The 144,179-nt window shown below is 36.2% G+C and overlaps 1 long non-coding RNA gene across 1 annotated transcript; it reads right to left on the reverse strand.

Annotated features, from left to right (window-relative positions):
- Positions 1-84,384: 84,384 nt before the first annotated feature.
- Positions 84,385-87,302, reverse strand: LOC111560394. The gene is made up of 2 exons (XR_002742128.1): positions 87,151-87,302; positions 84,385-84,575 (listed from the first exon to the last, which is right to left on the reverse strand). It is a non-coding gene; the product is annotated as an uncharacterized LOC111560394 (long non-coding RNA).
- Between the last annotated feature and the right edge of the window lie 56,877 nt (positions 87,303-144,179).

The raw sequence follows: 144,179 nt of genomic DNA on the forward strand, positions 1-144,179 counted from the left end.
TATCACTCAGTCATAAAAAAGAATGAAATCTTGCCATTTGCTACAACATGGATGGATCTAGAAAATATAATGCTAAGTGAAAAAAAAAACAGAAAGAGACAAACCAAAAAGTGACTCTCAACTGCAGAGAACAAACAGATGGTCACCAGAGGGGAGGTGGGTGGGAGGGTGAAGGAAATAGATGAGAGGGATTAGGAGCGTACTTATCTTAATGAGCACTGAGTAACGTATGGAATTGTTGAATCACTATACTGCACATCAAAAATTAATATAACACTGTATGTTAACTACACTGGAATTAAAATAAAATAATAATAAAATGAAATGAAAATTAAAGGGAAAATAATTAGTAAAGTAGCCAGCAAGGGCTGCAATCATCTTGAGACCTGACTGCGGCTGTAGATACGGCTTCTAATTTCACTCAGATGGAGGCTGGCATGATGCTTTCATGCCTCCTTCCCATAGATTGTTTCCCGAGTATCTGGGATTTTCCCAGAGCAAGTGATCCAAGACAAACCGATGCAAAAGAAAGTACAAGAACTCAAGATCGAAACCACAGTGTTTTTATTACCTAATCTCAGAAGTGCCATGTGCTTGCTTTTTTTCCATATACACTTGGTCACACAGATCAGCCTTTGTGTGATGTGGGAGGAGGCTCTAGAGGGCATGAATACCAGGGGCATAAATCTTTGCAATATTGGATGCAAGCTGCCACATTGTCCTAGTGTGTTACTTTGTGGCCATACAGTAATCACCATAGCACCTACTTATCTCATCCTTCTAGACACAAACACTCTTGCTCATTGAACGCATAACATCTGGAAAAACTATTTGTGCAGAATAGTTGCTCATTAAATGTCATTTTACGAATTATGTTACGTGAGTTCATGTGTATCTCATTCAAGGAATTATTTATACCCTTGGTTAAGACAGCTGAGGTCCTAACTTTGACTTTCTTGGAAGGCTAATGAGTCATAGGCTGAAACTGTATGTGTTAATTTGTACCCTAAACTTGAAAACCCACATATCAAACATATGTCGATGTTAACAAGTTGAGTTGTGAACGATAATGGGGTGGCATTAATGTCATTCTGTCACCATTACTAACATGTGGTAGGAATATATGCTCTGTCAACCTACAAATAGGGGTTGAATATGCATACCTGTTTTAACAGGGAGAATGTGGTATGTATTATATTCCAAGGACTTACCTTCCAAGATGAACTTTTTTTTTACTTTAAGCAGTTTGTATGTTGCCTTCTACCCTCATCACCATGAGACAATAGAGATAAAAGTCTAAAATAGAGATAAAGTGTCTCTTGAATAACTGAAATTTCTAATGAAGATCAGAATAGAAAATGTGTAAGTGCAATGAAAATGCTAAACATTTATTCAAAATGATACTAAGCAAAATTCAGTAATTATTATATATTCACCACTAAAACTTTTAAAAATAAGTTTAAGAAGATTTCTTCCCTACATTTCTTCTCTATTCTTCCATCTTTCACCAAAAGCCCCTTCGAAAGGATTCTGTGACACCCTGTTTAAAAGGTATCAGCTCTTTCATCAAGGACAGACGTCTCATTGATGAGGACAGGTGAAGGCAGGCTACTTTCATGGGGGCTAATAGCTGTTTCTTCCTCATCTAAGGAAACTCTTCTACACATTAGGTTAATCCAGGATAATTTTTTAAATACCATATCAAGTCCCCCAAAGACCAATTAAACAGAAGCCTTAGAAACAGGATCCTAGTATCATCATTTTTAAAAGAGCCACAGTAAATTCTGATATGCATCATTATTGAGAATTACCGGGGGATGAAATATGAAATGTCAAAGAAGGACATCCAGAAAGCAAACAAACAAAAAAAGGAGACCATGATTTCATTTTATACTCAGCAAGTCACAGAATTAGTTTTTTTTTTTTTAACTCAAAGAGAACAATTAGATTGACTGTGAATCATTGAGTTGTTAATATGCAAATGAAATGTTCTCTTCTAGAATAGTAAACCCAGAGCTGTAATATGCTTTGGTCATGCTTTTAAGTCAATGTTTTTCATATTTAAAATATAATTAATTATAAATACTAGACTCATTTTCTAGTTTGATTCTCTTACTCTTTTACTGTATATTTTTCAATAAGAGAAGACCCAATCAATTTCTCTGGAACTAATCAGCAAAATAAACAGAGGACCTTAGACTCGAACTCATGTATCCGGAATTCATGTATCTGTTCTTTTCCCACTACATTGCGGTAGAGTCAGTATACAACTTGTAATATAATGTTTATAATCTAATGATCTCGCTGCACGAGTGTGAGCACATAAGAATGTGGTTAGTAGGCAGGGAGCGGAATCATGTCTTCCTAGAGATACCTATACTATCAATAGGAAAATGCCCAGGAAAATGCCCCTTATAATTAACCATGTCTAGGAATTGCCTTCAGACTAAGATAACTCCTCATTGGACTCTCTCAGCTTCTTAGCAACCAACTTTGAAATGATGTCTCTGAGAAATCAAGTTTACTTTGTATCTGTTAAAGAATGCAAAGGAAAGATTACCTTTCATTTTCTTTCAAGGGGACTGCATTTTTAGTACCAGTGAACAGATGCTTCTAATTATTAAAAGTAATTATTTAAAAAAATAGGCTAGAGGAAACCTGATTTTGGTGGGTGGGGGGAATTCTCATCTGTTATCAATTATAGTACCATATAATTGATAGTAAACTAGAAATGTAAAAAGCACAAAAAGATACTTCAAAGTTTAACATAGTTTGAGAAAACATAACCTTCTAGAAAGGATGACCTTAATATCAAATGCCAAGTCTTTGACTCTGCCGTATAAATTGCTCTATTCATTAAAATGTTAAAGTGTGGTACATCATAAAGATGAAAGCCAATTTTCTTTTCATTACCAATACCCTCCTGTTGAGAATTTGGAAGCTTATATTTTAATCAATTCATCTGATCTTTTCAAATTAAATTATTCCCTAAGTGAACTAGATGAAAAATAAATTATATTAAAATTAATGTTCTTCCTCATTTGTCAAATATGGACTACAATAATTTCTTCTATTTTTAAATAATATTGGATAATAAACTTCTATTTTAAGCTATCTCTCTATATAGAACCCGACTTTATTAATACTGGGACAAGGTTTGAAATGAACCCAACTTGGTCTTATAACTTGGGAGAAATAGCTAGGATATACTGCATACCTTTTAGCAAGTTTCATGGACAAGTACGCACAGTGATTATTATGCTTTGTTAGAATGTATTTTGTAAAGTGAATGTATGACTTTACTGAACATGTGCTTGTGTACAGCATAACCATGGGAACTCTGCACTGAGAGTCTAGGATTCGGACAACCTCTTCTATCTTCTGGCAACAGGGAGCTCCTCAGCCTAGGGCTCCATACCTACCCCAATAGATGGTGGTCAGAAAATGTCTATTATATTAAAATTTGAGGTGTAAGAAGTGGATGGTGAGGCTTTTCATTCCCTTCCGCCTATAAAATTACATGGAAATGGTTGCACAATGCTATATACTACATCCATCCCCTTTAGAGTCAGGGTTCATTTTCTGAGACTTTGTTGGCAGGTCAACAACGTACAACATTATTGAGGAAAATTCTGACCACAAGTTTGGTTAAGTTACTTGCATTAGACTTGCCTTAAAATTTTCTTCAGAGACAAAGAAGTTATAGTTGTTTTGATTATGCCACTGCTGACCTAGTGACAACTGGTCCAAATTAATATAATGTTTAGAAATATTTTCATATCACTTGGGTGATAAAACCTACAAGATAGACGAAGGTTGTGTGTCTATAACAAAAACAGTTTGATCTTATGGCTTTCAAACTGATACTATCACCTGATGGCTGAGGAAAACTGATACGCTAAAACATCTAAAGTGATTCTGTCAGAGAGAGCTATTGGCTCCGTTCAATTGACTCAGAAAGGAAGAATGGGATGGCGAAAAAAATTCTAGTTTCTCCCTTATTTGATTCAATTTGCAACAGTACATTTCAAAGAGAAGCATGTTTATAACATTTATTACTTACATAAAATCAGCAGAAATTAATATGCTTGCATAAATGGCAGAAAATCCAGTTTAACTGTTATTGCCATCTTTTATGTGGAGGAGGGTTCATTTAGGTAGAAGTTTGAATTTGCGTAACACCCAAAGTAGTGTTGTAAATACAATAATGAAACATAAGTTTTCAAATTCCACTCAAACCTTGTTAATCTGTTAGGAAGTGCTCACTGGAAGATGATAGAAAACATTGTAGCTGTTTGAAACAAAAGCAATGTTCATAAAATTATTGAAAGAATCATAGGAGATTCAATTTCCAGAAAGAATTCCCAGAACAAACCTGGGAATTGGGCTAGCCAAAGAATGACATAGTCATAATGCTGGGCCATGAAGAAGCTCCTCTCATGTTGATTAGCTCCAGACTACAACAGCTGAGCTGAACTTCCAGAATAAACGTGTGGCTACCAGACTACTGACATCTACTAGACGAAGAAAACTTCTGTCTTACACACTAGGGTATCACTTCTACTTCAAGGACCATGCAAGGGCATTGGATCAACAGAATGCAAAAACAACTATAGGTGTCTTTTGCAAGTTTTATGAGGGAATGTAGTTTTTAGTTTCACAACCTCTGATCTACAGGAATATCCTACAAAGATGTTGGAATACATGTCTAGTCTACCACATGCGCAACACTGAAATTGAAATCCATGTTCTTAATAATGTGCATATAAAAGTATACAAGGTGATCATGAAACATTCAGTTTTAATTAAGGAAAAAAACATGGTTTCATTTTTAATCTGGTAGATTTTTGTATTATAATTGAATTGTATCATCAGAATAAATAATTCTAATACTTTAAAAACATTTTTTTAATGTTTATTTATTTTTGAGAGCAGTGTGTGTGTGTGTGTGTGTATGAGCAGGGGAGGGGCAGAGAGAGGGAAGACACAGAATCATAAGTGGACTCCAGGTTCTGAGCTGTCAGCAAAGAGCCCAACGAGGGGCTCGAACTCATAAACCGCAAGATCATGACCTGAGCCAAAGTCGGACACTCAACTGACTGAGCCACCCAGGCACCCCAATAATTCTAATGCTTTTAAAACAAATGATCATCAATGTTTAATGTACAAATTGTAGCATTACTAATTGCATATTGTCACTAATGTGATATCATACAGGTCCTGGCAAGTTGGTGGCAAATTTTCTTACAAAAATGAGATTTTTTTTCAGGTAGACAAGTGTTGTTTTTTTTTTTTTCAAAAGTGACAGTTAGCTAAAATATATGATTCTCTGGACACGGTAATCACTATTGTTGTGACTAAACTTTGTTAAGATTGGGCAATAAGTTTAAGATGATATGTCTTGTCAGGAGTGCAAATTATAATTATAGCATGACTACTCCTAATGAGTTTGCATTTTTGAAACACAGTTTAGTGCTCCATCAGGATGTAAATCTAAGATTATGGAAACTTTCTCAAGGTAGAATATCACTTTAGAATGCAAACATCCATTTGGATAGTCACTGAGAAAAATTGAATGATCAGACGACATAGATTGCTGGATCTGAATGCAAAATCATCTATTGTTAGAGTTTTGTGATAAAAATAAAAAAGCAAACATGTCTATAATTTTGAATAGTTCTTGGTAGATTGGGAGAATATATTGTTTAGCCCAATATTTTCTATCTCACATGTTTCTACATGTCTAGGTAACATAAAAAAGATCTTGCATAGCTGATTACCAAAATTAAGGCTCAGAGGAATGTTTGTAACTTACTGAATAAGCAGACTTTGAGGATTTTCAATATTTGCATGGCTACATGCAGCTAGCTTAACAGCACAATGTGCAGGAGGGCCTTAGCAATTTTGTATGACATCGAGTAAAATTTAAGTCAACAGTATGATGAGGGTGGTGTAGTGTAAATGCCAAAGCAGCCATTAACCAAATCTATGCAAGTACAGTCTACAAAATAAAAGCTGCAGTGCCTCCTTATATTGTGTTGTCCAGTCACCAGTTGGAGAAAGGATAGGGTTGTAAGTTCTGAGCACTATGCTTTAAAAATGTTATTGATAAACTGCAACCTAGACCAAGAAATTTAAACAAGTGGTAAATGACCCCCAAACCATATCGTATGCATACTAGTTAAACAAAAAGAATAGACAAAATTCTGAGTATAATAGTTCAGAATGAGAAAAGTTTAAACATTCAACCAATACTTCTCAAAATGAGAGCGCCCTTAAAAATTGAAACTTTTAAGGTAATTAAATGTTAATTGTAAGATGATTGTACTAATACACAAATACCTTTAAAGTTATTACATAAAGGACAGATCGGGTTAGATATTCTTTTTTCTTAATTTGTTTATTTGGATAGAGAGATGTTATTGTGCAGATCATCCAATTTTGGGGTACTTGGATGGTTCACTCAGTTAAACCTCTGATTCTCGATCTCGGCTCAGGTCATGATCTCATGGTTCAGGAGACGGAGCCCTGCGTTGGGCTCTGTGCTGACAGCGTGGAGCCTGCTTGGGATTCTCTCTCTCTCTCTCTCTCTCTCTCTCTCTCTACTACTCCTCCACTGACACACACATGCTCTCTCTCTCTCTAAATGAATGAATGAATGAATGAATAAATAAATAAACACTTTAAAAAAGAACATCCAGTTTCTTTTGTCTCATGCTCTCTTTATTAAAACATCTCTAAAAGTCCTGAAATGTGTATCAACTATTGTCTGAATTTTGGATCTTTATTCTACATTGCCAGAGGTTATTAACAATGATATAGATCTTCTTGCCTTACTGTTTTGATAAACTCTTCATAAGTTGAAAGCATCATAAGTTGAAAATGCATTTAATACATCTAACCTACCAAACATCACAGCTTAGCCTGGCCTCCATTAAACATGCTCAGAACACTTACATTAGCTTATCATTGGTCAAAATCATCTAACATAAAAGGCTATTTTGTAGTAAAGTGTTTAATATCTCATGTAATTTATTGAATATATCACTGAAAGCAAAAAAAAAAAAAAATAGAATAGCTGTATGGGTGTAGAGTGGCTAGAAGTGGATCAGTTGTTAATCCTCATGATCGCATGGCTGACTGAGAGCTAGCCCTGACCAGCAGAGCTGTTGCTGACCAGCATCACGAGAGAGGATCACAGCACATTTCACCAGCCTGGGGAAAAGACACAAATTCAAAATGCAAAGTACTGTTTCTTCTAAATGCGTGTTGCTTTTGCACCATCGTGAAGTCAAAAAATCGTAAGTTGAACCACTGTTACGGAGGGATTGTATGTATTATACCAGCCCAGAAATTACCTCCTGTCTTCCCAGAACACTTTAAGATTGTGTTCCCTTATGTTATTTCCATGTGCATGTTAAAGTATATATCTGATTTTAATTATTCTCCAACTTCCAGCCATTCAGAACACCACAGAATTTTCTGTAGGTGATTATAGAGTTAGGGCCTGCACCATTGTTACCTGAAAGCTCTAAATCGTGTCCCAGAGGAATTGGCGAGTGAAATGACTGCACGCAAGTAATTATTTTTTAAATTTAGACACTAAGCCAGAAAATGTTCTTCATGCCAAAAGGGCTTTAAAAAAATCGACCCTGCTAGCAGCCCAGTGTGAAGAATAATTGCTGATTGTTACAGATCAATAACATCCAATTTAGAAAGACTGGAGAATTCCACAACTGTAATTTTGTAAAGCATTTTTGAGGAAAGCAAAATATTTGTAGCAATTAATGAATTAAAACCCAAAATACCAGAAAAGCAGAAATTAGTAAGGAACAAGTCATACGGGTCAGAAACTAGAAACAAATATATCTGGCTTAGATATACGCCCCAGAAAAGATCCAACCTAAGACAGAACGAGGGAACCCTGAAGACTTATTCATGAGTCCACTCTTTTGAATAGCTTGTTATATCTAAGTAAAAGCTCAGGAACTATTTAAAGCTTAGAAATAGCAGAGCAGGTATTTTGCATGTTTTGATGCAAATAATTTTCTTGGAAACACGTCTCATTTTTCTGTCTCCTCCTTTGGTACATTATGCATTCTATACTTCAGTGCTTCTGCTGATAACATATTCTAGGCTTAAGCGTTTGTACTAGTTCATGGGTCTTCTCTAAAGATAAACATTCTTGGGTGTTCATACTTCCTTCTCCTGCGATGTCATAAAATCTCTCTTCACATCTATAAATTCTCAATTGTTATCTTTACTCTGTGAAACCTATGATGGTCCCAATTAACCTAGAAAGTAAGTAGATATGGAGGAAGAATAAGATTATTTGAGAGATTTGTATTCTGTATAACAATGAAGTAGTAAAGTTTGTAGGAATGTGCCCAACGTGTGGAGTGCTTATTATTAATTCAAACATGGGCTCAGGCTTAGGAAGACATTTAGTGGTGGAGAGAGGGAAATTCTTGAAGCTTGCTAAGATTTTAAATTATATGTTATTTTGCTTACTTTTCCTTTGTGGATACAAATAAGTTGAGACTTAATATTCAGTAATGATACAAAAGAAAGCATCAAAAATATTTTAATTTTTAAAAGCACAGGACATCTTAAATATAGTTTGAAAGCACTTAACATTACTATCATATTAGAGAAAGTTCCAGAAGTCATCATTACAATATCAAATGACAGGTAGAAAGGGTATAATCAAGATTTTAATATCTATTTATATAACTGAAGCCAAGAGATCAAATTTTCTTATGCTCTGTAATCATTTCAATTTGTACCATAAAATTTGAGCTGGAAAGATAATGCTGTTTTCCATTAGAAGTCACACATCTCAGAGATGTGATTAATCAATGCTAAAATTTTTAAAAAAAAGAATAAAGCCTTTCTTATTTAGATAAATGTATTTTGATCAAGAAAGGTTTTCATCAAAAAAGGTTCTAGGCAGAGTACAAAAAATCTTTTGGTTCTTGTCTTTGTTTCCTGCCAGACACAAAGAATTTCTGGGTACACAGCGAAACACTGATTGTTTATCTGATAACTACAATCGAATATAGTGGCCTTTACAAAAATATGTACATGTAGAGGCAGCCAGCAAAGATCCAGGCAAATCATGTGGTAGATTGATAACCTGAAGTTAAACTATATAATTGTCAAAGACCATGCTAATAAAGGCAGGCACTGTGAGACTAAGAGATTCAATTCTAAGAGGTTCAATTCTAAGCCTGCTGTATTTTGAGTGTATGTAAGATCCACACTTTAGTCTATCTCTGTAGATACATACTCATCATCCAATATTTAATACTTGTCATTTACTCAGCAATCTGCTTCTCACCACTGTCCCAGATAATCTTTTATCAATGAATTATGCAAATTTATATAATTTATCTTTCTTTCAAAATTTTTCATTAATAATTTCTGATACTGAGTTGAAGGGAAATCTTCTCAAACTGAAATTAGGTAACAAAAGCTGATGAATGCAATGTGTCAAGTTGGAGATAACAATAATAATGCTAGAGACGTAGGAATAATCCCACATGCCAGCGACCATATTTTTGCAACATCATTTTTTCAAGATTTCAACAATATATGAAAAAACATACTGAATCATTTCAACTTACCTTTGGGTAGAGCACATAGAATTAAGAGTATTCACAAGAATTCACAAGAATTAAGAATCCACAAGTTCTCTATTCATGTTTTTAATTTAAAAATGGTAAGTATTGGGGCACCTCCATGGCTCAGATGGTTGAGCGTCCGATTTCAGTTCAGGTTATGGTCTCATGGTTCATGGGTTTGAGCCTCTGGTCAGGTTGTGTGCTGACAGCTTGGAGCCTGGAGCCTGCTTTAGATTCTGTCTCCCTCTCTCTCTGCCCCTCCTCCACTCGCGCTCTCTCTCTCTCTGCCCCCAAAATAAATAAACATTATGTAAATAAATAAATACAAATGATGATTATTAAATGTAATCTCTCTGCCCCTACCCCACTTGCGCTCTGTCTCTCTCTCTCTCCCCCCAAAATAAATGAACATTAAATAAATAAATACATAAATAAATACAAATTATTATTAAATGTAAGTTACCTTAGGATAAAATTTAAAGTCCCCCATTTTAATTCTGATGTTTAATAAATATCCATGGCAACTGAAGTATTGTATTAAAAGCATCCTTTTAAAAAGTTTTCTCTACAAAAACAAAGAAACTTCAGCCATAGAAAACTTAAAGTCAGGGTAAGATCTTATATTCCATTTGGTCCCAAATGCTGATCCATGGAAGCTGTCTAAATACATCTCACAAGGGCACCTTACTAAAGTTATAAAGTGCCTTGTGTCTCACCATGAGGTGTCATTTTTTTCATAAGTCTTAAGACTTGTAAGAAATCAGAACCTTGTAAGAAATCAGAAACTTAGCCCCATCCCACCCCGTTTTAAAGGATCCTCAGGAAATTCATACATACGTGAAAGTTTGAGAAATGGTCTTAAGATGCTGGTGGGTTTTTCTGTTTGTGTGGTTTTTTTTTTCTTTTTGTATTGCCTTTTGTTTGTTTTATTTTGTTTTCAAAACACACAGGTAAAGGTCATTCAGAATTGCCAAAACTTGGACACAACCAAGACATCTTTAGTAGGTAAATGAATAGGTAAATTGTGATACCTCCAGACAATGGAATATTATTCAGTGGTAAAAAAAAAAAAAAAAAAAAAAAAAAAACTATCATGCCATGGAAAGACATAGAAAAATCTTAAATGCATGTCGCTAAATAAAAGAAGCCAATCTGAAAAAGCTATATGCACTATGATTCCATCTATATGACATTTTGGAAAAGACAACACTATGGAGCCAATAAAAAGATCAGTGGTTGTCAGGGGTGAGGGTGAAAGGGGAGAGAATAGGCGAAGCACAGAGGATTTTTAAGAGAGTGATGGATAATGATGGATACATGTCACTATGCATTTGCCCAATCCCATAGAATGTATAACACCAAGAATGGGCCCTAGTGTAGTCTGTGGACTTTGGATGATGATGATATATCAGAAGAGATTCATCCTTGGTAAAAAAAAAAAATGCCATTCTTATGAGTGATGTTGAGGATGAGGGAATGGGGTACATGGGAAATCTATGTACCCGGGCTAATCCAATTTCTCATAAGTGGTTTCTGATCTTCAGAGAGGAGAATACCAGGTGGCATCATTTTTCATAGACCAGTTGAAATCAGGGTAGCAAAAGATTCACAGAATTATAACAGGAAGATGTTTTTGTGCTTGCTCACTTTCTTTTTCAAAGTCTTTTTCTTTAAGCCTCTTCTGAAATGTGAAGTAGAACCCGGCCAGCTGGGAGCACAGACATTCCTGGGTGAATGGACAGAGTGTCAGGCAATTTTTGCAAAGGGACATGCTGCAGAAATCAATTGCTATAGACTGTACCTACAGCTAATTTTGAGGAAATCATACATACGGATGGAATTTAAGATTTCTGAGAGGGAAAACAAATGCTCTCCCTGAGTCACCAGACTTAGGAAAATATAGATCATGCCCTCAATGTGTTGAGAGTTATTTTGGACAAATAAAACTAATTCAAATGTCTTGAGGTCTGGGGCAGGAGAGTACCTTTATATAGAAAGTGCAAAGCTTGCATATGGAGAATAGCTATTGTGATGGAAAAATACCAAGTCACCTTTCATTTTCCTAGTACTATTTGGGTATTAAATCACTCAATCATCATTATGTCTACTGAATATTTACCTATGGAATTAAAGATTTCATTTGAACTTGACAAGCTTTTTATTTTTTCCTGCTTTACTAGCAGGAAAAAACTAGTTATTTGCCTTCGTTGAAAAAATAGTAAAAGGCCATTGGAATTTCCTAAAGCATATTCTACACATGTGGGCAAACAATTTTTAACTGTTCTCTTCACACCAAAATCTGCCTGCTTAAACGGATTGAAATCATTTTGGGGTGCCTGGGTGGTTCATTCAGTTAATGCCTGACTCTTGATTTCAGCTCAGGTCATGACCTCACAGCTCATGAGTTCAAGCCACACGTCAGGCTCCCTGCTGACGGTTCAGAGCCTGCCTGGGATTCTCTCTCTCTCCCTCTCTCTCTGTCCCTCCCCTGCTTACTCTGTCTCTTTTTTGCAAAATAAATAAATAAAAACTTGAATTTTTTTTAAAAAAAGAATTGAAGGCATTTTTCCTGAAATTTTTTGGAAGTCGAGTTGTTATAGCATATAAAGGAAAACAGAACTTGTAGTTCCTTCTGGGATAAGAAGGAAAGCAGGCAGGTTTGGCAGAGAACTCCACAGCATTGGTGGATGTGAATTTGTGTGAGCTCACTGGAGAAGACAGAACATGAGGTCTGTATGTCAGGAAAATTATATAATTGGTGAGGGGCAGGACCATTGCAAGAGGTACCAAGTAGGGCCAGCAAAATTTGGGCAAAGCTAGAACAGAAATTTAGAACAGAGTAACAACCTAGCCAAATGGTTTTATTTTTTTTTATCAGATCTTGCTAAGCGATTATGACAATGTGGAGGATACGGACATGTGTGTATATGTGTGTGCATGTATGTTGGTGTGTGTGTATATAAAACAAATATACAGGGAAAAATCGTAAATGTGTTTGTCACCTATGTATTCTGGCAACAAATGTGGGTTTATTATCAATAATGTACCAGACAGTACATGCTGGAATGGGAATCAAATACAAATAATGGAGGCTCCTGCCATTAAATACTTCATGTTCTCAGAGGGAGATTGGAGTGTGTGTAGATCGAAGGAACAGTAGGGTATGGTTGGGGTTGCAGGAGGGGACTAGAGCAGCATGTAATACTTGACAAAGGAAATGCATCTTGATGTGAATCTTCACAGAGGAGAAGGCATTAGCCAGCACCAGAGAGACAAGGGTGAGCAGGGTCACGACAGGCGAGAAAATTCCAGAGGGCCAGAGACTTGGAAAAGTTCATGCCTCTCTGTAAAATAAGCAAAAGACTTGCTTTTTATTTTCAGGATAAAGTGTGTAATCAGCAAAGAGAAAGCATTTCTGGAACTTTAATCTTTTTTGGATCATAAGTAAATAAATAAGAAGCCTTTCACAGTTGACTTCCCTCTCTTCAAAGTTAAGGAGAGGGGAAAGGTCATCCGGCTAATAAACAGAAAAATTAGACCGGCCTTTTCTGTAGTGGCCCATTTGGGACACTTTCATTTAGTCTACTTAAAATTTTAGAGTTAACCAGCTCTAATTGGTATCTCTACAAGATGCTTGCCTGTCATTCATGTGTGGTTAATGTCAGTGCCATTAACAGACAAGTAACTAAAATACAGAAAAACATGATTAAATGGAAGTCTTTTCAAACGTGCAGACTCTTTAAAAAGCCATTTAAAGAAATGGTTCACTTTTTTTCCCCCAAGATGTGAGTTGGAATTGAAGCAAGGCTACTGTTTTTCCCTGGAGATCGATTTTTCTAAGCTTGTAGTTCAGATCAATGTGATTATCCCCCCTGCCAAACAAAGTGCCCACCTGTTCAAAGTCACACTGAGTAAGAAAGATGTTCTTTGTGCTGTCACAGGACTCCACGTAAATAAGGAGAATAATTATGTTCTCACCATTTGTGAAATGTTTCTGTCATTCTAAAGGAAAAAATTTGGATCAGAGCCTCAAGTACAACTGCACTAAAGACTTCTTAGAGTTAGCTAGATCACCCTTTCTAAGGGGCAGAAAAGTCTAAAAGAGAAATACTGCTTTTTCTAATGAAATCCTGAAGACCACTCAACTTCAAATCACAGAAAAACAATATAAATTGAAGAGAGCTAAATATAAAATCTTCCTGGAGCCTCTGAGGGGCTTAGTCAGCTGAACATCTGACTCTTGATTTTGGCTCAGGTCATGATCTCACAGTTCATGGGATCCAGCCCCACGCTGGGTTCCATACTAACAGTGCAGAGACTGCTTGGGATTCTCTCTCTCTCTCTCTCTCTCTCTCTCTCCACTCTCTGCCCAAGCTCACTCTCTAAAAATAAATAAATAAACTTAAATTAAAAAAATATATATATAATCTTCCTGTCTGGAAAAAAAATGTACCCTCTTTCCCAGCTGAACTACTGTAAATCTGTAGAAACGGGACAATTGAGAAATGAGAAATGAAAGAATGTTATTCTCTATTTGTTCTGAATACTCCACAGCCTGCCACTGCCTGGGAGGAAAGGAAAACTAAATAATCTTGAAATTTCCCCAATCATGGGGATATTACCAATAGAATAAAGGAGGCTTGAAATATCAGAATGGCAAACATATCTTTTTCAAAGTTTCTTTTTCTCTTGACACCAGAAAAGTCTGGATTTTTTTCTTTTTCTGAGAAACTACCAGAAATAAGAAACACTTCTCCAAATGCAGAGGATCCTTGGGTAGAATTCACCACTTGCCTTGAGAAACACTTTTACCTAGTGTGTTTTTGTTAGGCTGAATAATTTCCTGGTAAGAGATTAATGCAATATGGACTTTTTATTCAAAACATATATGTGATTCACACCCTGTTTCTTATTAAAAATAGCATAATATTTTGAATAGTTCTCTTAAGTTTTAATTGAGTTATTATAAGAGATTTATTAAAAGAGACAAAATTTGATATATTTATAACAGGAGTGAGTCTATTTGTGAGTCTATTAATTAGCTTAAGTGATTAGAGCAATGTAGGGAAATGGGAACCCACTGTTTAGGCCAGATTATTAGAGTCTTAAGTTGACATCACTCTAAAAGTAGGAGTATTTAAGGCCACTTTACAAAGTAAGTGTAAAGGACGAGTCCGTAATAAGACAATAATTTATTTTTCTGTCACTGCCATCACCTTGGGGTTGGTTAGCTGTTTCATCATTGCAACAGATAGATCAGAAAGTTTCAAAAACAGCCACAACGTTTCCCTGCTAAGCCATTTCCATCTCTCAGTGTTCAGAAGGAGATCATTTGCAGTCATGGGAGAATTACGTTTAGTCATACACAAGACAGAGCAAAACTAAATCTGATTTCTTGTGACTGGGAAAAAGGTCACAATTTCAATGTTTCATGGCAGTAGATTCTCATTCTCATATGACTGTACATTTCATTTTCATTACTGATGTTGTGCTTGAGTGGAAAGAACAAAAGCCTAGCGTCAGGGGCCCTGAACTAAGTCCTCTGCTCATCTGTGACAACCGGTGGCAGGGCACTTAGTTTCCATTCCTGTGGCGTGGTTACTACATCAATCAAAATGCAAGAATGGACTAGATGATTTCCAAGATTGCTTTAAACTCTAGAAATCTATGATGTTATGATCATTAACGTTGCTATTGTTATCATTTAGGAGCCCCATATTGTCTTCTATTGGACATTTCAGAAAGCAAGCCATATAGAATACTTTCAACTTAGATATAAATTTATAACTATGATACAAAACGTATGATATTTCTAAGGATTCAGGGAAAAGAGATGATTACTTAACTGAAACTGTAGCCTCAGCTATAGTTACAAAATGATGCTCGAACCTCCCAGAGATTGAAGTCTTTTTTGGCTTGGAACACATAATGATTGATTCAGCACATAGCTCAAGATAGAGAATAAAATGTGGGTGTCTCAGTAATTGTAGCAGCAGGAGGGAGGGAATTATGGACTGTGTCCCCAATATGAAGTATGTTGTATTACCTTCTTGAGATATTTGGGAGCTTGCTAACAGAGAAAAAGACTTCAGCTCATGAAAGTGTAGTATGAGATCTATTCCCTAGGAAAGAGCAGTCTTTCCCAATTACCTTATACATAAAGGTTAAATTTACATCAAGAGATTAAATGGTTTGTTTTCCAAAAGAAAGTGCTACTTATAGCTAATACATAATAGTGCCCGTATTTGTTTGCTAGGGCTACCATAACAAAGTATTCCAGACTGAGTGGTTTAAGCAAAGAAATTTATTCTTTCAGTCCCTGGAGGTTGGAAGTCCAAGACGATGGCATCAGCAAGGTTGGTTACTTCTGAGGGTCAAGAGAAAGACCTCTTCCAGACCTCTGTCCTTAACTTGTCCTTCTATACCCTATGCCTTCACACAGTCTCCTCCACGTGTATCTATGCTCAAACTTCTTCTTCATACAATGACAGCAGTCAAATTGGATTAAAATCTACCCTAATGCTCTTGCTTTAATGTAATGACCTCTAAAGACCTATCTCTAAATACAGTTGCATTCTGAGGTACTGGGGTTAAAACTTCACCGTATGAACATTTGGTGCACATTCAGCCATTACAGTGTCAAACCAGCGCAAAGCCCTTTTCAAAGAACTTCACATATACTAACTCATTTGCTTTTCACAAGAACGCTGTAAGTTCTACTCTTACACAAAGAGGTTATATGTTTTGCTCAGCAAGGATGTGGCAAAACAAGGATTCTAACTCAGGCCATCTGGCTTCCACATATATGTTTTGAACCAGTTTGGCAAATACTAGCTAAAAGTTCCCTAAATTCCCTAAAGGTTGCCTAATCCCATTTTCTCTTCCTAGGTGTAAAAGAAGCCTACTTCCCCCATATTCTCCTGTAGTTAGTTTGGAGCTATATGATAGAGGATTGGCCAGTAGAGTGTGAGCTCAAATGACAAATGCCACCTCTCAACCTGGCATCTAATGTACCCCAATATTTCTTGCTCTCTCTACTCTTTAGCCTACTGAACAGAACTATTGTTCTGTGGAACGATAAGGAACCAGAAGAGGCCTGGGATATGGTGGCCCCCAATGATGGAAAGACCTGGGACTGCTGAATCAGTCCATGAAGAGGTTATTAAACAGTCAAATGGAGCACAAAATTAATGAGAAATAAAATTGTATTGTATTAAGCTACTGAAATGCTGGGATTTAATATGATATCAGCTAAATCACTTACCCCTGACCAATAAACATGCCAGCATAGACATCTTTTACTCAGAAGAAACCTAAAATGACATAGACTTCTCCTTTTGTAGAAGAAAAAAAGCTAACATTTAGAGAAGTTAAGTCACTTCTTCAAGTTAGACTATGTAGGTTACATAATGATAGATGAAAAACATTAGAATAAGAAAATACACTGTCATCATGAGGCTTTCTGTCTATGGGAAACTACTATTACAATAATATGCCCTAGTTTTGCCACTTCAAAATTATTCCTCAAGAAAAGTCTTCATTTTTATGGTACATAAAGAGTTGAATACATGGTTGTGAAAGATGGACACTTTGGCTGCTTTGGTTGCATAAAGTGCATCTTTCTAGGACCAAGAGAGGGTGGGGAGCTGTCATATGAAAGTACTTGCTGAATATCCTTTCTATGACATTTATGAACAGCTTCGTGACTCTGACATGTGAATGAAATGAGCTGTTGGTTGATAATGCACTAAATTGGATAAACCATCATGAGCAATTTTCCTTTTTCTCCTCCATTTTAGGTGCTTTCAAATTTTCGCTATTAAAATTATACTGAGATGATTGAAACCTTTTCTCTTCAGATATATTATTGTCATTTAATATATTCCAAAAGGTGAAGATTCACTCAATACTCCAGAGAATTACCAGAAATGTAGCATTCTGCTTCACCTTTCTGTTTATGTTCCATGATGTTACCTGTTAGTGTTGCATGCATTTCCTTTATTAGGTCAAGGAGACATGCTTCTATCCCTAGTTTTTACACACTGGCACTGAATTTTGTCAAACAACTTTACTCCATCTATGGTATGATAATATGCTCTTCTTCATATTCATTCTATTAATATGATGAAGTCCATTGATTATTTCATCAGTGTTGAATGAACATGGCATTTCTGAAGTGAACATAACTGGTGGTGATGAGTTATCCTTTACATATACTGATGGATTCAGCTTGTTAATATTGTGTTAAGGAATTAACAAAAATCTTTCATCTGTTGAGGAAAGATATTGGTGTGTAGTTTTCCTCTCTTGTAATACCTTGTGATTTTCGAAAGCCAGACTTATTGTTTAGATAAAAGAGACTGAGGAAAATAGTCCTCTAACAGAAACATTTATGCCAATTTTGTTAAGAGTTGTACTGCGTTTACTGATTGTTGTAGCTATAGGTACCAGAGATTCCAGTTTTGTCTAGTGTTTTTGTTTTAATCTTTTCTCTTGGCCTTGCTGGGGTCTTCCTTAAGAACTTCTCAGAGAGTCTATGTCTATAGTTCTTATAGCTGTCATCCACTCTTTGTTTTGTTTGTTTATCTATCTATCTATTAATATTTATTTTAAAATATTTTTAATGTGTATATATTTTTGAGAGAGAGAAAGAGAGAGAGAGAGAGAGCACAAGCAGGAGAGGGGCAGAGAGAGAAGGAGACATAGAATCAAAGCAGGCTCCAGGCTCCACACTAACAGCGCAGAGCCTGACACGGGCTTGAACCCATGAACCAGGAGATCATGACCTGAGCTGAAGTCAGACACTCAACCGACTGAGCCACACAGGCTCTCCTATTTATTTATTTTAAACTGTTTATTTATTTGTTTGAGAGAGATAGAGCAGAGGGAGGAGCAGAGAGAGAGAGAGAGAGAGAGAGAGAGAGAGCAAGAGAGAATCCTAAGCACACTCTATGCTGTCAGCACAGAGCCCAATGTGAGGCTTGAACTCAGGAACTGTGAGATCATGATCTGAGCTGAGATCAAGAGTCAGATGCTTGACCGACTGAGCCACCTAGGTACCCCAATCCACCGTCTATTATTCTAGAGTCCTGTTGGTGGCATCCTAAGGAGTAGGAGATGGGGAGTTCTCTAATCTTCCAATTAAATCTTAGTCATTTATTGGGCCATAGTCAAGATGTAGCCTTTGCAAGTATTTTAATGTCTTCCAGCACTATAGCTCTTTTGGCCCTGTCCCATACTCTCTTCCCTGGCTGTAGCTTTCCCACACTATTTCCTTGAATGCCTGCCCTCATTGACCATGTCTCTCTCACTCCTTTAGGTAAGAAAGGAAGACTAGAAGAGGCAAGAGAGGAAGGATTCGCCTTCCTCCACTAAGATAAGATTTCAGAATTGCACTCTGGCAAATATTTCCCCTGGGGAGTAGATCTTTGTGAGAAGACTCTGAACATGTTTCTTTCCTTCCCTCTGTCAGAGCCACCAGAGGACCATTGTGGGATCTCCCCATGAAAGCCTAATAAAGTCCTGGAGATAAAACCAATGCAAGTGTGAAAGCCCCCTAACACTATAGTCCCAGGAATTGTCCCGCTTTCCAGCTGCCCTCAGCCATCCTAAGCTATTCACACATTTAAGTTCTGCTACAAGTTTATAGTTCCATTGGCTTCCGCTTCTGGTAACTGGATCTTGGTTGCTGTATGTCTTCCGATGCACCTTTCTAGACTTGAAGACTTACTGTTGTGACCTCGGTTCTCTCACAGGTTTAATAAAAGTCACTGATTTTCAGGGTTTTTTTGGGGGGGTTATATTTGTTGTAGGAATAAGAGTGATGAGTCCTAAGTTCTTTACATGTCAGAGATGATACTGGACAATAACTGTCTTTTTAAGTTTAGTAAATGTTTAAAACTTTCACATTCATCTCTACAGAAGGGTCAACTATTCAATAGCAAACTCACAGAGTTGAGCTTAACTGGACCTTAAATAAAAAAGTTCAAACTCTCAATTATATTTCTTGTATTGGAAGGTATTTTAATCTTAGAATGGTATTATTCAAAATGCATAGGCTGGCATTGTTTTATTTTTTTCAATTTTGTGAAATACAGCACGATATGGTGACATTTCCTATTGCAGCCTCACATTAAAAAAAAAAGAAAAAATATTGCCAGGAGGTTGATATATGTGTGCCTCAAAAAACACAATATTTTATGCTTTCTGCTGGAAGTTCCATATTAACCTGTGCATTCATGTGATTGAGATTACATATGGGAAACAGATTTGGTTACTGCAGAGTCAGATGAATTATCTTTTAAAAAATTTATTATGATTATAAAATTAATACAGAAAAAGAAAACTCTAAAAAAGCATATTTTGAATTCCTTACAAATCTATAACAGAAAAACAATTGCTCACATTTTGCTATTTTTTATAATATTTTTTGTTCACTCCTCACATATTTTAGGGAATAGCACTCTAAAATATGTCCTACTGGCTTCAGATATTATCAAAACAGGAGCTTATCCAGACATTATTATGTCTGTTTAGATATAATTTAATGTCTAAAATTATTTTTTCATTTATATAGCTACTCTGTATTATTAAATATCTAGATTATAATCATTTCACTATGTTATGTCCACATTTATTAACATATTTTTAAAATTCGTCTCCCAGATTTACTGAGGCAAGTAGCTTTATTGGTTTTTCAGAAATAAACTTAATAATTTTTCATTTGCATGAGCTATATTCTACTGAAGCTACCATTAATTGTTTCCTATGTGTTGGGTAGTAGTTTGGAGTGCTTTACCTGTGATCAACTGAGGAACCGTATAATGTTGATTTTGTTGTCTTTTCCATTTTAAAGAGGAACAAACTGTGGTACAGAAACATTAAATAAATTGTTTAAGGTTAGCCAGAAGGCAGGCAGTGGAACTAAGATTTGAAGCAAGAAAGTTTGGTTCTGATTTCTGGAAGCCTCTCCACAATGTTTCATTCCTTTTTCCATTTTACCACATCTTCATCATGTAACAATTTTCTAACTGAAAAAGTTAAAGTAGCGTACACTTTATTCAATAAGTATTCACTAACCAATTACTATGTCTTAGACACTGTTCTAATTGCCTGTGATACATCCATGTACAAATCAGACGTAGATCTCTGCTCCCATGAAGCTTACATTATAGGAAAGGTAGAGAAAATACAAGTTATGTAATTAATGAGTACATTATATATTATGTTAACACTCAATAAGTACTGTCTATAAAATCAACATTAAACTAGGTTTGGGGAATAAGAACTTAAAGGGATGGCAGGTGGTAGTACTAAGAGAATAGGAGAACTTTAAGCAAAGAGAGTCATGAGCAAGCTGACCAAGGAGGTAGGGAGAGACAGAGGAATAGTGCAAGGTAAAGATCTAAAACTGGAGGATGCCTGGTGTATCTGAGAAATAGCAAAGAGGTCAGTGTGAGACACGTAGAAGAAAGTAGATGTCAGGATATTAATGAAGGCACATTTTGAACTGTTAAAATTTGACTTTTACTTTGCATGAAGTAGGTTGGGAATGATTGTAGAGTTCTTTTTTTATATAAAAATTTTAATGATTATTTTTGAGAGAAAGTGAGAGACACAGAGAGAGAGCAAGCAGGGGGTGGGGGGGAATGGAGGGACAGAGGATCCAAAGCGGGCTGTGTGCTGACAGCAGAGAGCCCGATGCACGGATTGAACTCAGGAACTGTGAGATCGTGACCTGAGCCGAAGTTGGCCACTTAACCGACTGAGCCACACAGGCATCCCAAGAATGATCCAACTTACTGAATTTATGGCATATCTTTGATTGCTAAGGAGGTTAGCTATTTTGTTCTTTAATATCATTTATTTTCCTGCTTTATAAATTACATATGGAAATCTTTTCTTTATTTTGGTCACTTGGAGTAAAGTTTCCTCTTTGCCCACAATGTAAAGAAAGCAGTACCTGGTAACTAATGCCGAAAATCTCAAAGCAACTTCATGATGTAATATGGGATAATTTATAGATTCAGAGAGAGCTGAAAAACCAAGGTTCTTGGTGGATGGAAACCAAGATAGCTCTTAGACTCAAAACTGGAGACCAGAAACACCACGCAACACAGCTCCAAGTGCCTTCGAAGTACCTTCAACTATCAGGAGAGAATTTGGTTTATTTGCGTAGGTCATATGCCTACTCTTTTGATTGGGGGTTGGGCTACTGACACTGGTAATTTACCAGAATCATGGAAATAGAAATAAGGTCGCTTTGCCAAAAGAAGATATATCAGATAGACAAAGAAGAATATCAAACCTAGTGTTCAAAACATTAATTTGTAAGAAATACTTACATATAAATGGTATGAATCATTCACTTGGCGTATTTGTTGTAGCCTGCCAATTATTTTCTAGTTTACATTAATGTTCCTCTTTATTGGATGGGTATACAAATGTGTTCGCTGTATCATCTCCTAACTAACTTGGATGGTTTTGGAAAATACTGTTTTATCAAAAGCTCTGATTAAAGGTGAGAGGTTTTCTTTTATGGGTCTTTGAAAATGACATAGAAAGATGGACTCGCATTTGTATTATCATGAGGATAGTTGGATGGCTAATAAGACGCCACGCTTTCTCGGTAGCTAATAGCTTTTCTGGGCTAGTTGTTGAATTGTTTTCAACACACACATTTCTGTATTATTATGAAGCCTATTTTTTTTCCATATGCTTTATATTTTATAAAGCACTTCAACTCATTTCATCTCTTATGAACGAGAGCCACTTGATGTAGGGGGGCAGTTGTTTCCATTTCTATTCAATAGATAAAGCGAAGCACGGAGAAGACAAGGTAAGGCTTATCCATTCTCCTGTGAGACCCTAGCCTAGATCCAAAGACTCCACATTTGATTATCTCAAAGACCTATCCATTAAGGGAGTTTTTGCCCTTAAAAGTAAACAGTACATTACTTGAAGTATAAATTTTAATTGAAGTATAATTTTACTTGGATTATAAATAAGAATACTGTTTATTAACGTATTACATTAATACCAACATAGTGATGTATTCAAATAAAATTGTACACAATTTATGGAATAGGGAGAGCCACGTATCATCTTTACCTTCTTCAGAATGTGAATTAAACAACCACTGTTTTTATAATACTCCTTTTCTGTGACTCACCTCTTCCTTTCAGGGTGCATCTGTGAGAAACCCTGAAATTCGTAAATCAGCTCCAACCTTCAGTTCTGTAGGATAGTCATTAATTTCACAAGAAGACAGGAAGTTAATTGTCTTATAGTAGACTGCGCAAGCATAAGCCCAGTAGTCTTGCTGAGTGTTATATGCCTGACCACAATCATATCTGATGGCAAACAGCAAGTATGTACAACTGGGTAGAGAGTCTAGTCAGAATTCCAAGATTCATCAACAATTAAAGCTCTGCAACTTGGGTGTATAACTGGGGAACATAACTTTGCAAAACCATTTTATATTAATTAATCTGGTTTCTTCAGTTCTTACACCTGAGATGCTGTTTGATTATACAGAATTTTAGCTTTATACTTAGACAATACATGAAAATGATTAAATTTAGGATGACAAAAACTTACATTTATTAAATGCTTACGAGCCAGGCATTTCTTCTAGGTGTTTTACATGTATTAATGCATGTAATATTTACCGCGTTACTGTGAAGAAAGGTCTGTTGCTGTTCCATGTGTTCCAGGTGAGAAATTGAGGCCAAGTGTTCTGTTAGCTTGCCTGTGTTCACACAGCCAGTTGTAGAACTGAGGAGTAGTTCTCAGGCTATTCCTAAAGGCTAAGCAGCCTTTAGACCAGAGCATTTGCACTAAAAATTACACTGTTGCCTTTCAATAAAGAAACATATCAAATAACTTGGATTTTATTGGTCAGAATTGTTCTCATTTTGCTAAATATGAGAAAAAAAAATGTGTGGGTCCCAGCTCAGGTTTTGGCATTATCTGTATTCAAACTCCAGCTTCATTTTTTATTGAGTCAGTGTCTTATTACCCTTAAGCCCAAGTTCTCAACTATAAGACGAAGGCAAGAATATCTGTTTTGTGGTTATAAGAAGTAAAGAATTAATAATATAGTATTATTTATATTATTTATTTTTATCTAATTTTTTTAATGTTTACTTATTTTGGAGAGAGAAAGAGAGAGAGAGAGGGAGAGAGACAGAGCATGAGTGGGGGAGGGGCAGAGACAAAGACACACACACAGAATCCAAAGCAGGCTCCAGGCTCCAGGATCTGTCAGCACAGAGCCTGATGGGGGGCTTGAACCCACGAGCCCAGAGATCCTATTCAGAGCCAAAGTCAGACGCTGAACTGACTCTGCCACCCAGGCGTCCCTTTGTATTATTTATTTATATATTTTTTTTCTAATATGCTTTTCCCTCATAAAGACTATATGGCAATTACACTTAAACTCCAAAAAACAGGTCAATAAAAGAAAATTCATTTTGATGTGAACAAGGAAGAGAAAACACAGTAATTATTTTTACCTTTAGTAAATAGATAGGAGTCTCAGAAAAATTGCATGAGGTCAAGTGAACCTTGTCTTATTCAAAGCTGGTGCATTTTGAAAACAAATGTATACAATGATTATTATCATTAAATAAGCAAATAACGGGCTTCCCTGGCATACTTAAGTTTTGGCTTTATTTTGTTTGATTAAAGTATAATTAACATATAACATGATTTTAGTTTCAGGTGTACAAAATAATGATTTGATATTTGTATACATTGTGAAATAATCGCCACAATAAGTTTAGTTAACATCCATCACCACACGTAGTTACACAATTTATCTTCTTGTGATAAGGCCTTTTAGCAACTTTCAAATATGCAATATAGTGTTATTGGCTACAGTCACCATGCTGTACATTACATCCCTATGAAGTGTTTCTTTTACACTGGAAGCTTGTACCTCTTTAACTCTCTTCACACATTTTGCCCACAACCCAACCAACAATCTGTTCATTGTATGAGCCTCTTTCTTTTTGCTTGCTTCTTTTTAGTTTTTTTAGATTGCACATATAAGTGAGATCATATGGCATTTTTTTCCCTGCCTGATTTATTTCACATAGCATAATGCCCTCAAGGTCCATCCAAGTTGTCACAAATGGCAAGAATTCATTCTTTTTTGTGGCTGAATAATATCCCCCCAATTTATATATATCACATTTTCTTTATCTATTCACTCATCATTGGATATTTAGGTTGTTTCCATGTTTTGGCTATTATAAATAACGCTGCAAGGAGCATGGAGGTGCATCTATCTTTTCAAATTAATGTTTTTGTTTTATACCCAGAGGTGGAATTTCTGGATCATATGGTAATTCTATTTTTAATATTTTGAGGAATGCTCAAACTATTTTCCTAGTCTTTGGACTAGAACCTTCTCACCAATAGTGCACAATGGTTCTCCTTTCTCTACATCGTTACCAATACTTGTTATTTCTTATCTTTTTAATAATAGTCATTCTAACAGGTATGAAGTGATAATCATTGTGGTTTTGATTTGCATTTTCCTGATGATTAGTGATTTTTTCATGTACTTGTTCATCTACCTGTCTTCTTTGGAAAAATGTCTATTCAGATCTTTTGTTCATTTTTTAAATCAGATTGCTTTTTTTTTCCTTTTTTTGCTATTGAGTTTTATGAGTTCTTTATATTTTTTTTTTAATTTTTTTTCAACGTTGATTTATTTTTGGGACAGAGAGAGACAGAGCATGAACGGGGGAGGGGCAGAGAGAGAGGGAGACACAGAATCGGAAACAGGCTCCAGGCTCTGAGCCATCAGCCCAGAGCCCGACGCCGGGCTCGAACTCACGGACCGTGAGATCGTGACCTGGCTGAAGTCGATGCCTAACCGACTGCGCCACCCAGGCGCCCCTATGAGTTCTTTATATAGCTTGATTTTAAATTATCATCATTAAAATACTTTGTCAAAATAAGTCCCGATGTTGCCCAGGTATTGAATTATTGCCTGATTTATTCATTTAGGCTTATATATCTACATAGGTTACTCAGATTTTGATTAGATCAATTTTCTGACATATAATCTGAAAACAGAAGTAGGTCACTGAAAAGAAAGAAGGTACCACTATCTGGAGGAAAACCCAATCTTGTAATGGCATTTATTATTTTTCTAACATTAAACACTACTTTTAAAAATACAAAGTCTGGATAATTATTAGGAGGTCTGCTTTTTTTTGTCCATTTCCTAGTGGCTTCACTTCATACATGAAAACTCAAAATTCTGGCATATCCTTTCATATCTTTATTTATCTCTTTCATCTTTCCAACTGCACATTCCCATTTGTCTCACTCCACACCATCTCTAACATATAATATACATCCTGTTTTCCATTATTATCTTGGGTTAATCAAATCACAAAAGTTGGGAAATACTGTTATCCAAAATGCACAAAGAACTCTTAAAACTCAACAACAAGAAAATAAACAACTTGATTTAAAATTTTGCCAAAGACCTTAACAGATACTTGACCAAAAAAGATATGCGGATGGCAGATAAGCATATGAAAAAATACCCCAGATCATATGGCATCAGGAAAATGCAAATTAAAAGAACAATGTGGGGGCACTTGGGTGGGTCAGTCAGTAAAGCGTCCAACTCTTGGTTGTGGTTCAGGTCATGATTTCACAGTTTTGTGAGTTTGAGCCCTGCATTGGGCTCCGTGCTGGCAGTGTGGAACCTGCTTGGGATTATCTGTCTCCCTTTCTGTCCCTCCCCTCACACTGTCTTTGTCTCTTTCAAAATAAATACACTTTTTAAAAAAAAGAACAATGCATTACCACTGCACACCTATTAGAATGTCCAAAATATGGAACACTGTCAACACTAAATATCAGTGAGAATATGGAGCAACAGGAACTCTTGTTCATTATGTGTGGGAATACAAAATTATACAGTTACTTTGGAAGGCAGTGTGGTGGTTTCTCACAACACTAAACATTCTTATCATATGATCCAGCAATGGGTGAATGGGTAAATAAACTGTGATACATTCATACAATGGAATATCATCCATTGCTAAAAAGTTATGAAACATTAAGTCATGGAAAGACATGGAGGAAACTTGAATGCGTATTGCATTACATTCTGTGTTACATTCTGGAAGCAGCAAAGCTATAGAGACAGTAAAAGGATTAGCGGTTGATAAGGGTAACAGCAGGGTGGGGGTGATGATGAGGCAGAGCACAGACGATTTTTAGGGCAGTGAAAATACTCTGTATGATACCATAATGATCAATACATGTCATTATACAATTGTCCAAATATAATGGCAGTTGTTGACAGTAGAGGAGGCTGTGTATATGTGGGGACAGGGATATGTGGGAAATTGCCATACCTTTACACAATTTTGTTGTGAAACTAAAACCATTCAAAAAATGTAAAGCCTCAATTAAAAAAAAAGAGTAAAGGATAAAAAACTATACTTCATGCAAATACTAACCATAAGCAGAATTTGAGGCAAGGACTATTATTAGTAAAGTGAAACAGAGCATAATTATAAACGGATCAATTCCTCATCTTCATTTTCCTCTTCATCTTCTTGAATGTCTATAACAGAAGCAAAAATTGACAGAATAAAGAAAAGTTTAGTAAGTCACAAATATATTTGTATATTTTTACCCTCATCTTTCATTAATTGATAGATTAAGTAGACAAAAGACAACAGTAAAAAAGAGAATGCTATCGCCAAACTTGACTAAATAATATCCACTTCACTCCACACTTACAAATGCAAAATACATATTATTTTTCAAGTTCTAATTATTCACCAAGAAAGACCATATGCTGTGTGTCAGAAAGAATTAATGATTTCAAAATATTGAAATGATACAAAATACATTGTTCAGACCACAATGGAATTAAATTACAAAGCAATAAAATAAGGTATAAATAAAATACCCAGATTTCAGAAACAAAATCACATTTCAAATAAAATCCATGAGTCAAGGAAGAGACTGAAAGAAAGCATTTCAAACTCAAAGGTAATGGAATCACAATTTATATGATGCCACCAAAGGCCATGCCTGGAAGGGAATTTCAAACTTTTAATGTTTGTTTTGGAGAAGAAAAATTTTAAACCAACAACTTAAACTCACAGTTGTAAAAGTGAGAGAAAGAAGAGAAAATTTAGCATGAAATAACACGAAATATAAAAATGATGCAGCTTACAAAACATACCCCAAAACAGAGGTAAATAATGAAGCCAAATTACTTCTTTGAAGTCTGTAATAAAATTGAAAATCATCCATCAAGACTGGCAACAACATAGGAGAGAAAAAGAAGCATATAAAACAGAAATGAGGACATCACTATAGACAGTAAAAGGATAATAAAGGTTCTACTCTTAGGAAATGAAGAAGTAAATGAGAAACAATGAGAAAAAGCCAATGATCTACAAAATAACTTTTTTGAATTCATCGGAAAGCTGAGGTCATAAGACAACAGGTGAACTGAATACCAAGGAGGACAAATCTGATCTAAGGAGACATGAGGAACTATCACTGGCCGAGCATAAGAAAAAAGAGGTGGCCTCCATAAAAGTGTGTAAGAGGAAATCAGCTACAATTTGCTGAATTCTTAGACCAAGAGTAGGTTGGCATGTCAACTTCAAATAACTCCCCAGACACAAGGGACTTAACATTCAATCCCAAGCTCATTCACACAGGGCGCAATGAGAAAGTTTGAGGGCAGGACAGAAGAGTGAGCACAGGTCTCATGGACGGTGAGGAATGCAGGAAGTGATTGGCAGCAACTGAGGGAGACACAAAGTTTTGTTGACTTCTCTGAAGCCCTCTCTCTTCTTTCTGATGAATCAACAGCTTCTTGTTCCCACAAAGTCTGAAGAAGGAGAAGTGCGATCTGTCTGCCTCTAGGCAAAGATCTGTCAACATAGGCAAAAATATACTGTTTGAGAGAAGCAAAAGCAAAACTATCTACCACTGAGTGGGGAGAGAAGGAAACCTCTGAGGCCCAGGATTCCGCATTAACACCAAACAAACGTCTACTGTAGCTTTTGAGGGATGAACAAGAAAACGCCGCCTAAGGTCATTGGTAGGTAAAAGTCAGAGTTTGTTTGCCAAAGCAAATAGGGGCAGGGATGCTGAGAAGGGAAGCATAGGGCCTGCCTAGAAGACACTGGGCCAGTGATTGCAGTGAGGATGAGGTGTCAGGAGAAGGTCAGGACCACTGAGAAATACTCTCTCTGAGACACAGGCATATAGGGACCATCAAAATTGAAGAGAAGAGCTGGAACACTGAGAAAATCTTTCTGGAAACCCCAGAGCTCGCTCTAAACACCAGGTAACAAGCTACCACCAAACTTATAACGCACTGAAGGTAAAAATATCAACAGTGAAACTGAAGCCAAGCTTAACTCCTACTTGGATTGATTCAATCTTCCACCTACCTTCACACTACTGCCATGACAAAAGCAGGGGAAACCTCATATGCGGAAATATATAATATTTATTACAAATATGAGTGACTTTTGATACAAAATTATAAGACAAATAAACACAAAAAAGAAAAAAACACATAATTTTGGTTATTATTTTGCAATATATATATATATGCATCAAATCATCATATGTGCACCTTAAACTTACATTTGTAACATGTCTATAATATATCAGTAAATCTTGGGGGAAAAGAAAAATAAAGCCCATATTAAGCAATAAAACAACAGAAGCAGATGAGACTATTTTAGATGTTAGAAAGATCACATAGGAATAACAAGGAAACATTAATGTTATAAATCATCTAATTGAATAGTTGGGCAATGATTGGGGAATTTCAGCAGAGAGCAGAAATGTTAAGAGTCAAATGGAAATGCTACCAAAAAAAGGAGAAAAGATATGAAAGCTGAATAATTCCTTTAATATGTTAGCTTAACAATAAAGGGGGTAGAGCTGAGAAAGACCAGTGATCTTGAAGCTAGGTTATTAGAAGCTATCCAAACTCAAAGACAAAGAGAAAAAAAGATGTTTGATATTCTTCAAACATCATCTGAAGAATAAAGTAAAACTTCAGTTTATTGATCTTAAGTTCAGGAATAATAAAGTAGACGCACCTGGGTGGCTCAGTTGGTCGAGCGTCTGACTCTTGATTTTGGCTCAGGTCATGATTTCTGCTCCGGTCATGATCTCACAGTTTATAAATTTGAGCCCCACATTGGGCTTCCCATTGACTGTGAGGAGCCTGTTTGGGATTCTCTCTCTCTCCCCCTCTCTCTCTGGCCTTCCTGTGTGCACACTATCTCTAATAAATAAATAAACTAAAAAAAAGGAATAATACAGTAAACTAAACCCGTCGTGTTATCATTTTTGCTGTAAGTAGCTATGGGTTGAATTATGCAACTCCAAATTCATAGATTAAAGTTCAAATCTCCAGCACCTCAGAATGTGACCTTGCTTGTAAATAGCAGATATACTTAAGATGAGCTCATTTTCTCAGCTTTGCTTTTTATTTACAGTTCTGTCTGGAAAAAGCTAAGAAGATCTAGGGACGCCTGGGTGGCTCAGTCCGTTAAGGGTTCAACTTTGGCTCAGGTCATGATCTCAAGGCTTGTGAGTTCCAGCCCCAATGGCTTGTGAATTCGAGCCCCACATCAGGCTCTGTGCTGACAGCTCACAGCCTGGAGTCTCTTCAGATTCTGTGTCTTTCTCTCTCTCTCTCTTCCCCTCCCCCACTCACACTCTGTCTTTCTCTGTCTCTCAAAAATAAATAAACATTAAAAAAATTTTTTTAAAAAAGAAGATCTATTATGGGCTCTTTTCTGGGGGTGGGGGGAATATTACATGAAGAACCCGTATATTCCAGTAATAAGTCTTTCTGCATATCATTTAGAATTGCAGCTCCAGATATTAACTGAAGTAATAGTTCTGTAATTTTGTGTTTTTTTTTTATTTCTTGGAAAGATTTAAAACTCCAGGGAAGCTTTTGACTATTAAGTGTGTTTCTAATGGAAAGAAAACTAGAGAATACTTTGTGAACTGTCAAGTGTGAACAAACGCCGTAGTTATAAGGTTAATGTGTCATTTTATAAGGTGAACTTTCTCCAGAATCCTGGCAGTGGAGTGACAAAAAGAGAGGGGAGCTGTCATAAAAGAGCAGTGAACAAGTACAAAAGCCGAACAAATAAGAAAGCACACCCCCATCTTTCCCTCTGAGCAGCCGACATAGTTAGATGAACATCATCAGAAACACTTAAAAGACGTGAGAGGAGGGAGCATTGACCATTTTCCAGAAATTACAAGAGGAGAAATGCTCATCGTTATTCATTAAATTCTCTTCTGTTTTGCATTTTGTTTTGTCTTTGCTCTGAATCAATAAGGGCCACTTCAGTTCAACAAAGCAAACGACAGGGTGAAAAATATGAAATCATTGTGAACACAGCACAGAATAATCTTTGCTCTTCATTATATGTTCCTTAAATAGACATAATGAATTGATGCAGATTAAGTACATGACAGAGAAAAAATAGTGCAAATCACTGCAAACAGAACACTGATATGAAGAGAGTAGAAATGTGGTATTTTGATATTGAGAAACATAAATGCATTAATAAAAAAGACAAAGTAAATGAGATTAGAAGATTAGTACCCAACTTAAGTAGGTAAAACACATCCAAAAAAGTTGAAGGAATGACGTGACATAGAAAAGAAATGGCAATAATGAAGGAGAAAATAAATATATCATATAAAGGTTCACAAAAGTCAGAATTTGCTTCTTTGAATAGATCAATTAATCAGGTAAGTTTCTGGCAATGTTGGTTAAGAAAAAAGGGGAAGTCTCAAGTAAACTATACAAGTAATTAAAAAAGAAACATATTGGGGCGCCTGGGTGGCTCCGTCGGTTAAGCGTCCAACTCTTAGTTTTGGCTCAGGTCATGATCTCACAGGTTGTGGGACTGAGCCCTGCATTGGGCTCTGCACTGTCACTACAAAGCCTGCTTGTGATTCTCTGTCCCTCTCTCTTTCTGCCCCTCCTTGCTCACTTTCTCTCTCTCAAAATAAATAAATAAGCATTTAAAAAAACAGGGAAACATGTTATGGATAAGATAGAGATGAAAAGAAATTATGGTACAATACAATAAATGCTTTATCCAAATATAATTGCACCGTAGACTAAATAAACAAGTTTTTCTAAAACTTTAATTTGTTAAAATGAATTCGAGAAGATACAGGATATAAAAATAGAAAATATCCAAAAAAATGAGTAGTGTAAAAACATATGAAAATCTGAATATAAAAAAAAATAAAAGCACTAGAGCAAGATGAATTTAATAAGTAAGTTTCACTAAACATTTAGGTAATACAAATAGCCTCTTACAACATCTTCCAGCTAACTGAAAAGGAAAAAATCCTAAAGCATGGAAACATAGTTTATGAAAGTAAAATTGCTCGTATTCACATACATACAAAAATTAAAACAAAAATTCCCACACCAAATCCAGCAATCCTCAGAACTGACATCATGAACAAACGTCATTATATTTGGGAATAAAGGATAATTTTCCTCTAGGAAATTTACTGTGACAAATCATTATATTGGAACATGTGAATGGATATCCACAGATGTAGTTAGAGTGAGGGGCTCCTCAGCAATCACAATGATGCAGCAAATTACATCATGGATAAATTTCATAAATACTATGCAGAGTGAAAGAAGCCAGCTATGACAGATAAAGTACGCACTCATATAGCTCACTTTATAGGAAGTTCATGAACAGGCGGTATTTAATCAGGTCAGCCTGAACCAGTGTGAGGGGGTGATTTTTCCCATAAGCACAGTCAACGTATTGAATTTTTTTCATCTCCTCTGAGCTTTTATATGAACTCTGCTTCCATTTTCATTTCATTTTACCTGCATGCTTGTTCTCATTGGCACCTCTGACTCTTTCATGGCTTTTTGTACTTATCAAACGTGATGCGCTTAAATTATTCATAAAATACTTCAACACTTAAGGACACAATGAGCATGATTAGATTAGAAACAATGTGACAAAGGACACTATAATGACAGTGTACAAATTATAAGGCCCTCTGTGGCAGACAGGGGTGACATTTTCTCCTCAGGAGATAATCTTTGTTCATAACTATCAAAATTTGTAATTTGAGATGTCACAACTGAGGGGTTTATGTGGCCAATTACATAAAATGATAACTAAGTTTTCTGATCGCATTAAAATTAACATTGTGTTTGTAATTAACAATGCTGTATTGTACAATCAAAAATGTGTTAAGAGGGTAGAGCTCAATGTAAGTACTCTTACCACAATAAAAAAAATAACAATTTCTTGAATGTAGCTATTTCTATTTCATTTCCAAATGCTGCTTTTTTAAAAAATTTATATCCGTTATTTTATAATAATAGTGTCTTGGTCTGTCTGAGTTGTCATAACAAAATACCATAAACTGGGTGACTTGTGAACAATACAAACATTTCTCACAGCTTTGGAAGCTGGGAAGTCCAAGATTAAGGCACAGGTAGACTTGGTGCCTGGTGAGAGCCAGCTTCGTGATTCATAGACACATGACTCTGTGAGCTATAACCTCCGAAGATGGAAGGAGCTAGGCATTGCTTTGGGCCCTCTCTGGGAAGATTAGGGCTCTTCCCTGATAACCTAATCACCTCCCAGAGGCCCCATCTCGTAATATCATCACATAGAGGGTTAGGGTTCAACATATGAATTCAGGGGGCAAGTGAACACAAGCATTCAGTCCGTAGCAGATAGCCAATTAATATTATGGACTTGATTACTGTTAATTTGGTGTCAGAGAGTAGTTTGTAAAGGATTAGTCTGCACCTGCCACTTAGCGATATCATGGGACTCATTCTACAACTCTCTTGATTCAAATTTACTTACCTATAAGGATAAGATAATAAAGCTACACAGCAAGGTCATGAATAGGACTGAACGTACATAAGACACTTGATATCACACCTGAAACAAAAGAGACTCATTAAGTGAAGGTAATATTTTTAACAATCGCAAAAATAGTAATCATAAACTATTTTTTCAACCCAACCTATGTCTTCATCCTCTGAATCAGTTTTAGAAAATGACAGTCAGTGATTCTGTTCAAAAATATGTGCTTTTCTCCCAAAGTTTTCAGAAACTGATGAATGTGTTCCAGATGAGAATAACTTTGAATATAGAAACATCAAATAAACGTAATGCAATAAATTGTGGATGTAGTCACCCTTCCCTCAGTCATAACATGAGTCTCTGTAGAGGTTGGGGGTTTGAAGCCAGGAAACTAGAATCTTGAAGACATAGCGAGAGGACAGTTGTTTATCTTTTTGCTATTCCGAATTTTCATCATGTGAATGCAACACATATTTCAAATACCAACAATAAGCCAACAATGATGACAAGAGCAACAATAATCATTTGAAAACACAATAATGCAAGTTGGCTGAGCCGTCTTCCCAAGATGCTTGCATTTCTTTATTCTTCAAAATAAGAGGTTTTGGTAATATTATAAAAGCTGCTTTGTGGATTGTGTTTCCACCCTCCCACAACTCTTTACTTTCCAGACTTTACCCGTGAAAGCAAATACAGCTTTGTTTGGCGTTAATATCTAGACCCTGGATGCCACTATGCCTGTTCACTTGGGGTATGAAGATATGTTGTTCACATGTCCATGTTACCATGCCTTTTCTTTTCAAATATGTCCTGCTTGTATTTACCCTCAGTATATAAACTGACACAACTTCTTCTTGACGGTATATTACTTTGTAAATTCAGCCTACCCCATTCGATGGAGGGCTTCCCACTCCAGGGAAGAAATGCGCCAGGCAAATGAATTCAGGCAAGATCATCCCAGTTCAAGCTGAGCGAATATTCTTCTATACAAATTCTTCGTATCCTTCTCTTTTCATATTGCTTATAAGATCAGTCTTGTAACTGAATAAATTAAGTAAACCAATTAAGATGTAATTTAAGATTATAAGAAGGACACTGTGATTAAAATACTTTTTAAAAGTAAAGTTGTCCATGGAAGGTAATCAATCGGACCAAAGTTTAGTGACACTTTATATGCACTTCAAGTGGTAACTTTCTATTTTTTGTTACACAGGACACAGAGAATGTTCCTGTCCATCCCACTCGTACCATCATCCTCTGCCCATCCACTTGCTTACAGTGAAATCAAAATGTTAACTTTCAGCTCAACAAAGTAAGGAGCAGAAGAGAAAGACAGAATGAAGAGCCCTGGATTGGAGATTTGGAGGTCTGGGGTCTCTTCCGCGTGTGCCAGGACTTAACTTTTGTCATTTTGACAATTAAGCTTGCTAAGTTTCCTCGTTTGCAAAACCGGAGTATGCTAAAAGAACTCAGGGATTGTTTTCAGAGCTAAATTTGAAGTCCTAGGGAAAACTAGAGTCAATAAGCAAAATTGTGTTCTGCTGGTCTTAATCTCATTTGGTCAGCTCTCAAGACCTCCGTGCTTTTACACTGGCACAGTTGAAAAATAGACATCAAATCTGATTATACTCAAGCATTCTCTGCAGTTTGAAATTAAGAGACATTTGATGCACTGCGACATTTCATATTGATATTGATTTTTTTCTTTTTTTAAATTTTTTTTAATGTTTATTTATTTTTGAGACAGAGAGAGACAGAGCATGAACAGGGGAGGATCAGAGAGAGAGGGAGACACAGAATCTGAAACAGGCTCCGGGCTCCGAGCTGTCAGCACAGAGCCCGATGCAGGGCTCGAACCCACAGACCGCGAGATCATGACCTGAGCTGAAGTCGGACGCTCAACCGACTGAGCCACCCAGGCTCCCTGATTTTTTTCTTTTTAATAAACTGGAGACCTCTCTTAAGTTTGCAAAAGTCAATAATTTGATAATTCGCTATAATACTCCTTAAACTGATTTCTTAGAAAGTTGTGTTCTAGTTGGTTGGAAGTGTTATTTGAGGCCACAAAAGATTCATTGAAGCCTGTGAGACCGACTAACCATTGCTAAATATTTTTCAGGGTAGAACAACAACAACAAAAAAAGGAATTTGGGACACATTTTGTTTTAACAATACTCACGAACAAGTGTCACGCAAAGATGCACACATACACATTTTATCACTTTACCTTAAACATCTCAAATCAGACTAAGAAATACAATTTTATTCTGAACAAATCAAATGTGTAGAAGTCTACTAAAATTATATCATATGAATAGATTCAATTCCACATATATCCCAGAGATATCCTTGATAGAAGAATCCATGCCCCCTCTTCCCTAGAATATGTGTAAACCCCAATTTTTCCATTAATGGTATTTATGTGGTAATGGTTCCAAACGATGTGTCATAGTTTGGTAATTACAGAATACCCATTTCTTCAGAGATTTTTTTGACCAAACTGAAGCAAAATTGTGAACAGTTTTTTGACAAAAGACTTATACACAAGCATTTACAGGAGTTATTACAATTTTTTTAATGTTTATTTATTTCTGAGAGAGAGACAGAGTGCAAGCGGGAGAGGGGCAGAGAGAGAGAGTGAGGGAGACACAGAATCCGAAGCAGGGTCCAGGCTCTGAGCCATCAGCACAGAGCCTGATGCGGGGCCTGAACTCACAAACCATGAGATCATGACCTGAGCTGAAGTCAGCCACCCAACCAACTGATCCACCCAGGCACCCTTATAGGAGTCATTTTTATTTAAAATTAAAAAGAACAATTTACATGATTATCATAAGTGTGTAAATATTATATATGCATATACACACATATGCATACACAAATATTTGCACGTATGTATGTATGTGCATATTTTTACGCAATCATTTTTATATATCCACTCCATAATCATCCTGGGTTATTCATTCTTATAAATTACAATTCACCCTGTGCAGTTCATCAAATGTATTTTTGCTCAGAGAAAAAGCTCTACTGCAGATTGAGTTTGCCTGACTTTCAACTGGCAATTATCTACTAACCTTGCCGTAAAGACAATGGCTGAGAAATTGGCACCATACTGTGGCTTTAATAAAGGAGAGAAAAGTGTCACAGAAAAGCAAGATAATAGGGCATCTTCAAAAGTGTTTTTCTCTTTAATGGGGAAATATTTAAAAGGTGTAGGAAGTAAAATCTTACTGTTTCTCTCCATCCCAATCCCTGAGTTCATCCATTGTTAACAGATTGACCTATGTCATTCCACATCCTTACCTTTGCTCATATAAACCTATACCGGCACACACACACACACACACACACACACCACTTCTTTATTGTTTGGCTGTTGCTCGCTGAACTATTACTGTGTTAGTGCTAGAAGCAGAAAGTATTCCAACAGAGTTCATGAAAATTCACTGGCAAGAGAATTCAGTACTTCGGGAAAGATTAGAGAAGCCTGTAGGAGGTAGAATTGAAAGGAATAATGAGCAAATGAGTGTGGGAGGTAGAGAGGGTAGAAAACGTTGGTGACTGGGTCAATGCTATTTACATTTTGAACAGAAGTATAAAAGATGAGCAGAGCTGATAAGCAAATATGACTGTTCTGTTTTGGGTGTGTTTATAGGAATGATCAGGAAAATAAGTCAAAGAGGTATTTAAATGGTTTAGGGAAACATTTAAGTCCTAAAATTCACAAACAAGGAGTTTATGTTTAACTGATCATGCACTTGGCTTGACATAATTTGACAAATTATTAAATCTCCATTTCATTTGCCAACATAAGATCCATATGCTGTAACCAGATCATTAAAAGGTTAGGACTGCTTAAACTAAATAAAAACGTAAAGCTTAGAACACAATACACTTAATTTTCTTCAACTTTGAGTTAAAAATATCAATATTAATCAATGGAAGCTAGGTAATGATCTTTTTAACAACTATATAATTTTGTTGTATTGAAACAAACCACCTTCTACTAACTCTACAGAAAATTTCATTAAAAAACAAGTGTTTTAATCCCATACTGGTTGTATCCTATATGTCTCCTTGTAAATATGCAAGCCAATGTTTTAATTAAAAGAAGTTGTATATTTGGGTCCATATATTTTCATTTGGAGAAACATAAATACAGGGCTAGCATTTGAGTTTAGTGTGAAACACATCTATTGTCTTTGCTCTGAGCCATTTTTTTTTAACTTGACAGAGAGAGAGAGAGAGAGAGACAGCATGAGCATGGAGCTTAATCTCACAACCATGAAATCATGACCTGAGCCGAAATCAAGAGCCAGATGTTTAACCAACTGAGCCACCCAGGCATCCCTCTCTGAGCCCTTTTAGGTAGCTTTATCACCACAGAATGTAAGTAATACCAATGGAGTCCAATTCTTGAAAATTTTAGATATGTCTGTTCCTCTTGCATATAGCATTCCTGTGCAAATTCAGAAAAGGCTCTTTTCCTTTTCTCTAGGAAGACAAAATGCTATAAAATAACAGCTTAGCAACTGAAAATTATCTTGTACAAATTATTTTATTTACTTGTTTATTTTCTTGAGGTAAAATTGACATATATATAGCATTATATTAGTTTCAGGTGCACAACATGTTTCAATATATGTATACACTGAATGATCACCACAATAAGTCACACAATTTTTGGGAAGAGTTTGAGGACAAGTATTAAATATTCTTTGAATATTTGGTAGAATTCACCAGTGAAACTGGTCCTGGACTTTTGTTTGTTGGGAATCTTTTGATTACTGAATTAATCTCTACTAGTAATCAGTTGATTCATATTTTCTATTTCTTCATGAGTCAGTCTTGGAAGATTGTTTCTAGAAATTTATCCATTTCTTCTAGGTTGTTCAATCTGTTGGCATATAATTATTCATAGTAGTTTACTATGATCATTTGTATTTCTTTGGTATCAGTAGTAACTTCTTTTTCATTTCTGATTTTATTTGAGCTCTCTCTCTCTTCTCTTTGTGAATGTAGCTAAAATTTTGTCAATTATGTTTATTTTTTCGGAGAACTGGCTCTTAGTTTCATTGATCTTTTCTATAGTCGTTTCCATCTCTATTTCATTTATTTCCACTCTGATCCTTATTTTCTTTCTTTCTACTAAGTTTGAGGATGATTGACCAATAAATGTTACTAATTTAAAATGAATTTCCTCAAATTAAAGAAATAAAACTTGCACTGTGGCATTTGAACTATTTTCTTCAAAAAGTATGTATCTATTTTAACTCAATTTCACAGAAAGACCTGGGGCTTAAATATAATAGTTACCTCATCTACTTCAAAAGACTATTGAAAGAATCAATTAACACCAAACTATGTTTTTGAAAAGTAAAAAAGGCTTTATAAACCAAAAGTACCATACAAAGTAAGATTATTTTTCATAATGATATGAACAATTCTTTGTTTCATTCACTTTAAAGGCACTCAATTAAAAGAAGTCCAGATAAAATGAAAATGAGCTCATTTTATATTGCTCATCAGCTAAAAATAGTGTACATACATCTAGCAATAATTTGATTTTTTAAGAAATGGGAAGAGTTTCAGCAAATAAATATGAACAGGGAATAGCTCTTTATCCAGGAGAAATGAAAAAGATGATCACTCTTGCCACTGGCATTTTGCTATGATATTTCTAGCAATAAAAGAAATCATTCAGCAGTGCCCACTCTTTGAGACATACCTTCTTAGTGAACTATGAGTCAGACAGAGTTAACTTATTCTTTACAGGCACCTTTGAGTTTGTTCTGCTTATTTTAATTCAACTTTTTTCTAAGTTGTAGTAAATGGTCTAAATGATCTAAAACATAGAGCATTTTTAAATGCTCTATATCACATGGTATCAATGTCAACTGCTATGATTAGGAAAGTTTGAGTTGCCAAGGTCAACATGAAGAATAAACCTGATACTTTAAAATAATCTCCAGGGAGACCTGGGTGACTCGGTTAAGCACCCAACTTCGGCTCAGGTCATGATCTCTCAGTTCATGGGTTCAAGCCCCACGTTGGGCTCTGAGATGACAGCTCAGAGCCTGGAGCCTGCTTCAGATTCTGTCTCCTTCTCTCTCTGTCCCTCCCCTGCTTGTTCTCTCTCTCTCTGTCTCTCTCTCTGTCTCTCTCTCTCTTTCAAAAATAAATAAATAAACATTAAAAAATAAAATAACCTCCAGGAATAGCAAGCTTATTTTAAGTAAAATGAAATCTTCACATATGAATCAGTAATCAATATTTAAGTTTCTTTTTTATTCTAAATAGATATTTAAGTTGCAATACAAAAGCAAAAATTTTAAAAGAATGTCTTCAATGATAGTTGTTCACAAGTCTCTCATTTACATTCAGTTATAAAATTTTAAATGCTATCAAGCATATTCAACTCAGTTAAAGATATTGTTATTTATTTGACAATTGTCTGACACTTTGTAGTTTGCTTCTAACAGCAACAGTGCTGAGATGTTACATTCAAGATTAAGTAATAAACGATAACGACATCCATCGTGTTTTCACATTTGCATTCTCTCACTCTCTCTCTTTCTGGCTCTTTCATACTAACTCCAATGACACAAGCTGTCATGTTATGCACTGCTCTATTGGGAGACCCACATGGCAAAGAACTGGGGAGGGAAGGCTCTAACAGCCAGCGAGGTACTGAGGTCTCCAGTCCAAGAGTGATTGGCGAACTTAACCCTACCAAAACCAGGTGAGTGCATGTGCAAGTGAATCCTTCCCCAGTCAGTTCTTCAGATGATACCACAGCTCCAGTCACCATCCTGAGTCAGTCTTTTGAGGAATACCGAAGCAAAGGACTTAACTAAGCTGTGTCTGGATTTATGACCCACAGACAAGAAAATAATAAATATATGTTGTTTCAAGCTGTTACATTTTGAAATAATTTGTTACACAGCAATAGACAACTAATATTAGCATGGTAGTTAAAAATAAATAAGGTGGCAGAAAGAAATCCAAACACACCCTTGACAGAGAAAGATACATGTGTATGTGTCTATGTATCATTCTACATATGTAAATTACATATAAAAATAAATTGCATGTAAATATTTAACCTATATTTTAAATCTATATCTATATTATCCATATCTATATCTATATATGAGAGACTGAGAGAGGCAGAATGACACCGTATATGTAAAAATCCGGTTATTCAGGTTCACAGAAGACACACTGAAAAAAACAGAATTGTTGAAAATAAAGGAAGAACTCACATCCAGACTTATATCCAGAGGATACTAAACAAAACTATGTACAATATTCATATGAGATATTATATTAGCAAAATATAGCTCAGATCCATAACAAGCTCCTCCTAAAACCTTTAATACTACATATGCTATAAAATGCCACTTTGCTGTTTTCTCCCTCCTTGGAATGAAACATTAAATCTAGCTTTATTTGACTATCAGTGTTTTCCTGCTGGATTTAGATGAAGAGTACCAACACATCTTACAAAATCTAATAGCTAAGGCTGCCAATATTATCAGTAACATATTTTTAAGCACTTTGACATCAGCAAGGTAGGTGGAGAGAAGTATATGTTTTAAAGTAGGAAAGTCACAAATTAAAACAATAGGAATCAAGACACCTGAGCTTTCTAAAAAAATGTATCTCTCCAGTCCAAAGTCTTCGCATAAAGAAAATGTTGATACGTTGCTAAAATACACGTTAGAACTTAGTCCATTTTAACTTGATCAACGTTAACTGACTTCCTGGCTTAAAATGAAGACACTGCCATTTTAAAAAAAACTTTGTCAAAGATATTTTAGAGAGAACAATGATAACTAACTTCAAGTCAACTAATCTGAGGAGGTGTTGGAAGCTTTCAGGTGCAATTTACTCTCTTTTCTGTTTTCTTCAATATTTTTGTGACTCAACAAGTGTTTTCCCAGCAGAATAAAATGGCCTGGCATTTGTCCCCATTTAAATCGACTAAGTTATTTTTTTCTTCTTAAATGTGTAGTAAAAATCTGTATTAAATAAATTCTACAGGCCTTGGGTTTTATGGTAAATGTTCATGCTAGTAAATAGATATGATTATTCTAGATATTGGTGTGTTTTTCTAATAACTGACTTTAAATGCAGTCATTTTTTCACATTTTTTTCCTAAGCACTCCAAAAATAAAATTGGGATAAGTTATCTAGTGGTATTTTTTCCTAATGTTTTAATCTAAATTTAATCTTCCTAAATGTAACAAATAGGCAACGTTTGCACATAGTAATCTATATCTTCAATTTTTATTTTATTGAAAATTTATTTTTAATACCTGTTAAAATTTAACTTTTCGTACATTATTCAATATCCTCAGGATCAAATACACAGTCAGTTCTGCAATAACATGACATGTATTCCTAAAGATTTCTGACCTATCTGAAATCAATAATAAAACTTTGGGAAGTATGAGAAAAAATGAGGTTAGGAGCACAACGTTCAAAATCCTTGTGATACATATTAAACAATAGAGAACTAATAAAAACAGCAAAGTTTTACATATTAAATTGTTTAAAAATATATAAATACTACAATAAATTTGGTACTTTACCTGGAAAAAGACTAGAAGTGGTTATCAGAAGGGTTAAGACTTGTGAATTTTTGTGAAGGGATGACAGAAGGTTATCTGGAAGAAGATAGAAATTTCTAACACTCGATGTGAATGGGTGTGGTTTGTAATATGCACTATAGGCTGAGGTAGCAAATGGATGTTTGAGGCGCGTGCCTGTACGTGTGTTACGGGTTTCAGTGCTATTCGGTTCAGCTACATATAGTGCTCCAGGTATCTAGCGTTTCCTACAGAAATCATGCATTAAAAACATCAAAATCATATTATATTAAAATTGTTCCTTAATATGAGTCACGTTTGAACAGATTTGTGTTTTCCAAAACAGGAGTTAAGGCAAAACTGACTGTAATACCTTTCCATTTGGATTTCAGAATCATAAAGTTTGAAAGCTAATGAAAACCTTCATCTTTTATATCGTTTTCTCACTTTGCTTTCTTGTATGACTCATTCTGTAACAGAAGAGTAATTCTGATCTTTCCAAATTTTATTAAAGCTCTGGTAATATAACAGATCCGGGCTCAGTAATAAACCACTTTAGCACTTTTGTTACCAGCATTTCTCTGGCCTTGAACCTCCTGTCTTGTTCCTGAATACATGATTTCACGTCATACACAGTTCTGGTAACTGGTTTCTTTCCCCATATTTTGAACCACATACACATAATGGTGCTAATGATCAGGGTAGGCAAGAAACGTCTGCAGGCGGATGATACAAAATTGCCTATTGGAGGCAAAAAGGAAATCCTACTGTTGAATGAGACAGATGTTCATCTTCATCAACATCGGAAACAGAAAGCTAATTGTAAGATGATTTCATTCACTTTATCGTACATAAAAGATTTATCTAAAAATGGGCCAGTTATCTAATTATTGCAGAAATGAAGTGTTGTAGATTAAATGCAGTAAAACTATGTCTTCATGATCATTGCAATAAACAATAATAAGTAATAAATAACCCATGTATATTTTACGGGACTAAGATTTATTTTAAAAGAAGCAGAACACTAAAGACTAGAAGGAAGTATTTCAAAATGTTACCGGTGATGACTTTGAGTTGGCTTACCTAAGTTTAATTTTTTTAATTTTTCTAACTTCTTAATTTTGGCTTTGTAATTTATTTATCTCTACCTTTTAATCTATCTTGATTAAAAGTTAAAGCAATTAAAATTCTTACAATATGTGAGGCTCAGAATCATCCGCTAAGTACAGTGTTGCCTAATCACTGTCTTGATTCCATGACTCTCCATCAGGGTCCCAGGATCAGAGTGTGGCCATTGGACTCTATCTCCATTTGCTATGGGATCAAAAGGCAAAGTGAGAAGATCAGAACTCACAGCCACTTGGATAAGAATCAAGAAATGCCACTAGAACATCACATCAGGTGGTTCTTTCGGAAGGCCACTGAGGAAAACATCATAATTAGGCAGTGTTACATTCAGTTGCATAAATTGCTATTACAATGCCTATAATGATTGATGCCACCACATTAAGTTTAATTTTAAAATTTAGTTTCAATTTCATAAGTCTTTGCTACCTTGCATAACCCCTTTGATCATTTCCTCTTTACCAGCAACAATTTCCTCATAATTTATATTGTGTATGCTCATACTGGATTTATTTTAATTCTCTTTAAAGTTCACTCTCAAAGTCTGAGCTCTGATTCTTGGGACATGCATGCCAGCTGAATTGTATAAAAACATGATACTCTAATCAAATTTTATGCATTTTAAACTTAATTTAGCCTCTGATCATAGCTTCTCTCTTGAAACTAATATAACAATTGTAAAAGAAAAATTTTATTGCATTATGCTGAAAATCACTCTCAGGGACCTTCGGAGAGCCTTAAGAAGTTATGTGGCAAAACTCTCATTAGAAACACTACCAAATGATTCAAGAGAACGTCTTCAGTTCTACAATAAGGATCAAATCAGTACCTTCCTTTAGAAAAGTGCTATTGATTTCTACTCTGCCTCTCAGAAATTGCTTTTTTTTATTTCTTCATCCGGTATCTGATGTCTAAAAAATGTCACCTCTTGCTTTGAGATCATTCAGATGATCTATAAAGGCTATACCATGAGGCAGCCAAGAATAAGAAACATGAGTAAAATGCATTTCTCATGTACTTTGAAACCACAAAACTCTCGAGAAAATTTTAGGTTCATAGTACTTCAGATATAATAAGATTTCATAAAAGAAAACCATCTTTTTACAAACTTTATATCTTGACAAATACTAGGAGGGGAAGCAGGATTTTTATGAAATGAACCTAGAAATGAAGGATGATTTATCTTCATGATTTCACCGGGTGATTATGATGAATGCTAATAACCTGAAGACTGAAAATAATATAATACAAGTAGGGTTTTGTAAAAGTGAAGAATAAAGGAGACATTCAAGGAACTCATAATGTATATGGAGTATCATCTTTTTTTCCCTTCAGTGTCCATTTCAGTTAAGAATTAGAGCTATAAGGGAATTCTAAACAATTATGCCCAGCAAATTTAAAGAAAAAATAAGGAGGTCTCAAATTTTTTTTTCCATTGAGGAAAGAAAAAAAAAACCTTGATAAATAGAAAAGGAAGAAAAAACTACTTGACAAAAATCATTACAATGGAATAAATTAAGTCAGTCCATATTAACTTGCTTAAATTCCTAGTTACTTTGCCCATTTTGCCTGCCTTTGTCTGAAAAAGCCATCCACGGTAATTATTTCTACATCACGTTTACAACAGAATTGGTTAATAAACTAAGAGTTTGAAGCCAGTTTTGGAAGGCTCACTGCCTGCCATTTTCAAAAGTCTGAATACTTCAGCTTTAACCCTTTTCCCTGATAACATGAGTGTTTCATAAACAATTTTCCCTTCCAGCAAAATTTATCCCCCCACAACAAAAGGGGAAAATGTCTTGCAATGCAGTGATCACTATATTGCAAAAGGTGTCACATTTAAATCAGTGCTGGCCTGTTCTTCACTGGGTTTGCCGGAATGAGTTTTAACAGCACCTCTTACATAGAAGTCCTAGGATTTAGGACTCAACCTGCAGGTAAATTGGCACACGTTATGGCAGTCATTAAACGGACAGCATAAAAGGTCTCTGTTATTAATGCAGTTTATTAGAAGATACAATCACAGCCCTGGTCAAACTGCATACCACTCACTCTCTCCTTTAGACCTTGCCAACAACGATGATAAATACGAAAAGAAAAATTGCATTCGTAGCCAGCATTAGGAACATTAAGAATACAGTCTTGAATTTCCCTATTATAAAAAATGTGTTTCTGGACTAGGTAATAAGACTTAGGCTTTCTTTGCGAGCAAATCATGTAACCTCTGAGCCTCAGTTTCCATGTCAGCAATTGGGGCTGATGTGAGGATTAACTAGTTTGATTCCTAAAAAGTGCTTAGAACAAGGTTTGACACTAAGTCAGCACCCCCTCGAATGTTAGCGATCATAAAATAGACTTAACAAGATAGTATAAAAAAGCATTACTTTGAATGGGAAAGATGTACCCTATATTAATAACTTGTGACTCACTCAATAAAGGTGGATTTTTTTCAGATGATCGACATCTCAAGTACAAAAAAGATGCACTGCCTAGAGTAAAAGAATTTTTAATATAGTTTGTCTTTGTTAAAATAAAATATAATTGGCATATAACATAAGGGCTATTATTCTGGAGACCAGTATCACTAAGCATCAGGAAGACATAATACATTAATTAAAAAAAATACTAGATTGTATTCTGAAGGATGAATTTGAAATCTTTACAGTGGATGATTTCAGCACTATTTCTATAAAGAAATATGGCTACATCTTTACCGTGGGAAGAAATAGCTATTTCAGAGCTTATATGCACTATTCCAAGGTACTAGGAATTGAATCTGAAAGGGATTAAAAAAAAAAAAAAAACCTTTCCTCTAATTGCTTCCATAAAGGTGCTCTCCATTGCTGTTTTTGGTCTAAGGCATCAGGGTTGGGAGAATTTAGCCCCATCTCGAGTTGCAGCAGGGGCTAAATACTGGGATGTCCACTCACACACTGCCATCACTCAGAGCAACCTCTCTACCCTAGGTCAGCATATTGTATGGGCAGGAGGTAGTCCGTATGCAATACCAACCGAAGAATGATTGAAACTTGGAATCAAGATGAACGAGCTCTTGTTGGATTTTTATAACAAAAATACATTGGAACATTGAAAAGTCCTTCCATTTTATTTGTATTAGCAAGCCTGGTGAGCTAGGAACACAATTTTCAAATCTTATGTAGGCAATAGCCTCTTTGAGCAAACAAATTCTCATTTTGATTTAACATTTCTTATCATAATGCTAGCGAGGCCATAGACTCCGTCTTTCACTCCTTGGCATCTGTGGTCCAGAATGGCTTCCAGGCAGGCAGTTGGGACACACAGAGCCCATCTCATTTGCTTCACTTCCCTCCAGGATCACAGTCATGTTGTCCCTTGTCCCAGTGTCTGACGATAGGTATTTTATGTTTCTCAGTTTTCTCTTTATATCGAGAGGCTAAGCCGCGTGACTATAGCTCCCTCATGACCAGAATTAGAAATCTGAATAAACAAAATGCAAACGTGGAACGATTGAAACAGAGCAAACAAAACTCACTCAAGTTAAAAACAAAAGGTATACCAAATGTAAAAATGTTAGAAATACACCAAAATGGTATATAGACATATTTGGCCATCTCTCCACTCATCCTGTATCTTTTTTTTATATGTTTTATTTATTTTCAGGAGAGAGTGCACAAGCGGGGGAGGGGCAGAGAGAGAGAGGGGAACAGAGTCCTAAAAGGGGTCAACCCTGACAACAGAACCCTAGGCGGGTCTCAAACTATGTAGCATGAGATCATGACCGGCGCGGGAGCCCCAAGCTCAACCAACTGAAGCACCCAGGTGTCTCTACTCAACGTTGTATCCTAGGCAGCACCTATAATCAAAAGAAATTCATAGAAGAGATGTTCAGGTCCAGAACATTTGAAGGTGAAGGATGTCACAAGTACACAAGTCAAAGAACATTAAAATGGTGTTATTTTTGGAGCTAAAACCCCAAATAAATCATGTTTTATTCTTATAGTTTTATACAATTATAACATAAAAAGTTAAGATTTAACATGGATTATACTCTATATATTTCTTTCACCAAATATGCAAATGTTTGAGTCCCAAATGGATTTAAATATTTTTACCTGATTTAGTAATCTACTAAGATCAAATTAACTGTTAAAAATGTGTCTGTCATATTTTTAGCATTGGTATGATAATGGCAAATAATGATTGAGTCCATATCCCGTTTTGGATACATTGCATTGTCACTCCTTATTTCCCCTAATATAGTCAGCCACATACATCACATGTATATAATAAAACTGAAAGGAGAGACAGAACGTGAGCAGGGGAGGGGCAGAGAGAGAGAGGGAGACACAGAATCCCAAGTAGACTCCAGGCTCTGATCTGTCAGCACAGAGCCTGACACGGGGCTCCAACCCACGAACCGCTAGATCATGACCTGAGCGGAAGTCCGACTCCTAACTGACTGAGCCACCCAGGTGCCCCAAAAGAATTTTATTTCTTTATTTAAATTTGATTTTAAGTAAAATTAGTTCCAAGTTGACTTGTCTAGAAGTGATAATAAATAAAAGTAAAAAGTCTGAAGAACAACAGCCATAGGATGAGACAAGTTTGAGGCACATATAAGACACAAAGTAGGTGCCCTCAGGAAGTGATTGGCAATAGTGAAGTCCAGTGAGAAAGGCAGTAGACGACGGTGGTTAAAATAATAAGTTTGGGTATCAAATAAATTTAGACTATAGTTTCAGCTTTGCCATTTAATAACTATGACAGAGGCAGTCAGTATCACTCCATTTATCCTTTTCTTCTTATTTTGGGAACTAGAGTAGATGGGATTATTACATGAGATAATATAATCCTTGGATTTTACTGGATGCTAAATAACGGATACAGATTACATTTTGACAGTGATGATGATGATAACGATGTTGTTGTTCATGTTGGTGGTATTTAGAAAATAACCGAAGGCTTGCAGCTTAGAATATTTTGTGACATAGGGGGATGAAAATAGCCAGGAGTTTTGGAGGAATAGTTTCTTCAATGTCTATCGGACATCTGGATTAATTCAGGGGGAGATTGAGGCTGGAGGTAAAAATGTAAGATCACCATTAAATAGGTAATATCTGGAGTCTTTGCTCCAGTGAGTGTGTTAAAATCAATTTAAAACATGATCAAGAATGAAATCTTGAGAATAATGGTATTTAAAGAGAGGAAAGAGTTCTCATAGAAAAATGCTAAAAGATAATATTATCCAAAGGCCAAGGAAAAATAATTTCTTGATTGAAAGAAGATGGTAATGCCAAGTGGGGAGGATATCTCAAAAGAGTGAAGACTGGGAGGAAATATTTGAATTTGGCAATTAAGAGATCCAATTAATTATCATGGAAATTAATTTGGTTGAGTGGGGATGAAGGATAATAAGGTAATTTGGTTGAGAACTTAATAAAGGGCATAAAAAAAGAAGACAGCGAACATTGGTTAATCTTCAAAACACCCTTCTTAGCCCTATTTTATATATGAGAAAAATAGAAGCTCAGAGAGATTAATTACCCAAGATCAAAGTTCATACGTGGTGGAACCAGCATTAAAATATAGTTATTATCAGAGTAATTGAAATCACAGTCCTTATTAATATATTTATCTCAAGTTAAATTTAACAAAATTAATTTATCTGCATATAATGAAACCCAAATTAATTTCTTCTGGCTTCTAGACAAAATTGGGATATATTGTGCTAGACATGAACTCTAGTAGAAAGTAAACGATTTTCAAAGGGAGAAATTGTTCTAAGAGCCTGTCAAAATCTCACTTAGACACAGTAAATAATTAGGTCAGAAGATTGTTACATTGCTGGAGCTGCTTCAAAGAAAAAAAACTTTATTAAACATGGAACGTGGCATCATTGGCCAAAGAGAATTCTTTCTTTAATTCTTAATATTGTGACGTGTCAGTTTTGAACGTACCTCGTGACATGCTTAGAACAATTAAATTGCACCTGCTGTTCTGGGAGATCATAAAAGAATTTACTCCCAGCTTCTCTTTCTCTTTACCCTTCCTCTAGACCCCAAAGTAGTGATGTATCCACTGTAGTAATTATAACGGTAAGATAATTTCCTCAGAATTGATCCCAGGGATTATATGATTAAATCTCACAGATGGTTTGGAAGGGTCATTCATTGGCTAAACTGTTTTAGGATTAATCACATGTGTCAGGGGTGTGCCAGACCAAATAGTGACAACTCTCCCAAACACAAACATGCCAGAACCTGACTCACCTGTAAGATTCTTTCATTCCCTAGGACAGGAACTAAACATGTGAGTACACTATATTATTAGAAATGAGAAATGAAGGAAGATGATGAGATGGAGGTCGAAAACTTCTATTTTCTCAAAAAGTTTTATAGGAAACAATTTAGAAATGGATATGTATTATTGCATTTGAGATATTCAGGACTTTTGCATCCTTAAAGGGACAAGCAGAGTCCAGGATTAAAACTTCAGTGTCTAAGAGAGTGTGTTCTTCGTCAATTAATAATTTGTACCTAAAATTAAGAAATAACATTAGCATTAACTTACACATACGTAGAATGGTATGACATATAAACCGTTTTCATGTACATCGGATCTTATTAGATCTTGTCAGTTGCAATAAAAAATCTATCCCTCCCAAAGATACCGCTCCCAAATAAACTCTCGCACTTTCCTAAGTCATTAAAGGAAAAATTCAATCTCTAAATTCATCCAACAAATATAGTTGAGCACCTGGGCTGGCTCAGTTGGAGGAACATGCTGCTCTTTTTTTTTTTTTTAACGATTATTTATTTTTGAGACAGAGAGAGACAGAGCATGAACGGAAGGGTCAGAGAGAGAGGGAGACACGGAATCTGAAACAGGCTTCAGGCTCTGAGCTGTCAGCACAGAGCCCAACATGGGACTCGAACTCTCGGACCGCGAGATCACGACCTGAGCTGAAGTCAGATACTTAACCGACTGAGCCACCCAGGTGCCCCCAGGAGCATGCTGCTCTTGATCTCGGGGTCATGAGTTTGAATCCCACATTGGGTGTAGAGATTACTTAAATAAGTAAGTAAATAAAAATTCAACAACATAGTTGAGTGCCAATACTTTGTGTAAGACACTCTCTTATGCAGTGAGGATTCAATGGCAAGCAAAATACATAAGTTGCCTGCTATCATGGTTTTATTGTATGCAGATGGGAAAGATAAAAAATATATACGTACTGGCACATCAAATGGACATAAGTACTTTTGGGGAAAAATAAAGAAGGGTAATGGGGATAAGAAGTAATGGCAGTAAAATGGTCAAGGTATGTAAATGTTTTCAATATGCATGTAAATTAGTCATCTAGATGAGAGGGGGAGTGAATGGAGAGGAGAAAATGGGTTTGGTTTTGGAAAACCCTTAGCTCAGTTGAAGTTGAACACTTAGCTCATAAATTAAAAGTGAAACCAGCCATCATAGCTGTTTTTCCTTTTTTCAACTATGTTCCTTCTGCAATAGACAGAAAGTTGTAATTCAACCAGGATAGTAGTAGCTTAGGTGTGTTCAACCACGAGAGGCAGGGCCAAAGGATTTAAAAATACATGTAAAGGAATGATTACAACTATGGACTATGGAATCTAAGCAGAAGGGTGGAAAGTGAAGACATAAAAAGGGTTGAAGATCAGTAAGAATCAGTCAATGAAATATAGATCTCAACCAAATTTATGAATTATTGGAGTTATAATCCTAGAAGGAGTAAAGAGCAAACAGAGAAGATTTGGGTGCTTAATATTTCATACATGCAGTGAGTTGAATTATTAGTTGTAACGGTTTTCAATATGAACTTGGGAGTGGGAAGCTTACATTGGATAGAGGATTATTACAGTAGAAATTATCAAGGAGTGGGGAGGTATTGTGGGGAGGGGGATTATCTAAATGAGTATTTACATCACCAAAGTTATGAGCCAATATTGGATAAAGTTGGATACAGAAAGTAAAATCTTCACAAAATTAAGGGGACTAATACTGAGGTCTGTAGATTCACTAAAATGTGAATAGAGGGGTGCCTGGGTGGCTCAGTCGGTTAAGCATCTGACTTCAGCTCAGGTCATGATCTCACAGTTCTTGAGTTGAAACCCCACGTCGGGCTCTGTGCTGTCAGCTCAGAGCCTGGAACCTGCTTTGGATTCTGTGTCTCCCTCTCTCTCTGCCCCTCCCCTGCTCATGTTCTCTCTCTCTCTCAAAACTAAATAAACATTAAAAAATTTTAAAAAGCACGAATTGAGAGTGTCTTATATACACTGATGTATACACTGTGGAAATCGGCTTCAGAACAATAGGCTTTCAGATAATATTTCAGACTAATAATAGTTCAGGCTTTCAGGTCTCGTAGTGACAATAAGGAGTGAGGAAGACAATTCTCTACTCAAGGCCCAGTGACATGACCATTGTAAGAGATGAATCAGCCACCATTTGAAAGAGCTAGAGAGGAATCAGTGTTATTAGAAAGAATAGAGTAGGTTTTATTTAGGGTTGTAAGTAAAAAAAAAATTTCAGACAAGGCCAGGGCACAGGGAATTCTATTATTGACTGATTGTGAGTCTCAGAAAGCAAAGTGCATGGTTTTGTGTGGAGGGTGAGAATGAGGCATATGAAAGTTGTAGACAGTTCTTTGTAAATCAAGTATATGTGATGATGATCTGGAAGTCACTGGCCTTTTCATTACCAATGTAAAAAGGAAAAGTAAAAAAAGAAAAAAATTAAAAATGGAAAAAAAGGGGGTGTGTGTGCGGGTGGCTCAGTCATTTAAGCACCCAACTCTTGACTTCGGTTCAGGTCATGAGTTGACCATTCACAGAATGAGGCCCCACTTGGGGCTCCGTGCTGACAGTGATGAACCTGCTTGAGATTCTCTCTCTCCCTGCCCCTCTGCGTCTCCCCTGCTCACTCTTTCTGTCTCCCTCTCTCTCTCAAAATAAACAAATAAACATTTAAAGAAAGAAAAGAAAAGAAAAATAATGGGAGATGAGTGCCAGTGATACGGAGACACATGGTGGTAGGGAGACTGACCAAGTAGGGGTGGGAGGGTTTGGATGTTGGGTGGAAGAATGTTGATGCCAGAGTCTTGCCAGAAATCTGTGGAGTTCCACAGGTCCATCTTTACTCTAGTTGGTCTACTTGTGATGGTTGTGGGCAGGCCATTCTTACAAAGAATAGAATACAAAAAACCCCAGTCTTAGGAACCCATTCCAGAGTAGAGAATGCAACTCCATTATATGACTTTTACTTACCCAAGTACCAGATAGAACTGGGATAGCACAGACCACCATGAATCAAAAGCTTATGACCAAGTAGGATTATCTTAAAATTGCTCAACACTAGAATTATTCTTGGTGTAAATTATTAAATTAACCTAAAGGAAGAATGTTATATGTTTTCCTCAATGGAAGGTGGGAAGCATTTTATAAAATGTAACATTCATTCATGATTTTAAACACTAAGAACAAGGCAATTTTCTTAAAATGATAAAAGTTGGGTCTCAGACACCTAGACATATATACTTGATATAAAATAATAGGACCATCACCATTAAAGTAGAAATAGTACAATTACTCCTAAACCAGTACAAGCATTAGTCATTGTATTGGAGATATAATCAAACAAAAACATAATAAAAAAAAGAGTAAATTCTAATATTGGAAATAAAATGGCATGCACACCTATGTGTAGATAAGATGCCTATCTACACAGAAAATTCAAGAGAATCGTTTCCCAAACTAATAGAGCTCATCAAAATAGAACTACAAATCAAGAATAACATATTTTTGGGGGTGCCTGGGTGGCTCAGTAGGTTAAGCGTCCAACTTCAGCTCAGGTCATGATCTGGCAGTTCGTGGGTTCAAGCCCCGCATCGAGCTCTCTGCTGACAGTTCAGGGCCTAGATTCTGCTTTGGATTCTGGGTCTCCCCCTCTCGCTGCCCCTCTCCAACTCATGCTCTGACTCTCTCTTTCAAAAAATAAATAAGACATTAAAAAACATTTTTATACAGAGTAATGATCAATTGGGAAATGCAATCAAATTAAATTTCATACTTGAAATAATCAAAAAAATGTTCCTTGGTCTAAAGTGCATATCTAACAAGAACTATGTACCTTATATATAAAAAGAGAATTAAAACACCTTACTGAAGAGCAAAAATAAAAACCTGAATAACTGAAATGTTATCAGGTTTACTGATAGATATGCTTAAATTTTAGAGATCTCATTTCACCCTAAATTAAACAATAGGTCAAGAAATGGTTAGATAGTTTTGTTGAAAAGAAGGAAGAAACTGTAACATATAGAAGTACACTATAAAGTTTCAAAGACTATGGGGATTTCCAGTTCGGCTCAGAGATGTGGAGCCCTAGATAGAATATCGCTCTCATACTTACATGAAAGTTTGGATAACATGCCCATTGGCAACTTTTCTTGAACACACGAGATTGGCAAATGACTAATCCCAAATCTAGAGGAAGACAGGTGTCTCCAAGGGAGGAAAAGAACTGGACATTTATTGACCTGGAATAGGTTCTGGTTTTGCCTTGTTTTCTGATTTATTGGTGTTTGTGTGTATTTATAGCAGGAAAGTAATCTAGTTCCTGATACTCCACCAGAGCAGGAAGCAGGTACCTCCTTTAAAAAAGAAAGCTTGTCGGGGCGCCTGGGTGGCGCAGTCGGTTAAGCGCCCAACTTCAGCCAGGTCACGATCTCGCGGTCCGTGAGTTGGAGCCCCGCGTCAGGCTCTGGGCTGATGGCTCAGAGCCTGGAGCCTGTTTCCGATTCTGTGTCTCCCTCTCTCTCTGCCCCTCCCCCGTTCATGCTCTGTCTCTCTCTGTCCCAAAAATAAATAAAAACGTTGAAAAAAAAATTAAAAAAAAAAAGAAAGCTAGAAATAATTTCAAAACTTTAAGATTTTTATTTTACTGTGCCCAAGACTTGATCATGGAAGAAAGATGCATTGCAATGCATCAGGGCTCTCCTGCTCCAATTAACATACTTCTTTGTATTTTGAATTAAGCTTTCTCTAATTAGTGCTTTAACGCTAAGTACTGGCCTGTGATGGGAAGGTCATCTCACCATAAAAGATGGTAATCGGAGATATTTTTGACAGGTAATTATTTGTTAATGTTTAAATATCCACTTACATATTCAGTTGTTTTGTGTCTCTGGACACTGGAATAAACCATGTCAAATGTGCAGTTTTCTTTTCAGGTGGCTCTGGCGATATTGATCAACCGATTTGTCCCCACCTCCTTCAGTGCCCCTCCATTTGAGCTGTATTCACATGTGTTGAGTGCGTTTAGTCCATCGGTACAGATGTCAAGATATGAAGTGAGAAAAATACATTCTAGGGGCACCTGTGTGGCTCAGTCAGTTAAGTGTCTGACTCTTGATCTCAGCTCAGGTCATTATGTCATGGTTTGTGAGTTCGAGCCCCATGTCTGGCTCCATGCTGATGGTGTGGAGCCTGCTTGGGGTATCTCTCTTCTTCTCTCTCTGTCCCTCTCCTGCTAAAAATTAAAAGAAAACATTTTAAAGAAATGTACATTCTACACTTTTGCATTTCTTTCCTCTTGTAGTTGTCCCCAGTCCCTAGAGTTACAAGATCCTCTTCTGTAATTTCTTGACTAGTTGAAACAGCCAAAAGTAGAAATATAGCCATAATCTTTATTGAATAGGAACAAATTATAAAATCCTGAAACTTATTATATTTTTCCATAATATGCTTTAGGCATAAGATAAAATTCTGTTCCTTTGAAGATTTTCATAGCTCTTTCATGCCTTTCTTTGCAGACTTACCTTCTTTTTTCATAATTCATAGTCTTTTGGCTGTGATTTATATGTAAGAATCTTCTCAGGATGATGATCTTTTCTCGATGTTATAAAAATACATATATAGTCTTTGATATTTTATATTGCCTTTTTGGAAAATAAAAACAGAAACTAATGGCATTACACAAAATAATGTGGTTAAAATTTTTCATATACTGATAAAGTATTTTTTATTATCACCATGTATATAAGTGAAGAAAAAGATTGATAGATATCACCATTTTCTATAAGTATGATAGTTATACAAATCAGTTTTTCTTAACATTGAGTTCATGTTTAGCAGTGAAAATAATTCTAAGTTTGTGCAACAAGTTAGATTTCACAGGGTTTATCTGCTGTTTCCTGACTAAATGTAACATTTAAAGTTGCCTTGTTCAGGTACAATTTCCCCTTTTGAGGTCTGCACTTCTTTTCCTGGCTGTTTTCCCTAAAGAACCAGAAAAAGTGAAAAATAGCACTCCATGTCCCTCAAGCCAGACAATCATTAGATGTTTCTGGCATTTGTGTGCAACGTCTGGTACGGTCGGATTAGGAACACACAGAGCGTGGGGGCAGATTGCATCATTGGCCCCAATCCCTGATGCCTTTTGCCATGTAACTTTGCAATTCCTCACAGGGAAGGAGGAGCGTAGATTTCCCTACGCCTTGACTTTGGGCTCAGTCGTATTACCTGGACTGAGACAAAGAAACAAGACAGAGTTGCTGGCATTCTAGCTCTAAGCAAAGCTAAAGAATTCTAAAGCTTCTGCCTGCACGCTCATGCCTCCCTCACCACCCTGTGTAGAGTTTCTCTTAGACATCTGCTGCCACTGAATTGCACAACAAACCACCAGAAGTTTGCTTCTGGCTTCTGCTCTCGGGAAACCATCCCGATGCTACTGGAGCCCACAGTCACTACTGACCTCCCCAAGACACAAAGGAGAGCATAGAATTCTGGGAATGAAGCTGAGAACCAAGGGAACAAATGGAGTATTCTCACAGAATTTCCGCACTCTGAAATTCTTCTCCATGGAATTTTATGAAAGGTCCATGTAGCATCCAATCACTTAAAATTCATCCATTTAAAACCATCCCCACCTTGTATAAATTCCTTAAATCCCCTACAGATCATGTCCATCTCCATGGGTTCCTTTAATTAGAAAAGTTTTGTTTGTTTATTTGTTTGTTTTATTTTTTGTGTTTTGTTTTGTTTTGTTTTGTTTCGTTTTTGGCTAGATTAATAATAATTCTCTCTTAACCCTTCAATTGGCCTCTGGTTTAGCTTGCCTTATTTCCTCCAAGATCAACAATGGATCATCAATAACACTAGGAAATAACCTGGCTCAGTCCATAAAATATCTGCTGTCTGGTTGTTGGCTATCACTGTTGATTATACCTTCATGGCTACCTAGTTTGACAAATTCTCTAATAACTACAACAAAATAGTTCTGCAAAAGATTATTAGAAATCAAATTCTCTCAGGGCACCTGTGTGGCTTAGTCGGTTGAGCATCCGACTTCAGCTCAGGGCATGATCTCACCGCTTGTGAATTCAAGCCCCACGTTGGGCTCTGTGCTGACAGCTCAGAGCCTGGAGACTGCTTTGGATTCTGTGCCTCCCTCTCTCTCTGCCCCTAACCCACTCGCATTCTGTCTCTGTCTCGCTCTAAATTGAATAAACATTAAAAAAAATTTTTTTTAAAAATCAAATTCTCTTTTTTTAAAGTTTATTTATTTTGGGAGACAGAGGTGGGGTGGGAGGAGGGGCAGAGTGAGAGAGGGAGAGAGAATCCCGAGCAGGATCCACGCTTTCAGCACAGAGCCCATTGCGGGACTTGAACTCAAGAACCATGAGATCATGACCTGAGCTGAAAGCAACAGTTGGATATTTAACCAACTGAGCCACCCAGGTGCCCTGCAAATTCTCTTTGTTCTCATTTCATAACAGTGTCACCTGAATAAAATGGTGAAAGATGTCCCCATCCAACCTGTAGTTATTCCACAATATTACGCATTAATGACTAAATGACCATGTCCCAAGTCACCCATGTCCCAAGTCATATAGAAAAGTAGCATCTTTAATGCCAAATTTGAAATGGTCCATATTCCTTCTTGTCCTTGTAGACTTTGTATACAGAGAATTAAAGACAGAAGAAATACCACTTGCTTGTCCAGAGAAAGGCATGCAAAATTGCAGACATTTAGAGGGACAGTCAATCTTTAAAGGGGAATGAGCGAGACAGAAAAGGCCTTCCTACACCACATGTCCGAGCCAGCACTCTACCCATCCCTCAGGAGAAGAACTCTATTCTCTGTTCTCCTGCACTGGTGTTAGGGGAGAGGTACTCAGAGACATCAGGGCTTCACTTCCTCTCCTTAACTGCCAAAACACCAACAGCTACAGGAGGCGGTAACTCGCAGTGGGCCCTCACCACTGAACTCATGCATTACTACTCCCCGGTCCTGAACAGGCCTCCATGTACAGACGAGAAAGTCTTGTATTAGAATATTCAAGTAGGGATACTGTATTCAATACGTAAGGGATAATTTATTTGATTGTGTGTTCAATGTGCAGGTGTAATACATCAACAGAGATCCTTGCAAAGAACTGCATTTTTTTTTCACTTGGCACAAAATGTAAAAATCATCTCCAGGTTCTTCTGAGTCATTCTTCTGAATCATACAGTTTTTATTCTACCATGAAAGTTCAAGTCTCTGAACTACTTGCATTTAAAAAACACCCATTTATCACTCCTCTAGCCTGTATATTACCCCAACTAAGGAAAGTCATTTGACCACATTACTGTGGACTAATGATGTGTCAAATTTTCTAGTTAAAATGAAACCATTTGTCATTTTTATGAATGTGATCAATCATTGCATTCTTATTTTTAATCTAATTTAGGAAGTCTTTTTAATAACTTTACATTCATAATAGTTGTGATTTTTTAGAGGCAATATTTAGCAGGGGTTTTGTTCAAGATTGATTTTCAATGCTATTTATCTTTAAATGTCTATTTTAAAAGGGGAAGTAAGAAAAAGGGCTATTTTCTTAGATCAGAAGTCTCATGTCACTAGGTATCTGCATGTCCTGAAGAACAGATGACAAACTTATATCTAAAGAAGTAATTTCAAATGCTTGCAGATTGATTATATATTATTTAAAGTGAAAGAAACCTTAGAAATCATCATTACCACCCCTAATTTGTCAGGACAAATCATAATTGCCATTCTCCATATTCATAGAGAGTTGTGTATTAATGCTATTAATAGTTAAAATTTATTAAAGAGTTAATAAAGGGTCACCTGGATGGCTCAGTCAGTTAAGTGTCTGACTCAGGCAGATATTCAGAGTTTGTGAGTTTGAGCCCTGTGTCGGACTCTGGTGACAGCTCAGAGTCTGGAGCCTGCTTCAGATTCCGTATCTCTCTCCCTCTCTCTCTGCTCCTCCCCCACTTGCACTCTGTCTCTCTCTCTTTCAAAAATAATAAATATTTGTAAAAAAATTTAAAAAATAGTTATTAAATAGCAGGTAATTTGCAACTAGTTTTCAATGGAATAATTCATATAAATGCTGACAACTACCTCATGAGGTAGGTACTAATATTACCTACATTTATCAAATGGGAAACAAATTCAGAAAAGTTCAGCAATTTTTTCCAACTTTTTACAGCTAGTTAGTCACACAGACAGGATTTTAATCCATGCATTTGTCTCCAGAATCTATATGCATAGCTTCTACGGGACTAGAAAGAAAATTAAATCTAGCCTGGAGGAAATAAGTGAGGAATGAATGGATGAAATACCAGACCCAGAGAAAAAAACTGAAAAATGGCCAATGGAAGAAGGCAGCTGAAAAAAAGAATCAAAAGTTTCTCTACAAGTAACTTTAAATTGATAATATTCATTCACTGAAAAAAAAATTTTTAAGAACCAAGACAAGGCTTTCCAAACTGAGTTTGCAAAGTTTGTTTTTAAAACACACACTTTTAGGGGCACCTGGGTGGCTCAGTCAGTTAAGCGTCGGACTTTGGCTCAGGTCATGATCTCATGGTTCGTTGGTTTGAGCCCCGTGTTGGGCTCTGTGCTGACAGCTCAGAGCCTGGAGCCTGCTTCGGAGTCTCCCTCTCTTTCTGCCCCTGCCCTGTTCGTGCTCTATCTCTCTCTCAAAAGTGAATAAACATTAAAAACAATTCTAAAAAAATGAAACACACTTTTTTTAAACAATACTACCTCTATCTATAGTGATAGGTGATGATTCCTCCATACTATTTAATAAAAAGACAATATGTCGACACATTTACCATGATAATATGATTAAAGGAGGGAGCTGTTACAAAAAAAATCATGCATTTCCCCATAGTACAAACAGCTGTGGATGTATGAAAACAAAATTGATGCAAAGAGTATGTTGATCAATTTGCATAAAAATACTGCGTTGACGAGGAGCAAAGGAAGAGCCTGTACTCAGGTCGGGAGGCCAGGTACCAATTCCCAGATCTATGGCGAGCCTGTCAGTCAGTTTCAACAAATATTTCACCTCTTAATGTCTATGGTTTTCCCAACTTAAAAATATGATGGGCAGTAATGATGATTTCTAAGGTTTCTTTCACTTCAAATAATATATAATCAATCTGCAAGCATTTGAAATTGGTTCTTTAGATAGAAGTTTGTCATCTCTTCTTCAGGACATGCAGTTACCTAGCGACATGAGACTTCTGATCCAATTAACACAAATCTATATTAACTTAATAAAGGGGCTATAATTCCTAAATAAAAATTGACCTAGGAAGTCAATGTTCCCAAAGCAACATGAATTCATTGATAATAAGTTGTCCCATTGGATGAAAACGAGTTTAATAGTGATTGGGAGAAAGGTGGCTTTCCAAGGAAGATTTTCTACAAGATTGCCTTCCCAGGGTACAGTAAGACACTATAATCTAGACTACAACAGTACGTCTTTCTTTGAGTTACTTGCATTTCTTTCCGTTTTTTATTACTTGCATTCTGTGGCTTCCATGTCTGTCAAATATTGTTGCTTCAGGTGCAGATGACCTTGCAGCAGGGTGCAGTGACCCAGCAGTCAGAGAAGCTCGACCTCTGTACCTGATGTCATTACACTTCTCAGGTCCTCAATTTTCTTGGTTCTTAAAGGAATCTGATGCTTAATAAGCCTAATTCAACATGGCTATAAGAAATACAGGGGGCACCTGGTGGCTCAGTCAGTGGAGTGTCTGCCTCTTTATTTTGGCTCAGACTGTGATCCCAGGGTCATGGGATTGAGCCCTGCATTGCGTTCTGTGCTGGGTATGGAACCTGCTTAAGATTCTTTCTCTCCCTATGTCCCTGTCTCCCTCTTGCACGTGCTTTCTCTCTCTCTCTCTCTCTCTCTCTCTCTCTCTCTAAAAATAAAAAAAAAAAATAAATGAATTAATAAAAATAAATCACAAAAGAAATACATGACCTGATGCATGAGAAGTATTTTGAAAGCCGAGTGTTCAAATGTTCATTCGTTCATTCATTCCCTTACTCAATCATTAAAAACAGTATTTGTCGAATACCTATTTGCAAGATACATGCCAAAGAACAGTACAATTTCCAAGCACGACGATCTCTCTCTCTCTCTCTCTCCAGTGAATTAGGAAGACTAACTGCATTACAATTGAAAGTAATAAATGTGAATAGAAGCAGGTAAAGTGCTTAGCGTAAATAAAAAATTCTGCTTAGCTGTATTTTGGGCCCAAAGAGGTAGTTAAATCTTTCCGGAAAAATTCATTCTGAGTTCGATTTTGAAATGTCGAGAAATTTTCCCAGGCGACAAGGAATAAAAGGTTTTAGGGAAAGACAAGGACTGTGAAATCATAGAATTCAGAGACATGCGATCACTCTCTTACTGTTGAAGCCTCCAGGTTGATGGGAAGCAGCAGAGGATTGCCTTACGGATGACGAAGACGCAACGTTTTTGGTGCATGAGCGTCATGATGTGATACGTGATTTCGAAAGGTCACTGTGAAGGGAATGTAGAAGAAATGTAATAGATTATTTGCTTTTAAGTTCAGAAGAAGATGTGCTCGCTTTGGGTTTATTTACTTATTATCTGTAGCAGACTCAGCTAGGGGCTGAGGTAACTAAGCGAGAGGACTGACTGTCCTTCCAAGAGGCTGAGAACTTAGCGAGGGGATGTAAATGGAAGCAGACAACTAGAGAAATCGACATGGACAAGGTGCAGCGGAAGTACAGAGCTGAACACACAAACACACCCGGCGGGGCATCGGCAACACTTGGCAAGAGAGGTTGAAAGTCGGCTTGGCAGATGGACAAGCGCTGAGCAGGGGTGGACACACAAGACGGAAGGCTGACACCCCACTTGCGTTCGGGAGCTTCCCCCTCTGCCAAATGCCTTGTGCAGTAACGTGAGTGGGGGCGTGGCAGGCCAACGTTTACATTTTGCTGCGTTCTCCTTTCTGAGTGCAAAGCCAGAGATCTTATTGCTTTTGGCTTTATTCAAGCTTTAGGAAGAGAATCAAATTACTAACAGTGAAGTCTACTGCTTAGTATTTAACTGCTCTCAGACCACATTCTTCACCCATTCCCCGCCGTAAACAAGAGCAGTAACTTACGCGGTTGTGTGAAATCAGGGGACTGAAAGGAGACCGCGTGCTCACCTCGTTACACCTCATTTTCCTTCTAAAAAAGCACGCCTATCTCCAGGCTGATAAGCCAGATTTTGGTTGTTACAGGGCAAGATACTAAATGCTTTTTGCATGTAACCTTCTGTTTATATTTCTAGAATCAAGAACGCACCTGAAGTTTGAGAAATATGAACAGGCAAGATGAACTAAATAATTGTAGTTTGTGGTCATTTATGGCAAATTGTTTTTATTTTGCCTTTATTTATTAAAATAGCTTTATTGCAATGTAATTTATATACCATACACTTCACCATTTAAAGTATACAATTCAAAGGTTTGTGCATATTCACAAATATGTGCAATCAACACCACAGTCAGTTTTAGGACATTTTCATCACTGAAAATGAAACCCCATCCGTTTTAGCCATCACTGGCCTCACTGGCCCACCTTCACCTCCGGGCAGCCATTAACCACTTTCTGTCTCTATAGATTTTCCTGTTCTGTACTTTAAAATGAATGGAATCATATAACATATGGAATTCTATGACTATTTTCAAGCTTCATCCAAGTTGTATCACATACCAATACCTTATTCCTTTTTTTATAAACAAATAATATTCCATCGAATGGATATAACATATTTGTTTATCCATTCACCCATTGATTGACATTTAGATTGTTTCCACCTTTTATCTGTTATGAATAATACATCTATCAACATCTGTGTTTAAACTTCTTGGTTTTGAGTATTTCTTAAACACAAAATTAACACCATGCAATTAATGGGACCTCTCTCCTTGGAAGGCAGTTAACAGCTCTCTGCTTTAAATTAAGTATGACTGTTTGCTCTCTCCTGTCATCCCAGAAGCTTATTAAAAATCTTTCATTCAGGATTCTCCTTGGAAGATTTCTGGCATATGGATACACTTCTCCCCAAATAAAGTCATGATTAGCATACCATTTGTTTCCTTCAAGACTTTTAAATATGCAAGCAATCGTAATAAGTTTGAAATTATAAAATGTAGCAGTTATCCTACATAGAATCTTGAATTATTTTTTATTCAGGAATAAATGTGTAAATTGTCTGAAAACCTTCTATATTTTGGCATATAGCTTGGTGCCATTGTTTCACAGTTAACGTATAAAACTTTGATAAGCATTGATACATTTACATAAAGAATGACCTACATATGATTATATCCTTAAGGATTCCTAAACAAGATTTGAGAAAATGACATTTTTATATGGTATTTTTCAACATAGTAGCAAATTACTTTCTAGAAATATGGTATCAAACAACATTTTCAATAGAAGTATGTAAGATAGTCTTAATTTACTCTTGCCAATATCTAGCATCAAATGATCACATTTATTTAATATTTGACAAATTCACAGTAGAAAAAATTAGGTCTTATTTTAAATTTTCATTTCTTTATCATGTATAAGAGTGACAAGTGTCTGTGTTTATTGGTATTTTGTATTTCTTCTTTGTCATGTTATATATAATTTTTCTATACATCTTTCTAAATATAATAGATATTTAGAATTAGTTGTTCAATGCCTGCTCCCCCTTTAAATTTAGTTCCCATATAGACAGATAACTTATCTATCAATATTTACCACAGCTGGCATAAGGCTAAAAGAACCATAGGCACTCAGTGAATGAATGAATGAAATATAAATTATGTTTTTATGTTATATATAAATTATGGTTTTGATTCTGTCTCATATTTGCTGAACTACCTGACTTCACAATTTATATTTATTTTTGTTTCTATTCCATTCGGTTTCTGTTATATTCTGTAACCTACGAGAAGGTTTTTATTCAGGCATACTTAAGTTCATGTATTTTTCATTGTGATCATTTTTTGAAATTATACTGATATGTAACACTGTATCAGTTGCAGGTGTGCAACATAATTATTTGTATATGGCAAATGGCCACTACAATGAATCTAGTAAACATCAATCCCCACACATAGTTACAATTTTTTTTCTTGTGGAGATAACTTTTAAGATTAATCTTAGCAACTTCCAAATATACAATACAGTATCATTAACTAGAGTCACCATACTGTATATTATATCCCCCGGACTTGTATGTATGTATGTATGTATTTTTAGTACTCATTTATTTTACCACTATAAGTTTGTGCATTTTGGCCACCTTCACCCATTTCACCCTTTCCCCAACCCCCACCTCTGGCAACCACCAATCTGCTCTTTTATCCATGAGTCTGGTTTTCATTTTGATTTGGTTTGGTTTTAGATCTCATACTTAAGTGAGATCATATAGGATTTGCCTTTTTCTGTTTAATTTATTTCACTTAGCATGATGCCCTCAAGGTCCATCCATGTTGCTGCAAATGGCAATATTTTATTCTTGTTTATGGCTATATTATGTTCCACTATGAATAGATACCACATTTTCTTTATCCATTCATCCATCGGTGGACACTTGTTGCATGCCTTGGTTATGGTAAATAATGCTGCAGTAAGCATGGGGTTCCATATATCTTTTCCAGTTAGTTAGATAAATATCCAGAGGTGGAGTTTCTGGATCACATGGTTGTTCTTTTTTTAATTTTTGAGGAACTTTCGTCCTATTTTCCATAGTTGCTGCAGACACAATCCCACCAGCATGTGTAGGGGTTCCCTTTGGTCCACATCTTCATTGATGCTTGTTATCCCTTGTCTCTTTTGAGTCTAGCCATTCTAATAGGAGGGAGGTGATATCTTATTCTGCTTGTGATTTACATCTCCCTGATTAAGGACGTCGAGCACCTTTTTATGTACATGTTGGTCACATATATGTCTTCTTTGGAAAAAAAAATCTATTTGAATAGATGTTAATTTTTAATTGAATTGTTTTGATTGTTTTACTGAGTTGTATGAGTATTTTAGATATTAACTTCTTATAAGATATATGACTTGCAAATGTTTTCTCTTATTCGGTAGGTTACCTTTTCGTTTTGTTAATGGTTTCTTTGCTATGCAGAAGCTTTTTACTTTTGTGTAGTCTCACTTGTTTATGTTTGTTTTTGTTACCTTTGTTTTGGTATCAAATCCAAAAAAGCATGTCAAGCAAGTCAAGAAGTTTATTATCTTTTTTTCTCCTAGGAGTTTTATGGCTTCAGATTTTATATTCAAGTCTTAATCCATTTTGAGTTGATTTTTTTGTACAGTATAAAATAGTAGTCTAGTCATTCTTTTGCATGTGGCTGCACAATTTTTCCAACACCACTTATTGAAGAGACTGTCTTTTCCCCATTATATACTCTTGGGTCTTTTGTCATAAATTAATTTACATACAAGCATGGCTTTATTGCTGGGTTCTCTGTTCTGTTCCATTTACCTATATGTGTATTTTTATGCCAATACCCTATGGTTTTGATTATTTTAACTTTGTAACTTAGTTTAAAAGTAAGGAGTGTGATGCCTCCCCTTTAGTATTTGTAAAAAGCATTTTAGACAATTATTACCCAATATGATCCAATCTTTCTCATATACAAACCCACACAAACTTCTCCTTCAGCATAGGTCCAAGAAAACATTTGTCTCAGTTGATTAACATGCATACATTTATTCTATTCCTATTGAAAAATATGTAACATAGCACATATACCTGTTTTTAAATTTTTTAATGTTTATTTTTGAGACAGAGACAGAGCATGAGCAGAGGAGGGGAGAGAGAGAGAGAGAGAGAGAGAGAGAGAGAGAGAAAGAGAGAGAGAGAGAGAGAGAGAGAGAGAGAGAGAGAGAGAATCCGAAGAAGGCTCCAGGCTCTGAGCTGTCAGCACAGAGCCCGACGTGGGGCTCGAACTCATGAGCTGTGAGATCATGACCTGAGCTGAAGTCGGACACCCAACCGACTGAGCCACCCAGGTACCCCACATATACCTGTTTTGATTTAGTTTCCAAGAAATTCAGAATAAAGACAAGCTTGTAACTCTGCTATTTATTTCACTATGACTGCCTAGAAATTTCTAATCCTTCTGGTTCTTTTTTTATGACTATATTTCTCTATGTGACATTATTACACATATATAGTCTGTCTTATGTTTTGTAAGATATTTCAAATCCATTTCAAAGTGCATGAGGAAAATGCATGAGTATAATTTTGCAGCCAACATGTTGGAACAGTTTGCTAACACTCATTTATAATCTCCCCCCAGTAAAAATTCACCACAGTTAGCGTGTCATGAGTTAAGCAACTCTGATTAAATTATACAAAGCAGTCCTCCTAATAAATGTGACAGGGCTAATTTATCCAATGGCAGTTTTTTGTTACTTTTCATAGTCAACATCACGATGTGCTATCTCTTCAATTGTATCATCAAAAATTCTTGAAGAAAGAGCCCTTATACTATTTACTATTGTGAAGTATGTAGAGAACGAGCCTGTTCTCTCAGTTAATCTCCCTCAAGATTTATCTTCTCATTAGTTGCTTTCCTGCAACCAGAGTGTATAGTTAAGATATGGAAGATGGGTATCTCCTGGGAACTATAATTTCCAAGTTATCATCAGCACTAGAGAAATGGAGTATCTTTGGATACTCTTTCTGATCAACCATCACAGGAATATTAAGGACTTCACATACTGCATAATGATACTTAATTTTTTAGGACATTGTGAGATGGAGACCAATGAAATAGAAAATAAATGGGTAAAAAGAAGTCTAGAAATAGGCATTTCATGTTTCCAACTAGTGCAGTTGGACTGTAGCATGGTTACTTTTTTATGCTTTTTCATTGCAAAGGGCCCAGAGAACAAAAAATGTAAGTGAAAATTGAAGGAAATGTTCTTTAGACAGAAAGGACTGGTATACTAGGTACAATCCCAGTGATATATTCAAATAAATAGCCCATGTAATGGAGTTGATATGATACTTATTCCTGCCCAGAAGAGCAGAGATAATTGTCAGGGGCTAATATTTTTTACATTAGCTAGCTGATTCCATGTATAGAATAAGAACGATTTTCTGCATTACGAAAGTTATGAATTCACAGTATTTTGTGTGTGTGTGTGTGTGTGTGTGTGTGTGTGTGTGTGAGAAGCCACGCCAAATTTTCAGCTCCCTTTCCTGTGAAACAACAAAAAGGAAAATGTCTTGATGTTTTTGACAGACAGTATTCAGTACAGCTCAGAGTTTTGCAAGATGGTGCATGGAAATGCAGAAAGAGGAACTAAAATTCCCAACAAAAGATTAGAGTTTCTTTTTTTAAACTGTATTTGACTCTCCCCACCCAAAAGCTTGGCTACTTATTCTTAAACTGAATTCACGCAATAACTAAATTTGGAGTTTAGTGACCCTGGGTAGGCTGCCAGATTTTTCTGAGCACAATATGTTTTCCACTTAAAAAATATGTGAAATTAAAGTGTGGTTATCAATCTCAAAAAGTCAAGATGAAGATGATATATGATAATAGATACAATATAAGGATAAGGAGTAATTACTATTTTTCTCGCCTTGAAAAATAGGAAAGCCTCTGCCCTTCTTGGAGAATAGCAATGACAATTCATTTGTGGATAACACTGATAATTTATAGTTTTTTTCTTATGTATCTCAATTTTTTTTTTAATTTACGAGGGGGGTAAATTGGCAATATTTTTTTTCCAGACAAGAAAAAACACATTCTACAGATAAGAATAAAGGCTTAAGAGATTTTGTCATTCTCCCAGGGCCAATTAATGGCAGAATTTAGCTTATCCTTCTAAGTTGAGTGTTCTTCCCACCATGTTATGTTATCTAAATTTAACAGTGGTAGAGATACAGATAAAGGGTATGACACTTTTGATCACTTGGGAACTCTTGATTGATGACATATATATAACTCAAAGGGGTTTTCTAGGAGAAAAGAAAACCTGCCCTTCTCAGTAATATTGAACATTGAGTGTTCAAGATGCCAGAAGCTAATTATAAAAGGAGTTGAATAGAATCTGATAATTTTTGATCATTGTTTCTTTTGTAATCTGTGTTGCCAGTGAAGTAACTCAAATCCTATGAATGAAAGCCTGATGTCTTTATTTAAAAGAAAAGTATTTGGTATAGTCTGTCCCAAATCAGACCTGGAAAATGGCTAAGGACTTAAGGATTAGAGTTCATTATTCACAAAGTACAGCTTGTTCATGGATATTTGGGATGGGGAGATTAGTAGGAAAAAGAAAATATGATGGTTGAGGCTCATTCTCCCTCATTCTTTTTTTTTAATTTTATTTTTTAAATTTACATCCAAATTAGTTAGCATATAGTGCAACAATGATTTCAGGAGTAGATTCCTTAATGCCCCTTACCCATTTTGCCCATCCCCCCTCCCACAACCCCTCCAGTAACCCTCTGTTTGTTCTCCATATTTAAGAGTCTCTTATGTGTTGTCCCCCTCCCTATTTTTATATTATTTTTGCTTCCCTTCCCTTATGTTCATCCTTTCTGGGTCTTAAAGTCCTCATATCCCTCATTCTTTATATTTCTATTTCACTTCAACCTCATTCCATGTCCTTTCTTGTGCACATTTTCTGAGAGGGCTGTTACGTCTTTAGAATACTGCTGGAAAGTAGTTCAAAAAATAGAGACGCTTTGTGTTTTGGTGGGGTGGGGGAACTAAATATTTTCGTCAAGTGACCAACTTATTAAATGTATTTAGTATCTGTTACATGCATACACCATCAGAATCATTTCCCTCAGTAAAATGTGGATGTATTGCTTTCACAAAGTGAAGGACATCTTTTCATAAATGTAGATCACAAAGGGGGAATAAGCAAATCTACAAGTTATGGGTGTTACTGAAGTTTCAACAAAAGGGAAATGCATTTTGATTTGTTGTTGGCAATTTATGCATAAGGAATAATATATCTTGTGTAGTTCATCTTAATTCTTATGTTGTGAGGTAAAAACTGAGCCACTCACACTCCACATTACTATGTGTATTCCATTTAAGAATAAGTAGCCATACTTGGGAGGGGAAAGTCAAGTCTAGTTTAAAAAATTAACTTCAGGATAAGCATTTACTGGACACTTCCACATATCCTTTCTGCATTTCTATGTACAATCACTGAATGTCCTAGTTTCTACCTAGTTCCAGCTACCCCACTGCCTTATGGTACATTCTATTCCCTGAACCTCACACCACACTGCACCATGAAGTCCTGCCCTCTGTTCTGTCCATGCTCTAAATTACTTCTACATTTGCCACCACATCACATTCTTGACACAAACCTCCCAACCCTTATAAAGAATCAAATTATCCAAAACTCCCACTGGGTTCTAACAGTGGTTCTGAAGTCCTTCCACTATTAATTGGAAGAATATTTAAAATAATGCTCTCCTCAAACCATCTTTTACTACAATTTTATGCATTTCTTTGCTATTTTTTTTCAACTTTTTTATTTATTTTTGGGACAGAGAGAGACAGAGCATGAACGGGGGAGGGGCAGAGAGGCAGACACAGAATCGGAAACAGGCTCCAGGCTCGGAGCCATCAGCCCAGAGCCTGACGCGGGGCTCGAACTCCCGGACCGCGAGATCGTGACCTGGCTGAAGTCGGACGCTTAACCGACTGCGCCACGCAGGCGCCCCAACTTTGCTATTTTAATGAAACTAGGGTCACCTTTCGTGTACATGATGGTTTCCCTGCCCCTTAAAATTCAAAGCACTCTGCATCTTTACCATGTCTCTTTTGTGTCAGTTTTGCATCAAATGATAAAGTGTATCAGTCTTAGTTTGGGTTTTTCCAAAAGCAGACCCTGAGATGAAACATCTGTACATAGCATTTGTTAAAGCGCTTTCAGGAAAAACCAATAGGTCTGGAGAGAGCAGAACTGAAAAGGGAAAGAAACTAGGCAAAGGAACAATGTTGGGTGCAGTTGCAGCCTCGGATGGTCTTCTGGGGAGCTTGGGAGAATAAATTATACCTCCAAATATCTCTCTGCTGCAGCCAAGGAATATGGAGTTTTTTTTTTTCCCCAGAAGTCCATTTCCAGCTGTAGGTATTAAAACTTATCCTCTGAAGATCACAGATGGGAGCCATTAGCAGCAAAGGATGAGGAACCAGAGGGATACTGGGAGGAGCTGGTGCTCCAAGATGGCACCAATCTCGCTATAGGACCTTATCCTTCTTCACAGCATTAGCTCTATCTTATTTGCATTTTTATCTCCTCCTCTTAACAGGCTCTTTTTACTACATATAAAGATATGCTCATATATTCTAAAAAATTATTCTCTATAGATGTTCATTATTCTATTCCTGCCTTCTTTGTGGCTTAACTTCACAGACGTACCTTAACTCCGCTTCCTTATTCATTCCTTAAATGCAAATAATTCGATATACATTTTCTTAATAAATTAGAATAATAAGAGATCAAATTGTTATAGGTAATAAAAACTGAGATTTCAATCTATTCTTTTAAATTATTTAATCTGTGCAGTAGAAATAATGATTGATCCTGCTTGTGTCTAAAGATGGTCCTGTTTTAGGCTCCAAGAGAAAATAGCATCTCCCTATGTAACGAATGGAGATTAAATCCTGACAAACCTCAGAAATGTCCCAATAGAATGTGGCTCTCCCAAATCACACACACGGCCATTATTAGTCATTACATGCTTAGGAAATTTGGAGTGCATTTTTGAATACTCAGTATTTTTAAATTGAAAAAATGAGAACCAAGTGATTTCATGATAAGAAGAGCTACAGTGAAAACACATTATTGCTTTAACATTTTGCCTTGTGTCCAAAGAGGATCCTTTGACACTTATAAACATTCCCAGTACTGTAGCCTAGCGCTATGGTTACAGAGCAGATCACTTATCTGATGGGGCAGCCTGTATCGCTAAATGTTGCTTAGTGAGACCAGTCATAAAGTAGCATTCATTAAGTTACATTTAAATAGTAAGATCACTTATTGTCCTTTTGTTTACATCATTTGCCAGAAAGTTAAAGGGGCAAAGAAGGAAGAACAAAAATCTTATAATTTTTTCTTACTTAGCCTGTAATAGAACATAATAGGGACACTTTAAAATCAGAGGACATTGATTAAGTACAATATTATAATAGCAGGAGGATACTGACCATCATTTCAAATGAAAATAAATCCTGTGGGAGAATAGCATTTGAACATTTTGGTCATCCTGTGATTACAACTGAATAGAAGAAAATGTGTTTTGCCAAGGGTTACTTACAAGATTCCATGTCAACAACAACAACAACAAAAAAAAAAAAAAAAAGAAAAATGTGTGTATTTTTGAGAAAGTGTTAGGAAGGGAAGGATGAGAATTTTAGGAATATTTCACATTAATCATGAATATTTTCCTCTAGTTTTTATTGGCTTCTATAGTAGATATTTGACATGTGTCTAGCAACAAATTTGCAACTTCTAAAAACTGAAGGATGCTATTAAGCTTCTCCTTTGAGTTTCTGCAAAAGGATATTTAACAATCCAAAGCATATGTTTCTTTGATAAACAAGGGATCATAAACATAAATTCCTTAATAGTAGAAAGGTGTTCTGTATGATCCACCTTGTTTTCACAAGGCATCAGTCACTGAAAATAGGAATAATATTAATTACAATTTGGTATCAGAGAAATAAGGTCAATACGTCTGAAGATATGTATCCTCATACTTGTTCTCTTGCCAAACTAAATGCCTTGTGGGAAACCTTTCTAGGTCAACATTTCTTCAACTATAAAAAGTTGGATCAAGTTTTTTAAGTTTGTCTAATTCTGGCTTGATGTGACTATAAGTAAAAGTTGTCCTTTCACATTTATCTGCATAACTAAAATTTATCAATGCAACTTTTACACAGCTACCTTTTCTATAAATAATCAGGGTAGAGTGGATTCTATGACCTCCCATCTTGGAAGTGAGGTCCTAATAAAGCAAGATGCCTCTAAGACCTGGCATCATTTTGATTGGTTGGTGCCATGCTCTTGTATGATTAAGTATGTTGAACATCACATACATTTGTGAAGATATACCACTTGTGTTGGCATTCTATGAAAAATAACAATTTTTAACTGAGTCGTTAAAAAATATAGAGTTTAAACTAATCTACTGAAAAATGTGCTTAGTTTTTTTGAGTGGAATTGATGAATGTATCTCAGAAAAAATGGAGTGTCTGTGATACTTGTACTAGAAAACTTCATTTTAAATTTGATCTGCATGATAGAGCAAGTACATTTAGATTTGATATAATAACAAATAGTAATTACTTTTTCACCCTGTGTATGAGCTTTGGTATTCTTTTATTACTATTCTTAATACTCATATTATGGATTGCTTACCATGTTTCAAGCATACATTCAATGTTTTTGTGCATTCTTATATTTAACTCTAACTTTATCTAAAAAACACCATTTTATTGCTGTTTTATATGCCATGAAAGGAAAGGTTCAGAGTTTAATATTTTATTCAAGGTAAAAAGCTTGGCAGTGTCCGAGTTCAGATTCAAGGCCAGGGAATCACATTCAAGAGCCCATTGCTACTAAGCTACTTTGTTACTGAATTTCCTCTCTCACTTCTGTTGTAAAAATTTGCATACAGCCATACGGTTTGATTTCAGAAAATGTAGAAAAATGTTTTCAGATCACTTCATTCACCAAACTTGTAGACGTAAGAGTTATTATCTTTGTAAAATACATGGGTTCAATAGTGATGCTTCCACTTTCATTTCCTGTACTGGTAATTTATGTTTTCTCTCTTTTTTCTTGGCTAACCTGGTTAGAGGTTAATCAATTTCACTGACCTTTTCAAAGAGTCAGTTTTTTTTTAATTTTTCATTTTATCTATTGTTTCCTTGTCATTTTAAATAACTTCTGCTCTAGTTTTCATTATTTCCTTTTTTTCTGTTTGATGCATAAATTACAGTTTTTCTCTAATTTCCTAAGGTGGCAGCTTAGGTTACTGATTTGAGATCTTTATTTTTTTCTAATATAGATGCATTTGATACTATAAAATTTCTCTAAGCTTTGTTTTAGCTGCATCCTTAAAATTTTCATACATTTTATTTTATTTTTTTTTAGTTCAAAATATTTCTTGAAATTCCTATTAAAATTTTCTGTTTGACATATGTGCTTTTTAGAAGTATGTGGTTTAATCCCCAAATATTTGTGGATTTTTCCATCTAACAATATGTTATTGATTTCCAGTTTAATTGCATTGGGTTTTTTTCATTTTTTTTAATGTTTATTTATTTTGGGGAGACAGAGAGAGACAGAGAACGAGCAGGGGAGGAACAGAGAGATGGGGGAGACACAGAATCTGAATCAGGCTCCAGGCTCTGAGCTGTCAGCACAGAGCCAGATGCGGGGCTTGAACCCATGAACTGTGAGGTCACAACCTGAGCTGAAGTCAGTCGCTCAACCGAATGAGCCACCCAGGCTCCCCTGCACTGGGTTTTGACAGTATAATTTTTATAATGTCTAATCTTGAAAGTTTGTTACAGTATGTTTTATGGCCCACAGTGTGGCCTATCTTGGTGACTATTCCTTGTGAACTTGAGATGTATGTATTCTGTCATTTTAAGATGGAGTACTCCATAAATATCAAATAAATCAGTTTGATAGTATTATTCAGGTCATCTGTATCTTTACTAGATTCTGGATGTGTAATTTATCAGTTACTAAGAGAAAGGCATTGAATCTTCAACTGTAACCGTGTATTGAACTACTTCTCTTTCCAGTTCTGTCAGATTTTGCCTCCAGTGTTTAGTTTGATTCTTTTTAGAAACAAGTATGTTTAGAATTTTTATTCTTTAAGAACTGAGCCCTTTATCGTTATGGAATAGCCCTCTATCCCTGATCATCTCTTCTTCTAAAGTCTGCCCAACTTTCTTTAAAGAGAGAGAGAGAGAGAGAGAGAAGGAAAGAGAGAGGCAGACAGAGAGAGAGACAGAGAGAGACAGAGAGAGAGATTCCCAAGCAGGCTCAACATTGCCAGTGCAGAGCCCCATGCAGGGCTCGAATTCACCAACCATGAGATCGTGACCTGAGCTGAAATCAAGAGTCAGAGGCTTAAGCAACAGAGCCAAGCCGGCTACCTGCCCTACTTTCTTTTGATTAGTATTGGCACTGACTCTTTACCCATCTTTTTACTTCAACCTATCTAAATCTTCATATTTGAAGTTGATTTCTTATAGACAGCATATAGTTGCACTTTATTTATCCACCTTGACAATCTTGGTCTTTGAACTACTCTTTAGGCCATTTACACCTATAGTGACTATTAATATAGTTAGATTAATGTCGACTACCTTTCTGTTTTGTTTCTCATACTTGTTCTTTATTCCCCCCTCCTGTTTCTGTCTTTAGTTTCTAATGGGAATTTTATATTATTTAATTTTATCTCCTTGTCAGTGCATTTATAATTCTTTTTTTTTTTTAATCTTTTAGTGACCTCTCTTGTGTCTACAATTTACATTTAAACAATTAAGTCCGCCTTCAAATAACAATATATCACTACTTAGGCTGCATGTAAGATGTTCAACAATTTACTTGTGATTTGCTTTGATGTGGTTTTCTTTTTCTCTTTTTTCTTTTTTTTCCCTTCTATTGGGGATAATTAAACTAAATTGGGTCTGTACGTTTATTATGTTCATCAATGTGGGGAAATTTTGTTATCATTTTAAAAACGTTCTTCTGTTTTCTCTCCCTCTCTTGCTCCCTCTCCCTATTCCAAATACATGTATGTTAGAACACTTTATATAGTTCCATACATTACTGATACTCTGTTCAGTTTTTTTTTTCAGTCACTTTTTCTTTATTCATTTTGTGGGGTTTTTTTTGTTTTTTTTTCTTTATTTATTTTGAATAGTTTCTAATAATATATAATCAAATTCATGCATCTTTTCTTCTGCAGTATCTAATGTGTTGTTAATCTTACCAAGAGTGTTTTTTTTATTTCAAATACAGTTTTTCATATCTAGAATTTTTTTTTAAGTTTATTGATTAATTTCGAGAAAGGGAGAAAGCAGGGGAGGGGCAGAGAGAGAATCCCAAGCAGGTTTTGCACTGTCATCACAGAGCCCAGCATGGGGTTTGAACTCATAGATCGTGAGATCATGACCTAAGCCAAAAACAAGATTTGGACACCTAACCAACTGAGCCACCCAGGCACCCCCATATCTGGAAGTTTTATTTGGATCTTTTTTATTTTCCATTTCTCATCTTCATGATCATGCTTTCTTCTGTCTTCTCAAACAAATGGACCATCTTTATAATAGCTGTTTTTAAAAACTTACTGAATACTTTCTTTTTAATATAAAAATATATTTTATAATAAAAATGCATTCAAATTTATATATAGTGAAATGAAACAGCCTCAGGGATATAATTGGACAAATACATACAACCATGTAACCATCACATCATCAAGATGTAGAACATTCTTACCTACTCAGAAGGTTTCCTGTGTCCCCTTCAAGTATATACCCTCATCACCATATCTACCACACTGTTGATTTAAATCACCCCAAATTAGTTCTGCCTGTTCTTAAACTTTGTATAAATGCTCTCTTTTTGCATGTAACATTATTTTCAACCTAATGTTTTTTGAGGTTTATTCATGCTGTTGTCTGTGTTCATAGTTCAGACCTTTTCATTGCTGAGCAGTATTTCATTGTATGAATATATTCCAATGTGATGTTTACGTTCGAATTTTGACAAATATTTGTAACTTTTGACTCTAATGAATAAATCTGTTATAAATTCTCATGCATTAGACTTTCGGTGGACGAATATTTCTATTTTTGTTGAGTAAATAGTTATAGATGGAGTAGCTGGACCATAGGGCATGGTTTTGGCCAACTTTATAAGACACTCTAAAACTTAATTTCTTTTACACTCCCGCTGGAAAATGTCTGATGATTCCAATTGTTCCACATGCTCATTAATATTTGGTGTTTTCAATTTTTTGCACTTAAGCTACTCTAGTGGGTACTAAGTGTATCTTGTTGAATTTTTGATTTGCTTATTTTCTTTTTTTATTTTTTAAAATTTCTTAAATGTTTATTTATTTTTGAGAGAGAGAGAGAACACGAGTGGTGAGGGGCATGGAGAGAGGGAGACACAGAATCCAAAACAGTCTCCAGGCTCCAAGCTGTCAGCACACAGCCCAACGCAGGACTTGAACCACGAACCATGAGATCATGACCTGAGCTGAAGCCTGGCACTTAACCAACTGAGTCACCCAAGAACCCCATGCTTATTTGCTTTTTTCTAATCACTAATGATGCTGAGTGATTTTTTGGGAACTTACTTTATTGTGTTTTTATTGGATTTGCAGAGTTCTTCATATATTTTGGATGTAAAATCTATGTCAGATACATGTTTTGTGACCACCAGTGAAATATTTGATTGTTTATTTCCTTAACAATGTCTAGTGATAAAAGAATTTTTAGTATTGATGAATTTCAGTTGGGCAATTATTTGGGGAATTAGTGTTTTTTTGTTCTCTGTGAGAAATCTTGACTCAGCCCAATCTTTTAATGGAAATTTGAATAGAAATAATTGTTCACATGCAGTTATAAGGAATAACACAAAGAGATCCCTTATACACTTCGCTCAGTTTACCCACATGCTGACATTTTGCAAAACTGTGGTATAAAATCACAGACTTTTGGCACTCATATAATCCACTGATTTTTTTTTCAGATTTTGATTTTACTTGTACTTACGTGTGTGTGTGTGTGTGTGTGTGTGTGTGTGCGTGTTCATGTATTAAGTTCTACATTATTTTATCACCTCTATACTTCCTATATTCACCACCATAGTGAAGATTTTGAACACCTCCATCAATAAAAAATCCCTCACGTTGTTTTTTACTGATGGGAACATAAATTATTTCTTATCTTGAGCGAGTTCCAAGAAGTGTTTGACCTTAACCTATTTGCCCCCAACAAATTACTGGTTTCTAATCCCTGGAAACCAGTAATCTGTCCTACTTTCCTGAAATTTTGTCATTTAAAAATTTATATAAATTTACGTAACATTTTAAAAATGTTATATAAATGGAATAATACACTATGTAACATTTTATGATTAGCTTTTCACATCCATATTCTATTCTTTTATATTGATGAATAGCATTTCATGGTATGTATAGACCACATTTTGTTTCATCATTCACTTGAAGAACATCTGGACTGACTCCAGTTTCTGGCTACTAAAAATTTACTATGAACATTTGTGCACAGAATTTCGAGTAGTTACAGCTACTCAACACTGCCATTTAGCACATAAGCAACATAATCTTTAATTTCTCAGGCATAAATACCCAAGGACACAATTACTGGGTTGTATGGCAATTGCATGTTTAATTTGATAAATGACCAAACTCTTCTCCAGAGTGGCTGTACCATTTTACATTCCCATATAACCCAATTTCTCCATATCTTCACCAACATTTGTTGTTGTCATTTTTTATTTAGGCCCAATATGTAAATGATCTCTATTATTTATGAATCTCCTTCTGCTGACCAATGATTTTTTTTGTTATAGACGTTATTTTCTTTCTTTGCAAGTCTGCTGATTTTTTTTTATTGCATCCCATTATTATGAGTTTTACATTGCTGAATGCTGTTTTGTTATGTCCCTTTGAATTCGTCCTGCCATGCAGCTAAGTTACTTGCATCTGTTTGATCCTTCCGAGACTTGCCTTCAGGCTTCCTCATGATGGATCTAGAACAGCAGTTAAAGTTAATTGAGACCCACTACCCTTTTGAAGTCTTTTCCCAAATTCCTTATACTAACAAGGTCTTTACATTCAGAGTGGTGGGGACATAAATTATTTCTTGTCTTGAGTGAGCTCCAAAGAGTGTTTGAACTTGAAACCCAGGAAGTGTTCCTTTTGAGCTGAATCCAACAACTTTTGCTATGCAATGTTTACATTATTATTTAGCACATATATTACTAGTTTTTGTGACTTCTTTGATACATACTATATTTAGAAGTATGTTGCTTAATTTCCAAACATTTGAAGATTTTATAACTATCTTATTCTTGTTAGCTTAATTTGTGATTAAAATATATGCTATATTATTTTGATCCTCTAACATTTGTGAAAACTTATTTTATGGGCCAAAATATGAAAAAAATTAGTAAATATTTTATGTACACTTGAAAAAATTCTGTGATTTAAGTGTCATAATTCTATTTTGTAATTTGTTTGAATTTTACTTATACTTAGTTATTCTTTGATTTGTATAATTATGATACATTAAAATCCCACAAACTGTGAATGTATCTATTTTTCTATTTAAATCATTACATTTATAATTTTCGTATTTTGAGTCTGCATTAGAGGTGGCAAACCTTTTTTGGCAAAGGGTGAGTTAATAAATATTTTATGGTTTATGGAACATATATGGTCTGTATTACAGCTGTTGGTATACATTATTAGAGCATACAAATTCCTAGTAAAGTTTTTGACCTTAAAGTCACATTTATCCGATATTATAAAGCCACATCTTTCTGAAAGTGTAGGGATAGATGTGATACAGTTTTGCGTGGAGTATATTTCAATTTTTCACTCTCATTTTCCCTGTCATTTTAAAATGTGACTCTTACAAGCTGCATATAATTGGCTTTGTATTTCTTTTTCTTTTTTTTTAATTTTTTTTTTCAACGTTTTTTTTTTATTTATTTTTGGGACAGAGAGAAACAGAGCATGAACAGGGGAGGGGCAGAGAGAGAGGGAGACACAGCATCGGAAACAGGCTCCAGGCTCCGAGCCATCAGCCCAGAGCCTGACGCGGGGCTTGAACTTACGGACCGCGAGATCATGACCTGGCTGAAGTCGGACGCTTAACCGACTGCGCCACCCAGGCGCCCCGGCTTTGTATTTCTTAATGGGTCTGTGAATTTTTTACTTTTACTTGAAGCAGGTAGCCCATTATATTTAATGAGATTACTGAATATTTGAGTTTAAATCTACCATATTAAAATGCGTCTTGGGGCACCTGTGTGGCTCAGTTGGTTAAGCATCCAACTTCAGCTCAGGTCCTGATCCATGGTTGGTGGGTTTGAGCCCCACATCAGGCTCTCTGATGTCAGTGCATTGCTCGCTTCAGATCCCCTCTCCCCCACCTCTCTCTCTACCCCTCCCCTGCTCATGCTCAGTCTCTCTCAAAAATAAACATTTAAAAACAGTTTAAAAATGTGTCTTGTATTTTCTAATTTATTCTATGTTTCTTTTTCTCTCTTATCTAGCTTTCTTTTGGAATAATTGCATGAAATATTATTATTAAATCTTTTCCTTTGTTAGCTTGTCAGTTGTACATATTTTACTACTCCTTAGTGGTTTCTCTAAAGATTACAAAATGAAATCTTGACTTATTTCTTCCTAATATAAATTAGTACTTTTATTACTTCACAGACTTACAAAGATTTTCAAACGCTTTAAGTACCCTTGCCTACTCCCACATTTGCACCATTTTTGACATGTAGTTTAATTTAATTTTAGATCATAAAAGACTTTTTATTATTCTGCACAGTCAATATTCGTTTAAAGGTATCTACACGTTCACCCCTTATTCTGTTCTTTATTCATTTCTGTATTTCTCTCTTTATGACTAGGATCATTTTCCTTTCTCTCAACAACTCCCTTAAGCATTTTCTTTAATTCAATTCTGCTCATTGCCAACTTTCTTAAATTTTGTTTGTCTGAAAACATCTCAATTTCATCTCCATCTTCCAAGGATATTTTTGCTAGATTTATAATACTAGGTTAATAGCTATTTTCCTTCATTGTTTTAAGTACGTCACTCAGTTTTCTTCTGAATTTTGCTGCGTTTTTCATTCAGTTATAATTCACTCTATTAACAGTTTTAGCTTATTAAAAGTAGTAATCTTGCCCTTTCACCTCCACATAATTCAAACCTAGAACAATGAGCTAAAAAACTTAGAATATTTTGGCCCCCATGATTGCCAAGGAGTCAACAATACAAGACTGGATCCAGGGCACAATTGATATCATAGTGAGTCACTCTCTATCTCTGGTTTGATTCTTTCTATGTTTATCCAAGTTTGTTTCTTAATACAGCATGAAACAAAAGTATGCTCATAGATGGACCAGATTACAACATTTCCATCATCAATAATGGATAAAACCTTCTTGTTTTTCGCTAATATCCTAAAAGACTTAGATCAACTTTATTTGTTTCCATGACCATCCATGGTTCAATCATTATGACCAGAGTGATGGGGTAATCATTATGGTTGAATATACCTTGGTTACATGTTTATTTAATATCTGTGGTTAGTAGGGGGTTCTACAAATGAATGAGTATGGTATTAGCAGAAAGAAAAGAGAACGTACGTAAGTACATCACATAAGGATACCATTATTTAACTAATTTATATGTTTTATTAAGTTGTATGCCAGCTATTTCAGAAACAACTGATAGAATATATGCAGATACAAGTCAGCTAGCTTCCATGTGTCTTTAATAAATCACTTGCATCAGGTTCCTCACCTTAAGATCTATTTCTGGCACCTAAGAGAATCAGTAACAAAAATGGTTCTAGAAAATAGACTCTGTGAATGACAGATATTGGATCACTCATTGTCCAGATAGCTGTAAAGAGCCCCATTATGTAGTTTTTGATGAGGTATAATTTGAATTGCCAAGGACTGGTCAAATTGGTGTTGCTTGGTACTAATTGGTGAAACCTGCCCATTGGAGAATCTTGCCTTTGAAATGGAAGAGATTCATTGATCAGCCCCTAGTTACAGTAACGCTTTTAGCTGGCCAGCTTAAAGCTCTCAAAATAATTTTAACTTTGAAACAATGTGGACTCCATTTCAACGGAGTGGGTTTTGGACATGGAAAAACAGCAGAGAAGGGACTTTTATTAATTTATCCCTATAATTTTAAATAGTGACAGCTTTGGTTATTCTAATTATTTTTAACTTTTAAATCTTTTTTTATTATATTGTTGCCTAAATATTCTAACAGACAATAGCCATAAAGGCAGATTTGTTTTTATCATTCCCAAGTTTAAAGAAAATGCCTTTTTAATTTCACAATTTGTTATGACATTTTAGCAATTTTTTTCGAAAATAACCTTCCCCTATTAAATTAAGGAAATTGCATTTTATTGCTGGTTGCTAAGATGTTGATTCTTATATCATTATAAGTAATATATCTTATCAAATATTTTTATGCATCCTTGAGGCTGACCACACATTATTTCCCTTTTAAAATTGTATTATTAAGGGGAATTCAAGGATGACAATCAACCAGCTTTAATTTCCTGGATATATTAAACTTAATTATACTATATATATAGGTGTGTGTGTCATGAATATTCATATATAATTTTATTTTATTTGCCAGGATTTTATTTTTTTTAATTTTTTAACGTTTATTATTGAGATTATTATTGAGAGACAGAGAGAGGCACAGAGCGTGAGCAGGGCAGGGGCAGATGGAGAGGGAGACACAGAATCCGTAGCAGGCTCCAGGCTCTGAGCTGTCAGGGCAGAGCCTGACGTGGGGCTCGAACTCAAGAACCGTGAGATCATGATCTGAGCCAAAGTCGGACGCTTAACCGACTGAGCCACCCAGGTGCCTCTAATGTGCCAGGATTTTAATATAACTGTGTGTCATGTTCAAATTGAAACTAGTCAATATGTCTCCATTCTCATAGAGAAGTATTGTACCCAACTGATTTAAGGATGAAGTTTATACTAACTCATAAGAAAAAATAAGAATGATTTTCACTTTTACTCTCTGGAACATTTCACTTAAGACTGAGATTATTTCTTCTTATGTATGCTGACAGGCCAGCATAATATTTTAGACTCAGTGGAGATTTTCTAAAATATTGACATAAATTTTTTTAACGGTTACTGGTGTATTTTGGTCTTTTATTGCTTCCTTAGTTTTGACATGTGTCTTTATTCAAAGTCCATTTCATGTACATTTCCAAATGTATTGGCATTAAATTCTCTTCTGATTTTTAAGGGATATGAATTTTATAGGATTTTACAGGATTTTATCTTATATCTATAATCAAGAATCTCACCATTGCTGAATTTATTTTTTGATCAATTTTCACAGTTTTATCTATCTTATTAGTATTTTAAAAAACAGCTTTAAAGGGATTATTAATACTTTAATATGTCTGTGTTTTCTGTTTCAAATCTATGCACACTAGAATTATAATTTTCGTCATTCATTTTCCTGGAGTTTATCTCATTGTCCTTTTTCTAATCTCTTAAATCACATACGTAGCTCATTAATTTTCTTTTATTTTTTAAAAATAGTGTAAACATTTAAGTTAAATGCAATCTTGCCCATATCTCTACATTTCTTATTTACATTTTGATGTCCTCTTTGACCAATTGGCTTTTTATGAGTATGGCTATTTATCAGTATTTTAGAAATCCCAAAGGTCTGATATTTTGTAATTCATTTCTACTTTGATTTTAGATCATAGAATAAACTCTGAGCGGTTACAATACCTTAATAGTTACTAAGATACGTGTTTGTTTCAAGAGGCAAATTAAGGCTCGGGCTTTGTCTTTGCCAGGAATTGATTAACACATGTTTACTTCGGGAACTTCACAAGCCAACAGCATACAGGATAATGCCTCTTCATAAGCCAATACAGAAATAACATACTCCACACCAAAGATAGATTAATCACACTGTGGTTCCAGGCAAGAGGAAATGAAAGGAATAAAGTCCAAATATGGTTGAGGTCTATATTTATAGGAGTAGATACTGGGGAGAGGCTGAGCCATTGAAAGCTGACCTCCGGTTGCCAGCACAAAGTAAAAGTCCTCTGTTGCTAGGAAACAACCACCCGTTGTTGACAGGCAAAAGGATCTCTTTAGTGGGCAGGTTTTGATCACTGCCAGTAAAAGAGTTCCATTTTACTGCGCAGGAGCTAATTGCCCCCAAGGTCTTCAGGAGAGTTGTTTAGATCAGCAAAGAGCCTCCTTGCCCAGACCCAACCTCAAACAGTTCTCACAAACTCTGGGTTTTTACAGTCCAGATGTTTCCTTACCATAGATGCTTCACTGTGTTTTTTATTGATAAGCCCAGCAGGAACCCTCAGCTGCTGAACTATTGAGAGCTTATTAATGACAACGAATGAGATGATGCTACCCTGTCTCAGCTTAGTTTACTCCTAATCAGAACAGCTTTACCTTTAAAAAATTTTTTTAAAGTTTGTTTTGAGAGAGAGAGAGAGAGAGAGAAAAAGCACGAGTCAGGGAGAGACAGAGAGAGAGGAAGAGAGAGAATCCCAAGCAGGCTCCGCGCTGTCAGTGCAAAGCCTGATGCAGGGCTGGAACCCACCAACAGCTAGCTAGTCGGAGGCTTAACGGACTGAGTCACCCAGGCACTCCCAGAAAAAGTATACTCCTAAGAAAAAATTTTTTGTCATGAACAAGTGGATTTAAAATTATATCAGCCATTATATAACAATAAATTTTTTGGCTCAGTACACATTTAAAAAAATTTTTTTTAACGTTTATTTATTATTGAGAGACAGAGAGACAGACAGACAGAGTGTGAGCAGGGGAGGGGCACAGAGAAGGGGAGACATAGAATCTGAAATAGGCTCCAGCTCTGAGCTGTCAGCACAGAGCCCTTCACGGGGCTCCAACTCACAAACTGTGAGATCATGACCTGAGTGGAAGCTGGTCGCCCAACCAACTGAGCCACCCAGGCGCTCCAGGGCTCAGTACACATTTAAATTTTGCAAATATACCATTGTTTGCAAAGAATGTGTTTATTCTGATTACTGTATGTAGGACGTATATGCTCATGAGATAGTTCATTAATTGTATTTTACAAACTTTCTATACCTTGCTTATATATTTGTTTACTTGATATTTCAAAAAATTTTATCATAAAATCCCCTGGTTATGATTTTTCAACAACACCTCGTAATACTAATAATTTTTGCTTAATTAACACAGTGATATTAGGTTCACACATATTTATAATTTTATTGTCTAATGAATTGTTCTTTTAAAATATGTACTAAATATCTTTAACCCAAAATTTTCCTTTTCTTTCAAAGTTTAATTTGTTTCTACTGTGGCTCAACCAATTTTCTGTTGATGATTATTTTCCTGCTGTATCTTCCTGTATTATTTTGTTTTAAAGTTTTCAGTGCCTCTGTATTAAGAGCCTATAGCTTGGTTTTAAAAATCTAATCAGACAAACACTATCATTTTATAAGCCAGTTTGGTCTCTTCACATTTATTTTATTATTGATGTATAAAGATTTATTGGAACATTGGATTGGATTTATTGGAACATCGGATAAAGATTTTTTTATGAACATTGGATACTATTCTTTTGTAGGTCATTCTTTTAATATTAACACGCCATAGATGTTTCCATTTAAATCACGTATGTGTTTTTGCTGTCTTCAGTATCTATTAGTCTTGAGCATGCCTGCAACTAAATGCTTTTAACTCAAATCAATATAATTCTATTTTAATTATATTGTTTTTGAAGGCTTTTGTGTACATTTTTCTTAACTTGGCTCACATATGTGGTATAGCTTTGACCTAGAAAAATAAATATCCTTTAGACTGTGTTGCACTTTGTGATATTAAGGAACTAAAAATTAGGGTTTCTTTAGGGAAGAAATCCACTTTTCACTTACTGAGTATAATAAATAGAGGTAAGAATATGAATTTTCATTATCTCTTTAATTGTTAATCAAGCATGTTCTTGAAAGACGACTACTTAAGAACCCCTAATGTAATCTGATCAGGGATAAGCAGATCAAATGGAGTCACTCCATTTTATTTCCGTTATCTAGCATTTGTTGTTTCTTTGACCATCGGTAGAACTGACACATGAAGATAAAGACAATGAAACCTGTGGGAAAAAAATCAGTATGTTAAAATTTAAAGAATTGAATACATGTAACTTTTTGCTCTTCAAAGTGAGTTTTGTCTAAGGAAGAAGAGAAATGAGTTATAAAGAATGTCTTTCTTAAAGATTAATGGTATTAAACCCATAGACAGAGCTAAGAACTAGAAAACTATGAAATCAAGCAGAACCGTCCTTGTCCCTTTTTCCCTTTGTATGTCAAATGATATGAAGGTCCTCTATTTTTTTTCTTCCAAGATTTTAATTAAATTCAAGTGAGTTAACATATAGTGTAGTATTGGTTTCAGGAGTAGATTTTAGTGATTCATCAGTTACACGTAAGACCCAGTGCTCATCACAAGTGCCTTCCTTAAGGCCCATCACCTATTTAGCCCAACCCCTCACCCACATCCCCTCCAGCAACCCTCAGCTTGTTTTCTATCTTTAAGAGTCTCTTATGGTTCCCCTCCTTCTCTGTTTTTAGATTATATTTTTTCCTTCCCTTCCTCTATTCTTCTACATTGCTCTGAAACACTGTTCTCTGCTCATATATTATAAATGGACTCACTTCTGTTCAAACATATCTGTCCTCTGAAAACTTATTGATTTCATCAGAGTTTGATTTCTGCCACTTAGACCAAAGTAAAGGCAATAAAATATTACCTTCATCACAAAACATTGTGTCTTAGTAGTCCCTTGATATTTTTTGGTCCTGAATTATCTATCATAACTTGAATATAATGATCATCAGATAAATTATTATACATTAATTTATATTGTTTGTTAAGAAAATGCATATGTGTATTTTAATATTTTGATACAGTATGGTAAGATGTTTAGAGAAGACCATTTTTATTACATTTTTGTTGAAGTAAAACATGAAAATTATCAATTGCTCTTCCTGCTTATAATGGTTTATATGAAAACCATTGTGTTATTGAACTGTGCTATTATCTTATCAGGGACCAAAATGCAAATGAAATGAGTTAACAGTAGGTTATCTGACATTCCTGTTCCCTCAAGATGGTTGAAATAAACCCAGAACCTCAGAATAATTAGTTGCGTCTTCTTTCACTTTTAGACATGTCCCAAATTGGATAATAGGTCATATGACCACTCTAGGTAACAAATACTTGTGATAAATAACTTAGCATATTTAGATAGGTCATATAAATTGTAAATTTAAATAAAGTTTATTGTTCCAAATATAATGAAGAATGTGTCGAAAAATAATTTCTCATATCCAAACCTTTGAACACTCAGAATAAAACACATCTGGCCAATTTATGGATGAAGTTTGTAAAACCAAAGTTGGTGCATATTTAACAAAATAAGACTTCATTGGTAATCCAGGTCAAAGGATAGACAGGAATTACATATCTAAGTTTTCTATAAAACTATTTGGGGATGAGACATTTACTGATGACAGAGTATCTGTTGCTTATCAATAGAAAGCAAAACTCAGGTGGAAAAGACACAATCTACAATTCGTAGTATAATTTCTGTATTTTATGATGGATATTATGTCCTTTCAGTTCCTCTCACTATAAATCCATGACCCTGAGGAGTTCATGAAAATGTTGTTGTTTATAGAAGTTGAGTTGTTTATTTGTCATCAATTAATTCAACAGATATTAAAAATTTTTTTAATCTTTATTTATTTTTGAGAGAGAGACAGCGTGTGAGCAGGGAAGGAGCAGAGAGAGAGGGAGACACAGAATCCAAAGCAGGCTCCAGGCTCTGAGCCATTAGCACAGAGCCCAATGTGGGGCTCGAACTCACAAACTGAGATCATGACCTGAGCTGAAGTCGGACACTCAACCAACTGAGCCACCCAGGCGCCCCAACAAATATTTGATAAGCACCCAAGATCTCCAAGAATTGTGTAGGTTGTGAGAGAAATCGAGAAAAAAATTATTTACACTGCAAATTCTACACTCTGCAAATATTTATTCACTCTACAAATTCACTCTATACTCTGCAAGTATTTATTGAGTGACCAAAATGTTCTAGATGCTTAGGATACCTCAGTGACTAAAACAAGTCCAAAAGTCCCCAGTCCTTGGGAAGCTTACACTTTGTAAACAACAAATAATAAAAATAACAAGTAAATTACACTTTATGTTGGAAAATAAATAAAGCAGCATAAGAGAGACTGGGTGTGCAGGAGGAGTTTCAGTTTTAAGCAAGTCTCACCTAGAAGATGTAGGAGTTGTAAAAATGCAAATAATATATTTCTCAATACTCTTCAGATTTTATGTTTGGATTGCTCTGTGCAAAAGGGCTCTGACATTGAAATAAGGGATATTAAAAGAAGACACTTGGGAGTACATGTCGCCAGCAATTGTGACACAATTTAACTTAAATCTGTCTGACACTATCTACCTGGAGACAGAATCACCGCATACAGGTTAAAGGTTCTGTTTTATAAGACCGATCCCTGACCCCCTTCAGATGCAGAGAGCAAGTCGAGGCTGTTGTTACCTGTGCTTCTGGCTATAAGTCAAAGGGCCCCATAACCCATTCCTTGGGTCCAATTAATTTCCTAGAGTGGCTCACAGAACTCAAACATTTTACTTACTAAATCGCCAGTTTATGAGAAGATATAACCTAGAGTCAGATGGAAAAGGTGTGTAGGGCAAACTTTAACATCTATGGTAACAGCTTGAAGCTTCCCTGCACCTTTTGGGCACACTACTCTTCCATCACCTCCAGGTATTCACCAACCTGGAATGTCTCCTAAGCCCAACACTCTAATCCACGTGGTAGGTTCCCCTGGCAACCAGCGTCCCTCCTTAGTGACTTTCTAGTAGTCGCAGCATTAGCATAAACAAGAGTGCTTGAAAGGAGCTCCTTATGAATTAAAAAAAAAATCCATTTCACTTGTACTGCTCTGGAGCTATTTCAGGAACTGGGAACAAACTAAGTATTATCACAAAAGATGCTTCTATGACTCTTACATTGAAAATTATAAAAGCTCTATGCTAGGAACCATGATGAGGACAAATTACATATTTCTTATTAGAAATCACAGTATCAGGGTGCCTGAGTGGTTTAGTCGGTTAAGCATCTGACTCTTGGTTGGGCTCAGGTCATGATCTCCCCGTTCCTGGGATCTAGCCCTGCATCAGGCTCAGTGCTGACAGTGTGGAGCCGGCTTGGGATTCTCTCTCTCCCTCTCTCTCTGCTCCTCCCCTGCTTGTGCTGTCTCTATCTCTCTCAAAATAAATAAATATACATTTTTTTAAAAATCACAATATCCACAAGGATATGCTAGGTTTCTAATCCTTCCTAGTTTTCTTGTTTGGGTTGCAAATAAACATGTCAGTCTCCCAGGTAAGGCACATAAAAGAAAGAACAAATTTCAAAAATGTACATAAGGAGTGGGTATGTGGCCAACAGAAAGTATGAAGTTGAAAAGGTAAACAGGGCTAAAGAAAGAACTCTGAAGAAATTTAGTACTTGAGTAAACAGTAGATGTAGAGGAAATTACTACAACAATTATTTAAAAACAAAGAAAGGACAGATTGGAAGGGAATGAAGATTTGGTGCTACAGCACAAAATCAAGGAAGGATAGAGTTAAAAGAAGAGAAAGACCAAAAGGAGCAAAGCCTCAAAAATAAAAAAAATAATAGTAATAAAATTTAATTTAATTTAAAAACTTGGCTTTGGTACAAAGAATGTCATTTGCGCTGATGACAATAGTAGTTTCAGTGGACTTGGGACAGAAGCAAAATCACAGTCAATTATGATTATGAGTAACAAGGCGACTAAAGTTCCAGTGTGTGTGTGTGTGTGTGTGTGTGTGCGTAAACGCATAAATATGGAGGTAGAAAGGAAGCATGGAAAGGGGCCGGAGGGGGAAAAAAAGAGAAATATACTGATTGTAAAGAATCAGGTGATGAATTAAAATATTAAAGAGAAGAAATAAAAGTATTAAATAAGTTCTCAGAGACAGTAGGAGACGAGGAGTGCTTTGGGACTGGAGGAGAAAAAAATGGGAAAACATGTTCACATAAACATAAATTTAATAGGGAGAGGTGAGGAGCATGTTGTGACTTTCTTCCTTTTAGCCTTTATATCTTACTGAAAATGAGAAAAGCAAAAGAAAAAAATTAAAGATTTAGATGAACTACACTATAAAACTGGGAAAATAATTAAACCTACTAACACTTGACAACAGTTAAGATTAATTAAGCAGTACTAAGGTGAAACTAAGCGGAAAAGCCCTAAGTTTATTCTGGCAGTACTTATCCACCATGCTATTTGGATTTTTCCAGCAGAGAAGCCACTATGCAGAAACAAAAAAAAGTGGATCTGCAGTAAGATGCACAGAAGAGAAAAAAGGCTATTATAGCTTATGGCTGCCCAAAGGGCTGTCTACCCAGACCCAAGATGTGGAGACATTACAAATAAGCCTACAGGGTCAGCAAATTTCTCCAAATTCCACTTCTATTTTCTTTCTCTGCTCAGACATCAGTCCTAATGCTATATGCCTGAATTTACTTTTAACTTCCAATTTTATTGTATCCCATCTCATCCCCATAATCTGTATACTGATAGTCTATCCTGCCCAACTCCAGTTTCTATCCCAATTTCTCAGAAAATAATTCCAGGGGAATTATCTAGGCTTTGCCTTACCTGGGTGACAGTCTAGACAAAGGACTCGGAGCAATTCTTTTGGTCTCCTATGCCCAACCATCAGGTCTCCTGAACAGTGTGTAGAAAATACTGAAAGCCATAAATTGTGTGTTTCCCACCATGATAATAAGCACACAAAGCCAGATTGTGAATCTGAGATATCTTCCCATTAATACTGGTTCAGCAGAACCTACAGACACCTTGGGACAAGAAGAACGCTTACCCTATTTAGAGTGTAATGTTAGTAGTTTATCTTGCTGAGCAAAAATCTCACAAGAAGAGTTAAACAGTTAAGGAATAAGCCTTACTTAAGACTATTACAAGAGGGGAGAAGGACCAGAATTCATTCTGAAGTCAACTCAGCCAAAACAAAAGGCTAGAATGTTTTAAAACGCTAGATTGAGCCGGAGAGTGGGAGCCATCTGTGTTTGCTGAGCCTTGAAGGCCAGAACATTGGCTCATTCCTTTATTGTGAGAACAGCTGTGTTACTAGCAGAATGCCTTGGAACCATTCCCATATTAGGAACATGGTATGTGTTCACTGAGTTGAATTAAATAGAATTGTCGTATTGGCCAGATAAATATACAGTTACATTAGACCCCATCATCCCAGTGCTTATGACCTGAAGTTTCTCACTCAGTACCAATCAGGTTAAACCATTGCTCTGTGCAGGCAGATTTACTAGCAAGAGATTCTGCAATCCAGACTCATATCATCCTGTGATGCCACCAGCCTCGGTGTAGCCTTCACAGTCATGGTGACAAGAGAAGAGAAAATGGGAGACATCAGGCAGGATTTTGTATGGACAGGCAAATACATCACTTCCAATTCACTTCCCTTGACCAGAGCCTGGCTGGTCCCAGCTGGAATGCGAAGTGTCTCAAAAATGTAATCTTCTCATTTGCCCAGAAGAATGAAATTAATATTAAGCATCTTGCAACTATGGCACATTTTAGAATTTCAGTCAGCATCCCAGCCCGTACTAGGACTATCTGGGTCCATAATAAAGCAGTAGTTTCTCAGATAAGAAACTATCCCCATGGGAGTCCCTTAGAAGTAAAATGTTGTCACAGTCAAATGAGTTTTGGGATCATTGCAGGCTACTTTTTCCATAGGGATTTACCATGCGCTTTTATAAATTAAACTCTGGGAAGTCATATGGTTAAAAAAAACTTTATAAGTTTGTTTATCCCAGTGTTTCCCAATTTTTAAAAGATTATTTTCGCTTAAATTTATGAATCATTCCATCAAACTTAACGATTGCTCTGTGGACCATATTCTGAGAGCAGAATTGGGTAAGATTTTAATTTTACCTGAAAGTTGTAAGATAAGAATAAATTCATGCAACCTCATTCTGTGGATCAATATGGACAACTTTTTTTTTCTTTTTAAAGTTTCCTCTTCTGCATGTATCGTATCCAGTCTCTTAAACATTGACTACTGTACTTCCATGGCTACTGATAACAACAATAATAATACTGCTATGAAAAACAGCGGCTCATTTTAAAAGAAAAGAAAGGAATCAATTGGGTGTTACTGACCCTAAGTTGAAAAATCAGGTCTTTAAAGTTGCCCCAGGAAAACATGCCTATAGCCAACTTTAACTGGCAAGTTAATGAACAGGGAATTGGGAGAATTCAGTTCTCTTTCCCTCTCCAGTACGCACATGCCAACCTCCAAGTTCATAGTTACAGTCCCAAGACAATATTTCTCATCCATGAAATTAATGGATAGCAATTGTGTATCCTTCCCAGTGAGCACCTCAGATCGATAATAATGAGGAAGCAACAAATCACTTTAATCAATGAAGTAAATTTTGTAATAGCTAATTTTATTTGTCCAATCTTTAAAAAAAATACTTCTCCTGATGGACTCCTAGTGATAAGAGTACTGATAAGCATCTGTGTTTGACATTTAGATTAGTCCTCCTTTTGAGGAACTAGCTAGAGTAATCCTGCTAAGATGCCATGCCTCCTATTTATCTAATAAAAATATCACTTTCCTTAGAGAAGACTTTTTCTGCCCCCCCCCAAAAAAAGTCCATTTCTCTTAAAGCACAGCATCATTCGGACAATTGCATTAATCCTGGATTTTAATGATTCACAGAGAAATTTTTAAATTTTTTATTTATGGTTTTCTTTTCTACAAAACAGCTTTATTGACATATGACTTACATGCTATAAAATTCACTTGTATTAAGTGTACAATTCAATAATACTTCTTAATATTATAGAATTATGCAACCGTCACTATAACCTAATTTCAGAACATTTACATCATCTCAAAAATGAACCTCTTGTTTACTTTTAGACACTTCTCATTCCTACCGCCACCACCAGGAAGACACTAATCTACTTTTTACTCCTATAGATTTGTCTTTTCTGTACTTTTCATCTAAATGTAACGATACGGTGTGTCCTCCTTTGTGTCTGACATCTTTGCTTAATATGATGTTTTTCTCCATGTTGTAGCACATGAGTACTCCTTTCTTTTTCATTGCTGAGTAGAATCCCATTGTATAGATGTATCATGTTTTGTTTATTTAACATTGTTTCCACTTTTAGAATTTCAGCTTTATTGTGATACAACTGACAAAATTTTAAGACATTTATTTTTTTAATTAATTTCATTTAATTTTTTAATTTTGTATTGAAATATGTTGACATACAATATATTAGTTTCTGGTGTAAAACATAGTGATTTGGGGCACCTGGGTGGCTCAGTTGGTTAAGCATCCAGCTCTTGATTTCAGCTCAGGTCATGATCTCACAGTTCATGAGATCGAGCCCCACATTGGGCTCTGGTGCACTCTCTCTCTCTCTGTCTCTCTCTCTGTCTCTCTCTCACTCTCAAAAATAAAGAAATTATATAACATACATTATGAAACGCTAACCATGGAAGCAACCTAAGTGTCCATCCATAGATGAATGGATAAACAAGATGTGGTATATTTACACAATGGAATATTACTTGGTCATAAAATAGAATAAAATCTTACCATTCATGATAAAATGGATGGACCTACAGGGTACTATGCTAAGTGAAATAAATCAGACCGAGAAAGTTAAATACTATATGATTTCATTTATGTGTGGAATCTTAAAAACAAAACAAATGAACACACCAACAAGCAAATTATAAAAAAGAGACTCATAAATATAGAGAACAAATTGGTAGTTGCCAGAGATAGGGGAGGGGTTCTAGGCACAGGTGAAATAGGTGAAGTGGATTAAGAGGTACAGACTTTCAGTTATAAAACAGGTAAGTCATGGGAATGAAAATTGTAAGACATTTAAAGTATACATACAAAGCATTATGAAAGGATTTCCCTCATCTAGTTAATACAATTATCACCTTAAATATTTAATTTGGGGGGGGTGGAGAACAACTACATTCTACTCTCTTAGCCAATTTAAATTCTACAGGATGGTATTATCAATCACAATCATATATTTATCTCAGATCTCATTTACTTTATAGTTGAAAGTTTATACCTTTTTACCAACCTGTCCCAACATCCCCCACCCCTAGCTCCTGGTAATCACTTCTATCCTCTCTTTCTCTATGGCTTTGAATTAAAAAAAAATCCACATACAAGTGATACCATGCAGTATTTAACTTTCTCTGTTTTCTTGTCTGGCTTATTTCACTTTGCATAATTATTTTACTTTTCATAATACCTTCAAAGTCCATCCATGTTGTTGCAAATAGCAGGATTTCCTTTTTCTTCATGGCTGAATAATATTCTATTGCATATAGCATGTATTGTATATATTATTATTTATACATAACTTTGACATATTATATATATATACATATATATGTATATATATGTATATATATATATATATATATATATATATATATAAAAAGTTCATTCATTCATCCATTCATCCATTCATTGATGGACACTGAGGTTGTTTCTTTGTCTTGGTAATTGTGAATAATGCTGCAATGAACATGGGAATGCAGATATGCCTTCAATATCCTTTGATTTTTTTTTTTTTAGGATAAACCCAGAAGTAGGATTATTTGATCACATGTAGTTCTATTTCTAGTGTCTCGAAAAATCTCCTCAGAACGTTTTTTGCCTCCTAAAAACAACAAACTGTTGGTGGCCAGAGGGCAGGTTGTTGGAGAGATGGGCGAAGGCAAAAGGGGTGAAGGGGAGTGGTAGATACATGCTTCCAGTTATAGAATGAATATGTCATGGAGAAGAAACTACAGCATAAGGAATATAGTCAATAGTATTAAAGTAGTGTTGTATGCTTGCTGGCAGATGGTAACTACACTTGCGGTGAACGGAGAATAAAGCATAGAGTTGCTCAATCACTATGTTGTACACCTGAAACTAATATAATATTGTATGTCAATACTTCAATAAAAGAATATATTTTTAAATGTTTATTTATTTTTGAGAGACAGAGAGACAGCATGAGCAGGGAGGGACAGAGAGAGAGGGAGACACAGAATCTGAAGCAGGCTCCAGGCTCCGAGCTGTCAGCACAGAGCCTGACGCGGGGCTCGAACTCACAGATGGTGAGATCATGACTTGAGCCGAAGTCAGATGCTCAACCAATTGAGCCACCCAGGCGCCCCTCAATAAAAAATATTTTTAAACAATAAAAATAACAACTAATGGATGACTGCTGTATATCAAACAACTGTGATAGGAACATTGAATGTATTATCATATAGAGATTTTTTACTTGATTTATTATTTATTTACATATTACTATATTATTCATTATTATTATTATCTATTATTTATTATTTTATCAGTATATTATTTATTATTTATGTATGTCTCTCTAACCTGAAACTATGGGCACAAATAAATGTCAAACATCATTTAGTGTCCAAATTTTCCTCTCTTTTGACTTTTAGCAATCTTAATGACTCTCCCCACCTCAAGGCTTTGATGGTATCTATATAATTGATATTTAGATTCCAAATAAATATTTCCAGTCACTATATCTACCTTCCCTTCAAAGTCTTGACCACATACATAACTGATAATTAATATCTTTCCTTGAATGTCTAATAAGCATTCAAATAAAGTATGTCCAAAACTGAACCTCTGATCTTTGTCCCCAAATCTATGACTCCTACAACCTATCAATTTCAGTAAATGACAAAATCCTGCCATCTTCTCAGACCAGAAACTTTGGTGTCCTCTTGGACTACATGCGTATTCAGTTAGGCAATCGTGTTACTTTAGTTTCAGAGTACAAGGATTTCTTACCGCTACCACCTTGGTGTAAACCATCATCGTCTCTAGCCGGGATGATTATAGTAGTCTCCTATCCTAGGCCATTCTTTTTATTATGTCCTCACCTCCCTTCAGAATAATCTAAGAAAGGAGTGAACATGATGTGTTATATCAAATCATTTTACTTCTCTACTCAAAACCACCCAATGCCTTTCCTATTTCCTCTCTTACCACACTGACCGTCTAGCTGTTATTCAAGGCATGCTTCTACATCAGGGCCTTCGCTCCTACTCTTTCTTCCTATTGGAATTCTCTTCCCCAGGTACCAGCAAGGTCTACTCCCTTTCCTCTTTCAGACCATTACTCAGATGCCATCTTTTCATTGCAGACATATATAATCACCCTAACTAAAATTACAACTACTTTTCCTCAGTCCACTCTCCTTTCTTCCCTTTTCTGCCTTATTTTCTTTTATAGAATTTATCACCATCTAGTACACAATATATTTGATTATCTTAATGATTGTACCCCCGCTAGAATATAAGCCCAGGATAGTAGAAATTTTGCCAACTTTTTCCTTGCTATACTCTTGAAGCTATTTGTTGACTAAATGGAGGAATGAACCACTATTATCCTACTGATCTTTCTTTCTATTATGAGTTCCAAAATTGTGGGTCTTAACCAACTATTATTTGAAGGCTTAACAGATGATTTATACATCTTGACAGCCCGGCACTGGAGGATGACCATCTTCCCATGTATATCCAACCACTCTTTTTGGGGGGAACCCCACCTTTATGCATACAAAATCCCTATGCCTACCACCCACATGCTCTCAAATACATGTACACACACCACATGCATGGACACAAGCACATATGGGCACACAGAAACATTCCTGATACACATTCTAAGGACTCTTCATGTAAGCAGGACATTTGGGAATTTTCATTCAAGGATTAAGCTGGAACCCTAGAGTGCCTGGAACAAGTCCAGTTTTAGCTTTTTTTTTTTTTTTTTTACTTTTTTTTCCCCACGTTAATTTCCTACTGGATTTATTAAAAGAGATCACCTGGTATTTAATGCTGCCCCAGGTACAGAATAAATCCTGGAAATGGCAAAGCATATATTAATAGCCTTTGTTAAAATTCCTTCATACTCTCCAGGTTCTGGACTCATTGACCTTTGGTAGAAACATAAACCTTTATATATGGAATGCCATTTTTACAAACCTTCAAATGAGAGGTATTATAAAAAACACATTATTTAATGCATCTTTCCTCTAATTAATGCTTTAGGGAGAAAACCCCTTTATATCTAATAAGGGCCCTCATTACTCGGAGTGAAAAAAAATCCATCAGTAGTAAAAAAAGAAATTTTTGTGAAGTCCATTTGACTCTATGGGCTCAATGATCCTTTAAAATAGTGATTCTTTGGGGCACCTGGGTGGCTCAGTCAGTTGAGCGCTTGACTTTGGCTCAGGTCATGATCTCACGGTTTGTGGGTTCGGGCCCTGCGTCAGGCTCTGTGCTGACGACAGCTCAGAGACTGGAGCCTGCTTCGGATTCTGTGTCTCCCTCTCTCTCTCTGCCCCTCCCCCACTCGGGCTCTGTCTCTCTCTCTCAAAAATAAATAAATGTAAGAAAAACATTTTAATAAAAAATAGTGATTATTTAAATTGAATACTGCTATTATGCATACATGTGCTTTTTACTAAGTGTCACTAGAATTTTAAAAAAGGGTATTTCATCGTAAGCTTTTTCAAAGGTTATTAAATTCAATATCAATAGTGCACATCTATGAATACAACTATAGGAAATAATACATCCTTCAAAACTATCTCAAAAAGGTTTAATGACTTGCTATGAAATTAGATAAAGAAAAATTCTGTTTCTCTCCATGGTGCTAGTAGCAGAAAGGAATCCCAAGAGACTCTAAAATAAAAACATGAGCTAGAAATAGATTAGTCCAGAATACCATGTCCTTAACAAAAGAAAATTGAATTAATAGGATAAATATAAAGGTGATGAAAAATTTAAGGAAGTAAAATTATCATCTTTCTATGATCATTCTTTGGCAAGATGCCACTAAAGCAAAACAAATAAAATAAAATAAAATAAAACTGAGATAGCAAAGCAGCAGGTCAACATGGAGAAAGTCAACAAAATAAGTAATACAAGCTTGAGTTGAATTTATCACAAACAGGTGAACTAAGCAAAATATTACCTCCATGTAGTCAAGATACAGGGCACTAAACAGATACAAAATTAAAAGATAATTAGCATTCAGGAGAAATCAGTAACCTTCGCACAATATTTGATGCATTATTGTGGGAAGACAATCTACCATGGCTCCCAGTATTTCTCTAAATACTTTGTTTTCGTGGATCTGAAACTAAAGAGTTGTTACTATACTCAGTGTAATTGCATGAATTATCACTAAACAAGTTTAAGATCCTGTTCTTTTTTTTAGTTAGCAAATTTTAGAAAATTGTCCCCATTTCATGCCCATCATTTGAACCAGCAGAAGTGACTTGTCTGCCACTTTGCAATATGAATATATTTTTACTCTGTTTTTTTTTTATTTTTTTAATGTTTATTTTTGAGAGAGAGAGAGAGAGAGAGAGACAGAACATGAGCCAGGGAGGGACAGAAGAGAAGGAGACACAGAATCAGAAGTAGGCTCCAGGTTCTGAGCTGTCAGCACAGAGCCCAACGTGGGGCTCGAACCCATGAATGTGAGATCATGACCTGAGCCAAAATCGGATGCTTAACCAACTGAGCCACCAAGGTGCCTCCATACAATTTTGAATGTAAAAAACAAGCCGATTTACTTCTTTGTTCAGATTTCCAAAGAGAACAGTGGAACCATGTGGTAGACCCTGAATTCCTTGCTCCAAATCATTTAGAGTCCCCTTTTCCTCTGTATTCCTCTACTATCCAGGTAGAAAAACTGTACCACTCGCTTGTCCAGCTGGTCTTGCAGCTAGGTGTGGCCACGTGATCCAGTTCCGGCCAATGAAATGTAAGAGGAAGATACACAAAGGGGGATATGGGGAGAGCTATTTTCAAGGGACAGACTTAGCTAGAATGCCGCTTTGGTTTTTGTCCCCTTTGCCTTTTTCCTTCTCTATTTTTACGACCTTTTGCATAGCTGGGATTACTGGAGAAGCAGCAGCTATTTTATCATCCTGAAGAATAAAATATACAACTATTAGAAATCTTGGAGCATGGGGGCGCCTGGGTGGCGCAGTCGGTTAAGTGTCCGACTTCAGCCAGGTCACGATCTCGCGGTCTGTGAGTTCCAGCCCCGCGTCGGGCTCTGGGCTGATGGCTCAGAGCCTGGAGCCTGTTTCCGGTTCTGTGTCTCCCTCCCTCTCTGCCTCGCGCCCGTTCATGCTCTGTCTCTCTCTGTCCCAAAAATAAATAAACGTTGAAAAAAAAAATTTTTTTTTTAAATAATAAAAAAAAAAAAAAAAAAAAGAAATCTTGGAGCATGAATGTAAAAGGAGGCTCGGTCTTTTCAGTACTGCTGTGCAAACCAAACTCAGACTAAACTTATACTTAAAGTTGCATGAACCAAATCAACATTTCATCAGTTATGCTGATTATAAGCAGGTTTTACTTGTTTGCTATGGAAGTAATTTTTGACTGATAACCTACATCTTTTCCAATTTTTATTTGAAGTTTATAAAACATTCTTCTGGATAAATTATTGTCCAAATGTGTTTTGCATTAAAACATTTATCAATTTATTAAATAACATCTGATTTTTATCAAATATAACATCTCCCATTTCGAGTTTCCTTTTGGGAACATTTTTATGCATAGTGTAATTTTCCTGGGACAACGTTTGAACAGCGTGCAGTTTTCTTTTAATGTTTATTTGTTTTTGATAGAGAGAGAGACAGAGAGGGTGAGAGCAGGGGAGGGGCAGAGAGAGAGGGAGACACAGAATCCGAAGCAGGCTCCAGGCTCTGAGCTGTCGGCACACAGCTCCACCTGGGACTTGAACCCACGAACTATGAGGTCATGACCTGAGCCAAAGTCAGACTCTCAACCGACCGAGCCACCCAGACGCCCCTCATGTGTGTTGTCTGCAGTGTTTATTATTGTCATATTACATCAGAATGATCTTTTTCAATATTGGTATTTTTTATGGTCTCAAAAAGTATGTTAAATAATACTCATAATGCATGTTCAGCATTCAGTTATAATCCAACTGTGAAAACTAGATGTAATTATTTTCTTTCATCCTTTATTTAACTAATTATTGATAATTTCATGTGTTGTAACTACTACATCAACAATGTATAAAGAACACATCTGATTTTACAAATGAATGTACATCTTAAATAGAACTCATAGGAACAAAAAATTCATAGTTTCTTCTAGAAAAATGGAATAACTTTAGTCTTGAGAAAGTAAACAAAACAGGAGGTACTTTATCACAATAAATACAAAGAGGATTATAAAACAACAGAAGGTGAAGTACAAAGCAAGTGAACCATGTTAAAACTGCTTTTGTAAAATATGTTTTCTTAATTCCAAGATTTGTCATAAACTCTTTAGTATGTATATTAGCATAGACATATATGATCTTCCTAATGTTTTGCTATAAATAATGTAAATGTTGACTCATGATTTCTGTTTTCAAAATATTGCACACTATAAGAATGCACTGTCCACAACCACAGGAAGCAAAATGGTTACATCTCACATGTAAAATATTAAGCAACAGAACTCAGACTCAACAGAAGCCATCCATCAGGATCCAATTTTTATGAAGTTCACTAATTAGCAAAACTGATGTATGACTCTAGAAGTCAAAACGTAGTTCCCACTGACAGAAGTTATTGAATGGGGGAGAGTACAGGAAGCTTTTGGGGTGCTAGACGTGGTCTATGCCTTGATCTGCATTGTTGACACAGGAGGAAACATCTGAAAAACTCACCAAATGCTGCTGTGATCAGTGCACTTTTCATTCGTTACTGTATGCAAGTTATTCTTCAGTTTAAAAAGAAAAGAAAGAAATGTTGAGTTACTATTTTGAAAGACCGTTTGCTCACATCCCAACTCTTCGAATCAGAATTTTACTTAAGTTTTAAAATTTCAATTTTATTTCAAAGTAAAGGATATTCGTGTTAGTATCTAAGCATTCTAATAACACACACGGGAAAGTAAAATCAGTAGACATTGAATAAATAGCAAATCCTGAAGAGGTGATAAAATTCTCTCTCTCTTTTTTGATTCTATGTTCTGTAATGCTCACACTTTTACAGTGTTAAAAATACAAGTTTGGGCACCAAAAAAAAACATATGTTTAAAAGAGTTTGGGCTTATGACGAGTCGATTCAAAATATGTATATGATGAAATGGTAGATGATTCTTTTAAAAGGGACCTCAAGGCAAACTTCAGGGGACAGAACAGAGATAAATGACACAGAGGGTAGACATTTCAACAAACAGGGAAAGAACTTCAATTGGAGAAAAAACAATTGGTTAGAACTTTTGGATCGGAGATATAAAAAAATGGACCAGGCAAACACATGCTCGGTGAAAGAAAAGTTAAAAGTAAACATTCAGTGAAGAGAATTTAGCAGTTAATAGTAATATATTCAATAATTTATTTCTTTCTATAATGTTCATTTTAATTGTGATATTTTACACGTCAAAAGTAAGAATTTGGTGGGGCGCCTGGGTGGCGCAGTCGGTTAAGTGTCCGACTTCAGCCAGGTCACGATCTCGCGGTCCGTGAGTTCGAGCCCCGCGTCAGGCTCTGGGCTGATGGCTCGGAGCCTGGAGCCTGTTTCCGGTTCTGTGTCTCCCTCTCTCTCTGCCCCTCCCCCGTTCATGCTCTGTCTCTCTCTGTCCCCAAAATAAATAAACGTTGAAAAAAAAATTTAAAAATAAAGTAAGAATTTGGAGAATAGTTCTTTCTTTTCTCTCTAAAACAAATATTTCTTTTAAGACAAAAGTGGAAACAATGGTTTTATTTTTCTTTCCTTCCTTTACCTCTAGGTGGCACCTGTGAACTGATAAAATATGGACTGAGAGGGTTCCTCCAGACCTGCAAATTCCATTTGGAAGGAAACCTACTTGCTTCACCTCCTCCACCTCCAAGAGCAGGGCTTAATGCTCAACAAGATAAACTGGAAGGCAACCAGGTTCCAGCAAGAAGACCCAAAATAAATGCCCATATCTCATTATGACAGTGTGAATTTGGCCAAGCCAGTTCAACCTGAGTCTCATTTATTTAAAAATCTGTAAAATGGAGAGAAGAGCAGGGAGGTTGGGCAGACTGCATACAGTAATGGTGTTTTGCACTTTTCAAGTGTTAGATTTCTATTCAAATAAAAACTATTACCAGTGGGAGACAGGATCACAGGAGGTGAAATATGGATCGATTTTAAGACCAGTGGATAGGAGAATAAATAAAATATATAGGAGAATTTTAAGGACTGAAATATTCAAATAACAGCACTAAATTTAAAAAATTAATAAAAGTTACAACGTGTAGTATCATCTATGTTTCTCCCAGGGTTCTACCTCCAGAATAATATCAACATCTATGCACCCCAATTCATCAGCACTGTTCACCAATGGATACTAAAATAATAGATTTGTGAAGTTAAAAAGCAATTTGCAATTAAACTTTGATTTAAAAATTTTTTTCAGGGATAGGAAAGAATTATAAATATCAAAATATTGTTTAAAAATTTAGTATTTTACCAATCTATTGAAATGAAGTTTAAAGAAATCTGTAAACTTTGTTCAATATTGCACATTGTTAAAGATACTGACATCACTTTTTGTATGTATTTTGGATAAATTTTGATGATTTCTACATGTGTAAGATGCAGTTGGAAACTTTTCCAATAGTGTCATTCTGTTCAATTTGGTCATATTTTTTCTGTAATTATTTTGATATATTGTAATTATGTCTTATTAACACAAAAGTAGATGCTATTTACTTGTGCCAATTTTTCGCAGTTTACAAATTATTTAGACGGAGACAAAAATTAGAGTTGCTTGAGAAGAATTGTTCCTGACAAATCTGTATTGACTGCTCCTTAACATTTGGTGCTCCAGGTGCTCCCAGATTGATTTTTTCTTAAAATAAATTTTTCCAGAAGCATGAAATTTGACCAACTGTTTTCTGATTCTCAAGTACTGTTTAATTTATGGTTTATCAAAAGGTTTTTTCTGCCAGATTTTTATTCTTTAGCATCAAGAGACCACGCATCAATCTACCATTAATATTTAAACATCATGAGTATCTTTGAGATTTCATTTTATTTCCTAAATAGTCAGGGAAGTATTTGGCTAGATCTTGTAAGGAAAAACTCCTTCTTTGATTAAAGCACTTTTATTCTAGTTGACATTTATTTTACTCATGGTTTCCTGTTGATCATATTTTACTTCTCAGATAGAAGAGGGAGAAGAAGAAGAAGGAGGAGGAGGAGAAGAAGAAGAAATCTACTATTTATGATATGTATCAAAGCAAAGTCCAACCATCTAAGGAAAACTCTGTCAACTGGGCCTTATATAAATTCATGGACTACTTTTATCCACAATAAAATGTCCATTCCATAATTACCTTATTACTACATGTAAGTTTTTGTTTGTTTTAATGTACTCAGTTGGCATAATAAAATGTCATTTACCCTCCTATGTCATGTACCATCTATGTCATTACCCTCCAATAATTTTGTTGTTGATTTTTTTCCCGACCCTTTAATCTAAATGTTTTGGAAACGCTAACCTGGACTTCGCATTATATTTAAGGCAATGTGTCAACTTCTCCACTGATATGTGCACAGGAAAATTCTAACTGTGGCAGTAAAGGCTTTGATGTACTTCACCGTGCCTCAAAAATTCACTGAACACGAAAGACAATTTTAGGGAGACAAATAGCCTTTTCTGGCTGTTTTGCAATCACTTGGCACAGACAATGTGTGTTTACCTATAAGTCTGATCATCTGCCTCATCATCAGTTAGGGCCCTGCAGGAGTTTGACCTCTGGGTGCTTCCTAAATATACCGTTTTCATTCTCGCACCTTGGTCTCTACTGTTTCTCTCCATTTAGTATGTTCAATCTCTTTTTTCAGACTTACTACATAAGTAAAATATGCTGACTATCTTTTCCCTGTGCCTTAACCCCAGTGCAGAGAGAGAAGAAGTTTATAGCCACTATGAGGTTAGAAAATTGGGGTTGAGGATGGAGGTGCCATTTTACTATTGTGTTTACTATTGTTTTTGCTCTCCGTGCCCCTAAGTAGGCAAGCGAGGTAGAACCTCTCTGCACAGGTCACAAGAGTCAGGCATTACACCATTCCCGTGACAGCAGCTGGGTGTTCATCTGCTAAAATCAAGTGTTAAACGGCATAATCTCGCAAGATGCTGTCAGCAGACTGTCTCACTTACACTTGATTCCCAATTTCTAATACAGTCTTCACCAGATATATTCATCGGGGGTTACCTGTGCATGAAGAGGAGTGAAGAAAGAATGAGGTTTAAGCATTCCTCGGTGACTAGTAAAATATCAACCAACTACCCCCCAAAAATGTATCCAGTGTCTTCGTCTGTTTGGGCTGCTCTAACAAAATGCCAGAGGTTGAGTGGCTTATAAACAACAGGAATTTATCTCTCACAGTTCTGGAGTCTGGGCAGTCCATGATCAAGGTGCAGGCAAATTCAGTATCTGGTGAGGACTCACTTTATAGCTGGCCATTTTTTGCTGTGTCCTCACATGGCAAAAGGCTTTCTCAGACCTCTCTTAAAAAGGCACAATTTCCATTAATGCGGGCTTCACCCTTATGACCTAATCACCTCCCAAAGGCCCCGCCAGCTAATACCATCACATCAGGCATTACGTTTTCAATACATGAACTTTGGGGAGCACAAACATTCAGACCATAGCATCCAGTGTTGCCTAAAACACATTCTTTGTATATTGCACTTCCAGGTTTTTTCTTACTGTATTTATCATGTAGAGCTTGCAGCAGAATCAAAGTTGATTTGTCAACCTAAAAAGTCCATACTGACTATATGTAAAGTCTAGAAGATATAATATAAATTATCTGGATGGGTGTTGATGATGTCAGCATCTATGCAGGTTTAGTTTTTGTCTTGCCATTTCCTCATTTACCTGCTTTATTCAATTTAATATATACAGAGTCCATTCATTCTCCTTTCTTACCACTTTTCTGTTACTTCTGCCAATTTGTAATGTTTTCCTCCCCCCTCCTTCTTCTCCTCCTTTATTAATTTTGTCTCATTTTGAATTTTGATCTTTCTGAATTTATCCCTGAAATACAACTTAAGCTTTTTCCTATTTAAATACTGACTTTCTGGTTTTTCTCCCTTTCCCCCTCATTTGTGGGAGTTTTCTTTTTGCCTTCTTCAAACAAATCAGCAAGTTGAATCTTTTTTCTTCATTTCTGTTTACCTTATTCTCTTCACATTAGACAACTAAATTTTTTTCTTGGTGTCTGCCATTAAGTACTCAGTTGTAAATGATGAGCTACAATTAGAATGTTATTGCTAATGAAATTAACTGTTCCAAAAGGTTAGCAAATTAGAGATGAAATTTTATCGTGAACAGATACCTGTTTCTGTTAAACAGAAAATTCAAACCGTAAGATAAATTCAAACCATAAGAAACTACTGAAAATACTAACTCATTGTCCAATTTTCTTAAAGTTCTTATGAGCCTAACACGTGAATTCATCGAAGTTAGTCTAGGTACAACACAGAGATTTGTAACAGGAAACACTGAATCAGTTCTGATATATGTATGTATGAATATATCTGCTACTATTTTATTATTTGAATTGGTCATTGCTATTTTCCTCCTCCCTAGAACACCCGTGTGTGTGTGTGTGTGTGTGTGTGTGTGTGTGTGTGCGCGCACGTGCGCGAGCGCGCGTGGGCACGTACGTGCAGAGGGTATGTGAATGTGTGTAACCGCATGAGAACAAGGAAGACCGTAAGTGAAGTCATGGAAAGTACTAGGAATGCTATGAGCTTACATGACAATCTACTCAGTTTGAACTCCTTTTCCTACAGAACAGAGAATGAATATATTCAGAGGTTATTTTTGTTGTTGTTTGCTCAATACTACTCTTGTAGGTGTCTTTGATTAAAGAAACTGATTTTGGGGGACCATTGTTTTTTTTTTCAAGCATAAGAAACTGGAAATAAAACTTTCCAGAAACTTCTGAGATAAGGTTTGGTCTCTTCCACTAGATTGCCAGAAACACGTGTTTGCTGGAAGACTGTCCTTACATTTGTAGACAGGATCTTAAAACCAGACTATCCTAGGCCCTCATTTTGCAAATAAGAAATGCGAGGCAGATTCATACTGCAGAAGCTCAAAATCTGGAAAAATGGAGCCAGTAAGAATGTGGCATTAGAGAAAATGCATATTAGGTTAGGAAATGCCTGATGTCTAACAGAGACTGCCCATGCAGAGCAAATTGAGGATAGTTTTTCTTTTTTTTCTTTTCCTTTTTTTAATGTTTATTTTTGAGAGAGAGAGAGAGACAGAGTGCTAGTGGGGGAGGGGAGAGAGAGAGGGTGACACAGAATCCAAAGCAGGCTCCGGGCTCTGAGCTGTCAGCACACAGCCCGACCCGGGGCTCTATCTGTGAACTATGAGATCATGACCTGAGCCAAAATCAGATGCTCAATCAACTGAGCCGCCCAGGCGCCCCAAGGATAGTTTTTCTATTTTACGTTTTCACACACTTATTGTCCTACCCCTCAGCCACTCCCACCAGGTCATTGCTTAAAAGTACAAAGCAAATGCCAAAGCCTGGTATTTGGCTATTTCTTTGCTCTATGCTCTGAGAATGCAGTTCCATTGCTTACCCCGGAGCCTCTGAACACATCTATTTCCCATCTGGCTCCTGGCAGCCAGCAGCATCCATGCATCCCAGAGGGTTTTCCTTCAACGGTCACAGACTAAGGGGTGGCCAAATGTCTTCTGATATTTATCAGTCTCTTTGAAGGTTGGAAGGAAATGCGCTCTTGAGATTGGAGTCTGGAATTAATTAGAAGGAGGAGGCAGGTCTGCAAGATCAATGATTGTGACACACCAAAAATAGAATAGGACAAAGGTGGGGAAAAAGGATCATCAGCCCCTGTGAAGCACTTATTATACTAGTCTTTTAACCCCTGGTTGTTTACATCAGAGCTAAGAACTTTGATCCTTCTTTAACAAATGTTTTTTTGTGGCAACCATTCTGAACACCCATACCCAATTTTCAAATCATACCTCTATTCTTGAATCATTTCTCTGACCATGCTACTTCTAAAATGGGCCTTCTGGGAGGAAACGTTTACATTGTTTTTCCTCGGAAATGCTCACCTATTACCCACTCCTCCTTCCCTTCTTACACAAGTACTGGCTGAGGGACAATAAATTCACTTGAGGGGCAAAACAATAAGTAAGCTGGATTTATGAATTTTGCCTTCCTTACCGTGTATTAGTACCTTAGATTTTAATCTTGGAATTAGCCTGCAAGAATTTTTGTTTATATGTCCTATATGCCAAGAAATCAAGTCAAAGATCATAGAGGAGTTATGTGGAAACAAGTCCCTGTGTATAGGAATTTCATGAGCCACAAGCGTTTATTTGACTAAGGATAGAAAATGTGAAAGGAATGGATAAAAACAGGTCAACAAAACTCTTTAGAAAAAAGCAATTTTCAAGGCATAGATAATTTTTCTCTCCCAACAAGGACTAAAACTAACTTTATGTTGTCTTTTCCATCTTTAAAAAAAATTTAATTATCTATTTTTTGAGAGAGAGAGAGAGAGAGAGAGAGAGAGAAAGAGTGCAAGCAAGGGTTGGGCAGAAGGAGAGGGGGGTAGAGGGAAGGAGAGAATGTTAAGAGTCCAATGCAGGTCTCAATCTCACAACTTTCAGATCTTGATCTGAGCCGAAATCAAGAGTTGGATGATTAACAGACTGAGCCACCCAGATACCCCTGTCTTTTTCATTTTACCTGCTATCACTCTTGACCAGAAAAAAAAAAAAGTCTTTCCACACCCAACATGGATTTTCAATCCTGAAACAAAGCCTTTCATCTGAATGTTTCATGTCTTCTGTGCAAGCTGCTCCTTTGTCTGGAACACCCTGCTTTGTTCCTTTATTCCTGTTAGATTTTCACTTATGTTCCAATGCTCAGCTCAGATGTTCTCTTTCTGTTTGACTTTTTACCAGATCTCCATTCGGAAGGTAAACTCTTTCTTACCTTAGCGCTACGCACTAATCAGTATAATAGCACATAAAATGTTAGAACATACTAATTTGGTAATAAGACTATATTCACAGATTCCATCAGCATGCACTGAAGACATGAATGATGTTTTACTCATCCTTGAAAGTTTTTTTTTGTTTTTTTTTTTTTGCAGAATTTAGCTTCCTTACTTTTTGTTTCCTATCCTGCAAGGAAGTTATCTGAATGTGAAAAGAGAGAGGAGACAACAAGCATAGATCATTAGGAAAGTAGAACACAGGGAGCTGGGAGGCTACTCATCCAACATCTTCATTGTACAGATGAAAGAGAGAAAAAAACCACACAGAATGGATAAGTAAATAAGAATCTTCCTAATAATCCACCCAGCTATCTAATGGCTACTTCTTTAACTTAAGACGATTCATTTACACAAAAAAATATTTATTAAGCACTTACACCCCGAGCTCACAGGCTAGGCACTGGAGACATGAAGATGAATAAAATCTAGTCCCTCTAATTAGGAAATTCACAGTCTGGGCGCCCGAGGCAGGGGTGAAAGACCCACAGTCCCAGAATTTAGTACAGCACAGGCTAGAACTCTGAAGAATCAGATGATGCAGAGGCAATGCGATTGGTCAGATGTCCACAGTTACCTGGAAGACTCTTAAGCCTGAGTTCTGGGAGTAGGGGTAAGTATATGTTGTCTGTTCTTGACCACCTTCAGTAAGGTTTTCAAGAAAAAAAAACATTCACAAGCTTAGGCAAGAACGTAGGTTTTCTAAATAAAGATTAAATAGAATAGAGACTGTCCAGACATTATGAGTCCTGCAGGGTTAGAAATTCCAACTGCATTTGTACCTCTAACTGTAAAAGGTAAGACTTGGCAAGGTAGTTAGGAAAACCCCCAAAACTTCTCAATCAAGCAAGTGACAACTGTGAGGCAAAAAATCAGGTTTAAGGACTTGCCCACCTGTTATCTTAGATGGCCATGATGTGGCAACTATTACATTAAGAGGGCAGAAAAATGGCAGCTAAGAAGCCAAGAAATATATTAGACTGGGAAATTTCTGGGAAAAAACAGGAGGTATTTAGTAGCATATAGGACTTCTAGAATAGATGGGGAACAATATAGAGTTTTGGGGGAGTCATATTACATTGGAAAGAAACTGTGCCCCTGGACTAAAAAAGTTTTTGACCATTTACCCTTAACACAGTCCTTAGTGCCTCCTCAACTATATAACCAGGAAATAGACTGCAGAAAGAACAAAATTCCCAGGAGAACATAAGTCTCAAGGCCCATTCAAACTAGGGCCAAAAAAGAAACTCCAAAGGAATGGAGTCAGGTTCCACAGATAACAAATAATGGTGCTTCTCAAAGGAAACAGAATTGGAGCCTAATCAAGGAGGCTCCCAACCAATGTACAGGCCTTCAGAATTCTGCCCCGAAGGAATTTATCACCATAAGCGAGCATGGGTATTGTGTACATTTCATTCTTTTCCTAAGGGGTGTTCTTTTTGTGTTTTTCCTGTCTGTGTGTCATCATTGCATATTGGGTGCATGTGGCAGGGTTAAATAAATTGCCATTTTAGGTCCTGATGCAAAGGCTTGTGCACCAACCAGGGAGCCGAGAAACTGAGCAGGAAGAATTTGCTGGAAATGCTTTGTTCTAGCTGAGGAAGGAAGGATGAATTCGGTATTTAGTGACTGAAAGTTGGGCTCTAGAGGGACTACTAAGCTAGTTACAAAACCTATTCTTTCTTCCCAGCTTCTCTTGCTGACCGATATGGCCATGAGACTGCTTTTGAGCCAACAGAATGTGAATGATTATATGTGCCACTTGCGGTTTACTCACAAAAATCTGCCATGTACAACCCTCCATGTTCTTTCCCATTTTACTGTTTGATGCAAATTAGCCCAGCTATACCAGATGCCACACGTAGTAAAAGTCTCGGATCCCTGAAATTTGACTAGGAGCAGAGTCCCCTGCTAACGAGCAGTATTCATTCTGGACTGTCTGTGAGTGGGAAATAAACTTCTCTCGTGCGTTAGTCATTAGGATGTCATTGGTCGTTACAACGGTTATACTTTTCCAAATAACATAACTGAAGAGAAAAGCTCTGAATCCCCAGGGCTTCTGGAGTTCTCCTTGTCCCTGCTTTTTCACAGGCTGTTAAGCAATTTATATTTTTCACGAGATGCTCAAGTTGGCACAAAACATTTCCTGTTTCTCCCAGTCTTAAGAATTGTAACTGATAAAGTGTAAATAAGAAAGAAATTGAATTTTTTTTCAAGTTTTTATTTAAACTACAGTTAGTTAACATACAATGTAATATTACTAGTATATTATTAATGTTATTAAAATGCAGCATAGAATTTAGTTATTCAACACAGGGTGCTCAACATAAGTGCCCTCTTTAATCCCCATCACCTATTTAACCTGTCTCTCTGCCCACCTCCCCTCCAACAACCATCAGTTTGTTCTCTATAGTTAAGAGTCTGTTTCTTGCTTTGCCTCTCTTCTCCCCCCCCCCACCATATTCATTTGTTTTGTTCCTTAAATTCCACATAGGCCTGAAATTATATGTTACTCGTCTTTGAGAGAAACTGAATCTGACAGTTATCATAGAGAGGTGGAGAAAATTCTAAGAACAATTTAGCTGAACCCAATTATATGTGTGATTTAAGAGAAGGAAGAGTCAAGAGTAACTACCATGATTACAGCTTGGGTAACTAAGCAATGTTACTAACTTTGTGAGTATAGGAGGTTTCCAAGATATTAAGTTTAAAATGTGTTTGAGATGTCAAGATGGAAATGGCAGTTGGAAAGAAAAAGCTGTTGTCCTCACAGAGAAGACAGAGCTAAAAATCACAGTCAGAAAAACAGATGTTAAATCAGTGTGTAAGATTTCTCAGGACACACTCACAGAATTAGAAGAACGAGAAACACAAGGTTTTGGACTTACCTACATGTAAGGGGTAAAAAAAGATACCCACAAAAGAGAATGATACAACTTAGGGTGCAACTAATTTATTAAATGTTTATACGGTTAAAGTTGATGGCTTATATTCGGGGGGGGGGGGAATGTGATAATACATTGAGAGAGATATAAAGGCAAAGAAAATGGGAAAATAAGAGAATTAAAAAAATGGGAACATAATGTAGTCTCTGGGGGAAGAAGAGAAAACAGAAAAAAAAGGAGAGAAAACTTGGCATCAGATGAGATGGAATTTTTTTTCCTAAAAGGCAAAAGAAAACAATGTTTAAGAATTCAAACAGTCTATGGGGCGTCTGAGGCACAGGTTATGCATCAGCTCAGGTCATGATCTCGGGGTCCGTGAGTTCAAGCCCCGCGTTGGGCTCTGTGCTGCCAGCTCAGAGCCTGGAGCCTGCTTTGGATTCTGTGTCTCCCTCTCTTTCTGTCCCTTCTTCGCTCATGCTTTATCTCTCTCTCTCTCTGTCTCTCTCAAAAATAAATAAACATTAAAAAATTAAAAAAAAAAAGAAATCAAACAGCCTATCAGCTGGATATTGAAGGGGAGGAAAAATAATTTTCCCTTTACTATTCTAGATCCTTGGCTAAGACGCCCCCCCATACTCCTATAATAAGAAGTTTAATAATATGTATGTCTCTTGTATACATGGAAAATACCCAGGAAAATGGAGTAAATCTCAGAAATGGTCCAGGCCATTACGTTAACATCTCCAGCTAAAGATGAAAGAAAATGTTGAGGAGTTGGGGAACCAGTTATGAGAGGCTATCAGGAAAAGCACAGTAAATGAGGGTTAAGTTTGGTATGCAGATTTAGTGATGGCCTCCTCCGTTGATAAGAGTTTCTAGAAATTTAGCCATCTTTCTCTTCCTGGTACAGAGAGGGAGATGCTCTTACAAATGGAGATTTTTCCTCATGAGCGTAAACATTTCTTCCAAAAGTGTAATTCTACTGTTGTCATAGCTTTTTCCATGTCTACTATTTCTTAAAAATAATCAGCCTAATATAATCCTTATGCCAGAGATATATCTTGGGGTGAAAAATTGTATGCCCCTTTAATGTCATGGATATAAGGTGTGAATCATGGCTATGGATAAACAGTTAAAAAAAATAATAAATTATTACTGCTCTCCTAGCATTCTGAATAGATATCATTCACTTTATAATTCATTCTTGTACTGATATAGCTTATAACTGATGAGCAATTTTTAAATTACATCATCATACTATTAAAAATGATCAGCTTTTTAAAATTCTTTAAACATAGGGGCACCTGGGTGGCTCAGTCAGTTAAGCGTCCCACTTCGGCTCAGGTCATGGTCTCACGGTCCGTGAGTTCGAACCCCGCGTCGGGCTCTGTGCTGACAGCTCAGAGCCTGGAGCCTGTTTTGGATTCTGTGTCTCCCTCTCTCTCTGACCCTCCCCCATTCATGCTCTGTCTCTCTCTATCTCAAAAATAAATAAACGTTAAAAAAAATTAAAAAAAAATTCTTTAAACATAGAACACTGATGAGTAATATCGTTTAATACAACTAGTGTTTTCTTGGTACTATGCTGTACATTTTACATGTGTCATCTTCTATAATCTTCACAATAGTCTGATGAAGTAGAAACCATTACTGTCACCAGCTGAGAAGATGATGGCTAGTAGACTGGTCTTAGGTGGCTCGTGGACTGGGATTGGTTGCAAATTCCACAAAGGACTCCATATTGCTCTTTTATGGGAGCCGTAAAAAATGTTCTTCCAGCCCCAGGGGTGTACAATTAGTATCATTAACACATTGCACCATTATCCATTCAAGGATAGACTATTCACGTATGTGCTTGAAAAAACAATGCTAATCAAAGCCAAAAAGTGACTGTATGGAATGATTTATTCATTGTTCTGGGCTTCTCCTTAACTAATTATTTCACCCATTTACATGGGCCCTAGAAATTGTGCAAATTTTTCAGGTGCAGATGCGCAAATTCATCTATATATGTCAACAAATAAACAAGATTGGTCTTGTAATTCAGAAAAATCTGAATGAGTATGCAATTATATGGTTAACAGAGACTAGCTCATAAGTCAATTCAGATAACCCATGCAACAAACATGCATTAAAACTGATATTTCTGCTAAAGTTACTATGGCCTACAGCAAAATGCCCTGAACTTGCTCTCATATGCATTGGGACTTAGCATAATCTAGCAATCACAATCACTTCTCAATAACAATAATAAAAAAACCTGGTGTGGAATGGAAGGATTGTGGCTTATGAAGAAACAGGTCTTAAAAAAAAGAAATTGACAAAGAGAATGAGTACATATCTTCAATTAACATAAGTTCAATTTGTCTTCAGACTTTTCAAAGTATTGTTTTGAAAATTTCACCCTCTGGGAGTGCTGACAAGTTGTTTTTGTTAGCATTTTTCTAACTATAAAATAAATGGTCTTCTGATAAATGAAATCATAACGGAAATGACTGATATTTAATTTGTTTATGCTTATTTCACATATGTCTTCTGCTGTTTCAGACATATAATCTCAAACATGGTACTGAAGTTTATGTAGTTGTTTCTACAAAGCAAACATGAGACCAATAAAGTTTTCATATAAAATATTTTTTTAATTTTTTAATGTTTATGTATTATTTTTGAGAGAGAGACAGAGCATGAGTGGGGAGAGGCAGAGAGGGAGGGAGACACAGAATCTGAAGCAGGCTCCAGGCTCTGAGCTGTCAGAACAGAGCCCCATGGTGGGGCTGGAACTCACAGACTGTGAGATCATGACCTGAGCTGAAGTCTGACGCCTAACCAACTGAGCCACCCTGGTGCCCCATATAAAATGTTTTAAGTATAGAATAAATGATGTAGCAAAAGTGCTTAATTAAGCAACCAGCATACAATAGGCACTACATTCATTATTAATTCACTTTAGATTTTAATTGCTATTTTGTCTCTCTCTTTCCACATATATATGTGTATATATATATATATATATATATATATATATATACACACATACATATATATTCTTGATATTAACTATTATATATTTATAAGTGACATTAAAAAAGCATGTTGTCTATACTTTAAAATTTTTAGAAGCGTTGGGGCGCCTGGGTGGCTCAGTCAGCTAAGCGTCCGACTTCGGCTCAGATCATGATCTCACAGTTTGTGAGTTCGAGCCCCACATCGGGCTCTGTGCTGACAGCTCGGAGCCTGGAGCCTGCTTTGGATTCTGTGTCTCCTTCTCTCTCTGCCCCTCCCCCACTTGTGCTCTGTCTCTCTATCAAAAATAAATAAATCTAAAAAAAGTTTTTTTAATTTTTAGGAGTGTCTAATAGTATATTTAACCTGGTAATCAATTTGAACAAAATTATTTAAGAAGACTAAATACTTTGCATGTATTTAAAGATTACTGTTGTTAAAGTACCTATCCTCAGGCATTCACTTGCTCATTTGTACATTTGATTCCTATTTACCAGGTCATTACTACTTGTCTAGTATTGTGCAAAACACTGTGAAGGATACAACGATTAATGGATGGGGTTCCTTCCCACAAGTAATTTAAAGTAGAATAAGATGCATATTTTATACACAATATGTAAATAACTTGAAGACAGAAAACAAAACTGTTAGGAGATAAAAATATCACAAGATAACATAATGCAACAGGAGCCCAAAGGAAGCAGCACACACATCATATGGGCAGGAGAGACTTCAGCAGCTCTTAGGAAAGAGTTTAGACGTGAGATGTTGTATTGAAGGGTGGATAGAAATTTGTAAGGCTATGAAAAAGGATGGGGTACCCTCTTGTCTGTCCATATTCAAACAAAAAATTTTAGTTCCTGAAATTTTAACTGTAGTAAATGATTTAGGTTTATTGTTTCTCCCGCATTTCAACAATTCAAATTCAAGGAGAATACAATTCTGAGTAGATAATTCTTATAAAATGCCAAGAAAGGATAAAGTTCAATTTCGAGTTCATAAGGTCATCTGAGACATGAGACGTGGGTCATTCACCTATCATTGCTTAGAGTGGTGCATCTCTCAACATTTTGGCAGAAAATGGAACTTCAGGCAAACGGAGATCCCCTATTATATCTGTAGAAATACATGTGCAGCTGGTAAAAATAATATGTACATGTAAGTTTTCACAAATACTTGATATTTTGAGATGGCCTGACATCCTTTTTTCACAGGGGGTTGCACAGCCCCCAGCCTTGTCTAATAGTATTCACATTAAAACTGCATCCATTAACACCATGCTTTCCAAAGGACAGCATCCGAAACAGGGTGGCCAACTGGGGGCTCATACAACGTGCCCCGTGGTGGTCTCAAGATGGCTACAGCCACTCTCAATTATGTCTTTCTCATTTCAAAACTTGGGCAAAGCCAGCCTCAAGAGATGACAAATTGAGATCACTACCCCAGGAGATTCCCTCCATTAGAGCATAGTAACATTTTCTTGAGCAGCTGGCCTCTAAAATATCCTTCAAGTCAGCATTTCTATAATGATTAGCATTAGTATGGAACACTGCATCTGTACCCCTCCATCTTGGCTCCGTGGTTCAGTCACACTTCCCGTTATGTTCTTTTTATAATTCTTACCTGCAGAAAATCTACCCGCTTAATGCTATTTTTAATAATAATATTGCAGAGCCCATTTATTAACACTACTATCGGTGCTTGTTTTAAAGAGACATTAGTAATTGTAAAAAGATTGGAGTATTTTACAGATTTCACAAACAAAATGTTGAAAGAAAAAGAATATTATAGAATGATATATACAATTTATGTATTGGGGTTTTTTTTAAGCCAAAACGTGCAAAACTATGCCTTATTTATAGTCACCTGTAGGGATATGAAAGTGTATAAAAACTGGCTTAACAGGAAACTCATGATATTTTTGACAGTGGTTACCAGGGGACTGGGGATATGGAGATGAAGGGAAATTTTGGAAATCGAGGATATATGAAATTTCAACCTTATATAAATATATATGCATGTGTAAATATAATTTTTATTTAAAGACATGGGGCAAACATAATACAGTCCTAACAACTGTTAATTTAGGTAGAGTCGCTAAATGTGTATTACATTCTTTGGTATATTTTTCTGTAATTCTGCTATGGCAAGTAAATATTAGTTTTAAAACACAGTTGAGGGGCGCCTGGGTGGCTCAGTTGGTTAAGAGTCCCACTTCAGGGGCGCCTGGGTGGCTCAGTCAGTTAAGCCGTCGACTTCGGCTGGGGTCATGATCTCACGGTCCGTGAGTTCGAGCCCCGTGTCGGGCCCTGTGCTGACAGCTCGGAGCCTGTAGCCTGTTTCAGATTCTGTGTCTCCCTCTCTCTGCCCCTCCCCCGTTCATGCTCTGTCTCTCTCTGTCTCAAAAATCAATAAACGTTAAAAAAAAATTTTTTTAAATGATACAATAGATAATTAAAAAAAAAAAAAAAAAGAGTCCCACTTCAGCTCGGGTCATGATCTCTCTGTCTGTGAATTTGAGCCCCGCATCGGACTCTGTGCTGATGGCTCAGAGCCTGGAGCCTGCTTCCGATCTGTGTCTCCCTCTCTCTCTCTGCCCCTCTCCCACTCACACTCTGTCTCTCAAAAATGAATAAACGTTAAATTTTTTTTTTTTTAATTTGAGCTGCTGACAGCTGAGGACTGCTTCACCTGCAACAACACTGTAATTTTGCCAGACTTGGTTGTACTTTTTGTTTTAACTTCCTGAGGCAGGGTGCTGTTAAAGGCAGAGATATTTAACAAGCTCTGTGAGAATGGTAAAGTCACCTAAAAGACACAGTAAAGCATTTTTGCTATGCCTATGAGGGCCAGAAATAAGTTCAAAGTATAAAAGAGTTACCTGGCACAAACATAGCCTCCCTGTGATCATGCATTCTATGCCTCTTCTATGGGCAAAATCACATTTTTATATTGGTTTTTAAGGTCAGACATCATATTTTTCTAAGACCTAAATAAAAAGTAGGTTCAGTAGAAAAATATTAAAACAATGTTTGTGGGAAAGAGGGATATAATGGTTGCTAGATGAAGGAGTTCTTAAAGCTTTGACAGAATCCCTCTTGTTATGCCCCCAGATCAAAGTTGCTATGAAATCAAAGTAAATGCACTAGAACTCTATGGACTGTGTTCAAGCATTCTCAAATCAAGAGTCTCATGGAAAGAGAAAAACAAACTGAGTTTCAGTGTGCTCAGTCAGTTGACTGACGATGCATCTCCTTGTAATTCCTGAAGGATCAGCTGTTTCAAAACTTGACTTCCATAAAAATCCAAAGGGAAAGAGTATCCTAAGACATTTTGTCTTCAGACACAAAGTACTATTTCAGAGTTCTAAAAGGTTGAAGGTTTGTTGGAACTGAATGCAGATAACACATATCAGTGCAGATTTACTACTCTGGAGACACTGTGAGAATCAGAGATAGGGCCATCCATCCCGTCCCTCATAGCAGCAGCAGCTGTGACATACAGCAAACTGACTACAGATTCGCTCGTCGAACTGAGCCCAACTTAGACTGTACTTGGGAGAGGGGAAGAATGCAAGGTCCTTCTCTTGCATTCTTCTCTTTCCAGTGCTTTTTATCTTCTCTTTAGGGGTATTTAAGGTTTTCTATCTTCGTCTTGGTGCCAGAAAAGAGTTGAAAAATGAGCATTGAAGATTTGATGACATAGAAATCAATCAAGAACCATTTGCATTTGGAAAGGATTGATGTCTTCTCTCCTCCGTTCTAGTAAATGTATTTTGAGTCACAGACCTCAGGAAAGAGCCCCAGGACCTGAGTCAAGGCGCCCTCTCATCTTTAGACTAGATCACATCTCTACAAGCCCAGAGTAAATCCCTTTGTCTGTCTGATTTTGGTCAACACGGCATGTGGATGCCAGTTGCAACATGGTTGTGGCGCTAAAGAGCTGAGTCAGGAGCAAGATCGCCTGAGTTTGTAAGCCCAGCTCCATCATTAGTGACCCAAAGACACTGAACAAGTCATTAAATCTTTCCGTTCCCACTTTCTTTACCTCTAAATACAGGAAGGTAACGATGGTGCTTATGCAAAAAGTTGGCAGGAGGATTGAATGAGTATAATACATACAAACTGTCCACCACTCTGCTTAACCATCATCACTGATGGCAAAATGCTGCCTCGAATCCTGGGTTAAATCCGAGTGAAGTGGGAAACCATTTAGGAGATAAGTCCTAACAGTACAATAAATGTGTTGAAATAAATGTTGTTGTTGTTGCTGTTTTCCCCCAGGCTTGGGATCTGCTGATCCAAACTGTGTGCTCTTCTCCCCAACACTCTTCCCACCCAGATTCAGGAGTTAAGATGCTGGAGAAGCCAAATTCCATTATTCTCTGCCTTCACTGCCTGTGTCTCAGCCATGCATATGCTCCTCGCTTTACCTAACACAGGGCTGTGTTTTGATGTTCAGCCTTGGTGCCCATATAATTCATGTCAGCCTCAGTACCAGGGCCTGAAGTCCTGCCGTTGACTACATCTTCTGGATGAGCATCAAATACTCCTTGGTTCCCAAATGCCTCTGCTTACATGAAGCTACATTTGCAAGGACACACACACAAACTGAAAACCTAACTGTGCAAGTTCAAGAATCTGTGGAGAAAGTATTTTTCATTCTTTCAAACGGGCCATCTACAAGGTCATTTACTCTGCCTGTAAATGATACGCACTTTGCCTTTTTAAAAAACAATTTTTTACATTTATTTACTTTTGAGAGACAAAGAGAGACAGAGCACATGTGGGGTAGGGGCAGAGAGAGAAGGAGACACAGAATCCAAAGCAGGCTCCAGGTTCCAAGCTGTCAGCACAGAGCCAGACGCGGGGCTTGAACCCACAAACACGAGATCATGACCTGAGCTGAAGTTGGAAGCTTAACTGACTGAGCCACCCAGGCACCCCTGCACTTTGCCTTTTAATTCATTGATCCCTCTGTCCTTTTTAAGTCCTACTAACTCTTAGAATCAGAGTTTAGACTCACTTCCTCCCAGACTTCCTCTTTGCGTTCCCAAAGCACTCTGCAATTCTGCCAGTGTAGTTTTTATTATGGACCATATAGAATGATAGGAACAAATTTACCTGAGTACCGTGTTCCTGGAAAGCAGGGACGGTTAAATAAATCCTCCCACCCTTTGTGTTCTGGAAAATGATTTAGTGCAAAGAACTACACATACCCATATGAGTTATTTAAAACTCACGGAGAGTCCCTCTTGTTTACGTAGGGAAAGGCCAGACACAGCCCCTCCAAATGCCCATTCTTTGTTTCAAAAACAAGGAACTCAATTGTTTGTACTGATCAGTCAGAACAAAATGTCCACTAGACCAAATTTTAATCAAGTTTCTCTCCTTACCCCAGACTCCTGAACTTTGGCCCGCCCTAGAGCATTGGAACACACAACAGTCCTTTCTAAAGGATCTCTAAAGAATTCCCAAGGATAGAATCACTGATCCTAGGGAAAAAACATCTACTTTGCAATCATGCCTCCTCACTCCCATCCCCCTACCTGGCTCTTTCTTGCCTTATTTACTACTCCTCTGAATAAAAGAAAAGCCATTTTCTGCCCGCCCTTTGAGACAATTTTAGCTCTTATGGTCAGAAGTCTCTCCCTATTGCCAAAGTCTCCCTACATCTATTACAGTATTTCTGTCCCATTATTGCAATTATCCTTTTAATAAAGACTCTACTTACTTGAATCCAGATTTGTTTTTCTTTGACATCAACCTTTATTGTAATTATCTATTTTATTTTCCGTATTCTTTACTAGATTACAAACTCTGCGAAGGCAGGGAAAATGTCTCTTTTTTTCACAATTAAATGAGTCCATCACAATGCTCCATCATGGAAACACTCAATAATTTTCTATTTCTCTTCACTGATATGTTTCCCTCCCCTCTCCCCTCTGCTACCAGTTTGTTCTCTGTATTTAAGAGTCTGGTTTTGGTTTGTTTGTTTCTTTGTTCTTTGTTTTGTTTTTTTGATTCCACATGAATAAAATCATATGGTATTTGTCTTTCTCTGACTGACTTATCTATAATTGAATATTATCTGGATTTGACCTCATATATCTAATATTTTAGTTCAATAATATATTTTTTATTTTGAGATTCAGGACCACAGTTTGGAACACAACCAACCAGAGGAAGAATAATTAATTTTAAAATGTCAAAAAGAAGAGGCAATGCATTCCATAGTAATACCATATAGAATCTTGACAAGCCAAAATACTTCTGGGGGCACCTGGGTGGCTCAGTTGGTTTAGCGTCCAACTTTGGCTCAGGTCATGATCTCATGGTTAGCGAGTTGGAGTCTACTTTGGATTCTATGTGTGTGTGTGTCTCTCTGCCCCCTCCCCACTCATATTCTCTCTCTCAAAAATAAAGAAACATTAAAAAAATGTAAATACTTAAGGAGCCAAAATTGAAAATAACTTTTAGTTAATTACATATGAGAAGAAGAGTAATTAAGCTCTCAAACGTGTTTCTATTTAGCACATCCATCAATGCGATGAGATGTTTGTTGCTCATGTAGCAGAGCTACTCGGATAAACTTGTAAAATAAAAATGATATTTTTTTAACGTTTATTTATTTTTGAGACAGAGAGAGACAGAGCATGAATGGGGGAGGGTCAGAGAGAGAGGGAGACACAGAATCTGAAACAGGCTCCAGGCTCTGAGCTGTCAGCACAGAGCCCGATGCGGGGCTCGAACTCACAGACCGTGAGATTGTGACCTTAGCTGAAGTCAGACCCTTAACCGACTGAGCCACCCAGGTGCCCCCCAAATGATGATTTTTTGTATTGTCAAAGAGTTTTTACACAGTATATATGAGATATGTTATAAAGGATATTCTAAATGTTGCCTAAGATAAGATTCTACAGGACAAAAGCTATAAAGTGCCTCATGGTTTTTTAAAAGCATATCTTCATTAAGAGAGGTATCGTTTAGGTAAGTCCAGTCACCCTACAAAGGCAGTGCAGAAAATCTGATCTCCTCCTACCTTGGCTATTTTCCTGAATCCTGACCCATGCTTAACTTTACAATTCTATATTTAGGATCTCTTTTGCAAAGTTTACAGCATCTTCAAATGAAATCTTGGCCATCTATCTTAGGTGCCTCTTATAATACCAATTCTCTCATCTCAGACTCAACTCTGTGCCAATTTGTAGTTTTCCCAGACTTGGCAACAATATGCATTGGACCTTCATTGCCAAGCTATTCCGACACCTGTCACCCAGGGTTCATTCTTTAGGAACTTGAACCAAGAAGTTTTCATTATATGTGATTAAAAGTGAAAGAGCTAGACTATATCATATAAGTTTTAAATACTCATGTCTCTCTCAAAAACAAATAAATCTTAAAAAATGATGACAAAATATGACAAATCAATAGGAGTAAAAATACCTTTATAAAATAGTTCTGGTTTTAACAATTTGAGATGACTTTGTTTTTAGATACCTTAACAGAGTTGGTATTTCTCTGTAGAATTTTTTAAATGTTTATTTATTTATTTTGAGAGCGTGCGAGTGAGCAGGGGATGAGCAGAGAGTGAGGGAGAAAGAGAATTCCAAGCAGGTTCCGTGCTGTCAGGGCTTGATCTCATGAACCCTGAGATCATGACCTCAGCTGAAATCAGAAGTCGAATACTTAACCGACTGAGCCACCCAGGAGCCATTCTCTGCAGAATTTTAAAATCCGAATGCTAACATGATAGTCAACAATTATGGATGGCAGTTTCACATGCTGTGCCAACTATGATCAATTACCAGAGACCACCCAGTATACCATGTTAAGAAGGCTTAGAAGGCCATGCCTGAATATAGAGGGTAAAACAGTCAAGATTAATCTATTCTAATTGCAATGTCCGTGAAAAGCAAAAGTGGCAAGATATGTATAATAAATAAAATTTTATACGTCTGGACTAGACGAATATCTAAATGTAATATTGGCTTATCTTTGTCTAGTGAGCAAAAAGTATAATATACATGAATATATTAATCTACACATGTAAGTGACGATGGCCACATTTAATCTCTGACCAAGATTGCTTTCTACTAGTCATGGCTACTCATCACTATGCAACCGATCAAGTCAAGGACACCTTCCTTACTTAAGTGATTTTCTTCTAAAGATTAGAGGAAATAACTAAATGTAAATGGAAAATGCTTGGTGCTTCTGAACAGTAGCATTGGCATAAACACTATGCCAAGTGAAAAAGAAGTATCACTGCAAAATTAATTTAGAGACTCTGATTTGAAGTTTTATTACTACCGGGAGATGAAATAAGAGAGGAGAAGTTTTAGGGAATATTGTTCATTAAAAATAAAGGTCTACTTCTGACTTCTACTTCTGACAGTTTGGTGCATGAGAAAGTTTGAACAACTCTAAACAAGTCAACTCTGAAACTGGAAAAAGTGCACTTTACCTAGTAAGAGGATTGCATAAATGGCAAGAATTTGGAGGATGAATAAAGGACAGAAGTCAAAAGCTTAGAGAAAAAAGCAAGTGTTGAGAGGCCCAATCATTGTGGCATTGACCTTCCATTTTTCTGGCTTTAAGGGAAAAAGGGAAGATGTGATAAAGCCTAGTGCTCCCTCCTGAAAATGCAGAAAAAAAGAATATACATGCATACGTGTGGATCTCATGAGTTATAGCCTTCTTTTAAAAGTGAGTGTAAACAGTAAATAAAACCTACACACACATGCACACACACACACACACACACACACACACAGCCTGTCTTGGCCTTGGTGTTGGGGAGAAAGCAGAATTAAAATCATTGAAGAGACAATTTAAATCCTAAGCTGGCATTCATATTAAAAATCCTCCCCTCCATAAAAGCAACAGGAACACTGGATTAATGTCAAAGTGTCCTCTTACGAGAACACCAGTTATATGGGATTAAGACCCACTGTATTACCTCTTTAAATAACTTATCTCCAAATATGGTTACATTCTGAGGTACATTCTGGGGGCTAGGACTTCCACATACAAATTTTGGAGAAATATGATTCAGCCCACAACACCAGTTTTTGTTCACATTCAGACTGAAATAAGATGACACTAGATAGTAACTCAAATTCACGTGCAGAAATAAAAAGCACCAGTAGACGTAACATAGGTAAAAATGAAAGCAGTACAAACACATGTTTGTTTCTTGCCTCTATTCTTCTGATTGTAGAAGCTCATGACGCTGGTGAGAGCTGTTAAAAGTTGAACTGAGCCATTAAAACCGTACTGCGCTATGTAGGTAGAGAACTGGTGTGTGAAAAATGGAATGAACAAACTTAGGAAGTTATTGTATTAGATAATGTTTTCCTCCTGTATAACACTTGATATCAAGTGAAAGTACTATTTGAGGCCTCTCATGAATTTCTGCCTGCCGTGATTTCAAAGTGTAATATGGATTACAGCGTCTTCCTTCATGGTGATCAAAAGTAGAAATTAAGAAGCAAGTCATACTTTCCCTCCAGTCCTTATCGCTATCAACCTGTTGCCAACCGTGATTCTCATATAACAACTAATTTCATCAGCCTCCTTAAAAAGATAACTAAGCAGATTTGAATTCACAGATTTGACTGTGTTTAAGGATATGTGAATGTTTCTCTACCTCCAGCAAGAGAGTAGATGTTCACTTTTTTAATGAGATAGAAGAGGAATTTCTTCTGAGCTCTCACCAGAAAAGGGAAAACCACCTTTTCAGATTATGTCAAAGACTCCTGAAGATCTTGGGAAAATGTGGTTTTCTGTCCACAGCCCAGAGTGTGCCATAAGAAACCAAGAAAGGGGCTCAAATATACTCAAGGACCTGCTGAGAGGGTTGGCCCATTACCTACAGAAAGTGAACATATGGTAGCCAATCCTGGCTTCATACAGAAGATGAAAGAAGAAATAAAATGCATAAAAGGGATTCCTTATATACAGTGAATATGGAAGAGAAAATTATTGTCCAGATAGGGCCATTTCATGAAATAAAACTCTTTTTATTTTAGGTTTTTGTCCTTGCTGTAGACAAACTTAATCCATGATATTTCACAGAGATTTCAAGAGGCAAAATGCCTTACTTCCTTGTGAAAAGAGCATACTTATGCAAATCATGCATTCCTATAAAGGACTCTTTGCATGGGAGGAAGTGTCGCATCTTCTTTAACTCTGTGTAACCAGACTGATTTACACATCGGAGAAAGAGTAAACATGAATAAAGTCAGTGATTGTTTCACTAGCCTGTTGAAAACTTTATCAACTACTTCACTTATTTAAAAGAATTAATAATACCATTTAACACTTAAAACATGCTTGCTATTCTTTTATTTTAAGTTTTTATTTATTTAGTTTGAGAGAGAGAGAGAGAGAGAGAGCAAGGAGAGGAGAGAGAGGGAGAGAGAATCCCAAGCAGGCTCCATGCTGTCAGCAGGAGCTCAACCTCACATACCGTGAGATTATGACCTCAGCCGGAAGTGCACTCTCAACTGACTGAGTCACTGAGATGTCCCTAGTTCTTTCTAATCGAACAAGACCCAAAAGGTCAAGCCCATTATGATATCAGGATGCAGACAAGAATTAATTTTGCCTTTTTGTCAAGATAATGAACTTTATTTAAAAAATTTTTTCTTAGTATGCATTTATTTTTTGAGACAGAGAGAGATAGAGCATGAGCGGGGAAGGGGCAGAGAGAGAGGGAGACAGAATCCGAAGCAGGCTCCAGGCTCTGAGCTGTCAGCACAGAGCCTGACGCGGGGCTTGAACCCGCGAACTGCGAGATCATGACCTGAGCCGAAGTCAGACACTTAACCGACTGAGCCACCCAGGCGCCCAGCTCAGTTTAATTTTAAATGTTATAGGTTTATGCATGAAGAAGTTATAATGTTACAATGTTCTATAAACTGTCATTGTTTACAGAAATTCTTATAGTTCTGCCAACATTTCCCCTACCTTTTTTTCAGCACTGACACAAATCACAGCATATTAATTAGGTACATATGGAAAGTACTGTGTTTGTTGCCAGACACGATTACTTTTATTTATTTTTTTATATATTTTTAAATATTTTTACATTTATTTTTTAGAGACAGAGAGACAGAGCACAAGTGGGGGAAGGGCAGAGAGAAATTAAGACACAGAATCCGAACCAGACTCCAGGCTCCGAGCTGTTGGCACAGAGCCCAACGCGGGACTCGAACTCACAAACTGTGAGATCATGACCTGGGCCGAAGTTGGACGTTTAACTGACTCAGCCACCCAGGCGCCCCCAGATACAATTATTTTTAAAGAGCTTAAGTTTGTAGTTAAAATATCGTGTGAGGGAACTACCCTATGATCCAGCAATTGCACAACTAGGTATTTACCCAAAGAATACAAAAATACTAATTCAAAGGGATACATTCACCCCAGTGTTTATAGCAGCATTATCTACAATAACCAAATTACGGAAACAGCCCGGCTGCCCATCGACTAATGAATGGATGAAGAAGGTCAGGTACATATAGACAATGGGATATTACTCAGCCATAAAAAAGAAGGAAATTTTGCCATTTGTAACAACATGAATGGAACTAGAGAATATTACGCTAAGTGAAATAAGTCAATCAAAGACAAATACCATATGATTTCATTCATATTTGGGACTTAAGAAACAAAACAAACAAGAAAAGGGAAACAGAGAAGGAAGCAGACCAAGAAACAGACTCTTAACTGTAGAGAACAAACTGTAGTTACCAGAGGAGAGATGGGGGTGGGGGGATGGGTTAAATAAGCATTGGGGATTAAGGAGGGCACTTGTTATGAGCACCGAGTGATGTATAGAAGTGTTGAGTCACTATATTGTACACCTGAAATTAATATTACACTGTATGTTAACTAAGTGGAATTTAAATAAAAACTTAAAAGAAAAGAAGAATAAAAGACCAAAAATAAAAACTTAAAAGAAAAGAAGAGTAAAAGGCACTGGGGTCGCCTCAGTGGCTCAGTCGGTTAAGCATCGGACTTCAGCTTAGGTCACGATTTTGAGGTTCATGAGTTCGAGCCCCGCGTCGGGCTCTGCGCTGACAGCTCAGAGCCTGGAGCCTGTTTCAAATTCTGTGTCTCCCTCTCTCTCTGACCCTCCCCTGATCATGCTCTGTCTCTCTCTCTCTCTCAAAACTAAATAAAGGTTAAAAAATTTTTTAAAGACTATCACTGGGTAAATACGCCCCAGTAGATAAATAATTGCTTTGTTTTTAATTAAATATAGACAAGAAAACAAAGAATAAAAATCCACTACAGTCAGTTCTTCGAAGCTGTTGGCAGGATTTATTTTCAATACCAAGTGGAAACTGGGCACAAATCTAATCCACTCTGAAAATATAAACAAAATGTCCAAGCTATGCCAATGATGCTCTTGGCAGTAATACTTTATATTTCAGATTCAGCTTCAAAGAATAGGTTCTTGAACATGAAAGTACAAAATCTAATAAGAGTGCAGGCTTCTCTTCTGTCATTCTTTAGCAAAGTAGAGCAAAGAATACCACTGCAGATAGGTAAAATGATCTTGTTCAAACAATATTTTTCTTATAAGAGTCTATAATATTTCTTTTCATTAGTCAAGTTTAGAAATGTTTTACATAGCTTTTATTTTATAAACTAAATAATCAGTGACCTACCAAATACTATTTCATATAAGAAAAGAGGAATTTTATGAAATCTGTTTTTAACATTTTAAATATTTTAAATTAAAGCCCAAGGAGATTTATCACTATTTTTTCTACTATTCTCCTATGGTTTTCGGCACTTTTCTGCTATTAATGGCAATTTCAAATTACTGCCCTTAAAAAATACCAAACTCCTCACAATTTATTCTTTAGGGAGAATACATTAATGAATTACTATTCTCAGAGGGAATAAGACACTTGATTGTCTGATTGAAGAAGACACTTGACAACAGATACAGGGTATATTGAGAATGAACGACTTGAGTGTAAAGAGGGAAATATCCAGAACTCATTTCCATCCTATAGTCTTCATTACATCAAAAACTATTATCTCTGTACCATCTTAAGAGTGAAAAGGCTACCTCACTATGAATTTTCCTTTTCAAAAGACTGGCATAGCTGGAGCTGATAGTAATAAAAACAAATAAAAATATAAGCTGAACCGCATTTTCTAAGGTTAGGGATGCATAAAGATGTGATTCCACCAACACCTGAATATTTTTATTTTGAAATAAAGATGGCGATATTCCCACATGTATATGGATAACTCATCCAACATACAGTTCTCCCAGATCCTGCCTTCTTTTCTCCATAATATCATCCCCTAACTTAACTCAGCTTCTTACTTCCAGAACAGGCCATTGTCAATAACTAAGCCCTTTCTATCATCCGTTGATCCTAACATATTTGAACCTTACCCACTTATATTCCTTCTTCCTCTTTTATCCAGCTGAGATTATATAATTCACCTCTATGTGAACTTCTTGCATGTAACTTTAACTTTCTCAGCTCTATCTTGGTCCAAGTATCTAATGTCTTCTTATTCATAGAACCTGTGTGACTGGTTTCATTTTTCATTAATAACCAGTAAGCTCAGGTGGCCCCCTCACTGTTGCTAAATTTCTTTATTGTTGCATTTTACCATTAAAACCAAATTCATGGATATCCACAAAGCAGGTATACATATAAAATAATGTGCTTTTATCCACTGAAATTTTTTTGAAGTTTTAGAAATGTAGCCAAAATCTTCCAATGGATAATGCTATACAAGAAAGAATAGAAATTATAACAGCCACTTCTATAAGGTGGAATTCTATAAAGTTTACAGGATTTAAGTCCAACATAAAGTGGAATTTGGTCTTGAATCTAAAACCTCATAAAAACATAAAAATAACATATTCAGACTGTGTCAATAATGTTTTCTCTGCCATAATCCTTGGTATTTCAGATTCTGCCTTCAGAGTCCTACTACACTGTCAGTTTAGTCTCTGAGATGGCAGTATTACACCTTCCCCTCCTCTAATACATCCTTCCTTATTTTCACTTCCAGATGCTTCTTAGTTGGTGGAGTAAATGCAAGCAGTCTGGAGAAAAGTCCCCTCTACCACATCTCCTGAATACTTTGCACCCACGTATCGTGCTTTGTTTCATGTTTATATGCACATATCTTCTATGTCCCTATCCACGCCCTGTTTCTACTTGGGCACTAGATCCCATCTGCCGATCTTCATCTACTTAAGGACATCACTGCAGAAGTTGTCCTCTCCTGCATCATCAATTTCTCTTCTCCATTGGCTCATTTCCATCCACATAATAGGAATAAGAACATACATTCTTATATTGCTTACTATATTGCAGTCCTTGCTGAACACTAATTTAATCCTTATAACAACTCACTGAGAAAGATAATCTTTTTGCCATTCACTTTTGCAGGTGAAAAACCTGGAGCACAGAGAAGGTTAGAAACTTGCCTAAGGAGTAGAGGTAGTGGGTTGTGAGGTAATAAAATCCAATACTTTGTCCTGCACTTAATATAACTACTGTATACTTTACAAACCACAATCAAGGGGGGGAGGGTGTGGATATCTATGATCAGCTAAAAATAAAGAAGTCATTCTGATTGGTTCTTGTCCCCACAATAATAAAATCTTGAATATTTCCTTTAAACTGGACTTCCTAACAAAGACAAGTTTATTGTTAATTCTTGATGTCCTGATATTTGAAGACACATTATTTATGAATATATGATAATTTGAAAAATTACTGTTTGTCAACATGAGCTGATGAATGTACATTCAATAATCATCTTAATTTATATTTCTTCTTTGTTGTGTTTTATATTTGACAAATCTTTTCTTGTGCAATCTGATTCCCTTGTGTTCTTCATAAGATGTTTTTTTCTAATTGCACTTGTCTCTGAATCGTCTTTGACAGTCATTCTTATAGGTTCCATAGGTGATAGTATACCTCTGTTCTGCTATGAAAGCCAAGAGAAATGTGAAATTTGATGGTTTACCTTGTCTGGACCTATGCCAGCTAAGCCTTAGGCTTTGTTTTGTTTAGGTCCTTTGGCAAATATCATGAATGAGAACCGAGCTTTTTTTTTTTTAGCTCTACTCAGTAACTCTATTTATAATCAAGTCTGTTTGTGGTGACAACCATGGTGAAATCTGATTTTTGAATTACGCAGTTGACATGTGGTAGATGTCAGAAATTGAGTCTCTGTCAGCTGGACAAGAAATCTGGACCCATTTTCTTATTAGTCTTTATTTAATTTGTGTATCTGTGTTTGTCTTAAATTTCTGATATTTCCTGACATATGAGAACAAAGAAGTAACATGTTTTTTGTTGTTTTTTTTAATCATTGGTAGAATCTTCTCTGGTTATATGGTTTGTCTTTTTACCTATATAAATTTCTCTTTCAAGGAAAGCTTTTGAATAGAAAGAAACCAAATTGCTAGTATGCAATGGTTAACTTTTGTAGATTGAAACACTTTCAATGATAAAATGACTCAAAATTAGTGTTTCTTCGGATCTTTTTAAATAAGGGTAAAGATAGGTGATTGCTACAACTTTAAGGAAAAAGTAAAGAAAAACATGAGAAGCCTGTTCCACTAAATTTTAAAAAGTCACAAAATCACTTGGACATTCAACTACACTTTTCTAAAGACCTAATGGGAGTAATTAATGCTTTTATATTTTTAAATGATTGACAACTCTTAATACATGTTGACACTTCCATTTCTATTGGTCTATAAAATTGGCTTCCCTAGCTTCCATAAGAATTGATAAAACTTTATCAATATTAACACAATTTAGAAAATAAATCTATAACTCTTGTCTAAATATAAGATGAACTAATAAACCAAATTATAAGATCTCTTAAAATATCTAACAAAGCAAGACTCCAACTTGTTGCTTTGATGGATTAATGTGGATCAGTGAGGACAAAGTACCACAAACTGAGTGCTTTAGACCAATAGGAATTTATTGTCTTACAGCCAGGAAGCTAGAAATGAGATATCAAGATATAATTTGTCTTAGTTCCTTTTGAGAGCTTTGAGGGAGAAATGTATTCTATGCCTTTTTGTTAGGTTCTGGTAGAATTTAAGGATTTTTCAAAAATATCAGGATAAGTTCCTTCACTATAGAAATATAATTATAGCCATCTTTCCTCAATTTAATCTTGAGTTGTGTAAATCTGGTGAAAGTCATGGTAATCTTTGATTTTAGTATAAGTAGGAGAATGGAACATTAAGGAGACTCTTTTCTGGCTCTGTGAAGAATGATGGTGTTATTTGATAGAGATTGCATTGAACGTGTAGATTGTTTGGGTAGTATAGACATCTCAACAATATTTGTTCTTACAGTCCACAAGCATGGATGTTTCCTTATTTCTTTGTGTCTTCTTCGCTTTCTTTCATAAGCTTTCTATAGTTTTCAGTGTACAGATCTTTAACCTCTTTGGTTAGGTTTATTCCTAGGTCTTATGGGTTTTGGTCCAATTGTAAATGGGATCGATTCCTTGATTTCTCTTTCTGCTGCATCATTATCGGTGTATAGAAATGCAACCAATTTTTGTACGTTGATTTTATATCCTGCAAGTTTGCTGAACTCATGTATCAGTACTCACAGTTTTTTGGTGGAGTCTTTTGGGTTTTCCACGTAGAGTACCACATCACCTGTGAAGAGTGAAAGTTTGACTTCTTTCTTGCCAATTTGTATGCTTTTTTTTTTTCTTTTTGTTGTCTGGTTGTTGAGGCTAGGACTTCCAGTACTATGTTGAAAAACAGTGGTGAGAGTGGACATCCCTGTTGTGTTCCTGACCTAAGGGGGGAAGCCTTCAATCCTTCCCCATTGATATTAGCTATGGGTCTTTCATATATAAGGCCTTTCTGATGTTGAGGTATGTTCCCTCTATCCTTACTTTTTTGAGGGTTTTTATTGAAAAAGGATGCTATATTTTGTCAAATGCTTTTGCTGCATGTATTGAGAGGATCATACAGTTCTTGTTCTTTCTTTTATTAATGTGGTATATCACTTTGATTGATTTGCAAATATTGAACCAGCCCTGCAGCCATAAATAAATCCCACTTGATCATGGTGAATAATTCTTTTAATGTACTCTTGAATTCAATTTGCTAGTATCCTGTTGAGAATTTTTGCATCAAGTTTCAGCAGGGATATTGGCTTATAAGTTTCCTTTTTAGTGGGGTCCTTTTCTGGTTTTGGAAACAAGGCAATGCTGGCTTCATAGAATGAGTTTGGAAGCTTGCCTTCCATTTCTATTTTTTGGAACAGTTTGAGAATAGGTATTAACTCTTCTTTAAATGTCTTGTAGAATTCCTCTGGGAAGCCATCTGGCCCAGGAGTCTTGTTTGTTGGGACATTTTTATCCAAAAGATACAAAAATGCTGATTCAAAGGGGCACATGCAGCCCAATGTTTATAGAAGCACTATCAACAATAGCCAAATTATGGGAAGAGCTCAAATTTCCATCAACTGACAAATGGACAAAGAAGATGTTGTATATCTATATCATCTATATCTATATATATATCTATATATCTATATATATATCTATATATATCTACATCTATATCTATATCTGTATCTATGTAATGGAATATTACTTGGCAATCAAAAAGAATGAAATCTTGCCATTTGCAGCAACATAGATGGAACTTGAGTGCATTATGCTAGGCAAAATAAGTCAGTCAGAGAAAGACAACATATGATTTCACTCATATGTGGAATTTAAGAAACAAAACAGATGAGCATAGGTGAAGGGAAGGAAAAATAAGATAAAAACAGAGAGAGGCAAACTATTAGAGACTCTTAAATACAGAGAACAAACTGAGAGTTGCTAGAGCAACTAGCATCTAGCATCTCTCTAGTGGGAGAGATGGGCTAAATGGGTGATGGACATTAAGGAGAGCACTTGTTGGGATAAGCATTGGGTGTTATATGGAAGTGATTAATCACTGGGCTCTACTCTTGAAACCAACAGTACACTGTATGTTAACTAACTTGAATTTAAATTTTAAAAAGTAACTATTTTATATTTAAGCTTAAAAATACAGAAATATAAGCCTAAGACATTTTTAAAACATATAAATCAGCTTTTAATATAAATTTATATTGCATCTCAAAATATTAGAAGTTATGAAAGTAAAAGAAATTGTGGTTTGTTAAGAAAAATAGTGGAAAGAAGAATTAGCAATAATTAAACAGAAATATAGAATATTATCATTAAACAAACATAATAAATCACCCTTATAATGATAAAAAAAAGAAAAGGAGATTTCTGATTTCTTTTTTCCAAAAGATTTCTGATTTCTAAAATTAAAAGGCAATCATCAACAGATAAAGCCAAATGTCTAATATTCATGTTTTGTTTGGTTGAAACATGCCTAAATCCACCAAAAATATTTTCTTGATCTGTGTGTAGTAACTAAAAAAAACTTCCTTCTCCTGGAGATAACATTACTCTTATTTTTTTGAAAAGACAACTAAGTGAGTTGGCTGTTTTGTTTTAATTCAAAAGTGCCCCAAGACATTTGTAAATAGAGCAGTGTAACATCAAAGGTCCCTTTAGGTCTATAAGGTAATGAATCTCAGATCTGAGTGCTGAATTTCAGTTTTTGAAGCCCTAGTAAGGATGGCTTACATAATTGTTTTCATTACATGGATGAAAGAATGTGATTTTTCAAAATTTCAAATTTGCTTTTTCAGGCTCTTGTTCAAAGGAGAGAAATAGCAGATCAGTGGGCTTCTTTAAAGTGCTGTTTTTTGTAAAACACATACCTATGTCTTCTATGTTATAATACAGTTGGTAAAACATTATTTATAGAATTAAAAATTGTGAAACAAAGTGGGAATAATGAAAGGTAACACCTGTTACTTGTAGTAAGCAGCAGAAATTTCACATAATATGTGCATAAGGTAAATTTTTTTCCTGAAAATAAACTATCTAAAGGTACTGTCAATGTAATGAATGGTAGGGTGTTTTAAAAATGTGAAAACACTGTACAATAGAATAAAAAACATGAAAATGTTCAACACTAGAACTTAAAAGATAAAATCAAAAGATTTTCAGTTTTCCATGAGCTTTTGTTTTTGGTTTTCATATCACTTAGAAGTTATTTATATTTGAAATCTCTGTGTCTTTCAATTTTTGTGGACAAAAGTTAATAATAAAGATTGCTAAGAGAATAATTTTCCCAAACACATATTTGCACTAAATGTTAGAATTAATTCATATTATTAATTTTCCAGGGTTTTTTTGCTTTCTGTTTGATTCTACAAATTCAGTTACCAGAACTCCTACAAACTTTTGGTTACTGTTGTAATAATTTCACAATGCAAAAAACATCTGCCTCAGTTTTACTAAACACATTTTGCAAACTAACACCAATTTTCATAATGCTATAGGTTCATATAATAATTTTACTTTAGCATAGCATATTACATAGATTGTATTTTTTCTTCCTAGTGTTTTCTCCCAAATCATTCAATCAAAAATATTATTCCTGGGGAGAAGTTCTAGGAAAGATCTTGCTATATAATATTTAAGAGATATTAATTCTAGCCTGACTTTTTCTAATATATATATATATGTATATACATATATATGACATTTTAGTATTATTTAAATTGTGTAAATATCTGAGGTGATTTCTAGTTAAAATATTTTAAACAGGTAGCACTAAAGGTAAAATGGTGGGATTTGGGGTGTTTTTGGTGCTTGCTTGTTTTTTAACAAACAGGAGGAAGGAATATTAACTGATATCATCCAGAGAAGCCACTAGTGTAGAAGTAATCAAAAGGACTCCAGCATAACCAAAATAGGTTTAGAAGCAATTACTCTCCAAAGAAGTGTGTTTATGGATGAATAGTCAAAGGACCCAAATAGACATTTTTCCAAAGAAGACATAAAAAATGGGTAACAGGAATAAGAAAAGGTACTCAGCATCACTAACCATCACAGAAATGCACATCAAAACCACAATGAGATATCACCTCATACCTGTTAAGATGGCCTTTATCAAGAAAATAAAAGATAACACTTATTGGCAAGTATATAGAAAAGTTGGCCCCCTTGCACGCCATTGGTTAGAATGTAAATTAACACAGCAGTCTGAGGTTCCTCAAAAAAACTAAATTAGAACTACCATAGGATCCCGCAACCCTTCTCCGTATAATCCCCAAGTAAATAAGATCAGTACTTCATAGAGATATCTGTGGTTCTACATTCATTGCAACATTATTCCGAGTAGTCAAGGGATCGGGGGGAAACACCGTGTGTCCACCAGTAGGTGAATGGAAAAAGAAATTGTGAGATTTTACACGTCTATAAGTACAAACGTATAAATAATGATATATTATCCAGCCTCTAAAAAAGGGAGTTTCTGCCATTTGCTACCCCATGGATGAACCTGGAAGACAAACCTTATGCTAAGCAAGAAAAGCCGGACACAGAAAGAAAACACTGCATGATCACACTTCTAGGTGGAATTTTAAAAAGTCAAATACATAGAAGCAACTCACTCCTTTGTATTATCATAGAAGAAAATAGCTCCAATTGTCTTGTCATTTCTAAAATTCACAAAAAAGCAAATTTGTATTTATTAGGACATGATATATAAAAAATAATAAAAGCAACTATACATGATCTATTTGTGTTAGCTGTATACTAAGTTCTGTGATAAATGATTTTTGTGAATTATTTTACTTAATCTCTTACAACTCCTCACAAAATAGGGCATGGCGTACTTGATTTTACTCACGAGGAAGTACACAGTGATTCACCAAAAGTCAAATGACTAGTGGGTGATAGGAGAAAGCCTTGACCTTGTCTGTCTACCTCTTTCCATGATCCTCCCCTAATTTTCTATAGGCATGTTCATTAAAAGCATTTAAAATAATAGCGTCAGCCCTCACAAAATTATCTTGCAAGAATATTTACTACTCTGACAAACATCTTTCTGGGTGATGGTGTCTCACACTACTTTTTAAGCAAAGCCTGTTTTTGCTTGCACTGATGTATTTTTCTTCTAGTATATTCAAAATGTTTACTCTTTTCATAAAAACAGAGCTGAACTGAGAATCAATGTTCAACCTAAAAAAAAAAAAAACTTATATTGTCAATTTAAATTAAACCAGTGCCATTGGAGCTGCTATTAAGGCTTTGTCTGATTCAAAGCCCAATTTTAAAATTGTTTCTAAGAACTGATGAGCCTGGCATTTTGGGAATGATTACTGTTCAATTTTTTTTTTTTTTTTTTTAAATGTGGCGTACCTGGGTGGCTGTCGGTTAAGCCCTCGACTCTTGGTTTTGGCTCAGGCCATGATCTCGCAGTTCATAGGATCGAGCCCCGCACTGGGCTTTGCACTGCCAGCATGGAGCCTGTTTGACATTCTCTCCCCCCCACCCCCACCCCATCATGCCACTCTCCCCGCTCACGCTCTCTCTCTCTCTCTCTTAAAATAAATAAATAAATAAATAAATAAATAAATAAATAAACAAACATTTTTTTTAAATTTAAGAAATCTCATAGTCACAAAGAGATAAGCTGACTGGAACTGAAACTTGGCAACATTCGTTAAATATTTTTTTCAGATTAATTCAATAATTAATCAAATAGCAAATTGATACGGTATTGGAGAATACACGATTGAACACCATCCATTGGTCAGTAATACCTCTTCCCTCTCAAAACCTCTGAAAAGTTTACTGCCACATAACATGTTCTTTGGTTAAACTAAAATCAGAAAGCTTCTAGTGCAGATACTCGAGGTTCTATAAAATCTATTAGGCAGTGACACAACTAACAACTAAAAGGGATTTGTTTTCTTTTTTTTCTTTTCCCATTTTCTTATTCTCATTTCTCTTCTTGATATCTTTCAATCCATTCTTTTTCCTTTTCCAATGTTCCTTTTCTGTTTTTTAAAATTTCCTTCTGCCTCTCTTTTGGTTTTACCGGTATCACCCAGTAGGTCCTCCTGATTTTTGTGTATCGTAAAGTTGTTGATCAAGAGCAGGGGTTGAAAAAATTTTCCTTACGTGTCCAGATAATAAATATTTTCAGATTTCCTGACCATTCCGTCTCTGCCTTTAGAGTGTAAAAGTAGCTGTGGACAACAGGTAGCAAAATGATGGGTGTAGCTGTGTTCCAATGAACACAAGCAGTGCAGCAGCACAGATTTGTCCTGGGCCTGGAGCTTGCAGACCTCCGATCTAGATTCCGGTTCATTTCGTGATTTACATTGAGATCTTACAGTGCTCTATGTCATAACATTGGTCAGCTGTGTCAGGTGTGGACAGACAACGAAGTCTTTTCCAAACTAACTCATGTGGTTAGTTCATTATTATTTTTACCCAGAAAAGCAGAGGTACTGACCATGTCCTTCCATGTTCACTGATAAAGACAAGACATAGGAAAAGACAACATTTAGGAAGGTCAAATTTTATCACTGTATGCTTGGCTTTATAAACAGTTTATTAGAGCTGATTTATATGAAAATTGTTTTGTTCACCTGGAGCTAATTGTTTACCTGATAGGTATATAGGTAAATAATTTTTAAAAATTATATCAATATTTAAATGATTATCTGATTTAAGTATTTTAGTTGTCATAGAAAAATAAGCAACTCTCTCACTTTCTTCAGCTTTGCAGAGAAACATTCTTTCTAGGTTTGTCAGTAACTAAAAGAACCCAGGTAAAAGTGGCTAGCCATTTCTAATGGGCCCTGTCTCATATTCCTCTCATGAAGGTACGCAGAGAAACAAACCTTCGAAACAGCTCTAGAACTTAAGCATAATGAGAAACAGGGTTTTTTTCCCAAGTCTGAATCACCCCGTTTCTGTACTGCATACAGTCAGCCCTCAGCACTGTCCATACTGAAGAAGGTAATCTTAGAGTTCCATATCCTTAGAAGCCTTTGAAGATTGCAGGAGCCAGAGAAACCCTTGACATTTCCACCGAAATGTTTGCTGCTGAATTTCCTGTTCTGGAATTCATTGGTCTGAAATCTTGAGCTCCAGTTTGGAAGAGAACCAGTCATGAGTCAGCTCTCTGCTGCTGCATGAGCAAAAGAGAGAACACACAGAAGATGATTCACATGTGTCTGACTGTTGAATACAAAACATTAGTCTTCTCGAAACTATCTACTCAAAATCTTAGAACGGGATGAATTGGGTTATTAATTTTCCTAGAATTATTTGGGGGGTTGAGCAAAAGGTTAGGAGACAACAATATAAGGGCAAATTTTTCTCCTTTGGAAGTGTGTTTTATCAAACCATCATTATAATTCCTTCACACAGAAAGAGACAGAGGGGTATCTGAATATCCTGATGCCTCATATACAGGCCACTAAATCATCAAAGGTTTGTCTTTTCGCTTGTGTGTCTGCTGTCCTGCTTCCCAAGATTCCGGGTCTGGGCTATCAAATCAATAATACAGGCAGCTAAATTGAGAGCACCGGGTAGGTTACTTCCGGCCCACTCATCACGAGAACTGATAGCTCCTTTAGTGGCGTTTAGTGTCAAGATGAAGAGGGAACAGACTGAAATAACTAATCTTGCACCAGACATCAATCACCTATATTTAAATTTCAAAGGTTAAAAATGGCAGTGCCATAATACTGTCCATTTCATGATAGACCCACCCTGGTCCAGGATTTGTCTCTAAACTGCTGCCCCCCATTCACATATTGGCAGGGTCTCTCAAAGCTAAACAAGCTATGGAAGTAACATTGAACAATTTTCAAATAATATTTCCAATATGACTTGTTCCCAGTCTTCTCTTGCCCTTGGGAGAAACCTCAGGTGCTTATATACAAAGAAGATGAAACAGGTAAAGCAGCTATTTGTTAACAAACAAGAACTTTGGCCATGAACCCTAGGATCAAGTTTCTGCACAGTAGTCTGGACCATATAAAGGTCACTTTTTTTTTTTTAATTCTAGGTAGCCTTCAGCCTCAAAAGGTAACTACAATTTCAGGTGAAGCAACTGACTGAAGAATGTGAAATGCCTCCTTTATTAAAATAATAATAATAATAATAATAGTAATAATAATACTGTAATCATCAGTTTGGAGATGTGAAAACAATTTACTGAAGGAGCCATGGTCCATCAGTAGAGTCTTTAAAAGCGGAGACTGGGGGTGCCTGGGTGGCTCAGTCAGTTAAGCGTCCCTGACTCTTGATGCTGGCTCAGGTCATGATCTCAGGGTCAAGCCCCCTGTCAAGCCCCACTTTGGACTGTGAGCTGATTGATTATGGGGCCTTTTTAAGATACTCACTCCCTCTCTCTCGGCCCCTCCCCCCTTCACTCACACCCTCCTTCTCTCTCTCTCTCTCTCTCTCTCTCTCTCTCTCAAAATAAATAAATAAACTTAAAAAAAAAGTGGAGACTAATGTAAAGTGGCCTAGATAGGGAAACTTCTGGCCAAAAGACCAGAGAGCCCGGATCTGTCATCCCTTTCTCCTCAGTAATGTCTACTGCTAGTACCCTCGCATGGCCATGAGACAGTAGGCATAAAAGTGTCAACAACACTAAGAAATCTAAATCTTCTTCAGACGACCTTCCCCATCACTACAATCTTTTTTAAAAAGGCAAACCGGAACAAATACTAAAACCTATCCATCAAACCTTGCTAAATAGGCAATTGCTAAAAGACTCACTATATTTTATTTAAACATCAGAACATTTCTAGAAAGCATTTTTCCAAATTTCTATGTGAAGAAAGAATTTCCAAGAGTTCTAAAATCTCCCAAATTCAAGAGCAAGTAGTAGGCAAATCATTTCACTATAGTCAGCAGCATCTCTTTTAGCCAATTAGCAAGAAAACCAAGGATAAGAAAAGGGAAACTATTAAAATTTTTCTGATGCTATATCTAGGTAATCAAGAGGTACAAAGTAATTCATGTTCATTTACCCAAATATCTCACCGAAGTTATACGTATAATGATTTTTATCTAAGTATGTTAATGATCCAACAACAGTAACAAAAAACCTTGGGATGTCCTAATCCCAACAGTAAGTCATTACATTAAAAAATTGCAATTTATTCATTCTGTGAGAAACCTAAATCTCCTCTCTTCTCGATTTACAATTGATGGTTGTCAGCTATATCCATTTTTTCAAGTGCTAATCCTGCTTTTTTCACAAGATCCTGTCATATTCCCACTGGAGTTAGTTTTCCTTCCTTGTTCTCTGTTTCATTTTTAAAAGCTCCATCATGACACTTTTCAGTTTATGCCTGCCTCCTTCACCAGATTATAATGTGTTCAGGAGCCCTGTCTGATTAAGCTGTGCCCCATAGCTACAAGTTCTAAACCTGGGCCTCACAGAAATTCATTAAATCAGTCTGGTCTTAGCAACATATGCCATTGACCACACGTCCATCAGTCACCTGATGGTATCCTAACAACATTCTCAACTGAGTTCAGTATGGTATGATAAAGTTAATAATAGTTTAAATTTTCTTAGTTATTTCCATTATTCTTTATCATCTCACTTTATCTACTTAGTACTTTTGTGATTTAAGTAGGTTATGTATTGTTAGTCTAATTTTACAGAAGAACACACAAAATCTCAAGAGCTTAAGTCACTTGTCCAAGTTTATGGTCAAGTAATTGTGAAACTGAAGCTTGTCCTCCAGTCTCAGAATTTCTGCTTAATACAGGGACCACCTGTAAAGAGTTAGCAAATGGACTATTTGAAGAAATCAGTGTTTGATAAGTACTTGAAAAGTATATTCTCTAGTAGAAAATGTGTTTAGCCAAATATTTATTTAGATTATATTATACATATGTGCATGTGTGTGGATACATGTGAGTGTGTGTGTGTGTGTGTGTGTGTGTGTGTGTGTGTGTGTTATGAAGCTAACATAACCTTAGGAAAAAGTTTTATTTCAAATTCTATACTAATATGGTTAATAATTAAAATTTACCCATACTACAAAGTAAAAACGACAAGCCTTCAGAAAATGAATGCACAAAAATGGTGACACATGTGGAACATGTTTGTCCTTTTGTGTAAATGGACATGGTCTTTAATGCAAATCTGTAGAGGAGAAAAGCAATTTTTTTAAATGCCAAAGAGTCTTCAAATTATACAGCCAGTACGCTTAGCCTAACTCATCCTTAAGAGGTCAGTTTGAAAAAAAAAAAGAGGTCAATTTGAGGAGAAGCAGAGGTCTGGAAACTGCTGACTCTGAAGGCAATGACTCTGTTCTTACTACACAGATAAATGATAAATGGAGAGTGATCAGAAAAATTGACCACATCAGTTTAGGTTTGTTCAATGATCCTCAGATAACTACTTGTTTAATTTAAGGTAATGTTTACATTCTCCTTAATTCACACACACTGAAAAATACAAGGAGCAAGAGAAAAGACTTGCTCTTAAACTATGAAGAAGAAGAAGAAGAAGAAGAAGAAGAAGAAGAAGAAGAAGAAGGAGGAGGAGGAGGAGGGAGCAGGAGGGGGATTGGGAGGAGGAGGGGGAGAGAAAAAGAGGAAGAAGGAGAAGAAGAAGAAGGAGGAGGAGAAAAGGAGAGGGAGAAGGGGGAGAAGGGAGAGATGAGAAGGAGAAGGAAGGAGAAGAAGGAAAAGAAAGAAGGAGGGAGGGACGGAGGGAAAAAAGAGATTGTGCAGATTCAATTCTTTCACAACTAATATCATTTGACCCCCAAACAACATGTGACACCATAACTGACAAGCCTCAGTTGTAGACTTACTTTATTTAAATAATAAATAGCTAGGGGTGCCTGGGTGGCGCAGTCGGTTAAGCGTCCGACTTCAGCCAGGTCACGATCTCGCGGTCCGTGAGTTCGAGCCCCGCGTCGGGCTCTGGGTTGATGGCTCAGAGCCTGGAGCCTGTTTCCGATTCTGTGTCTCCCTCTCTCTCTGCCCCTCCCCCATTCATGCTCTGTCTCTCTCTGTCCCAAAAATAAATAAATGTTGAAAAAAAAAATGAAAAAAAAATAATAATAAATAGCTAGTGGGACAAATTCTGTATAGCTGGAGAGTCTGAATCACTATTGTAGTCCATCGTAATATTGTTCAGCTAGGTTTTAGAAATCAAAAGCAAAATTTTACCTGGAGGTTTAAATTTTATAGCATAGAGGAAAAATAAAATAATGTAATATTTTTAGAAGTATGTAAAATTTTATGTTTCTAATGATACTTAATGTCCTACATTAGAAGTCATTCTTCTAGTATTTTAATGAAATAAATGGTTTTGAAACATTTTCACAGTCTGCAAAAAGTCTAATTTTATTGTAAGCTGCATTTCAATTTTTATTTTAAAAGACACTCCTACGAGATTGCTTTTTAATTTTAAAATGAAATAAAATATAGACTTTAATATCAAAATCCTTTCTCAAGGTCAAAAAATGTCATCTTAAAGTGCTTTACCAATTCCTTAAGAGGATTAAATATAGGCTCAAAAAGTAAATTCTAATGTTTAGAGAAAGAAAGACCGCTTTTTTTTTACAGGAAAAAAAATGCGTCATAGTTAAAAGGTGTAAGAAGGCAGATTCAAGTGTAGCATAAGGTAGAATTTCTAAATTGTTAGAGGAATCCAATAAAGCAATGAATCCCCGTCTGAAATAGTTGCTGTTGAGTTATGAGAATGTTTAAGCACTTGCATGGAAGATTTGGCATTTTTTTTTTCATATAAGTAATATGTTAACACTTCAAATCATTCGCATATATGGCATCCCTAAACAAAAATTAAATGAGTAAAGAGTTTAAACCTATCGCTAGAGATACAAAGACATAACCTAAGTTATTAAGGAGCTGGGAACCGACACAGTGTAAAGCTGCCAACTTTGGTCTTTTAATTTCCTTTTTAACAAACACCGAACTGTGGCAGAAGACCTAAAAAGGTATCGGAAGTAATTTCTTTGGATTTCACCAGCCTGGAAAGACAGTCCTGTAATCCTGGAACCTAAAGCACAGAATTAGTTTGTAGCGCATTCACACGTCATGCAATCTCTGTACATACCAACTGGTATTTACACAGAGGTAAACAAGAAGCAATGGCGATCTTTCACAGAAATAGAAAGGCTGAACTTCATTGCCTCTCCTAAATATTTTATTGCACAAGCATATAATAAAATGATCCACAAAGCCAGCCCTGGTTATTGAAATCCCCTGCTGGTGCCACATTTACCTATCTTGAAATCCCAGAGAACATTGCTCTGCAAGGATTTTCCCCTCCTGATTCCATCCCCACTGTTGGCAGAACAGTTTCATCATCGTTGCCTCCAAACAGTGAGAAGATCTTTCCCTTAAAAAAATTGTTGGGAAAAAAATGTGTTTTGATACCCTATTATAGTTGTTGGAACAACTACAGTCCTAGTATTAGTAATATCCTGAGTTGGTAACAGCAATATTCGTGATTCTCTGAACATATTGGCAAGATATACTCTACACTAGAATTGAAAAGGAGTTTGTTAAAAACATCTTCAGAAAAAAGATAATTTTAATGTGAGAGTTAAAATGTTCTCAGTTCTGCCGCGTGCTTGTGTAAACAAAAGCAAAATATCTTCAGCAGCAAAACAGAAGTGATTTCCTTTTTTTCTTACGGCTTAGAATCTTTCCTTCAGTCTGAAATGGTTATTATTACAATACAAAGTAGTTTTACAATAGCACAAACATGTACTTCAAGGCCACTCTCTCACTAGACGATACTGCTGAACATTAGTTGGTTGATACATGGGAGTTATTATAAGTCACATATTTATAGACATTGTTGGATAAATACTAAAGTGCATTAGATTTCATCGTGACAATTTCTGATCCATGCTGATGAAGAAGTTGGTGTGTTTTTTTCTTTAATGCTTTCAATATAAGTATTCCTTCGAAATCGTTTATTTTTTTTTCTGTAAGAATGTTTTCAATGCTACAGAACGTTTGAAAAAATAAGTTGGTGGTCTTTGAAAAATTGTTTCGTGGCGTAATGTATTGAGCTTAAAAAAATAATCCAAGATATCTGTGGGATGAATTTTTCCCTAGAACTTGGTATTTGTCCATTATTATTACATATGACCACAAAGAGGAAATGGAAAGAGTGAGCTATGTCAAGACAGTGGTAACAACAGTGAATAATTCAGAATGCAGGGGATTAAATATTCATTCATACTTCAGCGGCATTGTGTTTCTTATTGTTATAACCCTTACAGTGCTGCCTGTCCTCAAGAGAATTCCAGGTCCTTAGGGCAATGAATATGTCTTATTAATATTTGTGTATCCAGGGTGCAGAGAGATATCTGACATTTTTAAGGCACTCAAAAATATTTTGTTGAAACAGGTGCAACTCCAGGAGCTGAAGAAGTCACCCAAAACTTTCTGAGGCCAAAGCCAAAAGACATTAAAAGGATAAACTGAGTCAATTATAAGGTCTTTCCACACTAGACAACGTGCAAATGAAACCAGCAAACACAAATTGTGAAGCAACAATAATGTCAGCATAATTTATACAGAAAAATAGGGACTAGCACATATTCTCTTCAGGGAAAGTACAATACACCACGTTTCAGTTTCTTTTCATAACTTTCTGTGGGATATCCCACAAGGTCAATCTGACAATGTTGCTAAATATGCATATACTATTCACCTAAATTTGAAGAATATTGCATATCATGTTATTTTAATAAATAACTTTCTAGTTTTCTAAGTGAACAATAACTGTTATTTCAAATATGTGTTGCTATAACAATAGCAACTTGATGTTTTGTGTCCAGAAATAACAAAAGCATGACTACTATAGATGTGATTATTTTTCACTATTAATATTATATTATACCTTCAATTATCTCGCTAGCTTTTCTAGGATTGTTCTAAAAAATAGCCCTGTTTTTTTATTCAATTCCAAAAGGTTGTTTAGCTTTCTAAATTATCTAAGAAAAAGTGCTCAAAATAATACATAATATGAAATAGAATGTTGTCAAGACATGCACGAGGTGGGGGGAATCATCACTTAAAATACTCGACGATGCTAACATGCTCATTTCTCCCTAAAGGTTGGTGATGAGGGCTTATTTGACTTCCCCATTCTCTCTGTTCTCTAAACTCTCTTTTGATTCTAAGATCATTCAGTGTTGAGTATTTACCCGAAGGAAATAAAAGCAGTACATGTATCTCTTCCTTACCCTCTTTCTACTTGAGAATACACAGGGCGACCCAACTTTTTCCGTGGATATTTCTAGAAGTTTCAAAATTTTCCAGCTCATTGTCCTGAACAATTGTTGTCAGGCTGATAATTTGTCTTATCTTCATCTTCAGTATCTTTGATGGTGCTGTCTGCCGCCCAAAAGATGGAAATATTCCACCCAAACTAATGGTTTTGCTTCCTCCAAGAGAGTTGTTTCCAGTTGATGGATTCCATAGTCCTATTATGTCAATTCTCCACTGAGGTGAAGCTTAAAGTAGAATTCTTTACCCCACCCAACACCCACAAATAAATATGCAAATTGATTTACACTGCAATTTGACACAATAATTCCTAAGAGCAGTGCCATATTGGAGATTGAGGCAAAAAGAAAAATCAATAATATTGATCCAGTTTTTATTTAAAATTTTGTATTTGTCCCTTATAGATTTAAAATATTATGTATTTTGATTACTGAGGTTTTTGTCTTCCCCTTACACTGGTGCTTGAGGTACCTCACTCACCACCCCTCAGGTGCCAAGGAGTACCCTCTTTCACCACCAAAGTCTCACATGGAGATTTTTGTTTTTCTTTTTTTTTTTTATTTTTAAATCACTTTGATCTTCTTTTGCTTTCATTTTTATTCCATGGACTTTTCACATTTCCAACCATGGTAGACTCTTAAGATAAATGATGCCTAAAACAGTGTTTAAGTTTTAAGTTGCAAGGGAAAGTTTCAGTAAGAGGTTCCATATACAATCACATGAGAACGAGGTTCTGAAGAAGTAGACAGCATACACTGTGGACTTGCTCCACTGGTGGACTCACTTGATAGGCTCAGTTTTGTTCTGCCCCCCTCGGGGTGTCCAGAGAGCTAGAATGTTTCACCACTTATGAAGAAGAGCATGTGTTGAGGCTACTCCTACTCAGGGTGTGGCAAAGACCAGCCAGATGGGACTGGGCAAACCTTGCTGTCTATAAGCCTTCATTCCTCTCCCAAGTGGACACATGACATTTCCAGAAGAAGAGAACACTATTTATCCATTTTCCAATCTAGTAAGCTGATATTCCCAAAGAGGTGAGTCAAAGTCCAGAACTAAACTTTCTCCCATACTTTAGACTCCCAGTGCATGATTTGTCCCTAGGAAAGACGTTTCCACATTGGTAGAGTCCCCCTCATGATTTTACAAGCAGTCTACAATTTTCAATATCAGGTCTTGCCTTCAGTACCACAGCTCTGTGTGTTGCTAACACAAATCTACTCCACCTATGCGAGGCATGAACTCCTGGAGAACCATGTCATCCAAAGCCAACAGCTCTCCAATGTTACTACCTGCCACAAGGCTCTAGCATTTATTTGTTTTGGCTTT

The sequence above is a fragment of the Felis catus genome, chromosome B2, assembly GCF_018350175.1.
Source record: "Felis catus isolate Fca126 chromosome B2, F.catus_Fca126_mat1.0, whole genome shotgun sequence".
Classification (NCBI taxonomy): Eukaryota; Metazoa; Chordata; class Mammalia; order Carnivora; family Felidae; genus Felis; species Felis catus.